The sequence below is a fragment of the Anarhichas minor genome, unplaced genomic scaffold (genome assembly GCF_050575085.1).
Source record: "Anarhichas minor isolate MPS153535 unplaced genomic scaffold, ASM5057508v1 ptg000026l, whole genome shotgun sequence".
Taxonomy (NCBI): Eukaryota; Metazoa; Chordata; class Actinopteri; order Perciformes; family Anarhichadidae; genus Anarhichas; species Anarhichas minor.
This window is the reverse complement of record NW_027466472.1, coordinates 5,063,656-5,207,834: the sequence shown is the minus strand read 5'-3', so window position 1 is coordinate 5,207,834 and position 144,179 is coordinate 5,063,656. Positions and strand designations below refer to the sequence as shown.

At 42.1% G+C, this 144,179-nt stretch overlaps 3 protein-coding genes across 5 annotated transcripts; 1 reads left to right on the top strand and 2 right to left on the bottom strand.

Moving 5' to 3' along the window:
- Nucleotides 1-12,280: 12,280 nt before the first annotated feature.
- Nucleotides 12,281-32,135, bottom strand: tiparp (TCDD-inducible poly(ADP-ribose) polymerase). Its single transcript, XM_076100649.1, has 7 exons — nt 31,811-32,135; nt 29,671-30,727; nt 21,297-21,486; nt 20,653-20,840; nt 16,836-17,129; nt 15,211-15,468; nt 12,281-13,716 (listed from the first exon to the last, which is right to left on the bottom strand). Exons 2-7 carry the CDS (start codon nt 30,699-30,701, stop codon nt 13,527-13,529), a joined length of 2,151 nt encoding a protein of 716 aa, XP_075956764.1. The 5' UTR covers nt 30,702-30,727; nt 31,811-32,135; the 3' UTR covers nt 12,281-13,526.
- Nucleotides 32,136-58,616: 26,481 nt separating this feature from the next.
- Nucleotides 58,617-60,657, top strand: ssr3 (signal sequence receptor, gamma). Its single transcript, XM_076100398.1, has 5 exons — nt 58,617-58,834; nt 59,144-59,270; nt 59,587-59,685; nt 60,038-60,169; nt 60,384-60,657. Exons 1-5 carry the CDS (start codon nt 58,702-58,704, stop codon nt 60,448-60,450), a joined length of 558 nt encoding a protein of 185 aa, XP_075956513.1. The 5' UTR covers nt 58,617-58,701; the 3' UTR covers nt 60,451-60,657.
- Nucleotides 60,658-64,623: 3,966 nt separating this feature from the next.
- On the bottom strand, nt 64,624-140,293 carry kcnab1a (potassium voltage-gated channel subfamily A regulatory beta subunit 1a). Of its 3 annotated transcripts, none has more exons than XM_076100394.1 (14): nt 140,031-140,293; nt 88,580-88,623; nt 79,860-79,897; nt 74,164-74,243; nt 73,122-73,166; nt 71,980-72,024; nt 70,886-70,929; nt 70,612-70,698; nt 68,215-68,300; nt 66,523-66,643; nt 66,140-66,234; nt 65,387-65,507; nt 64,845-64,933; nt 64,624-64,713 (listed from the first exon to the last, which is right to left on the bottom strand). In XM_076100394.1, exons 1-14 carry the CDS (start codon nt 140,291-140,293, stop codon nt 64,624-64,626), a joined length of 1,248 nt encoding a protein of 415 aa, XP_075956509.1. The 3 variants fall into 3 exon arrangements, with proteins under 3 accessions (XP_075956509.1, XP_075956510.1, XP_075956511.1); XM_076100395.1 differs by lacking the exon at nt 140,031-140,293 and adding an exon at nt 119,624-119,832; XM_076100396.1 differs by lacking the exons at nt 70,612-70,698; nt 140,031-140,293 and adding an exon at nt 119,624-119,832.
- Between the last annotated feature and the right edge of the window lie 3,886 nt (nt 140,294-144,179).

The following is a 144,179-nucleotide window of genomic DNA, read 5'->3' as shown; positions in this document are numbered from 1 at the left end:
CTAGTAAGTACAAACAGCTTAAGACTGAGTCAGTGAAAATGACCTGAAACTCCCACCGTCCTCCGCTGAAGAAGTTTGGAATAGAAACAGAGCAGAACAGGTAACGTGTCCCCAGTGAATACAAGGATCTGTTCCTCGAAGTCTGGTATTTCTCTCTCTCCATCTGCCTGGTTTAGGGCGTGTGTTGGATACTTCCCAGAGAACCAGATCCCGTAGCCCTGACCCACCAATATCCTGTAAACCCCCCTTAGCACCATGTCAAACTACAGTGTTTGTGTGTGTGCGTGTGTTTGTGTGTGTGCAGTTTTCAATCAGGCAGGACATCTTGACTGCTAAAACAATATCTGACGATTGGGGACCATGACGCCCCCATGGTTTGTTGTCAAAGTTACAAGAGAAAAGAAATAACAACAAACATTTACAAAACTACACCACCGACAAATGACAGATCCAGGATGTCAGATTATTACTGGCCTTCTTTCAGTAACAGCAGCAGCCTCTGGCTTGCAGCTAACAGTGACAGACTCTGTAGAAAAGTCTTGTGCTACATTTACATTTAAAGCATTTAGAAGTTGATTTGTTTCTTGTTTATTTTCTCAATGAATCGATTTTATTGTTTAGTTTATAGTGTCACAAAATTAAGACGAATCACAATTTCCCAAAGCCAGAGTTGGCATCTTCAAATGTCTTGCTTTGTCCGACGAACAGTCCAAAACCCAAAGATATTCAGTTTACAATCATAAAATGTTAAATGTTTAATGTAAATTTGGCTAAAAATGCAACCATCCAGCTCATTACAGCATTGGATGGATACATGAAAGGTGAGTCACTTTGGCTACAAATTCCAAAAAGTATGGTACACAGTTTGCAAGCTGACTGCAGAAGGCTGGAATGCAGGCCTGCTGTGGCTAGTTAGCCAGCCGGAGCTAAGCAGCATGCAGCACAGTAAATAAAGTGCAGTCTGTGCTTTTCTGTTACATGGTCTGTTCTGTTCTGGTCTCCACGAAAATCAGGACGAATGGAGAGCAGCTGTTTTTTGTGTGTGTGTGTGTGGGGGGGGGGGGGGGGGGGCGTATGGGAACGGGTAGGGGTGCGAGAGTGAAATGGAGAAGGCAGAGTTTTTACATGGGAAAAGAATGTGAACGGGAAGGAAACATGCCCAAGGCTGCTTGTCAAAAAAATAAGATCCGGTCCTGATACAGAAGAGTGAGTTACGAGATGAAAGTGTAGGTGTAAGGTAAACGGTACAACTACAAGTCAGGCGAAATACTTTGTGAAATGACTTCTTCCACTTTCAAGAGATTCTGCAGCGTATATGCAGGCGGAGGAGAGGCGTCCGCACGTGACACGAAGGTCACCAGGGCAACCCTTGAAGTCGTGAGCTGCGAGCTGCAGTCATTTGCAGGGCTCCCCTGAGATCCCGCAGTATGTGACTCATGCTAGGGCAGCAAGATGTGACGTACAGCAGGAAACTTTCGCCGGTGCAGAGGGGAGAGTTTGAGAGCTCAAAGTAATAATGGGAGTGAGTCTCGGTCACTGCAGTTGTCTCATCTCTCTATCACTCTCCCTTCAAAGGCAATCTCTCTGACCTTTTTTCAATGTCCCAAAGGCCCTTTCTCTCCCCCTCTGCCCGTCGCCAGTCTCTTTCATACTAGTCCACTCGCCTTTAGTTTCCCTCACTATCTCAGCGTACAGATCTGCCCCTCTTGCTGACTGTGTGTGACTGCTGTCCCGTACAGGGAGGGAAGGGACAGCAGAGAGGAGGCTGAGGGAAGGAAAGAGGGAGAAAGGAAAGTGGTGCACCGGAGGGAGGGATGAGTTTCACAGACGTGCCACCAGGCTGCATACATTCCTTAAGGGCCGTGCATCCTGTTCTTTCGTCCCCACCTCCGCCAAGGCTCACACACCACGCTGCACGTACGCATGCCTCACACACTCTCAAACACCATACCCGCTACTCCCACAATGGTGCCCACTCTTCCTCCAGCATACAGGACAGGAAACAGTGACTTATTTCTTTCTTTATTCCGTACTTTCCTTTTCTTTTTTTACCCCCTTTCCTTTCCGTTTGCTCATTATCATTTTCCTCAACGCACTGCTTCCTGCACCACCAGTATTTTTTCTCTGACACAAAGAGCTGTTTTCTATTTTACCTACACACTGGCCGGGATGATGGGGAACAAAATGGTTTTGATAAGATGAGTTTTCCTCCTGCTTGTCACCATTCTGCATTCCCTCCCCTCTCTGTAACCTATTAGGGGGATACATGGGGAGAGAGACAATGAAAGAAAGAAAGAAAGCAGCCTGGCAAACATTGGTTTGATGGTTATTTGGCTAAAACGGGTCTAATTGTGAACCATGTAAATGCTTTAATCAAACTATTATCTTGATCTGATTATTGACTGTAATCAGTACATCCACATATAACGTTCGTCGGATGCGCTGTCATAGACTCTGTTTCAAACCAATGATTGAGGAAACAGGAAACTTGATGCTGATTTAAAGCACAAAGACTATTTGTAATAAAATATGCTGTTCAAATAAAACTGCCAGTGTGGACACAGTGGGTCTTGCATGGAGCAGAGCAGCTTCTGTTCCATTCGAGGACAAGAATAGGCTCTCACATATTTAGCCTCAATTGCTGACTTGGATGGATGAAAAAGACATACAAGTTAATTTATCTTGTTGGGAGCAGCCAGACACATTTTGAGTTCCCAGGACATTATGTTAGAAACACTGCAGTACAGAGAGTGAAAAGAAAAAGGATGGGTGTGCTGATTCATAACCAGTCGTCTTTTGGCAGCCGCTAGAATTTAGTCATCCTGTAATTTAATTGTTAAAGGTGTACATACGCCTGAGTAAATAAGGAGTGGAGGGGAAATATAATGTTCTGGGTGTGAGAGAAGCAAAAACAAGCATCTGTGCGTACAAGATTGCCCATGTATGAGCATCTGAGGTGATGCCCTGTCCACACTACTCCGTTTCTCCTTGGATGCAGATTTGTCAAATAGAAACGATCTCCGTCCACACGGGAGTTTCAGCATCATTCTCGAGTTGATCTGCGTCCACACGGCAGCCGTCGAAGGCGAACATCACGTGACCATTAACTACACTGGGCATGCGCGTGACGGTGTAAACAGGAAGTGAATTGCTTGCTTAGTTAAAAAAAAAAAAAATACTCGCTCTGTCTCTCTCTCCAAATTTACTTTAACATCAACACTTACACATAAACGTTTACTAGATTATGGGTCCATCAATGTGGTCTCTCACTCGTTTCCTCCGTGTTGTTGATGTCTGTTCTCACTAGTAGCTCTGAACGTCATGTCCGCCTAGCTAGCTTCTAAGCTAATTTTAACATTACCGCCAATGGAGAAATGCTAACCGCGATTAGCATTACAGCGGTGCGGGTCTATCTCTCTCACATCAAATTTACTTTAAAATCAACACTTACACGTAAACGTTTACTAGAATATAGGTCCATACATGTGGTCAACACACGTCTCTCACTCTATTCTGCTCTTCCTTCGTGCAGGAAAGCTTAGCAGATCGCTAACAGTAGATCCGTGAAATAAAGACCATGGAATCCATAGAAGAGTTTCAAGACTTCAGTGTGAATCTTTATTTGTAAAACTGTGGAAGCACAATATGAAATATGGCTTTACGAACTGTCCCTATACACATTACACGAATACAAAACAACAATCCATGATATAGCCAGCATGTAACATGTCCGCCTAGCTAGCTTCTAAGCTAATTTTAATATTACCGCCAATGGAGAAATGCTAACCGCGATTAGCATTTAATACAACACAAATGTTATACTAAACACGCGAATAGAATATATCTACGTACATATTTTCATGCTCCATGAATACATACTTACAGACTAAGGTCTCTCAAGGCTACCAAACGGAAGAAGTAAAACGTTAGAGCAGCATGTCTTCTAATTAGAATCTAAAAACAACGAGCTGCTCCATAGGGCTGATGCCGGTCACGCCGCTCGCTAATCACTCCAATAACAGCTGCTTCCTCCACAGAAATGCAGACTTTTACTGCATAGCTGCTGCTAGCTGTTGTGCTAGCAGCAACGCTTGCAATTAGTTATCCATGTTGAAATGAATCGCTGGTAGCCCAGTTTGTTTTCTTCCGGGTACGGGTCATGTGATAGTGAGTGTGACGAATCAGGGACGGAGACGTCATGGTTGCCAAGAACCAATCCAGTAGCGAACACGGGTGTGGGCGTAATTTTTTCTAAGCACATCCGTATCCGACCGTCCACACACAAACGCAACCCCGGAGTTCTCAAACACCTCCAACCTCGCCGGAGTTTTCAGATCCCTCCGTTTAGGGTGCTCCAAAACTCCGACGTAGTGTGGCTGCTCAGTGTAAACGTAGCAAATACGGAGTAAAAACGGAGTAGTGTGGACATGGCAGTAACGATGAGATTTGCAAGACTGAGCGAGTGTTTGAGAAAAGCCTGCGTGTGAGTGTGTGTGCTCGAGCTATAATCCTTAAGGCCTTAGGGAGGTGTGCACACATTCAGCCTTTTCCTGTTGCTTCCCATTAATTCCACCTGTATACACTGGGAATGAGCCCCTGCTGGCCCTCACCCTTCCTGCCTCCTCCTACTCCTCCCTGACTCTAAATCCCCAGATGTAGGCTTACTGAACACCCAGAGAGACCAGGCTGCTCTCTTCTGTCGCATGCTGTTCCTCTCTGCACACTCTGTTCTCAGCCACGGATCCACACATTACAATTTGAATGGATAGGATGAGCACATTTATTCAAATCCACATTTGAATGGCCATTTTCGCTGGAACACGTAGGACAGCTGCCACATGGCTGTTGAACTTTTGATAATGTTGCCATGGGAATGAGCACTGGCACAGTGCGCGAGCCAGAGAGCTGAGGTGTTGCCAGCTGTGCTGAACATTTGCATTGTGTGAGCCTGTTTGCACTGCACACACACACACACACACACACACACACACACACTGGAAGCAGCAACATAGTGTTCATTTAAATGACAATCAGGGTTGGGTCATGGATGTATATTACGACTAATAATACCTCCATGGGTTGGGTAGGACCATCTCAATTATATACTAATAATTAGTAACATTAGTAACCCAATTTCCAATGGAATCAGTTGCAGCTTCTTTCAGTTTGCTTTCACACGTAAGGTAATGACAAATTCAAGCTGCATTTCAGATTAGAAGCCACTTGTGTGCCACATATGAAAGAGATATACAGTAACAATAAATAAACTGCCACTATTTACTGTTAATTGCCTTTAACATTGACTTAAACCAGGGGTGTCCAAACTTTTTTCAAAGAGGGCCAGATTTGATAATGTGAAAATGCCCAAGGGCCAACAGTCCCTGCTGACATTATTTTAAACAATACAAGTAGCCTTGTAGATAAAACGGGGATGAATTTATATCATTGTATAAAGAGAGTGACATGAGAAGATCAATCTCATGTCTGTAAGTTAAATCAGCTATAATCACTCTTTTAAAGTGATTAGTGACTCGTCTAAAACATTTAAAAAAGGAATAACTTCAATAGAATCATTCTATACACTGTAGCTTCTTTACATTCTATTAGAATGTAAATAAGCTACATTTTGATACAATGTAGCTTCTTTACATTCTATTAGAATGTAAAGAAGTTACATTGTTGCCTTTTCTTTTCTTTTCTTCCCACAAGAACATAATTTTGTCAGGTTGATAAAAAAATGTCACTTTACTTCCTGACATTGTTATTTTACCAACTAAGTGATCAGAAAATGTAGCTCAAGTCATTAGAACGCACTTCTAATGCACTTTAAAACAGGGGGTGAGACAAAATGCCTTTCAAAGTCAGACTAGACGGTTCTAAGTAATGTCATTCATTAGATATAATCCAGCTAGCACACAACACATAATACCTACTCATTGTATTATCAAACACGTAAAGCGGATGCTGGTGCCTAATATGGTCAAGGCCTGAAAGGAGAACTAGATAGAGATTTGAAATGTTATAACTGGCATTACTGTTTTTGTAATCCCCTCAGATTTCCGGCTGTTTTATGTCTCAGTGTTAAATATGCAACACAGGAGTTAAAAAAAAAAAAAAAAAAGTGTATAGTCATGAGTTGAAAGTGATATCAGCAACCTAGCTTTCCAGTTTGGCTGAGAGAAATATCACACCTTCCTTGAGAGAGAGATGTGGGGAGATTGATGATTTTGTCCGATTGTGACTAATAGGTGAGTGGGCAGGTGTGTTTGTTCCTCCTACTAAGAAGAACTAATTATTCAAAAATATATTTAAAAAATGAACAAAAGTTCCCAGTAACAACTACTAAAGCGGAAGGAGAAAGGAGCTGGGCTTCCCATTGGGTATATGAACTGGTGAATAATTGATTTTGGACAAACAAGCTGCTCTCATGTCTATGCATTGACTGACTGAGCTAGAGGATCATGATGTTTTAAACCTGTGCTTGTTAAGCCTCAATTATTAAGGCAGGATCCACAGCCCTGTGGCACGGCTAACCTTTTGAACTCAGCACAGACGCGCTTGGTTTGCATGCTTACTGGCATACATGAGCCTGCACGCACGCAAGCTCCATATGGCTCAGTTAACCTTTTGAACTCCAAACAGGCATACGGCCGGAACATGAACATACATAGAGATACAAACATAAATGTGCAGCAACCCTGCGTGAGTACGTCGAAGGCTCCTGAATAAGTCTTTGATTAGAAGCCATCTTTCCTGTCTTTCTTCCTTGAAGGGCCACATTATACATGGTTCGACTGCTGTGAGCAGACGCCACCCGATTCTCACGCATTTGAGCACTTTGGTAGAGAAAGGAATGCTGTTTTCTTGGGAGTAGCAACAACCTATACTCTACGTTTTTAATTGGAAGTATATCGGTATGCCAAACAGGATGCACATACATACAAGATGGGCTAATTGAGCGAAACATGCCGGCAATTAAAAACAAACAAACTAATTCATGCCACCATTTGGATGCTTTACATTTGATACTTCAACAGACATGTTGCTAATAATTGCTGGTGTGAACTCCCTCTTTGCTAATGGCAACAGTTAGCGGTGGTTCTGGACAGGTCATGACACACTGAAGCAGAATAAAGCTGCAATAATTGTGGTGTGCTCCCTGTGTTGCAGTCCCAACATGACTCCAAATGGTGTTGTTTCTTATGGGCCATCCCAGAGTCCCATCAGCATCGGTTATAAATTACTATTGAGCAACACACACACACACACACACACACACACACACACACACGCACACACACACACACACGCACACACACACACACACACACACACACTGTAGCAACATGTTGCAAAACAGGCTCGGTACTTTGTCAGTTAAGAAGCGAGTTCTTTAGAGCCTTAATGTTTCTGTTTAAAGAGAGAATTCTTGCAGAGACATGTAGACACTGCTCACAGCAGAGTTAACTAGGATTATAACTAACAAAACCATCAAATATATACTTACACTAGCATTGCTCACATTTTAAGACCAGGGGTTTTGGAATTAACTTTAGAGCCAGAGATTAGTGATTACATTTATCTGCTGGTGTATTTTTTTAATTGAATCGTCGTATGTACATACTGTATACTGTATTGCAGGCAAGGCTATGAATCCCTGATTTAAAGTCATTGGTGGACTTACCAGGACTGTAAACCAGGGCAACAAGAATCCTTCAGTAGGTTTAACACTGCAGACTGGGCTCCACCCTCCACGCTTCCTGACGGTGCAGACCAGCACACCAAACAAATTAGTTGAATTTGTTTGGAATCTTCCCGCCTGTTCAGGCTCCTGATAGGCCTGTTCCTGAAGTCTCTTTGTCCCTCTGCCTCCTCCTCCTCGTCGTCTCCGTCTCCTGTCCCTCCTCCCTGCCGCACTCAAGTCCTCTGAACCCCAATTAGATAAACAGGAGATGACAGCAGCACTGGTGGAGCTCTGCCGGAGAGATGGATGCTAGAAGAGAGAGAGAGAGAGAGTTGGACACAGAGAAAAAGGGCCTTCATTTTGTACCTGCTCAGATCAAGCACGGAGACAGACTAGTATTTATTTTTTTTTTTGGACGCAGGTGGATTTTTTTTTCTAACCGCTCGTGTTTGGTATACTTCCATGCGTCATGACATTGCTTGCCACAATTTCAGAGGGGAATACATGAGAAGGAAACATCAATAAAACTCAGGTGGCTCAGAGGATCTTTGGTATCATTATGGTATCCACCTCAGGCCACATCTTGGCACACGCACTAGTGTTACCTACTATTTGTTTGTGGCTTCAGGTGGCAAAAACAAGATGTAGTCCCATCAAAGACCGTTGGAAAATCTCCATCCTCTCTCTCCCCATCGAGTCTTATGAGAAAAGACGTATATATACTGTGTATATATATATATATATATATATATATATATATATATATATATACACTTTACTGTTCAGTCCTGTTTCCTAAATCTCTTACAGCACTAAGGAGAAGCAATCAAATGGCAAATGAGAAAAAAATGAGACCATAAAAATAACTGCTGGAGAGAATGAGGAAGCCATAAAGCGAGGGTGCACAAACAGTAAAACAAGCCGCTAAATGGTCAGAAACATTTAGAAGTCACAGGTCATGAACTTTCTCTCTCGGACTCACCCACGACAGCGTGCATATACGCACGCGCACGTCTGACTTCTTTCCGTGATCATGCAGGACGGTGCCTAAGCTCAGCCTCAGGCAGGGTCTTAAAGGTCACGATCTCGATGCCGCTTTAGAAGGTCGCGCAAAGTTCATGACACAAGCCTGACCATATTTGGCTGCTGGCTCTCTTAAAGGCTTAGAGCTGAAATTTGAAATGATAGAGAGGGAGGGAGGGAAGAAAACTGGAATGTTCATTGGTTGCAGCTGGGCATCGTTGGAGCAATATGAACCTGGGCTTAATGCAGGAAGTGTGTGTGTCTGTGTATACATATGTGCATGTATGTTAGAGTGTTTATCCGTACATGCGTGTGAGCGAATACGAACAAGCTATGGGGTTAATACAGTCCTAAGCTTTAGACATTTCCAGATACATGTGCAAGTGTGAGTCTGAAAAATAAACACATGTATGCAAGCTCCTACGTGCGTGTCTGCATGCATGTCGGCATGTGTGCGAGTGAGGGAGATATTAGAGCAATATGACAAGGCTTATGTCGGAAGGTTAGGGGCTGCAGCATGAAACCTGCGTGTGTGTGGAGAGTTTCGGTTGAGCAGACGAGAGCAGCAGAGAGGAGTGTTTAAAACTACAGAAAAGATCGCATCATATTATAAAAAGTACACCAGAGCAGATTACAAAAAAGTTCTCAAAAGTGTGTTGTGGGGAAAACACAGTCACCAGGTAGTTGTACCCGCTGCATACTGAGGAACATATTACTTCACACAGAAGTAATATGTTCCTCAGTATGCAGCAGATTAACAAAGGTGATATTCTGCTGTGTTTCATCCCGAATTGGATGTGAAAATAACTACAAGAGTAGTACAACCCTTGAGTGGAAAAAAAAAAATCAGCAAAGGCAATTTTGCACACGCTCAATCATTGCAAAACTGCATGTTACAAATTAGTGTCGGGGTATTTAACTGTCTCATTTCTCTACAAAGGAAACCCCCTTTTTACACACTGAATAATTTAGATCGGAAAGTTCAATAAACTTGATTCAAACTGATGTGTGTGCGTGTGCGTGTGTGTGTGTGCGTGTGTGTGTGTGTGTGTGTCTGTCTAGATGCACATTTGAACTTAATGCACAATGAGACCCAAATGAATTATGAATGCATCCAAAATGATTTTGAATCTGTTTTAGAAGCCTGGTCTCCCTTCAGTCTTACTTTAGATGGCGCAACGTCAGACGTAAACACACACACGTACACACAATAATCCTGACTGCTTTGAATAATTCAAAGTTCTGTCGTTGCTCTTATGAAGGCTATACTTCACTCTCTGCATGCCTTTATCTTTCTCTCTCACACACACACACACACACACACACACACACACACACAGTCCTTTCTGCAACCTCATCCCTCCTCTGTCCCTCTTCTTCTCCTTTCTCCTTCCCGTTGTTTCTCTCATCTCCTATCTCCTCTCATCCTCCCTAAACATCTTCTCCTGCTTTTCCTCCTCCTCTTCTAACCCCAGCCAGCAGGTCTACAAAGTAGTGCTCTCTGTGTGCCAGCAGCAATTCCTGAAGGGCAGTCAGGCAAACAAACCTACCCAATGCCCGCTGCATGACTCACAGAGAGACAGAGAGAGTGTGGGGGGGGGGGGGCTTGAATCATTGAGGGCAAAAGGATTTTAAACTGCTAAGAGCGGATGAGAGCTTGGTTTGGACAGGTTGGGAAAAGAGATTGAAAAAAGTGGGAAGAGAACGAAAAGCTGTAAGAGAGATTAAGAGGAGGAAGCTAGGCAAGGAAGAGAGACGGGAGATAGAGCGAGATGGGGGCAAATAGAGGGCAACCTGCGCGATCTTGCATGCACACGAGAAGAGCAGACAGGCACGCAGCTCAACGAGGAGGCACGAAGAGAGCAAAATAACTCCTCCCTCCCTCCCTCCCAATCCAACCCCCCTTCCATTCTCTCTATCTCCCTCGTTCCCCTCTCCACTGCCAAAAAGCGAAGCTCAGCACGGCAGTCTTACACGACACGGTGACCCAAAGGCCGGGCAGAGAGCGGGGCTGAGGGGGCAACCAAGGGGAGTCACTTGCAGAGAAAGGAAGGAAATGGGAGTAAAGGGTCGCACAAAAAAATGTGCTGATGGATGAGGAGTCCTAGATAAAGATAACATAGACACTTACATATATAGGCTGTCAATCACTGTGATGCTGCATTGTGTTTAAAATGTACTTTTCATGTGAAATTTATATAATTTAGATCAATTTTTCCGTTTTATTGCTCACAATTGTTGTCACGAGGGTCAACAAGTATGACTTTGAAATAAACAGGGCCGAAGCCAGGATTTTAGATATAATCCTCCAACACACACCCCACCACTCTCAGATAATACATATCCATATAACAAAAAAAGATTTAGTTTTGTATTTTGTATTATTTGGTTTTATCCATATCTTGTTTGTTTTGGGGTTAGGGTTACATTAAGCCTTCTACATGCATTTATTTTATTATTTTATTGGTCTAAAAGTAATCCAATTTAAACATATCGATTAATACGCTGAGAAACTGACCACCATGTGCACATTAAAGGAATAGTTTGGGTTATGAGTTGGAACTTTTTTTTGAGAGAACTAGCAGAGATTCCAGGAAGTCAATGAGTCTAACCAAAAATAGTTCTGCACACAGCCCCCTAAAACCACATAATAGTTTTTTATACACTTCGGTTATTGCACAATTTAAAGAAACAAGATATATATAACGTATCGAGAGACGTATCAGATTGAGTTACTTTTTGAGAGAGCTGGCTGTGTCCCCCGTTTCCAGTCTTCTAAGCTAATGTGGAACAATTCCATTAATGCCCAAATTCACAAAAATAATTAATAATTAAAAAATTTAAATAAATTAGTAGGACCTGATTTCATTGATGTTCACAATGGTGGCTTTGTCTCTGGAAACAAAATAAAATTGCAAATGAGAACAAGCCAGATTGAGAGAAAGGAAGGTCAGATAAAAGGATTAGGGACAGAAAGACAAGAGATGAGGTGAAAGATACAGAAGAGAATGAGCTGAGGAGGAAGAGGAGGAGGACGAGGAGGATGGGCGGGGGGTTGTGTTCTCCTGCTGAGCCCCATGTGTGCCGTCTCTGGGCTGGGATAGACAGCTACCTCCGCCAGCCTCCCTCTGGACCGCATTAGACATGGTGCTCAAATAATACACTTGGGCTGGGGATGTGGGGGAAGGAGAGCCTGGGGAGGTGGCTGACAGAGGGAGGGCTGAGCACGGCAAATTCTTTTCTGCCTTTAATACCACTGGACCCAGACCCAGAGAACAAATAATCAGATGAACGCCTCAAAACCGCTGACCATAAAACATCACGTAGCTCATATTGAGACCAGCGGTTTGGTGATTGTATCACTCTTCTCATCTCACTCTTTTCAGAAACAACTGGGATCACAATAGATATATTTATGCATTCTCTAAATAAGTTTGTAGTGAATGAAGTCTCCTGCTCCCTCTACAGACAACACCTTGAGAGAGTACCGATTGGTCTAATGTTTACAGGAATGTGGAGGTTACAGCTTCATAACTAACGGATTTAAATAAAGCACAAGTTCACCAATTGGTCTTTTTCTTTCTTTTAGATTCTTTATTTAATCAATGTTACATTAAACTAACATAAATAAATTTGTTTATGAACAAAAGGCACACAGTTCAAATATAAACAAAGAGAACGTCTGTACAGTTTGTCTCATTAAAACATGTCTACTGTCTCTCAGAGAGAGAGCGAGAGCGGTCCAAGAGAGATGAGTTTCAGGGGGGGGGGGGGGGGGGGGGGGATTTGTTGACGAAGCGCTACAGCGCTGCCGAGTCTCAGCATGAAACTGTACACTCTGCAATCCCCCCGCAAGGAACTAAAGTGGTGGGCGCAAAGGCAAAAACGCCAACCGGGCACAGCACTGGCTTCATGTGAAACCTCTGCCGGGAGGTTTTCTGTGGATGTCCATTCGTAAAAGTCCCGCTGAAACTCACGTCCATTTGTCTGTTTGAAGAGGCCACAAGATTCATTTGCACTAAATTAAAAGATTCAAACACGCAGCACAAAAACTTGAAAAAAAAACAAAAAACCCTGTTAGGGCCGGAGGCTGGGTAAACACGATGATTTTTGTAAGAGAATGACGGGGGTCAGTGTCGCCATGGTTTCTCTATGGAAGCGTCTGATTGGTTGGTTGCTGCTTCCTCAGAACAAAATACGGCCAGTTGGTCATTCAAAGTACTGGCAGGACGCTAACGGTCTACCGCAGCATTTGTCCTGGTGTGGAACTGAGTCCATGTACAGCCATACGACTAAGTCAAAACGATAAGAGGACTCGGTTTGGTTTCTCCTGCATCTGCTCCAGATCAATAAGGTAGATAAAATCCTGTTGTGATCATCACTAGGCTCCTGATCCTACTAGATAACAAAGCGTGGTATACGAGTCCAGTCAAGTCAGTTGTAGTCGCAGCTGTTGATGTCAGTTGTCATCCACCTCTGAACACTGGATGAGACAGGTGTTGTCCTTTGCTGGTCCAGTTTTGTCCAGTTTAATCCGGTCTAGACCAGTCTGTTGTTCTTTGCTGCGGTCCAGTCTGGTTGGATCCAGCCGACTGCAGACTTAAATCATTTAGTATTTGCAAACATCTGTTTTAACCTGTTCGGAGCAGCAGATGGGTGAAGTTTAGTCTGGCAAAGTGAGTCTAGATTTCAGCTCGTTATTGGCCTAAACTGTTCGTTTTTTCACCTTAAGTGGTAAACTCCACACATCTGGCACCTTCACAGACTAAAACAAACTATGAGTTTGCAAATACCGGCAGACCCAGGTCTGGTCCAGGGCTCAGACGGCGACAGTGCTGGGTACCTCCTCGTAGTGAATGATAAAGTAGGGGTAGCTCTGGTCATCGTTGAAGATGACATAGATCTGGGGGTCCACCCAGTTGTCCACACAGGAGTCATAAAGGTCACTGGAGGGGTCACGGAGGTTGATGGGTGGAGGTCGCCGCATGGAGGGATTTCCTACAGTAAACCTGTTAATATAATAAATAGAACAGAGACAAGGTTAGTAATGTGGTCTGGACTATACATAGTTAAACGGAGTGTAAACTGGAAAGCAACGGTCTTTATATTTGCATTATCCAACAGATTTTAATTCAGTTCTGCAAGTCTGGAGTTACAGAAGAAGAATTTACAATTTCAAAGAAGACTATAACAACAAGACTGCTGCTCCTCTGTGCGTTTTAGGGCACCTTTAATAACATTAGCATATGCTGTATATGCATGAAATGTATGTATTGCAAGTATATGAAATGAAAGTGCATTGTAACCAGTGTCTTTCCTCTCTCAAATATTAATGTCAAACTCTAAAGACCTGTAATCCATCAGTGTTTGTTCCACTTCCTCTGGGGTCATAAATAAAACATATTAAAATGAGAACATCTTCAGCTACAGACAAAGGGGATGGGTAGAGACGTTGCACAGCGTATGTGCCAGATACAGCTTCAGACAGGAGAGTTAACCACACTGTACAGATAGCTTCTTTATTGGTCTATATCCCTGGTCTGGTCTGGAAGCAATGTCCCCGTCTGTGGCGTGGAACACGTTGAACACATTGGGGTACGTGTAGTGTGTTTCCACACCATCCTCACTGCAGACCGTCTGCTGTGCCATAACAAAACTAGTGATGTATGATGGCGTCAGCCAAATCAGCCATTTTACATGTGTGGCTCTAGATTTGACTTGCATTGTCAGGGAATGGGAGTCACATTACGCACAGCATGACTAAATGATGGCTTATGGAAAAGAACCTCGGGATTTCCATGATCCAAATTAATGCGGATATGTTTTGTAAATATATTTTTGAAAGCACTGAGAGCGAGATAGTGATAGCATCAGAGAGTGCTGTTGTTTATGCAGAGGTATGTGCTGGAGGGAACAACAGCTCATGTGTAAAAGATGGAACCCAAATACAACTGGGAACATGAAGCCCTAACTTCTAACCAAAGCAGGATGTCCTAACTAAAACATACCACTGACAAAAAGAAGAATTAAACATGTTTCCACTAATATTGAGAAATCTGGAGGCTCAATATCACATTGAGAGATGCGAGACTTGTTTATATAGAGGAAACTATCCCTTTAATATCTCCGGTTGCATTATGTTATTGCTGGCAATGTTGTAAATCAATTAAATAAATAGGATTTAGCATCTTTGTGATGAAGTGCAATGATCTATAAAAATATCTCATTCACTGTATTGAATTCGCTGTTTTTTTATCTATAATGGAACGTTAAAAAATGTTACTATATTACAATTTACATCAATATTGTAATATAAAATGACAAATACTACAATAAAACATGTAATCCATATCACCAACCCCTAATAAGGCATTTTTTGCAGTGTATTTATTTATTTTTTTTGCAGTGATGAAGTTGCAACACGAGACATGAAAAATCCCATCCATAACCAAAGACTAAAATGTTTCCCATATCAACTTGTTAACTACTGCGCCCACACACACCTGCCAGTGAGGACTTTGGCCAGGAACATGCAGTGGACTCCTTTGGGCGAGCGCTTGGAGAAGTTGTGGGAGTAGACTGCCTTGCGGGCAAAGTAGGAGCCCTGGCCAAACATGGTGGCGTGTTTGCCGCAGACTCGGGGGTCGAAGTTGTGCTTGCAGATGCCCTCCACCACGTCGGCCGAGGTGCCGTGGAAGAGGTGGCGCTCGCTCAGCAGCCGGTCCATCTCTGACATACGCCGCGACATGTACTCCTTCTTCCTGTTGGAGCACAAAGGGACAGAAGGTGAGATTTGTTGATTTTAACTTTAAATACAATAAAGTCACAAACAAATCCCGTACTCTTCATTCTTATTCTTTATTCAACTAGGCAGATGAACTGTGAGAGAATTAGTAAACAGCTGGGAGAAGTCCTGCTATTTCTATTGTTGAAACGTTGTGATCACAGCCTCGTTTGCTCTAAACCGGTTAAGAACATTGGGACTAATCCGTTTCATGAGCAACACACACACACACACACACACACCGTTTGATGTGAGCGGATCAATCAGGCATTCAGAGGTGAAAGCGCCTCGAGCCAGGGAGGCTGTGACCCGGGCGTGACCTCGCATGACCCCGTTGCCTGTGGTTTGACACAGACAGACTTTGATGCATCCAAGCATGCACACACACACACTTCAATTTCCTACTATCCAATTCTAGGATGACTTCCTTTGATATGAGCAACCAGCCAATACACACACACACACACACACAGACATGCAAACAAGCAGTAATTGCTTCCCTGTCATAACCCGAGTGTGGGAAGAGGAAAGAGAGAGAGGGGGGGGGGGGGGGTGGGGGGATCACTTTCAGAGTTAATGACACACATACACACACATACACTGTCAGTCATTGTGAAACCGTGTGGTACCAGTCAGTGTGAGAGAGCTATAACTGTCACAGCTGATAGAACACGCCCTCCTCTAACAGCAGTGGTTAGCCCACTGTGTGTTTGCGACAGGAACACCATCATCACCAAACATCTCTCCATCCGTCGTGTTCACACACCACCGCCGACTCGTTCTCACGAAGTCCCACACAGCTGGTCCCAGTTGACCCTTTTTTTTTTTTTTTTTTTCTCCCTCTTCTCACATTGTTTCTCATTCATCCTGTTTGTTGTTAAGAGATGTTCTTATTCGTGTTTCTGTCTGCAAGTAAATATGCAGCTGTGTCAGATATAGTTTGAAGTCAACAACAGCACTCTGGGTAAAAAGATTAACAATACATTCTGTGCCACAACAGCAAAATATGTGAAGCTAGGGCGAATGAGACACCAAATAATACAACACAACAGAAACCACACCATGCTAACATTTTGGTACAACTTTATCACCACTTTGGGTTCATAGTACCCTCGAAATATAAAGATGACAGACTTAATTCTGTATGCTTGTAAGCTAAATACTATCTTCACAATCACAAATGCTTCCAAGTCATGTGCCACTTGCACCACACAGCATGTAAAGGGAAAAGTCATTCAAACCTGACGACAGCAAACTACCTGACCCGGTCTGAAATGTTCCCTCGGTATAGTTTGAAAGATTTTTTAAAGGTTAGAGTAACAGAGCAATGAGGAAGTGGCTCACCTCTTGTACTTCTCCCAGAGGAACGGGTTCTGCACACGCTGGATCTTGAGGATCCTAAACTTGGTCTCCGACACCGTCTTGTGGAAAAGGCTGTACACCGTCCGGTAGCTGCGGTCTTCACGTGACACCGGCACCTGCAGGAAGTCCTGGCTCATAGTCATGGGCAACCATGTTTCTGGGAAAAGGCTGGGTGGGTTGGTGGTGGTCGGCGAGAGGGGATGCGACAGAGTGAGATCCATGGACAAGGAGGAGGAGGAACAGGGGAGGGGGGATGAAGAGAGGCCGCCCAAAGTCCTAGAGAGAAAGAGAGAGAGATAGAAAAAATTGAGGGTGACAATTGTTGAGTACACTTCCAATTAATTAATACAAATTACTTTTGCTAGCATTGCAAACTGGAGTCAAGAAGTTTTAAGTCAGTGCTCAACATGTCAACCTCATGTGCAAAAATGTGAAATCTGATAACTAACAATGATACACGTCAACAAACATGTAGAATATTATAGCATGATTGGTTTAAATGGAGGGATCGTTTCCAGCTAATTTCCAGACGTAATTCTACTGGAAATCAACAACCTCTTATAAACACAACACAACTCTCAGATAACTGTTTCTCTACAATTAGCACAGCACTACCTATAATAAACGTACTTTTGTTCCCCAACATGAACGTTGTCATTAGCTTAATCGTTATTGTACTTTAGCTACAGTAGCACTGACTTAAAATAATTCTCAAAAGATGAATAAATAATAAATGAAAACGGTGATTACATACAGTCTAATAAATAAATAGAATTAAAAAATATATATATGTTTGTACTATATAACCCACTTCCTCTTATAGGTCTTCACATATAGCACAACATGCTTAAACCAGAGCCTCAACAGACAACTGAAGCAGCATCTGTAGTGATGAGACGTGGAGCACACTTCTAGAACAGTTTCGACATTACGAATGGTAAAAGAGTTAACTTTGTTAGCTGCCGCAGCTTATAACACCGCTCCTGCTATAAACTACAGCCCAACCTGATGCCTATCTCTACTCCTTCCCACAGCTTCCTTTCCCATGTGTTTCCGATCGAAGCTGCATCCTAACGTAAAAAACGAACCGCTGCGATGAACCGACACGCCTTCCAAAATCCTACTCCACTAACTGTCAACAATGACATCACTGTGCTGCTGAGCGGAGGAGCTCCACAGCAGCCGTCAGCCGCCACCGACCAAACAAAACCAGCAGGGCAGTGCGAAAAAGAAACCCAGACACTAACCAAGACAACGGGGAGGCAGAGTGAGGGACTGACAGGAACGAGACCAAGAGAGAGGGAAGAATAAAAAATAAAAAGCCAATTGCAGAGCTGTCATGAAGGCGACAAAAAAAGCTATTGTGTCTGGCATTTCAGTCAATAACAGTGGTTTGGCTGTCAAGTTATTGCTCTCTAAGTGTAAATGCTGTTACTCTCTTATGGCGGATAGGGCTGTGTGTGTGAGTGTGTGTGTGTCGTCAAGAGACTGTGATCAGTGCGACTCCGGAGTCAGGGCGACAGCTTTTCTCATTTATTTTTCTCGCTCTCTTTCTCTCTTATCATGCCCGTCCGGCCTCGATCTCTCCCCGCAATCGATGTCTCTCTATTCCCCCATGTGAGCTTTGAGGAGATCACAGCACAGCCTGCTGCCGTAAACAAGTGTGAAATGAAAAAGGGACATACAACAAAAGAGGGATGGGAGTTGAGGAGAGAGAAGAAAAGAAAGAAAAGGAGAAAGACTAGGACTGATAACGGGGGAGGGAAAGATGGCTGAAAATAACATCATCCGGAGAGAGGGATGACAGAAGGAGAGGGAGAGAGGACGGGAGGGAGGGAGAGTGCCAATCAAGCTAATGACCTCAACTTCTAAGCCTAGCACAGATTGTTCCTGACACACACTTGTTTTTGGTCACTTGGAAGGACACTGCATTGACCTGCAGTCACTCCCCTGGAACACTAAATGTAATGCTAAGATTTTAACAATTCGCCTGCTTTTTGTTCCCATAATGTGACTGTGTGTGATCACATTTTTGTCTCGCAGAGTGATTAATCGAAGCACGCGCACACACACCCCAACAACAACAACAACCGGATGAAAAAGTCCCAGGAACAAATCCCTCGATCCTAAAGATTCCTGCTTCCCACAGTCACATTTCACACTCTTTTCACTCTGCTCTGCTGTGCAACCAGTCTGGAAACCATTTAGACTGCTCTCACTTCCTCTCACTGTGCTCTCTATCTCTCTCGCCACCTCTCTCTCGCCCCTCATTCCCTCTGTCCTCCGCTTCCTCCATCTAATTTCCTCCCTCTTTCCTCCATCTCATGCTCTCCATCTCGTCTCCTCTTGACTGTCGAGGCCATTCAGGAACAGCTCGTACTGGCGTTCGCTCTGTCCGGGACACTGGCAAGACGGAAGTGAAACATTCCGCAAATGGGGTGAGATGACTCCACTTGTTTCCAATCTGGTATCACTTGTTTCAGGAATATCATTGAGGCGAGTGCAGCAGAGAAAATGGCAGCTGAAAGACGAAGACTCCTGAAATCTGCTTGTTCCCTCGAGAAGAAAGTGAACAGATCTCATCTTATTCAGAGATTTCCTCACTAACGATCAGACAAAAAAGACAATTAAAATATATTCTTTATCTGTCCGCTCCCCACACTCGGCCTCATATGTTCTCGCTTGCCTCGTTGTCTATTATCCGTTTGTCTTGTTGTCTTCATTCTGCTCTGGTCAGCTCCGGTGTCCCGGTAACTCGGATTGATTTGCCAAAACTCAAGCGTTAACATGGGTTTTAAGTGCGGCTCAGGCGAGCAATGTGCAACAGTATTGGAACGGATTAAAGGTGAATGTGGTTCAGAGGATTTTGAGTATTCAGCCTCAAGTGTGACATTAGCACTGTGTACCGACCTCTGTGTGCTTGTCTGTCTCCAAACAGAACACATAGAGCCACAGGAAGACAGTGTATCACATATTGAAGAGTCAACTTTGTGCGTGTGTGTGTGTGTGTGTGTGTGTGTTAATGTTAACTTAATGGAAAATCGAGGACTTTGTTCGTATACTAAATGTTGCTTTCTATCCAAAATACGAAATGTTCCCTGACAAGGTTGAGATGTGAGAACTAAACGATCAACTGAGGACTGAGTGTTCCTGACATTTGCTTTTAACTAGCCGCTAAACCCTGATATTTATCAGAATATTTTGCAATCCTTCACGGAGGTTAAAAGACGTCTCAGAAACAATACTCTTTTGCATCTAAATAGCGTCCACATCATCAACAACAAACATGTTTGAAAATGAGCTTGTTGGTCCGCTCGTCCTTTATTCAATGAGATGATTGGCAGAAAACTACAGCCTAATGTCAGCTCACAATAACAATGGTAGCATTGTAAAGTTTAACAGGTATAACGTTTAGCACGTTCACCATCTTAGTGTAGCGTATTAGCATGCTAACTATGCTAATTAGCGCAATATACAGCTGTACAGTACAGTAAAGCTGAGGCTGATGGGAATGTCATTAGTCTGGCAGGTATTTGAATTAGTATTGAAGACATTTAAAGAAGCCAAATGAAGACCAAATTGTATTACAATGCATGCTGAGGGGGGACATAAATGTCTCCACAAACTTTTGATGAGTGGGCCGACCGGCAGTCCCGACAACGTGATCCGTATAGCAGCACCGTTATGGCTAAACAAACAACTCTGGATTGGTCATGTCCAGGCAGGACCTCTACATGTCCGTAAATCCGTAAGTTAAGAGCAGCGGGGATGGTGACAAGTGTTAAATGTCTTTACTTACTGTAGGAGGGGTGTAAGCATCACAGAGGACATGAACGTGGGCCGCTTCTTGATCTGACGCCTGAACCCGAAGACGGCGTTCTGCTGGAAGCCCTCCCTGATGTTGAGGATATACTGGTTCTGGAGCGTAATGAAGCGCACCTCCTTAAGACCCCTCGAACTGGCCTCCTCTATGAGCTTCACCACCGGCTGAGTAGCAGAAGAGGAAGAAGGAAAAGGGAGAGAAAGATGTGATTAGACTCAATCATTTATCGTTTTACACAGTTGACTGTTCTGCATTTTCAGTCAACTGTGGAAAGAGGAAGGGGGGAGTCTGGAGAGGGAAATGTCAGTGAAGTGTGGTACAATGTTCAGATAACAGAAAGCGGAGCTAATAACGACATCATCGTGAAACACAAAACAGTAACGCACAGATAGAAAAACAGTCAATCTTTACTGATTTGGTGAAATAAACTGCTGGGGGAGAGCTGTGTCACAAGGGGTGTTTAGGTGTGTGTGTGTGTGTGTATATATGCGTGTCTCAATTGATCCCATCACAGTGGCTTGATGATCAATCGGTGTGGGCAAAGTTAGTGCGTCTGGCCTCATGTTAATAGAGCGTACACGCAGACAAACACACATGCATAACTGCACTGAGTGGCTCACCTCGGAGTATTCCCTCCAGCCAAAGTTGTCTCTGCAGTAGTACTTCCACACCGTGTGACAGCTGGGGGTGGGGTTTAGGTTCGTTGTGGGCATGGGTAGAGGGCTGGCGGGAGTGGTCAGTCGTCGGACGCGGTCGAATTCCAGGTCACACACTCGCATCGCCCCGAAGTCTAGGGAAAACACACGACCCCTGGAACAAAAGGTTGAAAAAACATCGTTAGGAATCAGAAACTTCTGCAGTCAGCGGGGAAAAAAACAAAGTACTCTAGCACGGTCGGCTAACATGTGGCTGTGGCACGGTGACCTATATGGTCACAGTTTATAATTCCATGAAACCTTAATTTAACCGAAGTGCCCCGGAGCAAGACGACCAAACCTCTAACTGCTCACTTAGTTTGAGTCACGCAGGGTGACAGCGTCAACCACATGACTTACATGTCACGTTAACTTGCAGAGAATAGAAAGACAAATATGACCAAATCATTACATTTACACAAACGGAAAACATAACATTTTTAATGTTTAAACTTTACTTTTACTTTACTCTGTCAAGATTTAAACCAGAATGACATAAGCAAGACTGCCAAGGAATGTGCTATTTCTGCTGTTTTACTTTGTGGCATAGCTGACTAACTTAGCTTCGTTAATATTGAATAAAATGTGTTTATAAGTGAGCTTTTGGGTTTCTAATAGGGGGACTTTTATACCTTTGGACGGAGCCAGGTTAGCTGTTCTCACCTGTTTCCAGCCTTTATGCTAAGCTCAACAAGCTGTTGGCCGTAGCTTCATATTTAGCGTAGAGCCACGAGAGTGGTATCGTTCCTTTCATCTCACTCTCGGCATGAAAGTGAGTTTTTTCCCCCCAAAATGTCAAGCTATTCCTGCAAAGCTTTGACTCTCATTTTTGCAAAACTGATTTGTCCTTTTGTCAGTCCGGTTCAGCTAGAACAATGAACACATGTCTAATGTGTTCGCATCCGCAAAGTGTTAGCATCTGCTAAGTAAATAAATGTTAGAAACGCATAGCCTAATCTTATCATGTGCATACAACCTTCCGTAACCCCTTTCTGTCTCGACAAGCGTGGGACAAACCCCCGTGTGTGTGTGTGCGTTCATCAGTCTCTCTACATTAGTCCTCCATAAGGCCTCTGGCAAATCCTTTCTGGGTCAGACATACCACTCACATAAATGTGGGCATCATAGACTGGCACGCTATGCCATGGAAGATAGCCCGACAGAGACGCACACGCACACACACACACACACACACACGTTTTGCAACACACAAAGAATGCACATAGCCTGACAGTGTTAATGGGTTCATTGATTTATGCCGGGAAACTAATTGGATGTCATGTCAAAGGTTAGACATCGCCGAGTGCAGTGTCTGTCTAGAAATGTGTGTGTGTGTGTGTGTGTGTGTGTGTAAAGCAGGGGTCGTGTTTTGGTAACGTGGGTGCCTCAGGTTTGTTCTAAATAAAGCGCATGAATTACATTATAGATGTTATAGATGTGAAACCTCATTTTATAATAATAGGTACACTGTATGCAAGTATATAGTTTCATCTGCTGTAAGTGCCATTACTGGTCACTGGAGTCACAAGCACACACACACACACACCAGTTTTGGTCAGGAAGGTGTTAATGAGAGCTGCGGAGTCAATTTCCAAAAATAAAACCAAAAAAATGACACAAATACTAATTGCATACACAGTATTCACAGGTTGTGTTTCTGCTAAGTCACACTGTGACTGCTACCCTACAAGAGGAAGTGCAATAGGAACTCAGCCACTGAGCACGTGCCGAAACAAAACAGAAACGAGGAGTGAGTCACCGATTATCAGGTCTCCAGTTTACCAGAAAGACCAGGCAGATGCACAATGCAGATGTCCACGAGTTATTTCTCTCTGGACTGCGTTCAAGCATTCAAGAAACTTAAAAATAAAATGTTTCGGTTTCAATTCAAGCAAAAATTTAATTTGAATATCAAAAGGCAGAACAGCAAGAACAGAGAATCAGAAGAGAACGGATGATGGAAACAGGCGCTACAAGAAAAGACGTGGATACAGAAGGCAAGGCAATCAACTGAGAATGTAACAGAAACAAATGCACGGTGAAAACAGTACATCCTCTACTTCACCCCTGTTCTCCCCTGCTCACTTTGTTCTATTCATTTGTTCCGTCATCTCTCTGCTCTGTTTCACTCCTTCTTTTCGTTTCTCTGTACTTCATGTCTGAAAAAGAAAGATGCACCTGCATGGCCTTCTCTCTCTCTCTCTCTCTCTCTCTTTTACAGTCTCCGTCTCTCAGTACAGAACAGTTTCTGCCTGCAGCGATATGTTATGATGACAAGAGCTTCTCTATATGCGTGTGTGTGAACTTCAGACTGACTTATGATATGCACATTGCACACACACTTTCAGGTTTTATTATGAGGAGGTTATGTGAACTTAATTGTCGCATTTACAAGAAGCCTCCCCACCCCACTGATCACCTCGATCTCTCACACACACACACACACACACACACACACACACACACACACACACACACACACACACACACACACACACACACACACACACACACACACACACACACACACACACACACACAGAAGAAGACAGCTCTCCAGAAAGGTCAGTCAATGATTTTCAAAGCCTTTCACTGAGTCCTTTCCCCTCCCTCGCTCCCAGACCAGTTTGTGCTGTTCTAAAAATAAAATTCCGCCGGTTAAATTAAGTGCACTGAGATTCAGTGCTTTCAAAGAGTAGGCCAATCAAAAGTTGGAAAGAGTCGCAAAGCACGCCCACTTCTGGCAAGGTCGACACTTTCAGGAGCGAACGTCGGGCTGTTCCAGCTTGTGCAAAAGGCACACGCTCGAAAGTCAACAGAAAACACAAATTGAAAGAGCAGCGCGTTTTAGTTTTACAGGGAAAAGACTTTGAAGACGTTGAAACGGAAAACCCAACTGCTGAATAGGGAGGGGTGTTTGTTTGGTAAAGGTGAAAGAAGAAGGCCCCGGAGCAAGGACGTGGAATAAAAATGCACCAAGCCAGCTCTGTTCCTGTAGCGGGCAGCTCCCAGGTGTGTGGATCAGTGCTGGATATGGGAGCAGGGTGTTGCTGGAGAAAAGAAAAAGTAGTTTCAGCAGAACCTTTCCCTGGATAAATAAAGGTTAAGAGAACGCACAGCACTGTCAAAATGGCTGTTAATGCCCCACACTGCCTTTAGCACACACACACACACACACACCTTTGAACTTTCTCACGACTGCACACACAAGGACCCGCATACCAGCATCAGTCATGCTATTGTGAACGTCACAGGCTAGAAAAAAATACAACATGAGAGCTCACTCATTTGCGCGCACAGACACACACACACACATTCTTTTGACAGACTCATGTACACACGCTCAAACTTCATCCAGTCACGCCTTGATAAGTCAGTCAGTCAACCAAATCTGCTGACGAAGTCTTCGTCACACACACACACAAACACACAACCTTGATGTCATGGGTAAGTGTTATTTCCTCATGTCGGAGCTATTCACTTCCCAGTTATCTATTCAAATGTGCTTCATTTTATTTTTTTATTTTTTGTTGTTGCTCTTAAGGCTGTGAACAACATGGAGTCACACAAAGAGAACAGGAACAAATGTCCACCAGCATCTCCTGCGCGTCCAGGATTGTTCCTGTTAAGAGTGTGTGTACCTGTCCTCTATCGCACATCATTAAGCTAGCAGTGCAGGTTGTCCTCTCTCTAAGTCCTTTAACCCTTCAACTCTTCTGAAGGTACAAAGCGTGAAAGCGCCAGCGAAGAGATGGGAGGATAACTGAATTTGACATTAAAAAAACAAACACTTGGGGACACTTGAAAAGGAGAAAAGAGGATACTGCTCGAGTGCAGAGGCAAAGCACACATTTCCATATCTCTTACACCTCTTTAGGACCCCGAGGGGCTATTGAGGAATGAAAAAAGGGGTACAGAGAGAGGGAGTAAAAGAGGGGTGGGACAAAGAAATGTACAGGCCAAAGGATTCAGTAAGGAAAATAGGAGGAAGCAGAGGGGAGGAAATAAAAAAAATAAAAAGATGGAAGGATGAAGGCAGACTCTGAGTAATAAGAGGCAGAGCCACCCAGACCTCGCCCGACTGATTCATGGCATGGATTGTCTGACACGTTATAGCCCAACACACACACACACACACACACAGATTATCTTGACACCGCCTGTTTTCACACACACTCACGCACACACACACTCAGTCTGATTATCTTGACTCTTTTCACACACGCACAATCACCACACGCAAACAAGCTCTCATAGACACAACCGTCCTTGATTTTCTTTGATTCGTGACACAATGAGGTAACATGGAATCCCCGGCGATATCAACACACACACAAACCGGTGTCAGGTCGCTCTGCCCTCAGTGCTCCGTAACTCTTTATGGCAGTTAATGACAGGCCAGGCTTATAAAAGAGTCTCTCTCAATCATTCACACACACGTATGAAAAATATGTGCTTCCTCATGGTAACGTAAAAATCAGAGCAACGTTTTATCCAAGTCTCCGATAGATAATACAGGAAATTGACGACCTCATAGGAGATTTGGTTGAGAATGTCTGGTTTCCTGTAAATCACACACACACTACAGCGCAGCATAAATCTGCTAACAAGCAAGTGTACGGCCGAAGATTATCACAGTTTAACTTTTAGAAGCGATGACTGTGACATTCCTCCTTACTGCTGAGTTCATGACTAAGGCGGATTAGCCAGACTTGAATTCCTGCTCATCATATGGATGGGATTAACCTGTGCTATGGATCATACACACACACACACATGGGAACAGCTCAGCGCACACACTACAATAGGCCACACAGGACATAATCAGACACACAAAAATGCTCGTACGTTTTCTGTCCACTGCCTCTCTTCCTCACACTCAGACGGCAGATGGTAAAAACAGGCCTGTGTTGCCATACCGCCAGTAAAGCTTGTTAAGTCATCTGCTGCTCTTTAGATCGCTAACAATGTTATCATTTGGCTGTGGTAACCACAGTGATGCCCTGTGTGTGTACTTGCGTGCATGAAAAGACAGGCTGGACTGCATCTCTAAAGAACAGTATCTCTCACACACACACACACACACACACACACACACACACACACACACACACACACACACACACACACACACACACACACACACACACACACACACACACACACACACACACACACACACACACACACACACACACACACACACACACACACACACACACACACACACACACACACACACAGTGTAAATGACTGAGCTGAGCGCTGAATAGCCACAACAGTGTGAGCAGTTTACTGACTTTCCGGTTTGCCTCTCATCACCTGATCAGATCTCATGAGACCCAAACCAATACTGAGTTGAGCCAGCGTCAAGATACCAATTCCACAACGTTCGCATACACCCGAGGCAGCTCAACCGTCTATTTTAAGTGCTAACCTGTGGGCTAAATAAACATGGGATTAGGAGACAACACTTAAAAACACTTATTTTTTTTAAAACCAGGAATTAGACCGTGTTTTCTTACTGTGGATGTGAATGCATGGCCACTAAAAAAAAAAACCTACATATGTGCGAATGTTATTTGTGCGTTACGTTCTCACTCTACCATTCTCATACAGTCAAACCTGTTTTTAGGGTCAGGGTTAGAAATACTTCAAAAACACATTCTTGAGAGGTTTATGTCGTGGGTGGTTGGGAAAAAAAAAAAAAGTACAAATGCTCTCAGGAAGCAGCAACAAGGAGGGTTATGATAAAGAATAGCCATGAGGAGAATGTGTTTGACACCTTACAGGTGAACTATATATATATATATATATATATATATATATATATATATATATATATATATATATATATATATATATATATATATATATATATATATATATATATATATATATATATATATATATATATATATATATATATATATATATATATATATATATATATATATATATATATATATATATATCAAGTGAGCCAGGTGGGCATGTCTGAGAGCACGACACACTAAACGGGCCTCTGAAGAATTTGGGTTGACACCACTAGGTGCATGTCTTGTTTGTGGAGCAATATGCACTTTGCATAGAGTTTCAGTTGAAAACATCAGTCAACAAGTCAAACACATACAAATCCTTGTACAAAAACCCGTGTGTGTGTGCGTGTGTGTAGTGTCAACACAGACATAAACAAAGACAAACACACACGGCCGCTCAAAGGGCTCCATTAATCATGAAAGACCCGATGATGTGGACGTGGTTGAGGGTATAATGGCATAATTCTGTGTCATTGAGTTATTTTACACAGACTGCACTTTTAACCCGACTCAGACGATAATATGACAAAGACTGTTCAAATCCCCTGATTACATTATGAGGTCACACTTGAAGAGAACATAAAATAGATTGAACGTGGTAGTCGACAGCTTAAGTTGCCTTAAAGACGTGTCAACTCCACCTTAATTAAACAATGACTATCTGCGTGTGCGCTGACTTTGGGATAACAGTTCAATTGCTTGACGATGTCTGTAACTGTAAATGTTACAAAAAAACATACAGACTGAAATAGTGAGTCGGTTCATTTTGATAATCGATGAACCAAAAGTAATTTCTCAAACAAAAATAGGAAACATTCTCTAGTTGCAGCTTCTCAACTGTGGAGGATTCGCTCCTTCTTTTTATTTATGTGATAGTAAACTGAATATCTTGGGTTTTGGAAAGTTGGTCCGAACAAAAAAAAAAAAAAACTTGACAAGTTCAACGAACTGTGATTGTGGAATCGGTACAGAGCAACAAAATGTCAGACCCATAAAAAGACCAGTTTGCTGGCAGGATCTCTCATGAACATGACAGCATGGGGTGAAACAGATTCAGTAAACAGAACAAACAATAAGCGACCTGTGCTCAGAGCGAGGTCAACAGCGGCCATGTGTACATACTCCTTGTGCGTGAGTGTCCGTGTGAATGTGCCTGCATACAGTACCGTTTCACAGGAAGCGGTGCATGCTCCTTTATGTCACCCCACTGGGGCTTGCCAAGTGCTCGCATGTGTGTGTGTATCTATGTGGGTGTGTGAGAGAGTGAAAAAAAGGTTTATCTCAGTCTACAAAAAGGCGTGCGTGTGAGCACTGCAAGCCACTGAGCTAGCTCCTCTGTGCAGCCTATTCGTGCGAGCGTCTGCGTGCCAAGCAGTGTGTGTGTGTGTACACAGTAGTGTGCATGTCTATGACCGAGGGAAGATGAGAAGCTGCCAAGTGCGTCTGTGTCAGTGACCACACAACGCAACTGGGGGTCATGGATGTTAACAGCTTTCTGCCATAAGTTGGACGGAGCTCCGGCCAATCACAGGGTGAGTTTTGGAGCGCGGGGGGGGGGGGGGGGGGGGGGGGGGGGGGCAGGAAATAGATAACCAATACCAGGGCTGGGATGTGGAGTATCCCAGCACAATAGCTGATATCACAGTTCAAATAAAGATGTGAGTCAGGTATACATTAACGAGAAGACACGTGAAGGCCAAAACACACCCACGCAGGAGGTAAAGAAAAAAAAAAAAAAAAGGACCGACGCACACGCTTTCACACAGACATTAATAAACCACATTGATGGCATTAGGAACTGTAAAAATAACAGGCACATTCACTTGGCTGCGGTCCATGAGCCACACATGCACAGAACAGCTGTGGAGTCAAAAGCTTTCAGTTTGTCACTGTTGGTGAAACCAAAGAGGAAGCTCAGGCCGAGGTCTACTGTTTCCAACACGGAGAACTAGAGGTGCTTATCATTCACAAGCAGCCTATCGGCTTACTGCACCATTGTTGCCATGTCGCAAGAGTCTAATGTTTGTTAATTCATAGGTACTTGTGACATGGCGACAATGTAACTAATCAATGGACTCCTTTTCAGCAGTACTTAGGACACTACAATATACTGGCGTGGGTGCAATGTACTGTATCGATCCAGCAAGTACGGGCTTTTGTGTACTGCTATCAGGGTATTAAAAGGTCTATTTTGGAATCTTTATTTCAAAAGTATTATAAATTACATTTAAGTCTTGCTGTCTAGAATAAACAGAAATGTTGGAAACCGATCCCTTACCATAAGCGCATGAAAAATGTTTTCAGTTCCTCTTTTGAATTGAAAGTGAATTGACCCCCATGTTGCCCACAGGTACAGATTTAAAACAGAAATGCTCTGTTACTGCTTCCCTGCACAGTAAGATCCTGTATCTAACTGGAGGGCAGACAGTGTACACGATAACGGATAATACCGCTCAAACCCTATAGAGAGGGATACTTACTGAAACTTGAGCCTGACTTGCTCATTGTCCGGGTTGCAGTACAGTCTCTCCAGCTGTTCCTGGGAGTCGTCCGCTATGCTCTGCCACGTCTGAGTACTGCTCCTGCGGATCTGCCAGTAGTAGGGTAGGACAGTGTGGTGGTGGGCACAGTCATTGCCGTACACACACAGTCCTTGGAGGAAATCCACGCAAATGTCCACTGAGTCCGACTGGTGTGTGTGATACTGGAGCTGTGTGAGCAGCTCAAAAACCAAGTCCAAGGAGGCCTCTTCACTTTTATCCTGAAATAGCACTCTTTTGTCGGGCTGCAGGAGGAGGGGAAGGGGGCCCGGGACACCGGTGCAGTCTTTCACTGGAGGGTTTTTAGACCCAGAGGTTAAGAGGTCATTGCTTTTGATGCTCCCCTCCTGGTGGAGAGCCTGGGGTGCAACTGTGGGAGGTATATCTCTGCCGGGGGCCGTTATTGTCACCGTGCTGCCGGCCGCCCTGAGGCCAGGTTTCGGCTGAAAGCAGTGGCTATCGGGGGTAGTAGGATCCGCGATCTTGGGTCGCTCCCCTCGCCGCTCAGTCTCCTCCAGCTCCGCAGTAGTATCGGCTATTTCCACATCACCGTCTCGGGTCAACAGCCCCGGTACTCCGGCCCCAGCCGCGGTGTGTCCAGCGGCTCCCGGGTCTTTGAGACACACTTGGCCCATACAGTTCTGTTTCACCACGACCGCCGCGCACAGGTTGCCCGGAGTCCTGCCCGGCTGGCTCCGGGGAACAAACACCCCATCCCCGGAGACCAGCGCATCCGTGCTCAGTAAAGTGGTCAGTATGGGGTCCCCCAGGGCGCGGTGGAGGCATTTGGCGTCCAATTTCCTCGGCTTCTTTTTGAAAAAAGGTTTCACCAGAGGTATTTTGTCCGGGAGACCCACTATACGCTGTTCCGTGAAGTCTTCCCCTTCGTCCATATTTAAACTCATATCCAGGGAGATCCCAGTCGGTACACCGTCTGTGGATTTCTGGAGAATGTGCAAAGTTTTATCCATGATGCCCTCCTAAAACCCCGACAGTCCTGGGAGAAAGAAAGAGAAAAAAGAAAGATGTAGTCATCAAAGATAACACCTATAATCCTATAATCTTAGTTTAAAAGGTGAAGTCACCCTGTCACCCATAAAGCCATATGATTAATAGGTCGGACGAGCTATTATGCTGTAAAAAGAACTGTGGAAAGTCATCTTTCCTTTCATGGGAAGGAAACCCCTCGTTTCATCTGCAGAAACGAAACCTGTTTAACATCTCTGACAAAAAAAAAAAAAAAAAAACTACAGACTGGTCTGATCTCATAATGACCCTGCAGGAATAATTAAACACAAATAGGCCCTAACATGAATAACACAGCCAGAGCTGCAATAACGATCAGCTGAAACAGACTATTATAAACACATAAATGATTGTTACAGCTCGTTAGGCCGATAATGAATCTCGTTTGGAAAGGAGACGGGTTCAGCGGCTCGCATCCAGCTATTGAAGCGGAAAAAAAAAATATGAGCCTACCTAATCCTGCTGTAGACTTTAACAGAGTCACCAGTTTCAGATTAAATTTTTTTTTATAGAAAAAAATGAGAATATATAATCGGACCGTATTTCGCTTTTTTACTCTTGTGCGTCTTTGGGCCCGAGCAGGAGCGATAAAATCATCACTGTAACAAAACCCCTCTCTCTCTCTCTCTCTCCCGGGACTATATATCTTGATCACGGGAGTCCGATACGCGGCCGTCTACGTGCCGCTTTCACATCGTTACGCGAGCAAGTTTGCACGTAGGCTACTGTCGACACGTTAAATAAAACACACACACAAGGCACTGCGGCGGAGCAGCGACAAAAGAAACACGGGGAGAGCTCCGCGGAGCTGTAATTTCGCCCGCCTCGCTACAACAGCTCTCATCTCGTTAACAAACGTTTCTTGCAGCAGACCCGGTGCGGTGCAGGCTGCGGAGTTGAAACGCTTTAAAAACCAACCGGAGTAGCACTGCAGTAGGCAGGCAGGGTGATTTGTAGCAGTGCGAGCTTTCCGCGGAGCCGGTTTCGGGGGGGAAAAAAGACCCTCGCTACATTTCTTTCTTGATACAACGAGACGACAAAAAAACACCCCTACCTGCGCGATAAAGTCCGCCCCTCTCCCCCTGGTCTCGACACTCTTTGGTGGGTAAAATCCAGTGCGTACATCGGCGGAGCTCCGTATCCAGTCTGGAGATATTAGTATCCGTGTCTGGACTAGACTGTAGTCCGGTTAGGTTTTCTCGTGTCCCTCTGCTGCCCCCGCCGCTCTCATGCTCGGTCTCTATTTCATGCTGTCTGTCCCCCCTCTCTTTGTATCCTTCTACCGGATAGAAAAGGCGCAGGCGAGGAGCAGAGACCGACAAAGGGCGAAGCACAGCTGTGGCGAGCTCTGCCTGCCTCCCCGGCTCCGCACAACCAGGCCCCGCCCCGTAACCTGGTCACAGGCGGGGCTTCGCTTCAAAGAGTGGGGGGAGGGAAAGAGGGAGTCGTCTGGTGGTGATCGGAGGAAGCTGCATGGGGGTTGTGCGGTCCCTCGGGGGGGGGGCTTTGTCGGGCTCCGAAAGTAGGGATTAAAGACAATAAATGACATTATTATACCATTATTATAACCATTAAGGCAGACCAGCAACAATCATTTAGATAATTGCATTAAGTAAAATCTGCAGCCTATGAAATCAACACACACATGCATTTATTTTTACATTTGCAAAGTATTATTCTACTTTGTATAATGTTGCCAGATTCATTTTAGAAAATGTATCGTGAACCTATTGATCGTTGAGTGTGTTGTGTGTATGCACACTGCCACAAATACTGCCTAAATACAGTTCACACAGAGAACCTTTAAACAACCAGGGGCTACTATACTGGACCAGTACAACACGTTTATGAGTTTTCCATTTGTGAGTTAGTTTGAGCTAAAGGAAAAAAAGGGTCTAATGACACCAGGACCCCTCAAGACGGGTTCACATGATTAGGTAGCTTAATAATGCAAGACCCTTCTTAGTTGAAGGCCTACTTTTTGGTTTTGCGGGCCCCTCGGGGGTCTGGGGCCCCAGGGCAGTAGCCTGCTTTGTCTGGTTGGTAATTTGGATTTAGTTAAATAAAAAATACTGTGGGGGTCCTTACAAAGGACTATTCACCCACCAAATGGATTGTTTTACAACCTGGAAAAAACAAAATAGTCTATTTTGGGCTGTGATTATTTTATAATCATCTAAATAAATTATTTCATGAACATTAATAAAGCCATTAGATACCGCTTATAAAGGATGTCATATAAGAAAGTGGTGATCAGCAATTTAATGTTGTAGTTGGTCAAGTTGGAGCTAATTTTAGTGGTTTAATAAACAATAACAATGTATGATAAGAAAACTCCATGAACCTCTGTTTTTAAACACTTAAAATGTCTTTATTGTAATGTCATGTTTGACCTAAAAGAAAGCTCACCCGCAAACTGTGGCTCCCTGACGAAGGTTCGATGCCAAAGCGTGTCAGAGTTTGCTCTTAGGTCTGACATTACATTTCAACAAAAGCATTTTAATAGTTTACAAAGAGAGTGCCTTGGGGTGCTCTTGTGATTTTTGTGTTTACATGTATCTTTATCCAAAGACCACCTCAAACAAGTCTATTTGAGTGCACCAAGCGCCCCAAACATTTTTTCAATTTTTGTAAAAAAAATCTTTTGTAAGAAAAATCTTAATCTACAAAGTAACATGTAGTTGAGTAAAAAGTGCAATAGGCATCTGAAATATAGTGAACCATATTATTATCATTAAATTTAGTGTAAATACTCATGTGAAGTTTGAGCGTCGGTACAGCGGTTATATTGAAATGCAGTGTAATAATCCGCCTCAAACATGAGTTCATTGCATAAAAGAAACATGTTATGTTATGTTGTGTGAATATGATTATTACTCCTCTCATGACAGGTCTTGTAAAGAAGTTAAACTGCATTGGAAACATTTGGATGGATCACAGCAGATCATTTCACATGAGACTAAGCATGAAACTTGTTGAGACATAATTGTAATTGCATCAAAAGCACAAGAGAATGAGTAATTTTCTCATGCTAGTATTTATTAGTTTATTGGTGTATTTACTGGCCTCAATGTCCTGTGCAGTTGATCGGTCACATTTCCATAGAGGAGTGAACTGTTTACTGACAGTTCATTGAGTCAGCTTCCCTCTCCTCCCTGTTTTACCAGAAGTAGTTTTTTAGGAACCTGCTGTGCTGCACTGCCTTCCGGCTCAAGTTTCGTTGTGTGCAGACAAGCCTGCTCAACCAAACAGTTTCTAAAGAGAGGATTTCACAAAAGAGCCGTTCTCTAAGCAGACAAAATGCAAACCAAGCACGTAGTCATGTATGTCAGATTATAACAAAAACAATTCAGGGATTCTTGTATATTACGTTACATCCTTGTTGTGGCTAGAGTTATAACTTCATGCAATGTGACATTAGATGAGTGGATTTAAAGGTAAGCCTGCTGTGACAGTCACAAGCTGTGCTCTATTATTCCCTTTCAACAGGAATTAGAGACAGATTTAAAAAAAAAAAAAAAAATGTATAAGAACACCTCCAAAAACGCAATCAAGTATTTAACCCATTAAGGTTTAGTGTACAGTTTCTCTGTGAGGACAGGAGACAACAGTAGGATGAAACACTCCGTCTTGTACTTTTTCCTACTGATCTAGAAAGTGAAATAACAGGAAATTAAAATCACCCTCATTTCCCCCCCAGGATCTCTGAGGGAGCCACTATGGAGGAAACACCACATCTAATATGTTATTCATGAGATTAATTACCTATTAATCTCCCCCTCAATGCCGTTTAAGCACCCACACCTTTTAACATCTCTGCCTATTAACCCTCTAAACTTTAATGACAAAGGCGAAAAGAGGAAACCTGATGTGCCACAGCTATTTACATGCAAACCATTTTAACACCCACACAGCACCGACAGATCTCGGCACAGTTTTTAAATTATTTATTTTTCCATAGGCTGCGGTTCAAGAGGTCAGAGATCAACACAAAAGTGCGCAACCATCTTCCAGGCAAACGCTAGTTAGTAATTGGGAAATTGCAGGCTTGCTGCTGAAGACATGGGAGAGCTGACGTACATGAGAGTAATTGCCTGGTTGCATACCGACGGATCTCCAGCATTCCTCCCTGGCTGACATGCATAACGACGTCCTATTGTTCAAGTTTTGACTTGTCTCAGAGGACGCCCTATAAAAGAGATACCTGCCTGCCAACTTCAGCTCACTTGTTGCCTTACTAAAGTCAGTGAGTGATCTCAACGCATGAAACAACAAGTACTGTGATGGGCCTTCCATACATCTGGGAAGTGCTGTCATGAAGCGTAATAGAAACATTACAGAAAAACTACCAACGTATCACTGGAGATTGAACATAATGTTCCATGAAGCGTGTCAGCATCTGTACTGGGAGACTTATTGCAGTATTTATTTGGCAAAACTTAGGTAAACTCACAGTAAAAACGTACTGATGCTTCAGTCCCTAAATTTCTGTTCTGAAAAGGAGGTCAAAGGTCAGAGCAGTAGGGCGGATGCTCACAGTAGCAGGAACTTACTACTACTGATACTAACATTCAACTTTTTCAGTTAGTCGACCAACCCAAAGCACAGGAAAGGACATTTGGGTGGGTCTTTTTAAGTGGAAGGGTAAAGGTGCCGCGTTTCAGCCCCCACCCTCTGAATCTTATCTGTTCACATGACACAATTACTGGAGGCAGATCAGTTAACACTGGTGACAGTCCTTCAGCCTTGACACGCCTGTTTTACGCACAAAAGGGTTTCACAGCGTGGAAACATAAAAATACATTTTATTGAGGTAATTGTTGTTGGATTGGCTGTGGAACCCGTGGGAGCCATAAACAATGATGAAAGTCTTGTTGTATAATTATTGTCATTATGGCCAGTCATTTTGTCTCTTTCATGTGAATTTCAATGGGCTTCACACAGCTATGTGTTGTGTAGGTTTTACAAGTGGAACATAACACATTTTCTCACACATTATACCAATTTGCATAGTTAGTACTTTAAGTACATTTAGCTGCTTATTGTTCTTAACCTTTACTCAAAAAACATTTTGGATGCAGGACTTGTGATGCAGTATGTGTACATTTTTGTTAGTAAGTGAATTATCTGAATACTGTCAGGCTTCACTGATAAAACAGAGTGCAGTGTGAGTTACCTGCTGAGACTACTGACTTTATATGACTAAAGTTCCAGATATGTGTAACTTCCAACGCCCATAGCAGGTGTTTGATTTTGTGAGTCAGCGACGAAGCTTGTTCCATTCTTTCAGATTGAAACTGGTTCTGTGTATCTTGTACCACCTTTGAGCTGATGTGCCAAGGCCATTTATTTTTTACGACTAATTATTTTGTGCAAGAGATGAAACACCATGAAAATAAAAGACTGAACTTGCCACATGAATACTGGGGAAATACATTAAATAATGCTAAATGAGGGGTAGTTGTATATATATGATTCATTTTCCCACTCTTTTACTCCAGCCGAAGACAGAACAAAACACATGGAAAATTAAAAGAGATATGCACAAGTCAAAGTGGCATTATGACAAAAGTAGTAGGGCTAAACACAACATTAAAACACTGTTGCTGCAAATCTAAATCATGTATTTCTGGGTCATTGATTCACTGAAATCCAAACACCTGCTTTGAATATCATGCAATGTGAACCATATTTCCATCTAGACAGTCAACAAACTGTCAAACAATCTGAATTAATGAGATTCAAAAGCAAACAGAGTTTTACAGAGAGATGTGAAGCATCACTAATGAGCAACCTAGTAGCCTGCCTGTACCCAGATAGACCCCAATTTACGTTTACATTTTGTTGCACAACTTTCCTCAAATGATGAAAGAAGACACATTAAAAAAAACTGTTTTTTTGCAGGGCGGCTTTGATATGTGAACACACCCAAAGGTATCTCAGGTGAACAGTGACTAAAATAATTGAAATGGTTCTGCGTCTTCTCTTTGTGTGTTGTGTTACAACTGCACACATGCAAACAAAACCGGAAACACCGGGGAGAAAGATGCATTCTGTTAGAAACATATGCATTTCAGTGAGCAGCAAAATCTAAAGTCAAAAGGCACAAAGGGTGAATTCTTAAGGGTAATGAGATGATGATGGTGACTAAAATGGTTGAATGGGATGTTAATGGGGCGGAGGGAATGTGGTGGTGGTACTAACCCACGAGGATCCCTTCACGGCTGCAGTATAAAGTGGCAAAAATAATTTCTCACATCTATTGAACCCTCCTTCATCTGTCTGCACACTACTGTCACAGACACACACTCTCATTATCCTTTTGTTCTGAAATACAACACACACAGACATCATTCTCCTTGTGATCTAACCAGTCAGGCTACCTCTAAATTAGTCTCTCTCTGACAACAGTATATTACCTGAAATAACTTAAAGAGCTTTGACAAGCATGCTAGTTTAAGTAGACTGAGTGGAATCCTAAAATACCACCCTAGATGTAGTGTGTGTATGTGTGCGCATGAGGTTTAGCTAATGCATTCCTGCATGTGATGTCAGCACAGGGGCCAATGCATCAGATTGCAGACATTAACTATCTTACAGCAACATTACAGTAAAGAGCTTTAGATGTGAGTAAACCGCATTAACTCAGTCTCAGTTTTAAATATGTATTAATGTTACTCTGAAAGTGCTATAGAGCGCTGCAGGAATGAGTCTGAAGCCCAGAAATTAGTCACCAATTTGGTTCCCTTATCTCGACGTCAATGCGTTTTTTTGAATAGGTTTTTGGTTCGATGCCTTAAATAAAGTCTGCAGTTCACATAAGTTTAATAGATTTTAAAGTTTTGTTCTCCGTCATAAAATATGTCATTAAATACCCCTCTCGTAAGTTTTTACTTGTCTTAAAAAATGCTAGAGCTAACAAGTGGCTGAGTAAGAAAGGAGAACTCTAGTCCGCCTTTAGCTTAGTGGTGGTAACATAAAGTCATGTGACCATGTTGTAGTTTGTTTAAAGTCTTATAACGTTGTATTTTTCTACATCAGGTTAAGCAAGACTGAGGCCCAGCGGTGCCTTGAGCTAAATGCTAACATCAGCATGCTAACAATGCTCACAATGACAATGCTAACATGCTGGTGTTTAGCAGGTATATTGCTTCCCATGTTCACCATCTTAGTTTAGCATGCTTACATTTGCTAATAAGCACGAAAAACAAAGTACAGCTGAGGCTGATGAGAATGTCATTTTTGACAAAAATATTAGTCTTGAACAAAGAAACATTTTGACCTGATGATGGTGCTACATGAAAAGCTAGAGGATAAGCATGTCATTAGGATTCCTCCTTTGACCACCATGAATGTCTGTCATCCGTCTAATAGTTGCTGAGATATTTCCAACTGGACCAAAGTGGTGGACTAATCAACAGATAGACAGACTGCAGTTACCGTCCCAGACGCCACGCTGCTAGTGCTGATCAGTGACTTGTTTTTTCATCTTTTTCTACACTAACATGTCCCGGTAATGCATGCTACCTTTTCTTAAGCCTTTCCAAGCTTCTAATCATACATTAACCTTTAGAAGGAACCGTCTCAGTGTCAGATCACATCTGTCTGAGTAGACCCCTAGAGGTGAGAATGACCTACTCACATACAGGTTCAAAGCTTGGTATCAGGGATCTCTGCTGCTATGGCAACATAACAGGAATGCATGTGTGTCTGTAAGAGAGAAAGAGAGATAGATAGAGAGAGAGAGAGAGAGAGAGAGAGAGAGAGAGAGAGAGAGAGAGAGAGAGTGTGTGTGTGTGTGTGTGTGTGTTGGTGTGAGCGTGTGCTTTGGTGGTCTCTTTGATGATCTATTCCAAGAGTTTGGCATTAGTGCATGTTTGAGGTTCAAGGAGAGAGGGAAAAGAGGTCAAGAAGAAAGAAAAGGGGGGAAAGGGAGACGGGGAGGGGCAGAGGAGAGGTTGAGGGTCAGCTAAACAAAAAGCTCTTTGGCCATGCTTCCCCAGGTCAGGGCTTAGAGGGCAGGAAGTAGCGCAACAATATCCGGCACTTCAGGTTAGGACCTCCCACCCCCACCAAACTTCTGCCTCCCTCACACACACACAGCCAGGTCACCCAGTGTGCCTTGACAATGTATGCTGATCAAAGGCAAGCTCTGGCTCTTAGAGGGGGGGCAGTGTAGGAGATTAGCCCGGGTGGGAGTGTGAGCTTGTGTGTGGTTGTTCATGTGTGCTGTGGGTCAGCAGGTCCTGTGTGCCTGCCATTCGTCAAAGAGTAGTGGGCAGTTTTGGGGATTACAGTTTGAAATATAAAGGGAAGTTATTGTCTCTTTAGCAGTCACAGACGGTATTTGTGGTAGATGCTGTTGTTAGACAGTGTATTAAGAAGCATTGGGGTCATTGGTTGGCAAGCAAATCCTAATTTTTATTGACGAGACACATTTATTTAACATTCTGGACGATACAGCCTTTTTGAATTGTGTGATTGGACTGAATCACACAGCACACGTATTGTTTATTGGATGGATAGACAGACACCTTACACCTCACTCATATATCACAAAGGGATTGGTTTAAATAGTTGTTTGTGTAACCCCAATACATTATGTCCAGTGGCGGCTGTGATTAGTTCATAGTTCATTTTCGGGGTTTGTTGAAGGTGTTGATGCAGCAAACATTAAATGATTCTCCAGTGATTTATTTATGCACTTTCAAAGATTTGCAAGATACACATTTTTTAAAAAGAATAGCAAACATTGAAGCAGCAGTCCAAGATATCCTGGCTTTTATCCTGACTTATATTTTTGTCATGTTGATACAAATAAATAGCTCATGTTGTGTTTAGTGTGTTGCGTTATACCAGTATTTTCTGTGATATTTAAACAATGAAATATGGATATCGTTTAAGTAATACACATATGGTAGTATTGTGTAAATAACCCAGTGCCTCTTAAATCATGTTATAGTACAGTTATGGTGAGTTGTGTCACATAAACAGATTACTGTTAATCCTTCAACCATCACGTACAATAAGCATCAAGTACTGGAGCTACTTGCTAAAGTAATTTCAACATGCTTCTCGTGGCAGTTTTTGTGGTACTTGTTGTTTTCTCTGTTGTGTAGGTGACATTTGGAAGCGCTTGGGTACTCCGGTTGCCTGAACATATTTCAGTCAGGTCATGGCTGTTTTTGTTGAGGTTGTTGTTGGCAGGGGACGCCTACACAAGTGGTAAGGAGTCTGGGCAGGTTTGACGTTTACTTTGTTTGCTTCATCATCTCAGATTTGAGCAGAAGTGACACCCCAGAGAATACCGCCTTACACGCTTCAGTGGACAAAGAGGGAGCAGACACCGGGGAGGGGAAGGTGAGTTGAAGAGAACAAAAAAAGAAAGTTGGAAGGGAGTGAAAGAAGACAAAGATGAGGGATGACTAATATCTGTGCCGTCAAGGAGACTTTATTGCGATCACATGTGGATGTGGAAAAAAGAAATAAAGGGGTGACAGAGAGGGAAACACAAGGCAGCCAGAAGAACACAGAGAGAAAACTTCTGGGGAAATTTGTCTTCCTGACTCACAGGGAAAGCAGTTTGCTGCGGGGAGATAACAGAGAGAAAGACTGACGGGGCAGGAGAGGAGGTGAGGCCCAGCAGGTGGACATGAGCCAGCATGTCGCTTGGGGCAGAAACTGTGGCTTCAGAGAGAAGTGAGGAGAGCAGAAGAGGAATTTTAATGACCCAGAAACCAGCCCAGCAGGTTTGCAGTGGCAAAATGCCTCAGATACCTCCCATATCCTCCTCCTCTAAATCTTCTACTTCCCCCTTGTTAAGTTAAATACAAGTGTTGTTATTTGCAGGGACCATCAGCAGCAGCATTATCTACCGCACCTTTGTATCTGTACTCAGTTATGCCATCAATGTCGGTTACTGTTTACAGGGCTTGTGTTTGTGTGGTTTCTGTGTGTTTTGAAGTAGAATCCCTGTTTCCAGTCACGTATAACAGCTAGTTAATGATTCCTTTAAGTTTCTGTTTACATGACAGCATATTGTCTTTCCCTTTCCCTCCTCAGCTGATGTCCCAAGCTTAACTTTGACCCGAGCATGACGCAGCCCGTCACATTCCCTCAGAGTGGTGTGATCTGCTATTTTCCTTTCTCCGTCAGACGCTGCACCGTGTTTCACCCTATCAAGCCTCGGGAACCGTCTCTCTATCTCTCTGTAACCTTCTGATCATTTCTGGAGAAGATGACTTAGCTAATGTTTTGCTACAGCGCTCTTGTGTGCATGTGATATGTGAGTGTTTGTGTGTGTTGGGTGTGAGAGGGGTGGGGGGGGAGGTTTTGGTTTTCATTCTCCGTCCCTGTTTTGGTCCCATGTTTGGTTATAGCACATGTTATACAAGCTGATTGTGCAATGAGTTCATGTTATTTAAAGACCCATTTAACTGCTGATATAAATACATTATTGTTTTTAAACTGAATCGTGTATTAATTCATCAGTCTCATATTTGAATTACATACTTTAATATCTAAATTGGCTAAGAGTCATATGCTTTCTCGTCGTTACTGAACTGTCTCCTGTTTTCGTTATCTTCTCAGTATTTGTCCCCCACGTTACTGTATCATGCTCAGGCTACAGGAATCCACTCAGTATGAGATAATACGCTGTTGTTATGATTAGTTGCTTTTGAATATGAAACCTGTTCTGTTGTTGCCCCTCAGCTCAAGGGGTAAAATGCAGTTATGAATAACTTTGTTAGAAATCTAATTTGAGGACATGAAACTAAAAGTCAGTTTTTGAGTCTGCAGCCTGTTCTTGGCCTGAAGTCAGCCATCACTGCTGTGTATGTAAGACGCTGTAAAGCCGGTTGACCTGGGAATGAACTCGACCGAGTGGTGCCATCATTGCCATGGTGACCAGTATCGCCCCTGGCGTGCAGGTTTTAACCACAGAAACTTGAAGTTCCAGCAAAAAGAGAGAAAAGAGGACATGAAAGATCTCTTTTTGTTGAGGAAGTGGTAAATGTTGCTTTGCTGGCATCTCTATGTTACAGTTGTGGCATCTGTTACTGCCACATGTTACTCAGTATGTGACTGTAACTAACTGTGTGGAGACATGTAACCTGATATTTGGTTGTATGAAACATATTTAATCCTGTTTAGAAAGAGGACCTTGAATGCCACTTTAATTTTATAGGCCATTTTTTCTCCCCCGGACACCCTGATTCTCCTCAGTCTTAATATTGATCGGTATTACTGTCTGACTGCTACCAGTGGGTCTAAAGGTTTCGTTTGGTCCATCTGTCCATCCGTATATCTGCCAAAAAACTTTGTTCAAGAGCAAGATTGCCATGAAATACATAAAGTATCTTTGGTCCCCATAGGCTGATTCCCAGTGACTTTTCTAACCCATTGACCTTTCATCCGTCTTAATCAATACTTTGGTCGATTGCAAATGATCTCAGATACTACTGGCCTGATAATCACCAAATTTACTGTGGATATCTATGATCTCATGAGCAGGAACACTAATACTTTTATGACTTCCTGACCTCTCAAGCAGCACCACCATTGAATCACATTTCACAGAACCTTTCAAATCTAGTGAAATTTACAAGCGTACTCACGCTACAAAGAGGAGGAATCCTTTCTATTCTGGGCACTTCAGGTGCTTTCCTCTTATGCCAAACTCAGGCCACAATGTCAACGTTTCCCACAAGATATATCTTTTTCTGGCTGTAACTTTCGTATCATATGATGCAATGAAGTCTACTGGCTGTAGCGTCCACTAGTGCGGCTTTAAACTTATTTTTCCTTCCACAAACTCTGTTATCATGTCCTCTTCTGTCTGTCTCCTCCGTCTCTCCCACTCCCACTGATCTGTGATACCCCTTTCTTCTACTTATCCTGTCATATTATGTTTCCTTATCCTCCCTCACTGACCATCCATCACTCCAAATGACACGTTTACAAAGGCCTCAGAAGAATGGAGAGAGAAGCAGAAAAAAAACCTATGTGAAAGCAAGCTGGAGGGCTGTTGGCTAGTGTCAAGATTTCAAGTATATTGACTGAAGGAGGAGTGGAGGATGATAGAAAGAATCCACCATTTCCTGACTGGAAAAACAGTTTTGGCAGAATGGTCCCACATACACCCTCATGCACAGAAACGGCAATGTTGACAGGAAAACAGCTTGTTGCCAGGACAGAGTATTCATTTATTACTTCCCCTCTGACTCTGTGGATTCACCATAGGGTACTGACAAGCACACACACACAGGAATTGTTCTGTACATTGTTCTGTATGTGTTCCTGCTTGCATGGCAACCGCAGCATTATGAAATAAAGCAGCGATAAGTGTCAGAAATGAGCTATGAGTAACGGAGCTAAAGGTGAAAGGTTGGTATGAGCTTGTGCATAATGTGTACATGATTTGCAGATGCTAAATACACAAGTGTGCGCTCACCAGCTTGTTTGTGTGCGAGTTGGAGGATAACTGACTCACACAGAGGGTGAACTTTATCCCCCGAACGTTCTCCAGAGGAAGCTTGTGTACAGCAGTTGCCTTTGTGTTGCCGCATGGTTTGAAATGGAGTCAATCACCTCATTTCCTGGCAAAAGGGCAGAGTGGCACGAGAGGAGAGGCGGAATCGAAAGGGGAGTAGAACAGCAGAGAGAAAAAGCAAAGGACAAGTCTTCTTTTATGACACAAAGTCCAGGACGTGTAGGCAGCAGGGTGGTATAATGGACAACAAGTCGTCCTCCATCCACAGTTCATGACCTTCTGAGGATAAACACACTCCCTGCTGAGGTGTCCTTGAGCAAGACTCTGAACCCATACCAGCTCTCTATCTGACCCTGATCTCTCACCTCCTCTTGAAAGGAAGCAAAACAAGATACAATTTATAGGGAGCCACAAGCTATCATTTCATTAATAATATTACACTTGTTTGTGCTCCTGATTGAGAAATATGAAGACTTTAGCTCCACCTCCTGGCCTTGTGCTTTCATACACCTGCTGCATGGGGGAGAGGCAGAAGGAAAAGATTGTGTAAAAAAAAAAAAAAAGATATCTGAGTGACTCACTTCCTGTAAAGGATGAACATTCAAAAACGTCCGCGACCCACGCACACATGCACGACCAATGCTAGGGAGTGTGCAGTCTAAACACGTGGGTATGAGCCTATTCAGTCTTCCCAGAAATTATACACAGTACTAATCCAGACCAGTGGGACTGGTACACATGAAAGTACCGTACACTCTCTCTCTCTCTCTCTCTCTCTCTCTCTCTCTCTCTCTCTCTCTCTCTCTCTCTCTCTCTCTCTCTCTCTCTCTCTCTCTCTCTCTCACAAATTAAAGGAATAGTTCGACATTTTGGAAAAAGCACTCATTCCCTTTCTTGCTGAGAGTTAGATGAGAAGATCGGTACTACTCTCATATCTGTCTCCTATATGAAGCTGGAGGTGAAGTGCAAAAGCAACGATTTGTGATTATATGGGGGGTTACGCACAGGACTTTTTTGGCTCTGGTGCTGTGACTTCCTGTAGTCTTGTCGTCATCGTGAGGTTGCCTGGTTCCAGTAAAGACACCAGAAAGTCACTGCACCTGGCTGAGAAATAGTCCCGTACGTAGTGTTGAGTTCGGGAGCCTCTTAAACTGTGGGAATTGCCACCTTTGACCCAGTAGTACTAAAAGTCAGCCGGTTTCAATTATGAACAAAAGCATTTAATACTTCTGATGCTAAAGCAGTTGCATAGTGAAGTACATTATTTACAGTTACATAGAATATGACCCGCTCACCCCGGAAACGTTACCACCACACCGTGGAACAGGAGCAAGAGAGCGGTTCTTTCTCTCCCGCCTTACATAGTTCAAAAAAACATCCCATAATGTCCGTAGTTCCTATTGGCTAAATCCAGCTGGCTCCCTCCTCTCTCAGCCAGCTAGGACCCCCCAGGCTCGGGTGATGCTCCTTCTGCGTCCGCTGCAATTGCCTGTCTAGAAATCTGTCTATCCCTCTGCTACTCTTTACAGTTTAATACATTCAATGACTGTCTTTTATGGCTTAACACTTCTATGATAAACATACTATATAAAGATAAGGTTTTGCAACTTTTGGCAAAAACTTCACAAGTTTCACAAGCATAGAGCTAAAGGTGCTACAAATTCTACTAAGATACACTTCTAACTACAAATCACTTGTAACTACAAATCCTAAAACACTTCTACAATTATGAATCTTCTAATTATGTATTCCAAGACACTTCTAATTATGATTTCTTAATTATGAATTATTAAACACTATTATAATTTCTTAAAGCACAGTTCTAAACCCAAATTTCCTACAGTAGCTACTCGAAAAAACACAAAACGTTGTTCTAAACCACATCTAACATGTTGATTAGTGAACTTTAGAGGGGCTGTTAGTTCCAGTCTTCATACAAAGCTAAGCAAACTGCATGCTGGCTTTAGTTTCATATTTGACAGACAGCATAAGCAAATACATTTCCATGGAGTGAACCATGATTGAAACCAGAGAAAAGTGAGATAACGGCGGATAGAGGAAGTATGAAACAGTCGAGCAGATAAAGCGGAGTAAATGTGAGAGAGGGAAACTGAAGTACAGACAGTGGTGGGAGTTAACGCAGCACTAGGGAGGAGGTGGTAATATGGAAAATGTGCTGCCTGCTACCGGCTTTGTGCAACGGTTAAGTCATATTGTATGATTCACTGGAGGACCACTGACCCATCTGGAACACAGCTGCAAGTGTATGGTACGTGTGTGTGTGTGTGTGTGTGTGTGTGTGTGTGTGTCCATGTGTCTGTGCACACATCAGTGTCTGTGTTGCCTACGTGTGGCAGATAAAGCCAACATGTGCAAAAATTTGTGTTCCTGAGAACTAACGGATTCATCCCACCCCACCCTCCCGAACAAGTCAACTACAGTAGAAATACACACACGTTTGCACTATGTTGCATCATTGGGCCCACAACCCCGGATCTCACCATCAACACAGCTAGTCATTCACAAAATTGATGGTAATGTTGCAGAACCGTCAGGGGCATGCCAGGAATCCCTCTGATCCTGATTGATTCATTAGAACTTTACAAGAAATAGTAAAAAACAGATTATTCACTGTTGCTCTCTTTATTGCCTCGTTTTCTTCACACACTCACTTTTTTTTAAAAATAGTATGATAAGGAAAATTGTAATATGAGACTGTTACATATTCCTGATTTGCTCACTATTTTACATACTTGGACAATAATGCAAGACTTTTTTACTTCATGGTTTGTATTCTCAATTAATATGTTTCACTTTACATTTCAAGACAAGGCCTCTGTCTAGTGAACATAACCCTCTCTCAGATGATGAGTTTGGCTGGGGTTGTTATTAAGAGTGTAGACTTCCACAAATGCAATAGTGCAGGACAGAACCGTTAACGTTCAGTGCAGTTCCATCTTTACTATTTCAACATTTGGAATAATCCAGTGCACAATTGCTGTTTTGGGGAGGGGTTACATAGGTGAATGTTCAATTTGCATGCTCTTACTTAAACACTAGCAAAGAGGTCTTTTAGTATTTTGTTATACTTTCACTCACACACATTCTAGAGCATGTCGTTGTCATACAGCATTACTTAAACCTATCCACACACACATGCAGAAACACACACACAAACTCACACACATACACACAGAGTCAGAGTGAAACACGCCATTGTTATCCTAATAATGCTCTCCAGTGCATGTCAGGGAGGCTGTCTGCTTTTCTGGTGTCAGAACCGTCTATCCTTCACGCCAGCGGCTCCATGACCTACTGCCTAGCATGCCTCTGTCTGCATGCATGTACATGTGTGTGTGTGTGTGTGTGTGTCTGGAGGCTCCCGGACTGCCAGCTGTACTCTCAACATGCCCAGGGAGAGCCTCGTCTCACATAAGATAGAGAAGACAGAGAGAAGACCTCTTTCCACGCTAACGCTTCTATGTTAACACGAGCTGTGCACGCATGTCTGTTTATGTGTGAAAGAGAGAATGAGAGAAAATGTGTGTGTGTGAGAGGGACAGAGGGGGAGAGTGTGCCCGACGGGATTCAGTACAGCAGAGGGAGGGCAGAGGTGACTTGGAGGGCTTTCACATTTCATTAGGACAGCGGTTCACACATGTAAACACACACACACACACTAGCACTCACACATTTCCTGCCCACCTCGTCCACTCCTCATTTAGCATCCCTTTCACTATCACGTTTGTTCCCCTCTCCCCCCCTACATGCGAGCACGCACAGCACTCTTCTCATAAGACCTTGGCCCCTGCCTCACCCAGTGGCACACAAACACACACGCATTTACACTCTCTCATGCAAGTATGCCAGCCTGAATTGGACATTAACTCACACATGCACCGTGAACATATATGATCAAAGTGACACGCACACCAGCAAACAAAGTACGTCCATATTCACAGTCTTACATGCATACATGCAGAGCATCGTGCAAATATGTTTTTTATTACCATGCCATCGGTGGCCTCTGCACACAATTCCTTCTTGACACACACACGTTCGCCATAGGTGGTGTTTCACATGCAAAACACACAAACACGCATTTGAACAGTGCATGTCAGCTGCCTGTCAGGGGACCAGGACGTCATTCATATCTTTGACCTTGTTTTGACAGACACACAGACAGACTGATTGAACAGACAGATCCAGAACAGTGTTAAACATCCAGCCAGCAGAACAAAAATAATATAAATACAATTATTCCTTTTGTTGAGATTTTAGAAAAAGCTTATTTTCCTTTTTGGAACAAAAAAATATGCCACATAGATTAGTGAGAAAGCGAACATGATTAAATTCAGTGACGTAATCTCTTAAAAGAGCAGAGTTTGTGTGATTCAAGTGACTCATAGTTGAAAGTGATGTCATTTACTGTTTTTTTTCCTTTAAAATTATGAATATCACATTTTGTCATAAAGGTCTTCAAGATATGATTTTTTTAATTAGATGCTTAAACTGTGACATAATCTAAAATGGCATTCTCCTGGTCAAGCACGACAGCTGTGGATTGAATATTTATTTATCAGTGCAGCTTTGAAATGTTGGATTTTAAAACATGAAGTCATGAACATGAAGTCCTCTGAATCCTGTAACTTTTAAGCTAACGGTAGAACATGAATAGTAAACCTGCTTTGGTCCAGCAATTATTAGCAGAAAGCATGTTTGAAAAAGTCTGTCTCACTAAATACTTAATACATTTTTGTTGTGCTATATTTTATTGTATATTATGGTTGAAGTATAGTTAACGATAGGAAACTAGGTTACAGAAATATTGTCGTTGCGGTTAAAATCCAACATTGACTGCTGGGCCTCTTATGACTCAAGCCTCCACATTTGCTGCAGTGTGTAAGTGTCACAATACTTCCTGCAACGCCACTGAACTTAAACTGAGTTGATCAATTGTCCAATAAAAAAGTAAGAGAGGCCTGAGGTAGAATGAATATTAAAAAGGACACATAAAACAGGGACAGACGACAAACAACAATCAAAGTGAATTTTGAAAATTTGACAGAAACTAACACAATCGAAAATATCTATCTGCTAAATCACAATCAGCTGCTATGTGTAGAACCAGACAGTCTGCAGCAGCAGAAGCCCTCCAGCTTTGATCCTGGCTTTTATACGGAGTAGGTCAGACATGCAGTATCCAAGAAGAATTCCTTCTGTTATCTCACACATGTTCTCCAACCACACCGTCTGATCCCTCATGCTCCCCATATGGTGAGTTTTACACATCCAAAGACACAAACAAACACACCAGGGATGTTCACAGAGGCATGCGTTAGTGTATACACATGTGCAGGATGTATGAAGCAGCACAGCTGTGTGCGCACACAGTCAAACAATCCCACCGCATCCACTCAGTAAACATTTAATTCACTGAGATGCTTAATCTTCGGAGGTATAACAGGCACCATTCAGTCCCTTTCACCGCTGCTCCCTCATTTTGGTAAAGCGCCACCTGACGGGGACCTTTTGGAAGTAGTCGCTTCTATTTAAGTGAAAAATCACAGTCTCACATTTAAAATAAATAGGCAAATAGTTGCACTGTGGCGTCCAACGAGTCCAAAAAGGACAATATCATCTGCACACAACAGAGATGCCACTGTAATGTCACTAGACTGGACACTTTCCAAACCTTTCTGGCATCTTGATATGTCATCTATGAACATCATAAACAGTTACATTGACACTCAGCTTTAAAAAGCTTGACTTAATGCCATGAATGCAACTCTCACACCAAGTGCACAAAGACCAGCTAAACTCTTGGCTCTCCACACGCCACACATACTTCTCTCGGGAGATCTTTGCCTTTTACAGATCTATAAAACGTGCGGACACAATTAGCTAAGCTCTCATTATTCATGTATTATCTCTGAGACTGTGAACAGCTGGTCTTTGGTTACATGACCATGATGGAATCTGCATTGTTCTGTGTGAATCTGAGGCTCAGATCACAAGTGACCCGTAACCACCAGGCCGTGAAGTACTTAGTTCACCAGACAACTGAGCAGACTCAGGTCGCAACTATGACAGGAAGGCACTGAACACATTTTTGGCCGTAGCTCCTAGCAGCTGCTTCCACGGCAGCGGATCAACTGCCAAACTTTCAGATCAACGTCTTCAAGCACACTTGAGGTGACAGTTGAAATACATTGTTCCAAAGTGAACATTCCCACCACATCCTCACTGCAGGTTTGTGCTTACAAGGTTTGTACCCCTTCCTGTCATTTGGCACAACTCACTCCCCAGTCGACCTCGCAAGTGTGTTTGTTATTCATGGCCAGCACAAACGTCTCCATTTCAGCTTCCAACTGCAAGAAGCCAGTTCCTCTGGTCATTGTCCGCAATGTCCAAACTTGCTTCTCCTCTTTAATTAAGCCATTAGTTAGTTAACGACTAACTAAAAAAATATATTTTTACTCTAATTCAGAAGAATCTGGATGTGTAAATAGGGAACTGTTTACTAACACATTAACCACAAATACAGTATTAACACAGTGAAAATAAGACAGTTTTCAGTTGTGATGAGTTAGCAGTGGTTGTGCTACATTAGGCTATGTCAGACATAGATTTGACTGATCTAAACTTCATTTAACTATAAGTTGGTAAGACAGAATTCCTCAAAATGTCAGAGTATTCCGTTCGCAGAAATGTTCAACTGTTTGTTCCTATGTAGCTCCTATAAACATCTTCAAAGCAAAAATGTGTGTGTGTGAATGTATGAGTGTGTGTTTGTGAGAGAGAGGCGGGGGGCGGACTCCTACTACTCTGTTTGTGCTGTGCCCAACACTTCCAGCATCTTTGTTTACAGCTCTCCTCTGCTCTTTTCACACTGTATTTGATGAGAAAGACACACACATTAAACACATTGCTGTTGGCAGGCACAGGGACACACACACACACATACACACACATTTACACAATGGCACACATACTGTGCTCCAAAACCCACCGCGGTGACCTTTCAGATGCAGATGGGACAGCAGCTTCTCTCCACTGCCAAAATGTCAACATCTTCTGCTCTCTCTCTGCTTCTTAGACAAGCCAAGTTGGCAGCAGGTTAGCCTTCATGTCCCTGCACATGTCCCACATTGACTAAACACTCACACTCACACTCACACACACAATGACCTGCCCACAGAGTTCTCATTATTAGATCTGCTGAAGGATATAAATTCCTAAGTAATTCATTCAACAGCAAATTGTCTTGCATGCAGACAACCGTGCTCATGGTGCACTCTGCCTGTATCTACACATTAAAACAGACCAGTACAATCTTATCTCTTTGTTTTTCTATGAGCACACTGTGAAATCTGGGATTTGTTGCTGGGAAGGAATGAACCACGGCAGCGTTTGTTTTGGGACCGAGCTCTGCCTGAAGGGTCACCATAACTCTGCCAGTGGAAGCCAAGCCTGTGTCATCGCAGTCCGGATAGTTAAGAAACTCATCGCCCGGGTCCAGCTGACCCGATAAGTAATGTTTATCTAAACCGCAGCTACACCTCCACACCTACAGCGTAACTCTCACACGCCGACGTAGTCATCATCAGTTGGGAAACACAAACACATGGCAAAAGAAGAAAAAAAAATCAACAGATACAAAAGAGATTCATGTAGGTTTTTTTTAAGAATCTGCAAATGAAACAACCTTTTTCTTTTACAGTGTTTCACTTATAGGAATATTCCAGAAATAGGCTTCGATGTGATGAAGTGTAGCAAAACGATACTTGGAACAGGCTGTATCGGCACAGAAACAGAAGTCTGGTCACTAAAAATCCTAAACCAAATATCTCCACCTTAATTTAAAAAGTACCGGTAATTGGGATGAGTATAGATTTCAAAATTTGATGTTTAAAAAAGAAAAGCAAGCAAATAATCTTGTTTTTGTGTGTGTGCATGTGTGTGTATCATGGCACGCACACATTTTATAGTTTTAACTCCTACACATTTTCCTACCAATGATGAAGAAAGGGGATGGTGAAAATAGATCAAAGTTTGGTCCCCGGGTTCCGCGATCTCTCTCTCACACACACGTACACACAGTCATATGCTCGCATGCAGGTTCATGTGCAAGCGCACAACCCCGAGGGTGAGGAAACTATTTATGGTGAAAGTGGGCAGAAAGTGTAAACACATGTCTGGCATCCTTTGAAAAGACAAATATTTCACTCCTTTTCCTCCCTTCATCTCTCTGAGGGATCCCCACCCTTCACCTCTATCCCTTCCATCCCTCCAGCTCTACCATATCACATTCTCCTCTGTGCCTGTTAGCCGAAGGGGGGACATAAATCACAGGACATGAAGGAGATGGGACTGGAGAAGCACACGCAACCATTTGAGCAAATGTATGTTGAAAGGGTGGGGGTGGAGAGGCTGGGTGCATATTGTGTTGGAGGAATACAATCCCTCCCTGCAAGATATAACAGAAGAGATGTCACCAGACCCTGAAACTGTTGAACGGCGCCTCCAGTGCCATCACACAGGTGCTTCTGTCTGTCTATCCTCTCCTCCTCTAATCTGTTCATTTTACAACCTCTACATTCATCTCTCACCCTGACTCAAGGATATATACTGTATATATCAAGGTTCTGTACCCTTGCATATTCCTTTTTTCCAAAGGAACTCTTAAATCTGAAAGGAATAACATCAGCCAAACTACTGCTGTTGCTTAACTATGATAATATCTAAAATAGTTAAAGTATCAAAAAGCCATTGACTTTTAGACGGGGGAACTGGGAGTGTGAAACTGATGAAATTGTAACTCCACGCTTAGGCCACTGTTAAAATTGTCTTCAAAGCCCAGCGCTGTTCTCGGGGGCTTGCCTGTCTGTTAGGTGGGCTAACAGCTAACACACGAGCAAGCCGTGAACATTGTAGAGCTACTCAGCTCCCTGGGCTTATTTCCATTTCCTGTGCTCAGTGTTGTTTACTGATCCTCGGCATTTTGTTCTCATCATTTCATGCAATAAAGAGTTATCAAAGGGCTTTTGTCGCTGACTGGACAATAAATTCACACAGATTATTCCTATTGGTTCCGTGCGTCAACTCCTGTCTCATTGTCTGCAGACCATGCCTCTTTTATGGAGCAGTCTATACTCAGAGGAGGTTAAATAAAGAGGAACAGTGCAACACGATTAACAATAGCTTCCTCTATTTTTGAGTTAGGACTCTAAAGACAGTCAACTATTGGTCCATGATGTCAATTCACCTGTCAAAGCTCACCAGTTGATTTAGCCCCGAAATTTGGCAGCTTTAAACGCTGGTGACTGGCCCTTTACCAATTGACTGTTAACTGTGGAGTTATTGTTTTACCTAACAAAGCATGATATTAATCCACTGTTAGTATGTGTGCATGGCATTTTGTTTTCAGCTTCATCTATTTTATTTCTGTTTATTGCTAAATCTGCAAAGCACATTTGATCAAATTTTCTATTAAAAGATGACTTTACTAGCCCAAAGTACACTTCAACACACAGTAGTTTGCAGAATAAAGCTGTGTTTTGGACCGCTCCCTTTCGTTGGAATCGTTTCGTAGAAAACTAAGAAACCAACGTTTTTCGAGGAAAAGGAAGAAATCTATAAAGTCCCTCTCTGAGCCTTCCAACTTAAGAACTCATGCCACATGTCGGTGATAAAAGATTAGTAAACCATCAGAACCCGGAGTTGCGTGACCACACGCCTGCTCAGTCATACTTCATTGTGAATTATTTTTGCAGTGGCAGGGGACTTCCATAATATCCAACATTGTGGAAAAGGACTTCATTCTGTAACCACTTTTGTTCTAGATACCTTCTCAAATCCAAAAAGGACTGGACTCATTGAAATGAATCACTTCATCAGATTCTTGTCTCTGTGATTATGAAGTTGGAGAGACATTAACACTGATGAATATTACGTGCTAGATTCATGTTGATCTCATAGCCTTGGAAAGCCGATGGCACAATAGTACTATCTTTACACACACACACACACACACATACAATGTTGTGGCCTGCAGATGTTAGAGATGTAGGGCTCCAAGAGATTAGCTTTGGGCAGGTGAGATAACTCGAAAATAATTTGTCACTATGATAGGTGATCTGTCATAAATGCTCCTTAGGGTACGATCGGAGTGAGATAAAACATACCAGCACTGCTAGGCACAATGTCCTAGAGCAGTCCACTATGTGTGTGTGTGTGTTGTGTGTGTGTGTTTTTCCCTCATTCCCTGTTGGCTGTTGATGGTATGTGTGTTTGCCCCTGTGGTTATGTCTCTGGTACCACCAAAGCCAAAGTAATCTGGCACAACAAGTTTAGCATTTACACATGAGAGAGAGAGAGAGAGAGAGAGAGAGAGAGAGAGAGAGAGAGAGAGAGAGAGATCACCAGCCTTGCCTGGCATTGTGTTGGCAGGCCTCTTGGCATCACCTCCTCCCCCTCTCTCCTCCTCTTTGCCTCCTTCCTGCACCCCTGAAGTGCACGGTTAATCCCTAAGCTCTATCCCCATTTAAAGACATGGACATCACGCAAACCTGCCTGTCTGCATTGCATTCTAACACACACACACACATACACACAAGCCCACGCACTCAGTGTCACGCACAGAGAGAGAAAGAGAACAGCTCAGCAGGCGGTTAAGCACTGCAGCCGCAGCAGCAGCAGCAGCAGCAGCAGGCCGAAATATCTGTCTGGTTTTTCCACGGCCCCGAAATGTCTCCGGCGGCGGGCATGTGACAGGCTTGGTGGACGAGATAAGGAAGAGAGGGGGACTTTTGCAGATGCTCGTGCTCGACTAATGGGGTCATGAATCTGCACGGTCACACTCTCATGCACACCACAGAGTGTGGCATGTTTGTAAGATGAGGATGTGTGGAGGAGGAGCTTTAAATAGCACCTTGATTAAAGTGTGTGCACTTAAAAGCAGACGTTCCACAGCAGGCATGAGGTTTGTGGGCCCGTAGGGTGGACAGAAGTCTCATTACTGTTTATGGAGATTTTATTTTTTTGTTGTGCTTTTGGGAGAGATAGTCTTCACTTCTCCCTTTAGTCTCTAAAACGTCTCTCCAGTCAGTCCAAACTTTAGCTGATTTTCTGTAACTCAAATATCTTCCTCCTGAATGGTATCCACCTCTCTACACTGTGTAACTGCGCTTTAACAAAATGCTAAAACACTGAATAAATAAGTTTTCTCTGCCACTATAAGCAGCATGAGGTCATGACCTTACTCTTCTTGCTTGTTTATAATCCTTGTGATTTACAACCTGCAGATCTACTGCTGCACTTCGTTGCCAGGCGCTCAGGAAGTGTGCAGTAGGACACCTAAACTGACATGTACAGACATGTAGATGTTGACCTCTAGTGGGCGAAATGTGAACTCTTGAACTCTGCTGCAGTAGCTCTTGTAGAACGTTTACTCTTCAAACCATCACAAAAATACGATTTTTCATATTGCAGTATCTGGTTTTTAGGGTTGTATTTCATTAAATGGTCAAAACTGCTGAAATGAAGAAGTATTTTTGGAGTTTCCAAATAGGAAGGAGGAAATATCTGTACTACCAAAAAAAAGTATTTATTCAGTAATAAAGACACAGCATGTTAATAAATGTGCTGATGTGACTGTAATGGTATGGGATGTGGTGGGGCACTGAGCATGATTCATGCAGAAGTAAGAACTCTGAAGAAAAGAGGAACAGCCCTTTTGATGTTTCAAAACCTTTTTGTTGTTGTTTGTGTAGTTAGATTAGAAGGTAAGCATTGTATTTTCTCTTGATTTCTCCTCACCCAAATCCCCCATTTTCACCTGTTTCTCTCTTACATACCTTTTAAGTTTATTTTATTCTTATTTATCTGTCTTCTTTTCTTACCATTGTGTGTTTCTGTTATTTTTTTTGTTTTTTAGTTTAGTTCTTGCTGTTGCTCTTGAACATCTGGTTATGGCAGGAATACAACCTCTGTTTCACTATCTATAGCACACTTGTATGGAAATGCATTGGTGTAGTTCACAAAAATGCACAATACAAAAATTGGAAAAAATTAGAAAGAGGTTGGGAAGCAGATGGCAGTTCTAATTAAGTAATATAACATACCCATTTTTAAAGGGACAGTTCATCCAAAGTGCATAAAAATATTTTCTTTGCGCAGGTTTTAAGATTTACTGTATAAAACATGCACATTTGTTTCAATTATTTCTTTCTCCAGCTTGAGTTGGTTGAAAGCAGTTTTCCAAACTAAAAGAACAGTAAAACAAGAACTGAATTGATCACATTTTCAGTTAGTTTTGCATACACTAGCAGGTGGTGCTACCATGTTTCCCCTGTACTCCTTTCTTGTTAAGGGCAGAGGATAAGTTGCCAAGACACTTTGAATTTTTACACATTGTTTTAGAGTAATCCACAAATAAAAGTCCAGTCAACTTCATTGCATTAGAGTAAATCAGAATTTGCAAATATGTGAAAATCTGGTTTTCCGTTGCTCATACACACAGAAATAGACATAGGCCTACTGTACATCTTTAGAACAAGGAGAACAAAGCTGAACAGAGGTAAAACATTCAGCTGCTATATCTACAGACTGTAAATGTTAGAGGCAGAATGAGGGTTTGTGTCACAACTTTACTGAGGCTACTTATAAGGTGCATGGAGAAGAGAAAAAATCTGTAGAGGTTAAAAAAAAAAAAAAAAACTCCAGCGACTTGTATTATCGGGCTATGAAACAGCTTTCTTGTAAGCGTTTCGGCCAGGTTTCAGATAGGCCGAAATGATAGAAGATAGATAGTTACTTTATTAATCCCGCAAGGGGACATTTTTTCGCTACAGCAGCAATTATGGTACAGGTAAATAAAATAACAAAGTAAAAATATTAAATATCAAATGCAAATATCAAATGCACAATACATACAATGAAATAGAATAATATTAAATTAACTAACTAAACAGTAGTGCAAAGATTCAACCAAACAACAACAAAAAATCACAACTATAACCAAGAGGAAAGTGAGGAAACATGGGGTCTATCAGCTTCTGTGAGGACAGCTGTGTTCCAACAAGCACCAGGGTGACAAACCCTGGTTTACAGCGGAACTCAGAAAGCTAAGGCTGCAGAAAGATCAGGCTTTTAGGAGTGGGGACAAGAACTTGTACAAAGAGGCAAAATACAGGTTTAGCAAGGCGGTGAGAGATGCTAAACGTCTGTACTCTGAGAAACTGCAACATCAGCTCTCAGCAAGTGACTCTGCTTCTGTCTGGAGAGGTCTCAGACAGATCACCAATTACAAGCCTAAAACCCCCCACTCCATGAACGACCTCCGCCCGGCAGACGAGCTGAATGAGTTCTACTGTAGATTTGAAAGACAATGGGACAGTCCTGACTCCATCCCCCACAGCCCCATCAACCAGCCCCAGACCATCAGCCCCCCCTCCCCCAGCCCAGCAGGGGCCCATGCCTCTGTACCACCCATCCCAGTGTCCCCCCCACCCCCCTCCCCAGTGACGACTCTCTCTATTCTGGAGAGTGACGTCAACAGGCTTTTTAAAAAACAGAACCCCCGCAAAGCAGCCGGCCCAGACTGTCTCCCCCTCCACCCTGAAGCATTGTGCTGATCAGCTGTCTCCGGTGTTCACAGACATCTTTAACACCTCCCTGGAGACATGTCACGTACCAGCCTGCTTCAAGGCCTCCACCATCATCCCCGTCCCCAAAAAACCAAGGATCACAGGACTCAATGACTACAGGCCCGTCGCCCTGACCTCTGTGGTCATGAAGTCTTTTGAACGCCTGGTCCTGTTCCACCTAAAAACCCTCACTGACCCACTCCTGGACCCCCTGCAGTTTGCCTACAGAGCCAACAGGTCTGTAGATGACGCAGTCAACATGGCCCTTCACTTCATCCTCCAGCATCTGGACTCCCCAGGAACCTACGCCAGGATCCTGTTTGTGGACTTCAGCTCTGCCTTTAACACTACCATCCCATCTTTGCTGCATGACAAGCTCTCCCAGCTGCACGTGCCCGACTCCACCTGCAAGTGGATCACAGACTTCCTGTCTGACAGGAAGCAGCACGTGAAGCTAGAAAACACATCTCAGCCTCTCGGACCATCAGCACCGGCTCCCCCCAAGGCTGCGTTCTTTCCCCTCTTCTCTTCTCCCTGTACACCAACAGCTGCACCTCCAGTCACCAGTCCGTCAAGCTCCTGAAGTTTGCGGATGACACCACCCTCATTGGACTCATCTCTGGTGGGGATGAGTCCGCCTACAGGTGGGAGACTGACCATCTGGTGACCTGGTGCGGTCTGAACAACCTAGAGCTCAACGCTCTAAAGACAGTGGAGATGGTTGTGGATTTCCGGAAGAATGCAGCCCCACCAGCCCCTATCACTCTGTGTGACTCCCCCGTCTACGTGGTGGAGTCCTTCCGCTTCCTGGGCTCCATCATAACCCAGGACCTCAGGTGGGAGCTGAACATCAGCTCCATCACCAAGAAGGCTCAGCAGAGGATGTACTTCCTGAGGCAGCTGAAGAAATTCAACCTGTCAAAGACAATGATGGTGCACTTCTACAGAGCCATCATTGAGTCCATCCTCTGCTCCTCCATCACAGTCTGGTACGCTGCAGCCACTGCCAAGGACAAGGGCAGGCTGCAGCGCATCATCCGCTCTGCCGAGAGGGTGATCGGCTGCAATCTGCCCTCCCTCCAGGACTTGTTCGCTTCAAGAACCCTGAAGCAAGCAAGAAGGATTGTAGCCGACCCCTCTCACCCTGGACAAAAACTGTTCGTGCCCCTTCCATCTGGCAGGAGGCTGAGGTCCATCAGGACCAAGACCTCACACCACACGAACAGCTTCTTCCCGTCCGCAGTCGGGCTGATTAACAGAGCCCGGGTCCCCCACTGACTCTGTCATCGCCAGGACAATTGTCCTTCCCTCCCTACTACTCCCCTGCACATCCCTTCATATTTAAATACACTTGTCACTTTTACATTACACTTGTTTACAGTCCTGTTATCTGTTTGTTGTGCACTTTATTTTATATTCTTTTAAATTCTATTGTACATTTTAATATGTTTCTATTCCTTGCACTGTTGATTGTTGTTGATTGTCTAATGTTATGCACCACCTGCCATGACAAATTCCTTGTATGTTACATACATTGGCAATAAACGGTTCTGATTCTGATTCTGATTCTGATTCGGGTTATATTTTGTGAACTGACCGTCCAGTGATGAAGCGTTACTGGTGCAGTGCCCTTGTCTTCCTGTGGAGGGAAGCAATACGCGGCAGTGCCAGAAATAAAGACGAAGAAGAAGAAAGCCAGTGTATTTCCGGGTTTATGCTGACGCGTCCTTTTCCTCATACTCCGACGTGTCAGTCCTCTTGTGTCCCGAGCTGAGTAGCAGACACACCGCTCAATCCGAAGACATGGCTCCCAAAGGCAGCAGCAAGCAGCAGTCAGAGGAAGATCTTCTCCTCCAGGACTTCAGCAGAAACCTCTCAGCGAAGTCCACAGCTCTCTTTTACGGAAACGCACTCATCGTCTCTGCCATCCCCATCTGTGAGTACCAGAGATAGGCTGCAGCAGCTAGCTGATGCTAACTAGCCTAGCTACCACAGTTTAAACTGGAGGAGTAATTTAGGAAAAACACGATTTAATGAGCTTGTCAAGAGTACTTTGAATGAACTTAATTAGCACATAAACGTTTAAAGGCAGAAGAGCATAATAATACAAGATTATCAATAATAATGACTGTGACTGCTAACCCTGTCAGTGTGGTTACTTTAGATTTAGCACACCTGGATTATGACATGTATTGAATCAACATGCTGCATATGTGGCCATTATTGATTGACTCCATCTTTCTAGGGCTGTTTTGGAGGATTTGGCACATGGACCTTGTCCAGTCTGCAGTTCTGTACGCTGTGATGACTCTGGTCAGCACCTACCTGGTGGCCTTTGCCTACAAGAACGTCAAGTTTGTCCTCAAACACAAGTAAGAAGCAGACACGCACTACTCTGCATCTGTCACGTCTGAAGTTTCTCTTTCCTGCACGAGTACATTAGTTGGATCGGGGGTGCATTCATGTTACCGTCACATTGTTGGTACAGATGACTTGTGTATTAATAAACACAGAATAGGGGGATATTTTGTATGTCACACTGTTAATACATTTGGTAAACAAAGTATCATAGACGACCAACTAGAGGGGAACTGCTGTGCGCCAAAGTACTTGTTTTTATAAATCTGGCTCAACAAAAATCTTCCCCTGATACTAAATATTTGTGACCGTTCTCCCCTCATCCTCCAGAGTTGCCCAGAAACGTGAGGATGCCGTCTCCAAGGAGGTAACCAGGAAGTTGTCTGAGGCAGACAACCGTAAGATGTCCCGCAAGGAGAAAGACGAGAGGTGAAACATGCATCATATCGTGAAGCCAAACCTCGATACAGTGTGTGTTGAGCTGGACGTTTGCGCTTGTGTGGTTTCACAATTAGCTTTGGCAAATAAAGTGTGTTTTAGTGTAGTATGTCAAAAACATAAATGTGTATAAAGCATAAATATAGTGCTGACGTCTTGTGACAAAAAAAGGAACACATGGCCGAAGAGACGGTCTTCTTAAACGTGGGTTAACGTTTCAAATGTCTCTCCACGTTCTTACTGGAAAGCCTGTTGATTCAGTGTGAGTCTGCAGTGCCCCTGAGACACATATTGTGCTGTATTTTTTTACATGACCATGAAAGTTATTTTTCTGTCTGTTTAGGATCCTGTGGAAGAAGAATGAGGTCGCCGACTACGAGGCCACCACCTTCTCCATCTTCTACAACAACACTCTCTTCCTGGTGCTCGTCATCATCGCCTCCTTCTTCTTGCTCAGGAACTTCAACCCCTCTGTGTATCCTTTTAATCACAATGTACAAGCCGTCGGCATATTAACGTTTGGGATTGGAAGCGTTAAACGGCATTAGTGCAGTTCTTTTGTTGTCATACGCTTCACGCAGGTGAAGGCAGATGTTGCACATTTCCACACTAATTCCTTTCAACTCTGATCTTTACGAGTTGTCATTAAACGCTCTGAAGTTTTTGCCTTAACCTACTTTTTTTTCCAGCAACTACATTCTGTCCATCAGTGCCTCCTCAGGACTCATCGCTCTGCTGTCCACAGGCTCCAAGTAAAGGAGGAAGAAAAGGGGAATCAAATCAGGAGGGGTGGGTTTTGGTTAGGAGGGGAGGCAGTGGGTTAAAGATGGGTATACACTTGTTTTTCACTTAAGTTAGGAACGGGGTTTGAAGGGCCGAAATATCACATTTCAACTTCATGAAATTCATGATCAAATGTCTCTTCTGTTTTTTGTAACAAATAAAGCAACCAGGTATACTTTTCCTCTCTGTTAATTGTGTGTGCCATTCAGTATGCTTGAGAGCCCTGTTATTTATTATATATTATGTTTAGTAACCTTTTGAAATATTGTTGGACAAAAGTGAGACGCTGACGTTTCCATTGGCAATGCATTTAATTAGAATCACACTTTCATATAGACTATTTACAGAGAAAACAAAAAGATACGCTGATGATTGAACACTTTAACAAAACAAAGAAACAAACTCGATGTCAAGTCTTTTCCATCTATAAATTTACATGTTGTAGAAAATCTGCAGAGTAGATTACTTGACATTTTTATGAGAATGAATCTAGGTTGTCTTCATACCAGAACAGGAAATCTTGTGTTGAAGATGACGTGTCACATTGCAGGACTCTTCATGTTATGTGAATCAGAGTTCAGCCACACCTTAGTGGACGAGGATGACAATTCTAGTCGTTGTTTTCTTTATTTTAAAGGTATACTATGCAGCATTGTCTGTGGCTGTTTGCACAGCATCCTAAAGCTGGCCTCTCCCTTCCTGGTGCAACAAGGGAGAGAGCTCAGCGCTGGTCGAGCGAGCAAGAGAGTGAATGAAGAGAGGGAGCGACGAGAACAAAGCAGTGAATCAGAAATAAAAAGTTTTTTCTTCTAATTGTTTCAAGGCGGTTACATTCTAAAGCACAGCTGCCGCACGCTGCATCTTGTCGCTGTAGCATCTGTGGTTGTGTGTAAAAACACAGCAATGTAAGAAACCAGTTGGTCGCCATTTACTGCCGCTTTGTATCATTAGACCCTAAAAGGTGACTCGGCATGAGCATGACAGCGGTGTTATTTGACGACCTCGGAATTCGAACGCGCTGTACCTGCTTATTGGCTGGGGGTTACACAGAAACACCAGAAGGCACCGGCACACACTTCCAGTTGGTTTGAAGTGATGATTGAGAGGGATTACATTTGTATCTCTCTATATATCCTTTTTTAAATTATGCATACTATACCGTTAAGTCAATATCCAAAAAAGTTACCTCTACATAAACGGTGCCATGAGGGTCTTACTGCTTTGTTTTCAAAAGCGTTTGTCCAAATGAGGTAATACTTAATATATAGTGTCGATTAGGCAATCTAATAATACAAGAATCTGCATACCTATTGTTCTATTCTCACTTTTATTTGTCGGACACCATTGAACAACTCGTAATGAAAGACATCCCTGATTTTGTTTTCCTGTAGTGGGACTCAAGTCAAGGCACTCTGTCGGGTGGAGAAGTCTCCACACACACCGGCAGGCCGCGGTCCAACATGGTCACTGATTCAAACTGAGAAGCAGCTTGTTGACTTGCAACCAAACTGAAAGGACACATTAGTACACACCACACATTTTGCCACCAGGAGTTACAGACAGTTTACCGATTACTATTTTAGTATATAAACGACCTTTTTGTCGTTTATATACTATGTTTTCTGTTAGTAAATTGCTGGTCGTTTGCTTTACAATGATGACCAAGAGGAGTTCAGGTCACACTTCTTTTTATACAACAACAAGTCAATGCAAATAGTCACAAGAAAGTCTATTCATTATCCGAGGCCAGACCTCTTAAAGTAAAGCGGGAGCCAAACACTGCTCACTGATGCTGTGTTTCAGTATGTGTAACAGCATTTCTGGAAAATATCTATACAGGCTGAAATTTCCTTCGATGGTGTTTGAGCTACAAGTCAACAAATGTACACCGATGACAAGACAGTGACTCGACTGAAACCAGGCCAACATTTCTGCTGATCGCTGCGATGGCTTGTTTTCCAGATGAAAAAAAATAACCAGAACGACGACGCACGAAGGCGACACGAGCCGTGAGAGCTGAGCCACCTGGTCAGAGATAGTGATTCAAGGTCGATGCTTAAGTTCGAACAGAAGCTCCTTCTTTAAATGTCGTTATAAATACAGATTTCATAATCTGACGTCATGATGCAACAACAAAGAAAATTTAACCTTTAGTCCTTATAAATACTTCTGTGAAATATCTTTCAGGAGGCAGAAATGAATCCCGTGACAGTGTAAAGTCAGGCTGGACGCGGATGGACGAAGAGTGACTCAAACACTGCAGAGGAGCAACAAAATAACTCTATTTACATCATATCTATGTATTTGCCATACAGTACTGTGAAGTCCTCATATGCACGAGAGGCTTCTTCCTGGTTTTTGCTTATGTTACAAAGTATGCCGTAACATTTTATGTACACGTAACATCCCCATAGATCTCCAAACAATATCTCAAAATGTCAAAATAAATTTCTATATATATTAACTACTCTAGAATAAATACTGTAATCTTTGCCACATTCCAAAAAACCTTGCCTATATGCCTCTTTGTGTCGTTAACAAGCAATTTTTGCAGATATTATAATCATGACCAGCCAGGAGGTCAGTCATCCTTTCATAACATAGATTTGCTATCAGTCATTTTCTGCCAGGTTCATTGAGCCCATCAGCATCGCAGGTTCAGTTCACAGGCAACAAACATGAATGCAAACCGAGAGAAACGTAGTTCCACTTCTTTTGCAAAGCAATATTTCTCTTTTCTATAATCGAATGAAGCCGAACAGCAGTTCCTGAAAGAGACCACACGGGGGCGACTTGCTTCCCTCTCTCCCCCCTCCCAACAGAGTCCCGATCCCACTGGTGTTCCACAATCCTTTGCTTCACAGCCGATCACAAACAGTTGACAAGCTTGCAGTATTTTTCATCAAGCTCCTTTCGGTTTCATTCTGTGCTTTGTAGAACAGTAACGAGAGGCACACTAGAGCAGGAGAAACATGCACCTGTTGGATAATATACTCAGGATTTGCAGCCTATAATATCTACTGAATACTATTCTGTGTTACGCTAAATAAGGGACTGAGTACATTTGGTAGGTAGTTTAAGATTAATTCAAGCTAACAGGGAACTGGTTTGCTGAGGCCTCGTTCATGAAGCTCTTTTCAAGAAGTATGAGCATGGTCACTGCTTAACCTCACATTTCATTAAATAAGAAAGACATTTCCCTCCACGTTTTGAGTGAGTGCCTCTGACACAAGAGGTGAGATGATTGAGCTCATATGCTAATTTTGTTTGCTGCACTGCATAGCAATGAAATGAAAGCACTGACTGACTGGGGGGTGGGGGGGGGGGGGGGGGGGGGTTCATGCAACAGTGTCTACTTTCCTAAGCTACCTTTAACGCACAAGTCTAAGGTGCTTGTATTGATGTGTTCAGCTTGTGGTACAGCAATTGTCATGAATAAAATATGTGCTCAGTATGAATTTTGTGCTCAAATGAAATAGCTTGTGGGTGGAAGTCTGGGCATTAGAGAGGAGGATTGAGACCTGAGGGTCTGAGTCACTGGGAGGATTGCAGGAAGGTATGAATAAGTAGCATTACCGTCTCCCTCAACAACTACTATCAAGGTGCCCTGGAGCAAGGCACTTTTACTTGAAATATTCCTGAAGTGCTTTTCATACTGTCCTGCTCAAATCCCAACTGTGAATGTGTAAATATGTGTGCATGTGTATCACAAACTATTAAGAGCTGTTCCTGCACGCCTTGCCATCTGATTTCTAAATGTCTTAATGAGACCCCTGGATGGAGCTGAACCGAGATGTGGTACGGGTAAGACTAAGCTCTGCATAGACATAGTTAAATAGACCGCCGCTGAAAGAAAACACCTTGGTTGGGGGGGGGGGGAACAAAGTTTTGATTTGCGTTGAAGTTGAAGCTGCGTTTGGAGGCTGCAAAAAGCTGAGTTGGTTAAGCGTCTCTTGGCTGAGCTGGACTGGACCTGAGATGAACCCGATCTGTGCAGGGCAAGGCTGTCTGTTCCAGGCTGAAGTGGGCTGGAGCTGAGTGGGGCCCAAGGAGAGAACCATGGACTTGAACATTGAACGGTGGGTCCATGGTAGCAGTATGCTTAAGTAGGTAGGTGAGTAGGAAGGCTGAGTCCACCCGCCTGGTCTAAGAGCGGTAGTCCTTCTTACTGTACGGCCTGTTGCCCAAGATGTGGTCGACTTCAGACACCACATGAGATGTCATCTTAGGAAGGACCTGGGCAAAAAGAGAGAACGATAAATTGAACATGCCTGGCAGGAAGGAAGTGAAATATACAGTGAGGCAAAAAAAGGGGGAAAAGTATTTGGATCTCGACAACAGCTGTGTGTGTTCCTGCATGTTCCCACCTGTATGGCCCCGAGGTTCTCAGTGAGCTGCTCAGGGCTGGATGTTCCCAGAAGAACTGAGCTCACTCCCTCATTTCTAAGACACCACGCTGGAGGGAGAAAGAGAGGTTGATGTTCCCACAGAGCCCACTTGATGGCGCACTATTGATTATTACACAAATAAACCTGAGCTTTTAGTCGTTTCCTTTATTTGCTCTTCCTAGATCTATACAACAATTTATCTTATTTACCTACAAATCAAAGGTTTGTGTTTGTTTAAGTCCATTCATTACCATTTTGCAAACCTTAAATGTCAGCCGGCCTTTTTTCCCAAAGCACACCACAGATTTATTAAACATTTAATTACATTAAAAGCACAAATAGATATTGAAGTCTGTTTGTCGCTATAAGCTGCAGGGGGAATCAAACACAGACATTGTGTAAAGGATTTGGTGATGTCTCACATTTAAAACGTTCCTGTCTCAAAGCCCTGAGCAGTTGTGTTGTCAAAGCCCTGCTTCCGGTTGCTTCCACAGTATTTGCTGTAAAATATGAAGTCTTACCAACAGCCAGCTGAGGCAGAGTGCAGCCCAGCTTCTCTGCAATGTGGTTGAGCTCTTTCAGCTTGGCCTGTTGCTTCCTTCCATCCTCACTTACTATTTTCTCCTTCAACCATTGATAGGACTGGCGGGAGGGAGGAGAGGAAAGAGATTGCGTGAGCGAATGAGGAAGGGAAAGAGAAGTTATGTGAAAGATAGATTAGACGCAGACACATGAAGGAGAGAAAGATCAAATAGACTTTCTCTGTATAATGCGGTTAAGAAGATTGACAATAAATGACAAAACAATCAAAACAAGATGCAGAATCATATCCAGTGTAAGTTTACATAATATTCGGTCACTTGTTTTAAGAACATACGACTTAAAAGACTTAGAAGAAGGAGATTGTCACAGTGATCTTGTGCCTAATATATCAATATATCTTGAAATCCTGACCCCCATGTTATACAAAGCTGTCTAGTTTGGAACAATTTTCGGTAGCACTGATCATCTGTGAAGTCTGCATACATTAAAACTTGGACAACACATGGACAAACAAGCTAGAGCTTTAGCAGCTTCTGCAGAAAACATTCAATCATAATTTTCCATCGCCCTCCCTGACGTTGACACTAATTAAAGTAATAGTGAGAAAATTTAAAATCTGTTAAGGATGGAAGCTTTCTCTTCCATCCACACGGTGCTTCTACTTTTGGAACAGAGCAGATCAATTTTATGCGTTATAGAAAATAATCATGGTGAAGTTAAGTTTTGCATACCTTCATGGAAGCCCTGGAAGATTCAGGAATGCCATTTTCATATTTCCCTGTGATGATGCCGCACGCCAACGGTGACCACGTCATCGCTCCAACTCCTGTCACCATGGGGACCATAATGAGTTAAACAGGAGTTTTAGTAAGATGTGTTGAAGGAAGAAGTGTGAAAAAGAAATGTGTGAGAACAGTGCCAGGAAAGATAATTAAAACTCAGAAGGGATGAGCAACAGATAAGCACAGAGATTATTTATCGGTTTCATTAAATTAACTCATCTATGAGAAACTGAGTGGAAGAATGTTCTGACCACAGGACGTTTGTGCTAACTTCTCTTGGGCCATCGGTTGGCTAATTCGCCACAATAGTATACAACACAAAGAATACTTGCCTATCTTATGGTAAAGTTCAGGCAGTTGCACTTCTACTTTCTCCCTCTGGAAGAGATGATACTCTGCCTGCTCACACACTGGAGGGATGAGATTAAACTGTCTTGCCACTGAATAGGCCTCCTAGAGATTAAAAAAAAAAAAGGAGGGCAAACGGAAAAGGGGAAAGAATTAGTTTGTCATGACTCACTGCAGCATCATCCTTCTATGTGGCGTTTAATGTAATGCCGCACTAATACATTTGTTTTCTTTTTGGGGAGAATAAAAGCGATGAGGGTAGAAGACAGAGAGAGAGCAGACATTTGGTAGCCATAGATAGCGATGGGTTTTCTTGGTGGAAGAGATGAGAGGCTGTTCATCAGCTCGTGGGAGCGTGAGACAAATTCAAATGAAGGGCTCACAGTAAGTCACCCAATCAATATTCCATATCACAACTCTCCGAGGCATCATATTCAAATTTCCCTCTATAGCTTCTCATCTGGATTTCCATGTGTCCTTCAACACATGCCAGAGAAAACACACACACACACACACACACACACACACACACACACACACACACACACACACACACGCTGGGTTTGCTGCTTCTTTAAACGCTCCCCACTCTTTCATTTTTTCAGGCTCCTGCTGTGAAAAATGTCAGGATGAGAGAGCAGTAAACGAGGGGGGGAATCTATTTAGCAACGATAACATCGGTGCCATCACTCAACTTACAAATTATATGCCCCTCGAGCCTGCGTATGTGTGTGTACTTTACACCTGCCTTGTCGTACACCGAGATGTGTTTACCCCCCCCCCCCCCCCTTTCTTTATTGATGCTATAAATTACACGGCTTTCATCTGCGCTTTTGTTCTACAAAGATATCTGCTCCTTTTCACTGAGAACACAGAGACAGAGTGTCAACACATCACGCTGTGCTCAGAGGGGGAGGGAGAGGGTGAGAAAGAGGCCAGAGAGTGACATGAGAGAGGGGAGAATTGGTGTTAGGTCCTTGAATGTCAGTTTAGACGTGCTTATTTCATAACCCTCTGCTGTGGCTTCATACTCCCCTTGTATATATTCATTACTGCAGCGAGAGTTGAAACGGGAGGCGGATTGTTTCTGACGGAAAGCGCAAACAAAGATGGAGGAAACCACTCTGCCTCTGTGGGAACACCTCATAGAAACAAACTTAAACTCAAACACACAGTGCAATTTTCCTTCCATTTCTCCTTTCATCACCTTTTCAAATCCATGACTATGCATAAGCAATGTCATGGATAAGAATGGGTTCTCATGATGTTAGGGTACTGAACATAACTAGAGTAAATATGGCTTCTTGAGACTTCATTCTATGGATCATTGAATCAACAAATAAAAGGTTTGAATCCCAGTAAAGTGTCTATCTTCTGCTATTCTAGTCAGTGGGATATGAAATCTAATCTGCCAAAGCAACATGAAACTTTCCCCTGAAATTAAATCACAAAAAAAACATTTCATTCCTTAATTCTGACGAGCTGAGAAAAGTTTAAAACTGCAGTACAGCAACTAAATAACAGTTTATTTACATTGAAGTCATTTATTCTGCACCTTATGTGTGGTTTAAAAACGTTGCTTCACTAAAGGTTCAAAACCTACTTTTATTACTGATAGAAAAAGTTTGTTTTAATTTATTTTTTACTCCAAAAGACAAACAAAGACAAAGTCTTACCATGATCTCCATGGCCGTCCACCGAGACGTCCCCCAGTACATCGCCATTCCTTGGTTGATCACATAAGTCATGGCCCGAACAATCTCTGCAGAGATATACACATGCCCACATCGCATCAGTCAGTTGGATCAACAGTAAACAATGTATTTATTGAAACCACCCTGTGCAGTGCTAGTAACAGACAGCAACATTTATCCTGAATTCAATTCGGCACAAACGAATCATATCCGTCCCTGCCGGATCAAAGCGCATTCAAAATGAATTCAACAAAACGGTTGAGTCTTCTAGGCTCGCAGTAAAAACAGAATATTTCTCACCCTGTTTCCTTCTTCTCTTAATGCAGTTAACAGGATTCAATGTATTCAATGTATAAATTAAAGTCATTATTCACTCAGTAGAGTTCATTCTAAAATGCAATAGACTTATTGAAGCTTAATGAGTCTATCTAGAGCATTATAGGTCAAACTGCAGTCAATTTGTCAATCGTGCAACTGTGAAAAATGTCACTACGGGTCAAACACTTCATCTAAAAGAAACCTCAAGATATTCAAAATAAGAATCCAAATCCTTCAGATCATTTCTTTCTTCAGTGTTTATCATATCCATGAGGTGATAACACACCTGATGTGTAATCCACTTATAGAAAGCACAAAACACAGCTGGCACTGAAAGAGAAAGTGATTTAGAAAATGTGTTTTGTTTGTTTGCTTGCTTTATTTTCTACCAAAGATACGGATAAAGAACAATAGATTTCACTTTCCCGGAGGCAGGCAATATTTTCTGAATCAACAACAGCCATGCCTCAGGAGAGACAGAGAGATGGATGAAACCCAGAAAACGGTCAAACAGAGAGGATGAATGACACAGAAACAATGAGAAAGTAGGCATTTAGGAATGGGTTTAGCATCAGAAAAATCAAGACAACAAGAGAGACTCATCTGAGATAAATGTTGGCCTTGAAAGCACACAAACTTTAACAAACTGATGAAGTATTCAAAAAGTCCCCAGAGGCCACCCGCCTCCTCGAGTCTCTCTTACCTGCTGACGGATCATCACCCGTCCCTAACATCTCGGGGGACAAACTAACAAGCTCACATACTAAACCACTTCTGATCACACTCCATCTGCCGCATTTTTAATGACGCAATTAGCTCCAACACTGCAGACTGTGCGAGCAGCAGTCAGGGCCAATAGCAGTTAGGGTTATTCATCACCGCCCTGCGCTCACTCCAATTATACTGCAATCCTCAACTGTGGCAGGACTCTTGTATTTCACTCTGCATAACTGGCTCTTGGCAAAATCGACAGGATATGAGAGATACGAAGGTCGAAGAAAACAACGAAAAGAAAAGAAAAAGCTTAGAAACACAAAGAAAAGGTAGATCTGCAAAAAAGTATAATCAAGAAGACCGAGAAAGACTTCTAAGTTTCCATTCAGTTTTGTAAATGATAATTAACAAACACAGATGTCTTACTTAATACCATCCTGTCGAAGGAAATAACACAGTACTAAGCAAAGGAAACAATTCTGTCTCTTGTTACTCCTGCCTTCATCTCCACCCAGCTCCTGCAACACGCTGTGATTGTGCACACTGCGCTCACATTTAAATACTAGTTGCCTCAATTTCCGTCCAATATAAGAAGGGAGAGAAGAAGATGGAGAGTAAAACGAATTCAAGGAAGGAAGGAAGAGCGATAGATCTAATAGTTGAAGGAATTAAATAGGAAATGAACAGTGAGTGCAGATGGTGGAGAAAAGTAAGCTGTGTTTGCAGCACAGTAGGAATCTATGAAGAATAAAATCAAGGTCTTTGTCTGAATGCATCATATACTACACTGCTAGTCTAAATTATGAAAAACAACAGCTTCCACAATATCACAATTTAGACCTAAATATAGAAATCATATGCAAACTATCACATCAAAGTTAAAAACATAAAGTCTCATTAGTTTGTCATTTATGTGCATTGTCAGTATCATATCAGTCTTCAATAAGGGGAATGTATGATGTATGATCGATGTATGTATGATATTTCTACGCAGCTTAAATACATAATATTGTAAAAGCCCCACTGAAGGAGAGCTGGAATTCTGAGGGAAAAAAAGCAAAAGTAACTGACTAATTGACATACAACTTCCTTATTGATTAGCTGTGAGCACTAATTAACACGGCATTGAGAGAAACCCCACAGCTAAAGGGCTTTACCTGTAGAATGCATTAGTACACAATTCATTTCAGATGACTAACGAGGAACCCATGCACTAATATGCATGCCAATAAACAACTTCTTGATCATTAATTATACAGGACTGGCTGCCTAACTACACTGAAGAACACATGGACATCGAGGTCACTATAACCAGGAACACAAAACATCCCCTGAAATATGACTCACCCTCCATGGGAGTGTTGCTGTCAGGGCGGTTGGCAAAAACGACATCTACATACTCCAACTGCAGCCTTTGTAGAGAGCCTTTTAGACCTGAGAGGCACGGAGAGATGCAAAGGCGGAGATAGCGGAGGGTGAAGTGACGAGCAGTGTGCAGTGCAGAAGAACATTTATTTAAGGTTTGTTGTTAGTGAACTTTTTTAAAGTTGTTTGTTTGTTTATCTGGTGTGTGTGTGTGTGTGTGTGTGTGTGTGTGTGTGTGTGTGTTTGCATGTTTTACCTTCAATAATGTGTTTCCTGGACAGTCCTCTTTCCGTCTCTGCTCTGATGGGACAAACACAAAGCAAACAATGAGCTACAATGTACATATTAATTCAATACGTATCTTCTGGTTATTGGGTTCATTGTTGTCGGAGTACATTTCAACCCACAGACAAGGCTGTGAAAAGAGTTAGTTCTTATTTCTGTGCTCTTCTGACCTTCTTGTGAAGTGTAAGGTCAGCATGAATGGGTGTATGAACCATGTTATTCTTGTGTGATGATGTTTGTGGCATAGAAATAACTCAAATATTATCTGAACTTTCGGGTGCTTAATCAACTTCTAAATATCAGTCGTCTAGCTTTCCAAGCAGAGTGAAAGGCTTTTTTAAATCACTTTTTGACCCCGGCTAGGGGACATGACATGAGAAAGTGTGCATCGGGCTGTTTTATGTAAACGGGTCAGTGAGCTTTCAACTGTTCAGCATCATTATGCAACCAAACTCTGGGGAGGTGAAGGACTGAACCTTCCTCACAGACATGTAGGAATGCTCAGGAATAACTTCAACCTTATCTCCAGACCCAGTTGGACAGCTAAAGAGTGTGTGAGTGTGTGTGAGTGTGTGAGTGTGTGTGTGCTATACAACTTTTCTTTATCCTTCTATTTCTTTCTCCAGACTCAGCAGAGGACTTGGTTGTTCCATTGGTTACTGTACTGGTTACTGCACGGGGCAGGACGTTGCTCAGGTTGTTACAGAGAAAAAGTTCATTGTTGAGAGGCTGAACTATTATCTTTGCACAGTGGATTTGCGTAATTTATCGCTATATACATGACGGATTATCAACAGATTTGAGAACCGATTTGTTGTTGTAGTGAAACTCAGCTCCTCTGATGGACTTTGACGTTTTACTCACTGATATTCTTAACAATATTCGTGGATGTGCAAATTAGTGTGTCTGTGTGTGATGACTGCTTTGTACGACTGAATTGTCTTATGCGATGTTCTCTGGTCAGACCTTGATCTCTATGAGACTTCCTAACTAAATAAAACCTAACCAACCACTCACAATCTGCCTTCAGACATCAGACATCGGAAATCAGAGTTTCTTACTTACTTTCCTCCCCAGTAGAGTTTAGTTGTAATGACCATACTGGATCGCCTGAGAAAGAGCAGAGAAAAATACAGAAAGTCAGAAGAAACATGCAGCCGAATGAGTGATACATAATGCATTGTGCTCCATGGATGTGTTTATTACTGACAGTGCTCATCCTGCTCTCTCTGCTTAGCTGTTGAGTTCAAACCATAATCATCTGTTCTCACTGAGGCACATTTGTGTCCAGTCTGAAGCAGTTTAATGTGACCGAACGTCCCCCTTCCCTCAAAGGGACAAAGTTGGACTGATGTGTGTGAATATACATCACACTCGGACAGAAATGCCACGTCCATCGAGTCTTTACTGCACCAGCGTCAAATGTCAACAATGACACTTAGAGCAGGGGCATGCATTATGACTGTTGAGACGATTTTGGCCTTTACGGTGCAAATTGCACTGCATATTAAACATGTTTGTGCTTACAAACATGTACAAAGACTAAAAGTTTGTGGAAACAATCTTTGTGTGTGCTTTGTCCAGTCATAATAGATTGCAGCTAGTTGTCAGGTTTGATACTGTAAGTCTGTCTTTTCTGTTTCCTACGCAGTCGATCAATAATAGACTGAGCTGAAGACTGAGCATGTTTGGAAAAACTCCGTAAAGGGAATATTTGAGATTAGAGGAAACTAAAAATGCCTTCAGGCAGACTCTTATACAGTTTCATGCTGCTGTACTGTGATGGAATGTGTGTGTGTGTGTGTGTGTGTGTGTGTGTGTGTGTGTGTGTGTGTGTGTGTGTGTGTGTGTGTGTGTGTGTGTCTGTGTGTCTGTGGAAATACACAAATTACTGCCAATAAGGAATGTAGTCAGATTTGAAAAAATAAAATAAAAAATAAACTGACTTGGCAGAGATAGTAGTCCAGATCTCAGCATCACTTTGACATCAAACATGTCGGTCTCTCACACACACTTACAACACTAACACGTGCATTTGAACACACCAAATGAAAAAAAAACATCTCTCGCTCCCATCCCGTTTGTCTTTGTTTCATACACGCCCCGCGCACACTTCTCTTGCTGCCTCTTGCAACGTGCACACACATTTCATTTCTCTCTCACAACAAAAGGGATGAAGCCACCACACACATCTACGTCACCATTACCTCCAGCATTTCTTCTTGATAATGTTTCCTAGAATGACTTCGGCCCTGCAAGGAAATATAAATGAGGTGGTGTTATTGCAGTTTGAATTCATAAACATTCGCTCCACTAATATCAACTCTGCAATTTATTGTTATCGAACTAAACTCCCCCCCATGCGTTGAAAAGATGGCAAACCACTGTGTCCATAAATGATGGTGCATTAAAAAAAACATGTTTTAAACATTTTACATCACAAGTGCCATCTTATAGTGACAGAGGCTATGTTTGACAGAATTTGGGTTTTATTGTTGTTTTGTTGTTTATGTATTCGGGTAAGTTACGATACAGCTAAAAGGAAATCACTCCTTATTGGTGGATGTTTTAAAAATCAAACCCCACTGACACATGAATTTCATTTCTCCAATTCTAATATGTATGGTCACGGTGATTTTCCCAAATTTAAATTTGTTGAATGCTGAGCCAAAAATTAAAATCTTCTCACTTGCCCTGATAAAGCTAGGACAGGCTGGAAAGGTGTTTTGCAGGATTTTCCTCATATTTGCATCAGACTCAGACATCGGATGGTTTAAATAAATAATAAATAATAAATATCAGATTCTGCTAATTAGTTCACAGCGTAAGCCTTTCAGAGCTGCAAAGCATTCCTTTAATCCTAAAGATCAACAAGATCAAGGTTCTGCATGAATAATAATGTAATACTTTTTTCTTCATATTCAAAGAATATCCAAAGGCACAGGCTCAGGTTACTTCAAGGAGCCAGAAAAACATAATTAATCATTAAAAACAATGAATCCAACCTCACATTAACAGCAGTTGGTCCAAGTGAATTTACCCGGTCTCAAATATAGGGCATGTCTAGTGTGGAAACTTTTTCTGAAATTGCACGACACTCCAGACCAACTGGTTGTTCATCGGTTCACTAAATGAGTGAAACAAATTCGACTCCGCATGTATGAAACATTTTTAAAAAAACATCGTGGAGCCACACGTCGGCCCCTGAACTAAAAAACAAGTGAGAGGTTGGTTTGGTTCGACACCTACCTGCCGCCTGCGTAGACCTCAGCTGTGTCAAACAGGTTGACTCCACTCTCATAGGCAATAGTCATTAGCTGCTCTGCAACCTGGCAAGAGGTCAGGACACACACACACATGAAGAGAGGACACAGAAATGTCAGTGTGCTGAAACATTTTTTAAGACACCCTTCGAAACACAAATCCATGGAAGAGCTGTAGCATTTAGCTCATCAATATCTTAAATACAAACATTTGTGTTTCCACAGCTATAGTGTTCCAGGTTTGCCAAAAACGTTATCTAAGAAGTAAAACATGGCACACCATCAAAGCTTCATCATTTTGTTTGATGTCATTGCGGGCACATTTCAGCCTGAGGCCTTCCTGAGAGAATGAGTATTGTTTAGTCAATAGAACAGACACAACACACCACAGCAACTTACAGTAGGGGTGCAAACTCTCTAAGCTACAAGAGGTGAATAAAGGGACAAAAGGCAGAGACGCAGGCTAAACAACACTAATAATTCACAACAAGGACTACAACCAATGTGCCATCACACTTAATTGTTAGAATGTTTTAAATGCTGGGATAAAGAGCTGCTATATTTGTGAGGTTGAGCGAGCGCCCAGTTAGAGTCTGTCTCTTTAAAGCAAACACGTCTTCTGGGGTTTTACCAAAATCTTCTGCCGAACACAAATAATTTACGAACCAATACAATACATTGTACTTTTCATTATATAGCCGTTTTTTAGTCAGCCAGCTCACGAGAAATAGATTATTATGTGATTGTAGAATATGTGCAGAGTTTTATATTGAATCAGAACTGCCTGCTGAGCACTCAAATGGCTTCGGAACCTCTCTTTACAACGTCTATTGGTGTTAGAAATCAATCCAACGTTTGATCTCTAGCTCTCATTTTGTACTATTTCTGTCACTTTTCATGTGAACAACTGAGTGCATTTAAACGATTTCTCTCTCTATGATGGCAGACTTTGAGCGCAGACGCACAGAAAAGCTATGACACTTAAAACTATAGCGAATTGTAGTACTCGTTCTGTTGGAGCACAACCCTCCCTGGAGCCCTCAGTTGGAGGCTGGGCTGGCTTATGAAATGCTACATGAACAGCAGTGCAGCAGGCATGGCAGAGCCAAAGAGCGAGTTGTGCACAGAGGTTTAACAGGAGGGCTCTATATTGCAAAGGATGCGTTAGACAGTAAATGCTGCAGGGAGCGCAGTACTGTATGTACGATGCAGCTGCACACTCCAGTAGCCTGCTTGAACGCACATACTCAAACATGGCTTGTCTGTTAAGTACAGACTTAATTGAGCAAGTGGGATCTGTTAAAAAAAATGATGTACGGTGGTGTCAACTCATTCCTCTTTAGTTAATAAGTGCTTGTGCTTTACATAAGTGTGTTTGTGGCATATGTGCATATTTTTGCAGACATGGTGACCATAAATCATCAGACCGAAATCCAATTTCCCTGCGGTGAGTTTTATAACATGGGGACTTTAAGGGAATTTTCCATCATCTCCCTGTGGAGTTGTGTGTGTGTGTGTGTGTGTGTGTGTGTGTGTGTGTGTGTGTGTGTGTGTGTGTGTGTGTGTGCATGAGTTGAGTTCCTAAACGTGTGCTGACAGAAGGTTGTGTTTTCGCACGTGGCGCTTGTGTGTTTGTGTTTACATGTGTGCGTGGAATCTGTCTATCTGCCGTTGTGTATGTGCCTGCAAGTAAGAAGATGCGTGTGTGTGTGTGTGTGTGTGTGTTGCTGTTTCAATGGTGGCAGACAGCGGAGGTGTTGTTTCTAGAAGGATTAGATAATCTCTCTTCTGAGAATCTGTCTTGGCCTTCTATCTGCAACCAGTGCAGACTGGGCAGCAGTCCAAGCCTATGTGTGATGATGATAAACTAATAATACAATTTATTTTATTAGTGTCTTTAAAGACTTTGAAGGAACAACCAAAGTACTGTAATATAGCAAGACAATAAAACTGTGCAAAACGAATTTAGATGTAATAAAAAAAAAATGATGTGATAAAAGAAGTAAAAATAAAGACAATAAATCATAATTAAAGATTAAAGAAGATACCAAAGTAAACAATAAAGGGATGACAAGTCAATAAAAATACCAAAAAGTGAGTGTGCAGCTGCATCGTACATACAGTACTGCGATCCCATGTGGGGTCTGTGACAGAAAACTAATAATATTCTGAGTATAACCAGTACTATCTCCAGTATATCTCATCATTATCAGATGCAAATCCCCTGCTTTCAGGGACAGTTGAATGGGCAGTGAGTCAGGAAAGTAAAGGACCGAGAAGAATGAACAGACAGAGCGAGACAATGGAGAGGTCAAAGACAGAAGAGCTCAGTTAAGGAGAAAAAAAGACTTGGAAAATACAGGGACGACAGAAAATGAACAGCATGTTCTCTCTCTCTCTCTCTCTCTCTCTCTCTCTCTCTCTCTCTCTCTCTCTCTCTCTCTCTCTCTCTCTCTCTCTCTCTCTCTCTCTCTCTCTCTCTCTCTCTCTCTCTCTCTCTCTCTCTGCCGAGTGCACATACAGGAAACAATCTCTTTCACCACTGTTGGGGGCAGTGGAGGGTGATTTTCAATAAAAGTGAAGGAAGGTGCTGCTAAGAGATTTTTTTGCCGAGGTAAGAAAATAGATGGCGGATAAAGAAAACGTTGGAAGAAAATGGAAAAAGTGATCAAGTGCTGGATGGGCAAGGTAATGGAAATTGGAGAGAGTGTCGTGACAAACACAGTGGGTAATAAATGTTTTGCAGGTAAGGTGAGGAACATGCTGAGGACAGCTTTATGAAGACAGACGACGAGACACAGATGAGCAGAAAGTCACACACAGAGAGCCGAGACGAGGGTGATAGAGTCGGATGACTGGCCTTTGCAGATTGCTCAATCCCGATGAGTCTTGTAAGACGGAAGTTCAATCGCTGTCGTGGAGTGCTTAAAGCAACATCTAGGTCAGGACGTTTGTGTTGATTATGAAGCATTGCTGCTTACACAGATTTCTGACTTCTGGCCGTTTTGGACGAACTGAATGTTACTAATGGCCTTCAAGTGGTGCGGTATTCTTTGTAAAAGGACAGTCTGTCTGTAACGGACAAACTCATACACATGCAATTCTGCCCTCACCTTCAGAAAAACACTGAGTCACTGTTAAGTTGCAGAAATACATGGGTGGCTACGCTTCAGGCTTCTGTCTTTGTTTTATTCTGGGGCACAAAAGGTTTGGTTTCCATACATAGAACAGTGGTGAGTGAGAAAAAAAAACAAAAAACGTTTCATCTCTCACAACCCTAGAATCAAGGCCGTGGTAGCCTCCCACATACTACCCACACAGCCTTGAGATGATTCTATGGCTGCACTGCCTCCTCCCCTCCACACTCCCTACATCAGAGTTAAAATCGACAAGACACACTTTCTTCAATTCACTTTATGATTTATGGATCCACTTTTGGCCTTTTTGAATGAGTAATGTTAACTTGCAGCCCACCATCACTCTTGTGAGCGGTCTGTCTGGGAATGTGTTGCTGTCCAGACAAGTGAAACAAACTTAGTAGCCCTTTGATGAGGCACACTAGTATATATACACCTTTCAATGACCTTATTTTTAAGTGAGAAACCGTCCTCTTACTCTGCATGATACACATTAAGCTAGAACCTGCAGGTGATTAGCTTAGTCAGGGCCCTGGTATTGTGCATGCTGGCTCACCAGAATGACTGTGACACACTAATTAGAATGGGACCATAATTAATTTGATCAATGACACCTGTGTTTACCCTGCTAAGACGTGTCAAAATGGCCGCTGTGAAAAGTGTCTATTGGGCTCAGCTGTTTCCTGGGATCTACTGTGGTTTTCTGGCAACCTCACAGTGACGTCAAGATTTGGGTATTTTTCAACCTTGACCCTATTTTACCATGTTTTTGTGTCTAACTTATTACTAGGGACAACAATTTCTGAAATTGGTCCACTATTATGCGAGAGCGCCTGCAGAAGGAAGCCGCTGAATGAACTGCAATGTAATCATATCGGGGTAATTAGGCGCTGACATTTTCGCCTACTAAAAGATCTTGTTTTCGCCATTGACAGGCTCTGATTGTTATTGTTATTGCCAGCGGTGGAAACACGAGTGTCGGCCGGGCAGAGTTTGGTGTTTGAGTACAGACATCGTAGCGTAACATTATCTAAAATATCCATCCATCCATCCATTTTCCTCCGCTTATCCGGGGTCGGGTCGCGGTGGCAAAACGCCTCGGGATCCCCCAGAATGAGCTGGAACATGTTGCCGGTGAGAGGGAAGTCTGGGTCAGCCTGCTTGGCCTGTTGCCACCGCGCGATTATCTAAAATATTCACGTGATTTCAACAATGTGGATGAGGTCTTTGAATTCGATACTGTGTGTGTACAGATATGACGAGTTAATGAATGAGCTCAAGAGGTGACGGTTTGAGTATTTTGGAAGCTCGCTGTTTCTCCCAGTTTCCAGTCATTTCGGTTCAGATGCACTGACACAGATTTTATGTGGTAACTGTGTTTTTGTGCCAGAGTTGTGGCACTGAACTCTGCTGAGGACAATTTAGTTTATTTAGGGGGCTTTTGATACCAGTGACATTGAACAGGGGGCATTCAGGACAGCGGTGGATGTTTTAACCCAACAGCATTTTGTTGGAGAATGGTACTGTAGCTGTTGTGTGGTCACTCCACCAAATCTTCAGTCGGTGCCAACAACTTGAATCATCACACCTGAAGTCTTTGTGACGGTTGTCCACCTCTGTCATTACGTCATGTGAGGGGAGCTAAGCTATAGGCTAATTGAGCCTTTAGGTATTAGAGCTCGTCAGCCAGCTGATGGTCCGATCAAAGTTAACTGTGACAACAGCTGTGTAAACATTCATTGAAAGAGGAGCGTGAGACGGACAACTGAAAAAACGTGAATGAAACACTGAAGGAATCATTTGCTTATTAATGGTTCAGTCAAAGTAAATTTCATAGCTTGCATTCAGATTACAAAAGAGGCGCAAAACTGGTTGGCTTTCAACTAACTCCAATGTAAATAAATCTACGTCATTATTGGACAGTCAGAGCAACAAACTTTTCCTGAGCCTAATGAAGTAGTTTTGTTGCCTTAACATAACCAAGTAAACCTAAAAACGAAGTAAACCTACGTTGGAAGTTTATTTTGAAAAGACAGTATGCCTGTAACGAGCTGATGCTGACTAGAGCGTCATAGCTTGATGCTTGGGGCCACTGACCAAGCGTCAGTATTTGACGAGTTGGAAGTGGCTCAGGACATTTTTCCTCGGGACCGTCTGTCTGTTGATGATGTATCACTGTGTTCACATCAAGAAAACATCAAACTCACCCCACAATGACCTGAGCCAACATGATACAGGGATAAGGTTCTTACAAAGTAAATTTGTATTTAAGAGACAACAGAGGTAGTTTGTCCGATGTTAAGAATGTTCTTGTTTAAACTTTGTGTTCCATTCCAATGGTTTATTACAATATCAAACATTGTCCGCAATGTTTTCTGCACAAGACACCTGGTAACATGACATCAGGTGTACATGTTTATATACACAATACATCCCACCCTCTTTATTACATTACTGCATATACAGTACAACGGAATGTATCAATCAATAAGCAAGAGGCCATTAAGATGAAATAGGCATGCAAAGGAAAGGAAAGGAATCATACCTCGTCTGTTATCTGTCCCCCAAACGTCACCCATGTACCTGCATGGAAGAAAAGGACATTTCAACGTTAGAAAACATTTATGTGTGTGTGTGTGTGTGTGTGTGTTTAACACCCTAGCATAAACACCACTACAGTAATCCCTGGACTGTGTCCCTGCTGTCAAGTTCCCAAAAGAAAAATCTGATCAAGGATCACCTTGAGTTTCTGTTTTCACTGGCATATTTGGAAGACCTTGTGTGTGTGTGTGTGTGTGTACATCTGACAACATGCTCCTAATTACGCTGCAAACAATGCTGATAAGCCGGACACAAAGCTCAGCCACCTCAACCAGAAGAGACCCTAAATCCTCTGCACACTCTTTCTCTGAATTATGTATGAGGCTTTGTTGTGGCAGGAAACGTTTCAGATTATGTCAAAACTGTTTACAGACATGTCTGCAAACCTTTAAATGCTGCATGGCTTATTATGTGTGTCCTGGGCTGCCTGATAAGATATCAGATAGTCAGTGTTTCAGTGTATTATAAATTTGGCAGGGGAGACAAGGACATTGTTCGCCACATGAAAATGGAATATATCAGACTTTATTTGTACGGTATGATATCGCCTGACAGCGACTGGAATTTTTAGGCCAATATGTGAGAGTTCTGATAACGATATACCAGCCAATGAGCTGACATTATATATATATATATACACATAACATATGTAATAGCTGATACTTCAGCTTTACTCTGTGCTTACACTTAAACTGCTAACTAAACGTCTGTGAATATCTAATATTTCGGCCGCCAATTCAACTTGAACTGTGTCAGCATTTCAAATGCTTCAACTGCTACTTTTCTGCAGCGAGCATACATACACTTTGCAACATTTGAAAAGATGCTATTTGGACATTAAGCCTCAACTGCACCTCCACTACAGTCACTACCAATTGCCCTGATTATCAGTACGTGCGTGATGTCGCATGCATGCAAAGTTTGCCTGTGTAGGTTTCCTTCTATGAGGACATGAATGTATCCTCATAGAAGATTTGTTTCAGAGCGAGCGGCTCAGCATGGGAAGAGCTCCCCGCAGAGCTCTACTGTCAAGGCCACCGCTCTTATATGTTCAACTGAATATTCTGTTTGATGGACATTAAGGCCATGTAACTGACAAACGGCTCTTTTTCTTTCTTACTGGAAGTTGCTAATGGAAAGTGCCGGAAGTGGCACTTGACGTTGCTATGCAAAAATCGAACAACCTGGCAGTGCTTTTTCTTGAAGCCGAAGGACGTTCAAGCAAAACATTCAAACTCAAACGAACTCCTGACAAAGAAACTGATGAGGTTGTAGCATTTATATAAATGGTACAATCAGGAGGTTATTGTTTGACTTGATTTCAAATCGCTTCACTGCCCCCAATGTTTCCCTCTCAGCAACGTTTTTCTACTTTAATATTTTTTCCCATTATAGAGATATTTCTGCCGGGTATCCACACACGTCGATCGCACTTCGATCGGGAGGTCGAAAGAAACAAGGCAAAGCTGACATGAGCCCATCCGGTCATGGCAGAAGAGAAGGAGAAAAGAAGGGAAGAGAAAATGAGGAGAACATGGAGTGAGAAAATGATGATAGAGATTTAGATTTGGTAAGAGGTGTCGTTTGTTTTTTTGTTTTTTTCCAGCTTTGCTGTGAATCCTTTTAACCCGATTCTTCACTCTTGAATCCAGTCTGCGTGCCTGGCAGCGTGATAGATGGCACACATTTAATGAAACATGTCTCTCTCGTGTCTCAGTTTGACTGACCTCCCAACTCTCTTTTGCAGCATTTTTCAGCTTGTCTGCCTACAGATAGAAAGCATGAGTCATATTCTTTTGTTGGACTAATTTTCGAGCTCTAAATCTGGTTGTGGACTTTGCTTTGTAGCCTGCGGGATCTTCTAACAGACACATTTTTGAACGATTCAAGGAGCTAAAATCAATTATTAATGAATAATGAATGATTGTTTTTGTCAGTCTTGCCTCTATTTGATAGCCAAAAGTACAAAACTAAAGACTTGTGATGGGATCACAGCAGCATGACGTCAAGTAGTGTCTCCAGGCAGACTGGTCTCATCCAGCATTCAAAGCTATAGATATGAAAAATAATGTGCTGTAATTCACAGGTGTTATCCATATAGTCATGAATGAGGCAGTATAAAGAACGCAATAGCCCACACAGTGTAGGCAGGAGGGGCGGTGGAACCCTTACCCCCAAACCCTTTTCCTAAACCTAACGGAGTCGTTTTCTGTGGATACAGAAGTTTATTCTAAAAAGACATGTTTGTATGTAACAAGCTGAAATTGACACGTGTTGCTGACTTTTGTAGGAAAATGTGCGAAAAATGTAGGAGTAACTTTTCGTAAGATATCATTCGAATCGTTGTATGAAGATACGTCGCTCCAGGATCACATTTTGCACACACACACACACACACACACACACACTCACAAGGTGAAAACAATACCAGCATCGCTGTCGGAGCTGGTAATCAGACCGGAAACATGGGGCGAAAGGACACAAGCTGAAATCGAACCAAGGAGATTTTGGTTATGCTGTTGCCGATGTGTTCTAAACACTACAACAATAGGATGCCCCATTATCATTACATTGAAGTATCTAGAATATGTTCTGTTATGCAGAAACCCATTTAAATCTCATTACAAAAGTCCCATAACGTTTTTTAACAGACCACTTTCTTTTCTTGAAATGATCAGAGCAAACTGATGTTGCCAGTGTGAGTTAAAGCTTGAAGACCCTGCATGGCACCTTGTATTTTTGTAGAGAATATAGACACAAACACAAAGGAAAAAACTCTCTCTCACACACACACACACACACACACACACACACGCCATCCTTTGCACCTATTTTCTGTTCAGTTGCATGCCCCCGTCTCCTGTACAGTTTCTTCAAGTTCTATTGACTATTCTACTTCAATCGCCTCCGTCTATACTGTTACATCTATCTGTTTCTGTCTTGTCTACGCTTTCAGCAGCGGCCTACCTGGGGTTCACAAAACAATAACAACCCTTTACAATGTAACACAGCACGAAAATATGTTTTTCTTTTCTCCACCCGGTTGACATAAAAGTGGAAAGAAGGTTTTTGAAAACGGCATCACAAAGTTCAGCCTCACAAAAGATCAAAGTATCAACAGAGATAATAAGCTTTAGTATTGGTTGAAAGGCTTTTGCATTTAGTTGCACGATATTTTAGGGTTGTTCAAATTGTTGTTTTCACATGCTGCACAATTCTACTGATCAATATCACAATCATCACAGCTGGACTGATAAAATACAATGTACTTTGTGATTTCAGCAAAAGTCTGATGCAACGTCGATGTTTGGAGACAAGTTTCTATTTCAGCTGCAAACGAGGAGGAATCAAGGTAAAATTCACTTCGACTTTTACTTTACCGAGTAATACAATAAATTGATAATACATACAATACAAGTCAAAGTAGAAAACAAAGAGGAAAGCAAGTGTAGAAGTAGAGGGAAAGAAGCCGTATAGTACATGTTGGTCCACTCCGATTCACCCCTGCAAAAATAAACACAGTGAAAACATGCTGAGGTCCCTCCTCTTGCTTTCTTTTCAAAACCGCAGAATGTTTCGGTGGAGAACCGTTTTAATAATTCATCAGTCGATAGCACCGCAGCAGCGGAGCAAGCATGCAGGAGCAAATATGGACCTGGACAGTGTGTGGCATGTGTGAGGGAAAAAATAACTGCTTATGGTTCAGATACTGCTGACCGCAAAGCTTCTGCATCGACTTTTTTCATTTTGTCAGCCAATTAAACGGGGTTGCACATGCAAACGCTCTGTTTTTCCAATTGTCACAACCAATTAGCGTCATTGGAACCTGTGTGTGTGTGTGTGTGTGTGTGTGTGTGTGTGTGTGTGTGTGTGTGTGTGTGTGTGTGTGACAGCAAAGTGAAGCCACTGCATATCTCCCTGTATTCAGTCTTTTAAATTGAACTGATTTTAAATTGTACTCTTCTGGAATGGGAAATTAACTTTTCTTTATTGTTAATGGAGTGCAAATAGCTGATATTGAATTGACCAAGTATTGGTTTCTCAATGTGAACTGCTGCAGGAAAAAGAGGGCGCAGCACAGTGTTATAAAGTACTGTTATTAATATCAAGGTTGCTGTATATAGCAAATACAGCAAAAACAATTCTTTGATTTTCTCATACATGATAATAAAATATCCTCTGCAAATGTCAAAAGTGTTTTGCTTGCTGTATGGCAAACTGTCTCTCTCTGTGTGTGTGTGTGTGTGTGTGTGTGTGTGTGTGTGTGTGTGTGTGCGTGTGTGTGCCCTCTTGATCTTGCCTGAGCACAGAGCTAACCTCTATCCAACCTCTTTTAACCAAATAACAAGCTGCTCGTAGCAGCTGGGCCCTTGGAGAACAATGTGCACAAAGGCAGAGAAAGCAGAAAAACAAAAACATGAAGAAGCAAATTGCGAGTCGCGAGTGCGAGTGAAAATAAACAGCAACACCAAGAAGGAAAGTAAGAAAGGAAAGAAGGCATTTATTTCTATTGGTTCAATTTCTGTTCTGCTTAAATGTCTCAATGTTTATTTTTCCTCTTCCCGCGCTGACATTAAAGGGGGGAGTAGATGAAGAGTTTAGATACAGATGGAGGGATGAGATAGACTGAGTGTAAGAGGTGGAGACTCTCAGGACAGATACAAAACCTGCCAAGGCAGGAGTCGCATATCTCCTCTCCTTTCTTTCTGTTCACATCTCATCACCCCTCCCTTCGTCCTGCGCTCTGTCCCTAATGACAGTTTGTGTGGAATACTAATTCATCTGCCTGTTCAGATGCTCTCCTACATTAGCTCACAGCAAATTAACCAAACCCCCCCCCAAAAAATCGGCATCAGTAAGAAAACCTCCCTAAAGTCCCCCAGAATATTGAATTATTACTGGTATTAATTCCTCAGCTACACACATTTGATGTGTGTATATTATATACATACATAGTTATACATACGAGTTAAATATGGCAAGATGTTTATTTCTCCCATTTAAAACGGTGAAGAATAAATTCAGCCAACTAGAAAATGATCTACACTGAACATTATAATATACTGAAAATAAAGAAAGATCTTACACTCAAACTATTTCAATTTTAAATCAACAGCAAGATGTTTATAGCAGAGGAAAGTAATAACTCTGCATGTGATTATCTCTTCACTAGAGTCTTATAAATGGGTAGTCAGCTGCTGGCTGATTCTACTGACAAATTATTTTCTTTCATATTGTGCAGCTCATTAAACATATTTAAGTGGGAATGGTTCATTTCATACACAGCACTGAAACTTTGTCAACTTTTTTCTTAATGAATTGAAAATGACACCAGGAAAAAACAACAACATTATATTAAGATTAAATTCGCATTAATTCGTACATAATTAAAGGTCAGAGTTTCACCATCACTGCCTTGCTTAAGAGCACGCTTAAAGTCTGCATCCAAAATACTGCAGCCATCTATCACTGTCCTCGTAGAAACAAAGTGAAGTAGATGTGAGCCAGTCACTCCGTGTGAAGGTCACTCTGCTCCTTTACTGTTGCATAACGTTTGGGTTTTTCATCTAAAACGCATTCTGGTTTCCAGCTTAGTTTCAATGTTTTAAAAGCAGCCTTTGGTCTCAAGTCACGTTGCAGCTGTAATACAGCGAGCAAAGCACTCTAAATTACATTTTTAGGAATCGCCAAAAACAACCACTTATTGTATTCATATTAGTTTGTTTCTGCACTGTACTTCTGCTCTGGTATATGCTCTGGTTTATGCTCTTAGATGCTTGTTTAAAAAAGGAGATGCACTTATGACTTCTGGTGACTAGCAGTTCTCTTGAATACCGATGTTGAATACACTTATTATAAGTCGCTTTGGATAAAAGCGTCTGCTAAATGACTGTAATGTAATGTTGTGAAAAAGGAGTCTTAGAACAATTACACTATGATGTAAATGAAGCCAGTGCAGGTGAGACGATGTTTCTCTCGGGGCATCGTCATGCTGTTGCAGATTGGCTTTTGTGTGAATCCTGCGACAGTCACGTCTCCTCCTGGCTGTGGTTCACACAACCAGCGACAAATGGAGACAAATGACTGAATCCCGATTTAACATGACTGAATGTGTGTTTTGTTCATTTTTCAGTGTGTGGGTTCTGCTGAATTCATCTGTAAATAATGACAGTACGATTGTGAGAATATCTGCACACATGCCACACACACACACACACACACACACACACACACACACACACACACACACACACACACACACACACACACACACACACACAGGACATCCTCTCTTGACACTGTTCCTTCAAGTTAAACAGTGAAAGAGCATTTAGCATCCTGCTCTTTGCCCTCCCTCTTCCTCCTCTCCCCCTGCCAGCATCATGTCCGCCCTGGGCGCAGCATGTGGCAGGCAGCTGGCATTATGCTGACCTTTTCTGTACCGTGAAGGCTCAGCCATCGAGTCAGACCTCTCAGTCTACCGTGAACCACCTGGGGCAGCGGCGCTCAGATCCAGCCCTGAGACAGAGACATTACACTCTGAAAAACAAAAGCTCTCCATGGCACCAAAAAACTTCTCTCTATGTAATCTACCACCGACACCTCTTGGCTCAACTTGACAAATCTATTCAGCCAGCTCAGACACTTTTCATATTGAAAGGTCCCTGGTGACCCTGCACAGACAGATCAGCATCAACTCGACGATACAGTGCTGGGTAAAGCAATGCAAAACACAATTAGAACCATACAAAAAAGCACAATGTTGGCGTTTTTCAAGTTAAACATTAAAGATCAATTATACATAATTAGGATGAATGTAAATACCCTGCTTTGAATTATAAGTTGTGCCTGCTATAGATATTCTACAAAATGCGTCTATCTACCAGTTAAAAATTCTTAAAATTACATCTACTCCTAAAAAGCACAGATGAACTGTCCCGCTGCAGCAGATAACTGTGCATACGAGTTTGACACTAGCTGTTTTCACAAACATCGTGCTGCACAGTGAAGGTCAACCCTTGTGCCCGTGCCCCCCGTGACCTCCACCAGGTGGTCACGTTTTTACCTAAACCTAACCCTTTAAGTTGGGAGTGTTGACAAATAATCAAGCACAGGCTAAAGCAGGACTAGAGAGCATGTCAAAACTAAAGCCAAAGCAAAATAACATGATCATCTTGTTTGACAGGAAATCACTTCCCCCGTCTCGTCTGCCACTGCTGACTAAAAACTCAGAGCCTTAAAATGCGACTGAATCGTCTGCTTGTGGACGCTGTATGAAACATCCTGGTGAAGGTCGACCTCTCTAAGCTGGCTAAAGCTCATGTCCAGTGAGAACTGGAAGTTGTGATCCGATTTACAGGAAGTTGGCTGATCTGAGCCACCGAGGGCCTCTGAGCAGAGAGAACGATGAGGAAGGTGTTTTATCTCATCCAGAGGATCCTACAGATACTGAAGAACTACTTACAGTATAACTCTTCATATGTCTTTTGCTTGGGATTGAAGTCTTGATTTTTCAAACTTGGGTTTTCAAAGGGAAAACAATTCTGTAGAAATGTGTGTAAAAGTGTAGAATTAACAAATAAATCTGGTTTGTATACAGTAAGTACTCAGGTGGTCAAAACAACTTTAGTTACGTTGTTGGGGCCAAACTCTAATTTCCTTGTCTAACAACTTAATTGTATTTCAGGGATGTGGAAGATCCCTGAAATCCTCTTTTTAAGAAGATATGTGATTTATTCATGGATGATATCAGAATACATATTATAGCTGAACGCGTGTGTGCCGTTTCAGTGATTATGTAAATCATCAGTGTTCAGTAAAGTTCAATCAGTCTGTGTTCCTCGTCACATTTATTTCACCAGATTTTGTTTCCATTTCCTGCGATCAAGATGATTCTGAGGAGTTGATCAGCCAATCAAAAGACTGTTTTTAAAGAAACAATCAAACTCTGAACAGTTCAGTTTCAAGCCCTGTATCCTGTAACTTTTCTACAATTTATCAATCTTTATAATCTTGTAGGCCTAAATACAGTGGATGTGTATAGTAGCGTTTATCCTCCTGGCTTCTATTGCTTCCATTTAAGTTTCCAACTCTGTCTGAGATAGCAGGAACAAGTAAACACACACACACACACACACACACACGCAGCATACCTATATCTGTCACCATGGAGAGCTCTCAAATAACAACAGAGTACTGTGTGTGTGTGTGTGTGTGTGTGTGTGTGTGTGTGTGTGTGTGTGTGTGTGTGTGTGTGTGTGTGTGTGTGTGTGTGTGTGTGTGCGTGTTTTGTCTTCTACCCACTCTCATGCTATATATTGAAGCTGAAATGGAGTGGGTTTGAGTCTCTTGTATGAGGAGTGAACATTTTGTTTACCAGCAACCCACATTGATATGGCAATACACACACACACACACACACACACACACACACACACACACCACCTGATTAACATGTGACTTAATAAAGTGTGTAAATGACTTAAGGCTAAACTTATCTACACATGTTCTACATGAAACAATAGAAACAGGTTGTTGGATTTTAAGATGGTCTCTTTTTTGTTGTTGTATTATTTGTTTAGTTAATGTAGTTGGTGTTGTTGCTGATAAGTAAGGCCTGAGGGAGAAAGGCATTATGGGTAGTGAAGCCGAGAGTCTACTCACCCAGTCCTAAGCAAGATACTCTGAGTCCTGACTTTCCAAGGTTCCTGCAAAAACAGAAAAAAAGGGAATCACATAAAAGCTAAATCCAACACATGTATTAAACCAAATAAGTTAGAGGATCTTATAATCCAAACAGAAGATCAGTAAAGACCCTGGATCATCTGTTAACACAATTAAAAGAATAAGGATCAGCTGGTAATCCAACTCCACCGTAATCATATTAAAAGTTGCATTTTGTTGGACATTTCAATCCGTAGAGGATGAAAAATTGTGTATGCAAAATGATGTCAAGTGAATAACAATCAGGCCTTTCATTTTTACGAGTGGATGGATGCTGCTTTGCTTTAGACAATCACATGACAGCTTGACAGTTCTTCTGATTTCTCGACAACAGGAAATTGAATTTCCCTTTCGCAGACCTTGAGGTGGACGTGCCGACACTGTCAACATCCCGCCGTGTGTAAATAGGTGCGTGCATGTGTGTAGGAGGAAACCTGGTCATCAGGCCTTTAATGGTACTTTCCAGTCAGCCGTGAGAACAAACACCCAATAACAGAATGATGGAGATCGAAATAAGACAAGAGGAAGACACACTAATGAAGAAACATCAACACTGGACTAATTGGAAAATACTAATCAAATCAGCGCACGCAGTAGTGAAAAAACAACAATGAAAAAAAAGTTACAAATGGTTTACTGCAGGATGGAGATGACGTGTTTGTGTGTGTGTGTGTGTGTGTGTGTGTTCTACACTTAATGCATCCTATTAGCTTGCTAGTAGCCTCATTAGCTGTGTCATTAACAACACACACAATCTCTGCTTGAATTAGATTTATTGTGTGTGTGTACAGTCATGTACCTGCATCCCTACACACAACATTTAGTTTGTCCCTCGATTAAATAATTCCACACCTACCTTTGCAACCTCATTAACCAACAACATCAGCAACATACTGACTATAATGTCTATAGTGTCATTGCCCTTTTACCCTGTTCATAGTAAATGGACTTGTACTTGTATATGAAAGTGCTTCAACACTACATGTCATTCACATCCATTCACACACTGATGACAGGGGCTTCCATGCAAGGTGCCACCTGTCCATCAGGACTCTGCCCAAGTGTCTTCCCCAAGGACACATCGACATGGACGAGTGGAGCCGGGGATCGAACCGCCTATCCTCAGATTGAAGGACGACCCTGCTCTACCACTGAGCCACAATCGAACCATCTGAGGATCCCCTCTGGAGAGAATAACTAAATAACTTGAGTAGTGCACTCAGTAGAGTGCAGCTCTCTTCCAGGTGTGTCTCCCTCTTTCCTCCCAAACAAAGAAGAGTTTCGCTGAGTTCTCCCTCCCGGCTCCCTTACAGTCAAGATGGCAGCGAAGATAACAAAAACAGGGTGTTATCCAGCTCGTATTGGGCCTAACTGTAGTGGATCATAACATATTGGTTAAGGAATCTATCTGTAGCTGCTAAATGCTCCACTATGTTCACCAGGTAGCTCTTTACCTTGTCTGTTGTGTGATGCTGGACAGGTAGTGAGTGTGCAGAGTGGTTTACAGAGCTTTTTTGCTAAAACCAGACGCCTACTTTACATGAAAACGATGCTCAAGACAGCAGTGAGAGTGATGCAAAACAGTAAAGTTTATGGTTTGTAAAAAAAAACATATATGGATAAATGAGCTGAAAGATGCTTGACTAACTCTTAAGATTACAGCAGAGGTTGTCCTTCCTGCCTGTTGCACTACTGTAGGCAGACTGGCAGATCCCTGCCATGTCAAATCAAGCATGAGAAAGAGTTATTGTCCTGTCATGTCAGTTTCCTGTGAGAGCATCCAAGGACTAATGACTAAACTGATGCTACAGAACACACACACACGCACACACACTTCTGAGTTTTGAGCAGGTGCAAAGCTAAAACCACTGCTCTGATTAATCAGCTTGTCAGCAGTACAGGTGGCACAGTTTAGCATATGCTATGTCTGCACTTTCCAACTTACTAAGTAATCCTATTTAGAGAGTGAACTTGAAAATTGATCTCAAATTAAAACCCCCGTCATCATTGTTATTTCAAAACTTGCTATTTTTAAATCACACTTTTAAGAAGTGTTCCATACTGTGTAACAACAACTTGAATAAAAGCAAGTGATGTAGTTGTGGAAAGTTTGATTTATATCTGCAGAAAATGCAGAAAACAACATGTTTGTGTCTCTTGTGAGGTACAGTACATGCTGTTCTGTTTTCACTGCAAACTGGGTTCTGCCCGTAACACAAACCGATGGAAATTCACGTATGGAAGTTCGCCTTTAAAACTCTATTATGAAGTAATTTAAATTCTCATATTTTAAGTCATGAATTAAAAACATGCATAGCCGCATTAAAAGCACCAGATTTACAGGCTCAGTTTTGTGCATTGATTGACAAGTACATTATCCACAGCTGTCAGCAATCATTCTGTCATTTTTGCTCATCTTTCAAAACCGCTTTAGTTGCGCATCGCTGACATGTCACCTCCACATCCTTCAATATCAGAATAGTTAATTGGGCATAAAAATCGAGACACCCTTAGTAAATCGATTCTTGGTGATGCATTAGATCCTCTGTAACCTACAGAATCTCCACAAAGGACACTGAACATTTTGCACAAGGTGCTCTTGAATAACAAGTCACAGGAGTTTCTGTTGCTCTGCAGACACAGCACCGAGAGACGATTATGTGTGAATATGGTTTAAGCGTCGCTCAGTCAAGTTCATCTTTAACCTTTGTTTATTGTGCATTTTGTCTCTTTTAGAAAATCAATTACACTCATAATACGAGTGTAGGGAGGTGATGAGAGAGAGTCTGTAACCTTTCAGAGGTGCTGGATTATTTACACAATATTACATGTGTATTATTAACATGATGTAAATTTTTCATTTTTAAATAGCACAGTTATCGTCAATGCCAGTATAAAACGACACCCCTTGTTTCCTTCCACAGTCTAGGTCCTAAGTAAGTGGATAATCGCTGTCTGATGTAAGTCAATGTGAGGTATTGATACTCTGTGTTCAGCTTAAATCTAGACGTGTTTCACCAAAAATGTGCAGTGAACCTGAACAGGAGTGAGCAGGTTAAAAAAAAGCATTAATAAAGGTTATGTAAAGTTACTTTTCTTGCCCCCCCCCCAAAAAAAAAAAAAGTACGGGCCTGCCTATAGTCAGGGCAATCTTTTGAATTCCGACCAGCGGGACTAGAGGTGCCGAATCAGGCTTTGGGTGCCTTGCAGGCGATTAATGATGATGTCGCTTTTCCCCGGCCACAACCATGAATGATTACGACACAGGGGACCTCTACTTCAGGCCAAAAGAGAAAAGCTTGGTTGGAGCCAGAGCAGAGCACAGACGGATCACCCATCAAAGCAGAAAACGGCACATTCAGATGAGTGATACGACAACCATAATCCACTCAGAGTACTTTTGTTGCCAATGGAGTGATGGTATCTTATGTGTTCTAGCTACTTGCCATTTATAGCTGGGTATTTTGTCTTTTGCTCACTGTTGCAGAGCTTTCCACAGTGATATGGAGTAGCCAGCTAATGGGGAAAAAGTAGCCATGTAGGGGGGGGGGGGGGGGGTGCATGCTTTCCTGGTGAAATATTTTGGTCGTAAAAGCCCAAATTTGGTTCCTCTAGCACCTTCCAATGCCACCATTTTCGTCTCATTGCCTGCACTGACTGATCTTACAAAATTGCATATTTCAATAGGTTTGCCTTCCCGATTGTAAACATGTAACAAATTATTTTAAAAGGAGAATAAGGCTTCTTGTGCGCTTTAGCTCACAGTCTGTAAATAGCTACTAATATTTAAAACCACGCCTATTCCTAACTGATTAGAGTTGTAAAATGTCATGTTTTCAGTGGACATTTGAATGCTTCCTGCTCAGTCGTCATGTTGCTGCCACCAGTGTTTCCTGAAGTAGCCCGTCTAACGAGGATGTCCCCCGTCTGTGCAATCTTTAATGTGTTTTGTCGTCAATTATTTTGCTAATATGTTTTTTCAAACACTGGAGATGAAACAAAAAGTAATATAATAAAGTAGCCGGCTGGAATTAAATGATTAAATGAAATCAGTTGTTTTGCCGGTTATCCCGTTATTCAGCTTTCCCACCAATAGATTGCGAGATGGATGAAAGGACAGCGGTGAAGGGGATAATAGATGAGATAGAGAGAATGAGGCAAAAAAGAAGAAAATAAGATTTCCCCACTTGGGAGATGGAGTGAGAAAGTGATCTTCTCCCTCATTTAAAACCCCTTTCAAATGACTCTTCATAGATATGCAAATGCTTATAGCCACACACATAAATAACCAAAGCCCCACTACTAAACACACACACACAGCTGTCCTCGCCCATCAAATATTTATTGAAATATGAACCCCCCGTAGCTGGTTTCCAAACAGATATACCATAACAAGCCTTCTCCATCAATGAGGCTATTCATCTCCACTTAAACGTGTCTTCATTTGCCTGATGATGGACAGTAATACTTTCTCTAATACCCCCCCGATACTAGGGCAATATTATTCTCTCTCTCTCTCTCTCTCAACAATCATCCCCACAGACACTGTCACTGACTCACCCATTACCTCCTCCGCTGTAGTAGCTGAGGGAGCTGCTCAGTTGCTCAGTATTCAGGAAGAAAAGATAAGGTTATGCTGCATTTTAAAAATGTGTTTTAATTTTCTCAATCAGTTTTTCCATGAAGACATTTTATTGATGGTTACTTTGAGTAGATTACTTTTAAACAATGTTGCATATCTATTTCCCTTAGAACCATGTGATAGTAGTGGGTCATGTCTATTGGAATAGAGCCTATTTCAATGAAAGCTAACCCAGCACAGAAATAACTTCCTGCTTGGCCGCCCTTGTAAGTATATGGTCAATATTTGTCAGTGTATTATTTATGGGTGTACTTTTCTTTTAGCGATTTTGTGGGATTGGTTTCACTTTTGTGACCAATTTAAAAAATGAACTCTGAATTACTGTTTACGATACGGAAAGGTTATGAGCCACGAGAGACCGTCTGACACACTTCTCCATCGAGTGTAAAACAGTGTGTGTGTGTGTGTGTGTGTGTGTGTGTAGGTGAGTGTGTGTGTATGTGTGTGTGTGTTTTAGAGAGAGTCAATGAGACGGGGGGAAAGAGGACGAGGAGGAAAGCAGGAGAGCATGCCAAAGGCCACCTGAGCTCCAGATAAAGTAGTTTACAATGTTACAGTAATCACCCAACTTTTGGCATCACACATTGCTCGTCTATGTCGACACTTCACACTCCATGGAGACAAGAGCAGTTACCTCGCTGTGCCTCACGTTTCTTTCAGGAGGCAACCTCCGGATCTGGAAAGTGAATGCCAATGCAACTTGCATTCTCTCTAATGGCCATCGGGGGCGACTCCTCCGGTTGCAAAAATAATTCAGATTGTATAGAAGTCTATGAGAAAATGATCAGGCTTCTCACTTGATTTATTACCTCAGTAAACATTGTAAACATGAGTTTATGGTCTCAGTCGCTAGTTTCAAGTCTTCTTCAATACAGCATGATGTTCATTTAGTAAATTCTGGTCCCATTTAGAGTAAAACAGACCATAAAGCAGAGTATGCTTTAGGGCGTGGCTACATTGTGTTTGACGGGTCACTACCAGAGCCATATAAGGCGTCTATACGTCACTCCTCTCACTTCTGGTTGCAAAAAAACAAGATGCGACGGCCAAAATCTAAGATAGCTATGGCCAAAATGCCAAACTCACGGCTTCAAAACCTGCAGTCCACAAACCAATGGTTGGCGTCACGACTACGTCCACTTACAGTCTATGGTTTCTTTCAACTCTATTTACCACTGTTTGAATCTCCCTCCATGTCACCGTCTTTCTGTCCGTCTACGCCTTTGCAAGTGTTTCTCTATCCCCACTTTCTTTTTTTTCTGTTTCTCCACATTGGTTCTCTGATCCTTCTTCATTGCCCTCTTAGTTTCTGTTTTTTTTTTTAACACTATCTGTCGTCTTCACACATGTAATTTTCCCTGCACTTCATGACAATCAACCTTGTGATCTCGTGTTGTAAACTGATCTGCTTTGTCTTCATATCTGCCTCAATCTTTCCATTACCATTTTTGTCCATCTGTACAAGGCAATTATATTTATACAGCACATTTCATGACTTCATATTTAATAATCAACAAAGCACTATTTTCAATTGGAAAGCATTTTACTAGTGTAGAAAATCACCTGCAAACATTCAAACTACATTGATTGATTTTAGCTTAAAGAAAAACTGATTACATGTAGTTTTGCAAATCATTTAAAAGCATAATATATATATATATATATATATATATATATATCATATACTCATATTGCAGTCATCATGTGTGCATCCATCTCCTCTCACACAGACCAACAATCTGCCCATCCTCTCACCCTTTTTTACCACCCACTTGCATGCTATCATCTATTAAACATGACAACTCTGCAACCAGTCCACTGTGTAGGCCTACATTCATCTCAATCAATTGCATATTCAACTCTGGAGGTCAACAAGGTGCCTGAATTACGCGGTAGTTTACTTGGCAACTTGGCAAAAAGGCCCTTCACTTTCTGTTTCCTAGCTGCTGCTGACTTGTGTTTCTCTTTTAAACATCTTCAACCTGAGATTCATCCAACTCCTCGATATCTTTGCCGAGTTTACATAACCAGAGGAAATAAATGGGCCAAGTCCTGTTCGAAGTCTGCTCATGTGATAGGGATGTACAGAAGAAGATGAGACACTAGAAAGTCATTAAGCTTTAAGATTGTATAACTGGAATTTGGGGGGGGGGGGGGGGGGGGGGATGAGATATACACATTCCTGCATGAAATATTCTATTGGTTAAAGGCTGCATTGCTAATGACTTCACTTGAGAGGAAAAGGGAGCCATCTGTAGATAAGCATCATGTTGTGCGGACTAATTATCTCTCCATATCTAATTGACTGAGTAATTAAGAGAGGGAGATAGTTGCGATGATTGATTAAAAATAACTAAAAGAAGCCAACACAGATCTGCTGAGATATCAACTATGAGACACATCAATGAAACTCAGATGAGAAAACAGAAAATTCTGTAACCTCCGATAAAATGTCACGACTTCCAAATCCTGCAAGATGTGCGAGCTTTAATGCAATTATGTCGGCCAGATGGAACAACGGAACCAGAGAGTGGGGGGGAAAAAAAAAACGGAGCAAGCGAGACGCTGATAAACTGCATCAGGGAGCTGCAGATCAGAACAAGATTGTGTTTATGGTGATTAATGACATACCAATTAAAGGCTTAATTATAACTAGGAGTGAAAAATGAGAGTGAAGAAGTTGCCTTCAGTAGGAAATAAAGACGAACGGACTGAAAGAAAAACAGCCAATCGTACGGATACATTGTGAATGCTTTCCTCTGGGTCTTTTAACTGATCTACTTAAATTGTGGCTGTAAAAAAATACTTTATCAATGATTTCTGTAAAACAACCACTGATCTATTACGTGAGATTTAAAAAGCTGATACACTACTAAGGCAACGACCTCCCATGGACCAATCAGCTGCTCCCTTCCTTTCTAAGTCTAACGTACCAGTCGTTGCGTAGAACAATAGTCACCGTGGGCAACAGTGAGACGGAAGCGACATCAGGTCGTTCTAACTAAAAACACCTTGGAGAGTTTTTCCATCAAACAAAAGCATTATGCCGGGCATCTTGTTTTTTTATTTGTTCCCAATGAATGAGGAGAGAGCATTAGAAGCATTTCAGAGCACTCTGTATGCTTCTAGTTGAAAGTTATCTGAACTGGCAGGAGTCCATTTAGCGGGGGGGGGCATTTTTTGCTCTCTCCTCATGGGAAACCAAGAGACAGCAGAGGAGCAGCATCGTTTGTTGAGGAGAGAAATGCCCCTTTGGTGGGAGCAGCCAGGCGCAACCACTGGGTGTGACTCCACGGCCTTGTGCTGGAAAGTAGAGGATATTTTAACTGTTATGCTCGTCTAACACCTCTAAGAAAAAACTTGATCTGCTGCAAAAGAGAGGAGCGTAGACCCAGCGCGATGTGCAGGAAATCAACGGTTTTGCAGCAAAACTGGGGCCAAATTCGGGAAAGTCAGACAGTCCTGAGAGACTGACTAATCCATTGTTGGTTTGGGTCTTTTCATGAGATTTGTTGACAATAAGAAAAACATAAAACAACTCCAATCATATCTTTTAGAATCTCTATGTTACATTAAACCAACACAACAGAGGGAGAAATTCCCCCTCCTCACATCCACCACGTCATCTGCCGTGCTGCAATATCCTGCAGGCTGCATCTCTAGAGCACATCCATCCACCTTTTGGCCATTGCTTCAAAGACACCCATAGTCCCATAGGAAAAACAAATAAATGCAAAAAAAAAAATGAAACCATCATTTTTGAAAAGTGTCCTTTGAAAGCAATCAGTATGTGTGGTTGTTTAAATGTGTATTTGCAGTCGTGCATGCATAAACACATGAATACATTTGAGTATATGGTCGCAGCACATGCTCGGCTGTACATGCTCGGCTGTACATGCATCTGCATCTGCTTGCATCTTGTGCCTGTACGAGTCCGTACCTGCGCGTCCGTATGAGCAAAACTGTTTCCATGTGACTCGGGAGCAATCTCAGCAGTGGGGCCCCATTTCATGTCCATCCAGCGCTGAGCTCTGAGTGGGTGGGGGGTGTTTGAAGATTGTGAGGGGGGAGCAGCTCTCAAAGCCTACATGAAGGTAGAGTAATGCAGCTGCCTGCGTACGGGAGTAATATAATAGCCGTCACCTCGCCAGCGAGGCGAGATAACACCGCCAATGGGACTAGTAAGAAGCACACTTTCAGCAAATCAGTCTTTTGACACCTTCACAGTTGCAGCTGCAATACATACTGTGACGAGAGCAGCAAACGGGAGTATGGAGAGATTTGTGGTGGTGCCGGTGTGCACACGTGTGCTTGCGCGTTTGATTCAGCAATGGGTCATGCGAAAATGCATTGCTGTGCAGTATTTGCACCCTTGGTGTATGCAGCTAGCGTGTCAAAATGAAATATAATAAAGGTGCTGCATACCAGATTGGGAGCATTTCTATTGCCTCTCAACTGCCCTCAACATCTCAACGCCTGAGCACGGAGGCTGGTAGCCAACGCTGGGATAACAACACACGCACACAGAGAGGGAGAGCAACTTCATTCTCTGCTCAGGTAAAAAATGATTCCACTATAGTTGTTTTAATCCTCGGAATGTCGAGAATAGAAAGGCTCAGACAATATGACGCTCTTGTTCAACCTCCTTCATGCAACTCTTGGCTTTCTTCTACCTACCAATGGAATGCTTCACACATCTACAGTATAGAATATTTGGATATAAATACACTCACGATACTGCCTTTGTTCTATGTAAATGTGTAGCCTTCTAGCATCACTGTTCACTGTAGTGAGCTGTCAGTATGGAGCTCTTATATTCTTCTTTTATATTCTCAGTCTTCTACTATCATTACTTTGTTAGTGGCATCCACGTGGTTGAGACTCACAGGAGCTTAAATTTTACTGCACATTGCTTAAACCCCAATGTTGTGTCTCAGCTTATTAAAGAGATGAATGAGAGAACTCCAGGCTTATTCAACAGAGGCTAACTTGGACATGAGGAATGAGGTCTCAGGTCTCTATATAGCAAAATAGTAAAGAACCTACAGTGTACTGTAATTCCACACCTACAGTAACAACACACCACCGGGAGCCATAATAGACTATTTTGCATTACTTCCATCCTTTCAGGTTTGTAAGAACTGGCGGTGTCCTTGTTATGTAAAATACACACATACCTCTTGATTTTTTCTCCTGAGGCCAATTTGCATTAAGTAAGGTGCTCAAGATGCAAATTACCCACAATTAGCTTCATGCTCACAGAGACAGGCTAGTGATGTATTTGTCCGTGTTCATCTGGTGTTCATCAGTGTAATGGCACTGCTGAAAGGCTGAGTGGATGTTCTAACACGTGTTTAAGACAATTCAGAAACGATCATCCATGTATGTGTGTTCACCAGTCATTATGTGCACAGTTGAGTAGTTAGAGAAGGACACAACCGAGCACAGCTCCATATGTGCCTGCAGTGGCTCAGAGTGGCTGCGTGGGCAAAAGATCCTCACATTTCAGGCCTGACTCATTCTGCCAAAGTCTCTGATCTATTTGTTGTCAAGTGGCCTTGCTGTTCAGCAACAGAGACTAAATGGTTTCCAAAGCTATATAAAGCCAGTACATCTGAGAAAGGACACGCAATTTCCACTGACCAAGATCCATAACACTACAGAATCCTTTCCCACCCCCCCCAACAGTCAGGTACTTCTGTCATCTCTTGTCCAATGGCTTTGTTTCCATCCGAGGCATTGCAAACAATTGTCAGAGACTGTATACTTGAGGGGCAGAATACATTAGAGCGCTGCAGCAACTTCAAGTGCAAACTAAGGACAGAATGTGGAGGAAATGCTGACAAGGGAAGAAACTTTTTTTCTCACAGATTTGTTGGAAAAGAACTGGCTCTTATTTTTGTTTCTGACAACAGCTGTTGTGTAGAATTCTGTTGAAATTAAAGATAGGGAAATTAAAGCACTCACATTGGAGTGTGGCTTGAGGGTGAATCCTTAAAAATGGCACAAGCCTAAGAAGCTGCGAGTCATGATTTCTCTTCTGAACTTGTTAATATTGCAAGACACCAGCACCAAGAGGATGAAGCTATAGGCTCTTGAGTGCCCAACAAAACTCTGTTTCTGAACATTACCACATTGTTTGGTGCTCGGTCTTTGAGAAGGGGAAAATAATCAATGCATTCTTTATAGTGTGTAAGAACAGCTAGCTCTGATGCAATTTCCCCCAAACCTCGAATGTGGACCTAGACTCAAAGCCCGGAGGCAAAACAAAACAAACACTAAATGAGATTCTTAGAAGATCCCAGATTCTATTTCACACACGCAGCTTGAAGCTCGTACAGTTGTAATGCTATCCTGTGTTCAGTGTAATGAGATTCAGCACCATAATCGTGATTGTATGAAAAATGTCCCTTTCTGCTGTTGAATGGGCTCTCTTCCCATAAAGAGGGAGGGGACGGACAAACACACCAACCGACCGATTGACCTAGTTTTATTTGGCATTCAGTGAAAATGCCATCGACGTAGGTAACATGACACAAATAAATGATTTACAAAAGAATTGGTGCTAGATGTTATTGAGCCTCTGGTCTCCTGTGACACTATTGAAATGATTGATCTAATAACAATATACTGTATTAGATAAAAACATTAAAGATTTCAGCTAGTCAGACAAAGAGGACTATAACACTAGTCCAGCATATATGCAGTTAGTAATCTATTTTATTTGGATTACACCTTTACAGCAGCTTGTCCTACCGCCAGCCAGAGCAGAGACAGGGGAGTTCACCTGCACATTCCACTTAAAACAAACAAAATAGTTTGTTAAGGCGTTCATGATCCACAACTAACATGTAGGAACTACTGTATATAACTGAAAAACAGCAATGAGCTTTGCTGTAGATGTGCGTAAGAACCATTATTGATGTGGTGCCTTAAAAAATCAAATCCTTGAAATCGACACCAAGGCTGTACACATGTTTATTCCGCTGTAAAGTTGGGCATTTTAACATGTGCGCACAAAGACAAAGTTTCAGGTAGAAGTTATTTGTCTGTCCATTTGACTTGACACATCACTCACTGTGAGCGTGTGTTTCTCTGTGTTTGTATATGTGTGATGTGCCTATAAAGTGTACTAGTGTACAAATGGATGTGTTCACGCTATATATATTTGCGACTTCTACCGTGTTATTGATTTCACAACCTTGCATTCAGTAGTGAGGATTTATATCACGATTCGGCCTGGGTTCATTTTACTGGGAGGGGAGGACCTGTAATATACTTTTTCCTTGTTACGTGTACGACTCCAGAGAATTTTTTACACACGATAAAGCTCTCAACCTGGATGGAAAACATGCTGATCTGCACTTCCACTTACATGAGCAGCTGGTTAGACAAACTGCTGCACGACAAAAACCTGACGTAGTGTTACTTTGCATGTCGGGCCAAATTTGTCTGCTTTAACAGTTATGTGTTGGTTGAACACAAGGTTTGTAGTTGAAAGGTATTACAGCCACGTCAGATTCATATTGGACTAAAATTAAGGATGCAACATCCACTATTACCAGACTAATACAGTATATATGGGGATTACTGCCTGCAGATCCCTGCAACCAAATGAGGAACAAACAAACTGCTGACAAAACAACAAACTCTCAGTGCTGTGATAATAAATGAAATGTAAGAGAGGACTTATTCTTAAAGGTCCATCTTTACATGTAGATCTGTCAAACACACCAACACTCACCAGACGATGCTGGCATGGGGCAAAGACGTCACGCTAATACAGATGGAAGGCTCGGCCGCTTACAGTGATGACTTTGCATTGTTTATGATTAAAATGTACAAACTAGCAGGAGAGACAAGGGAGAATGGCAGGCTGATGGCCGGGAACATAAAACTCAGCAGAATGTTCTGTCTGATGTCCAGAGATGTGTCTGCCTATGCTGTTGTCACCTGGTCAGCATCTCTGTTGCTGTAAATGAGGACACACGGTTGATTTCCTCGTGTTGAGACTCACTGCTGCGCTGCAGAGAGACGGAGGTGGACAAACTGAGACAGCAGCCAACTCACTGATACTGTATCTAAGTGGTCTTGCCACTAGAAGAGCGCAGGTTGAAATCCCGAACTGTGTGCAAGTCACAAGATAAGATTTAAAATGATTTCTTCTTCTTCCGCAATGACTCAATTTACATTTTTGTTTTGCATTATAGTCAGTGAATCTGAGATCAACAGTGAGGGATACAATCAAACCACCTGGCATTACTCCCCATTCAAGTGGTCTAATGTATGCAGCCTATAGAAGGGAAACAATGTTGATCCAATGACCAGACAATGAGACCAGGCTTCTAATTCATTATTTACAGAAATGAGCTTTTCTTTCATCTACTGGGTCACGGCCGTTACATTAGAGAAGCACGTTCTCAAACCAGAATGTCATTGCATGATGGGAGAGTCCACCAGGAATGTCTCAGAGCAGCACTGAGTAATTAACTAGATCACATCGGTGGAAGAAAAACATAGAATAGATAATCGCATAGAATATTAAATACATCTAATTAATACTGATGGTGCCGTGTTATTTAAATAAATAAAATAGATCACAATATGTGGGGCAATGGTTGCAATATGAACAAAAAACATGTGTAAAGTGTATAAGAATGTGTAAAATTCCTCTTTTTTGTCTCTTTTTGGTGTTTGTCTACCAAACTTGAGCCTGAACTCCTACATTTTCACTTAATCCCTGGAATCTTTAAACTTGACTGAGACTAAACATTTGCTATCATAACAACAGGTAGTTATGAAGCTTTCCGTGTGTGGGACACTAAGGGTTATGTAACTGTATGCTCGGCCAGAACTTATAGTTCAAAAATGTGAATAGCTGTTTTGAATCGACAGAAATAGTTGTGTAACAAATGATAAAAGAGAGAGCAGCAGTTACAAGTTCAAACCACTCTTCACCTTAAAGTCAGATGGACTCACACTGAGTGAGCTTCAGCCTTTCATTCTGCAGGTTTACCAATAGGGCATTCAGTCCATGTGGCTTTATAAAAGCATGATGGCCTTGTCTTCATGCATTGCCATAATTTACCATCTCTGGGATTCATGCAACTCGAGAATGCATGAAGAAATAACTCAATCAGTTCAGATTGTTGCCTTGAGTTCATCTCATAATGTGCTGCCGCCTGTGAATGTCAGCATCTATCTGCTCCTAGCTGTAGAAACATATGGCAATGAATAACATTATCAAAAAAACATGTTTTATATTCATTTCCTCGAGCTGGTACAATCGGATTCTCCCTTACAATAAATAAAACCAGAGTTGGTTGCGTGTACAGAGGCTCACATTTTGAGGCAGGTGCAGTTTATCATGCAAGTTTGTTTTTAAGGATTGAGCTGAATTGATTTGAGGATGCCCTTCACAGTATAATTGGTTCTTTATATACCTGACTGAGGACACAAAAAAACGATTTACTATGGGGAAGGAAACAATTGTTGTATCTTGGGGTATGCATGGTTGAAGGTAATTAAATGTTAATGTTTGTCTTTTTGAATGAATACCCTCATTTAGGACTTCTTCATCCCCCAAAGACACACCGACACTGTTGCTGTTAATTAAAGTTTGCACACACAAGCAGTTTACTTCAAGGCTTCATTCAGATTAAAGGAGAACATGTTCACCCTGATGGGCTGTGATATCGTTCAGGAGCCTTTCATCATGAGGAAAGCTGTAATTAAACAGGAACAACTCTGAAACACATCCAAATACACACACATACAGGCATACTCATATTCGTAGACGCACACACACGAACCCATAGCACAAAACACACATACTGTATGCAAACACAAAAATGCATGCACATTAGCAGACAGAATTTAGTGAGACAAATGCTTCTTTTTACAAGCATTCATACCTGCTTCCAACATGCAGTAGTTGGGACACACATTTCCACCCACCCAAGTGCGGAGATTTAATTAAATGTACTCATGGGATGCGGAGAAAAGTCAGAGCCAGCTGATTTTCTGGCCATCAGAGTGCATGTTGGGGACACAATCAATAAATCCTACGGAGCAGCAGACCAGAAACGCTCCGATGGATTCACTAAATTACTGCTCTATAGACTTCAATGAACAGCGCACGTGCATGCACACACACACACCCCATTCACATTGATACAGGTGCAGATACACACACGCATGCCTGCACTCCCACAAAAAGGTCTTGAAACTCCTACACACACACAAGTACACACACTTAAACAGTTTAATAAATGTCATAAAACTGCTGTGGACAATAAAAAGCCTCGGCTGCTCCAGGGGAGAGACAAGCCCTGCTGAATCTCCAGCATATTATTATTACTTAATGCTGTTTTATGGTTGTTATCACTGTATTGTTTTATAGTGATGATAAATGGCACAGAACAAAGCGAAAATAATACAAGATATCTCTTCTTTTTAGCGATTAAAAACAATAAAAAGTATAAAAAGGATGTCATGTGTGAAATGTCCTGTCAGGAGCAAGGCTTTATGAATCAGCGTCGACTACTAAGAGACAGTAAGAGAAAGAGACAGTCTCTGTGTTCCTGGAGGAAAAAGCATCTGCAGCCTTTGCAAAGAGCAGAAGATGGCAGAGTTCACACTCTTGCAGTCTTTTTAAACATAAAAGGGAAGTGCTTTTTCAATGCCGGACAACATTTTTTCGATGCTTCTTCAACTACCTAGACATTATTTTTTACAGGCATATTGAACATACAGTACCCTGCCGCATAAAGCAGTCTCTGTTTGCTTATTTTGTTCGTCTAAAAGAGCAGCACAAGATGCTTTTGGACAAGATTTGTTTTTAATGTATTATGTATGTTAATATGATCTATTTTGAATTCAGAATTCTCTAAAACGGTATGTTACAATAGAACACGGTGACTGTTTGGCATTTAGACTGCATCCAGCCCGAGCATCCTCCCTGCTGTGTGACGCCTAAATCCCTCCAGGGATCAATACATGTCTCCAGCTCTTTGATTCAATTGTGAGATATATTAATAAAACAAAGTGAATCTTCAATTAACTGCAACAAGGTGACCTTTGCTGAACTACGATGGGATTTAGAATACATTTGTAGGTTTACCAATCCAAACAGAACACTGGCAGGCGGGCCCGTACATTATCTACAACATGCTGCATGAACGTGAAAGAGAGCTAATGCTAGAGTGAGCCATAACAAGTAGCACACAGACTGTAGACTTCTCCACCGACTCACTCTCCTACAGACCTGCACTGAGAAATAGATGAACTGTACTGTTCAGTCCAGCATCTGCTCTGTGAATGAGTTCATGTATAAGATAAGCACACTCAGTAAACATGGCTTCATCACTCCATCCTGCATTATTCACCACACAGCACCACTGCTGCTCCGCCGTGCACCACACTGCAGCATCCCTGACACCACCTATACAGTCTGTGCTGTCATCTCTACTTCTCTCTCGTTTGAACTCTTTCCAGGTTTTGTCCATCACCAAGAAATATTTGCTCCATTGCGCTTTAGCTCCCTCTCTCTCTTACTCAACATGTGTGGAAAGGGGGGGGTTGACAAGAAGATGGGAATTAAAAAAGGAACAGAAGACTCTTTTACACACCATCAAAGAAAAGCACGCCGTCTGCCTGGACCAATCAGCTGCATCATTACCACAGAACCTGATCTACAGGAGATCGCTCAGGTTTCATTATCTCAGCGGGTCATCATCCCCTGTTAGGGGTTTGGGATTGCTGGGAATTAGGTTCGCTTTCAGTTTATGTTTTAAATGTGAATTTTTACACCTCAGACGTGAGGGCGAGATCAATTCATTCATTACTTAAGGTCGTATTCATCATCTCATCAAAGCGGATGCAGGGGTGCATTCCCGCTTTCAATATATTATGTGCAATATAACTTGTTTTTTTACTTTTTTCATTTACAATATCACTCTCAATATCATGGACAATATTACTTTTCTACTAGGCACTGGTGCTAGTTTGACTTCTTATCTTTGTTGTATCTGGCGTAATAATTTCCTTCAGGATGAATGAAGATATATATGTTATATATATATACAGCAGTAATACAATAACTCACTAACATATATATATATATATATATGTTAGTGAGTTATTGTATTACTGCTGTACTGGATCGTGTTTAGGTCCAGTTTCTGTGTTGTGTTGGTGCTAATAGTTTACCTTTTACTCACGTGGTTAACGTGAAGTCTTTAAAAGATACAAGAGGAGACTTGTTACCTTTGTCCTAGTTTTATTTTCTATAATTAGGCTACCGTCATCAATTTAACTCTCCTAAATGGAGTAACATTCTAAATATGTTGCACATTTTCTTCATGTATCAAATTTTAGCAGGTCAACAGCTTTGTCTTTACTGAGAAGTTTACACAGCGGATCTGACTTTTCATCGTGTCAATTATTCAACATCTCATGGCTGAAGTTCACTATTTTAACTTTTCCCATTGCGCTGGACGGCACCTGCTGCTTCCCAGAGGCAGTGAGTTTTTAAGTGTTAATAACAGACAGTTAGGGAACATGGTTCATGGTCAGAAATATGGGCATTAATGTGCTCATCGTAAGGTTTAGGTGACATAAGTCCCTAGGTATGTTTGTGTTTGCCAGCTGTTTATGTAATTGGTTTATTAGACTCTAGGAACGAAAGTGATAAATTAGGCTTCGGCTGAGGAAGTGCTTGCGAAGTGATATAAAACGATTTACTGATTTGCTGACTGGCGAAGCTGTAATGAACCTAAAACCATGTTGTTCACAAACAAAATCATATTGGAAATGTAATCTCGATTGGGTCTCTTTGCTTCTTATGTTCCTCTCTCTCTTTCCTCCAAAAAAACAGAGCAATTTCTAAATTATACTGAGGCTCCAACAACAGCACTACCATACACACAACAGCACACATTCACTAACAACTAGTTAGTTAACCCTAAAATGCCCGCACTAAGAAAAAGCAATCTTTTCATTTTGTATGTATTATAGGCAATAAAAACAACAATCCCCGTTTGTTTGGGTTTTAAAGACTTTTTTTATAATAAAAGGAAACTCAGGAATTATCACATTCATTATTATCACATTATTATCACATTATCACATTCATTTTCAATTTGCTGTTACAAATTAGTAGTATGCAATGGATACAGGAGACAGGGCCACAAGTAAGTGATACCTAATAAACCCCTACAATATGGGGTGAAGAGTTTGCAAATGTAAGCTGAATCCAGTAGAAAAGTGAAGCCAAGAGAGGTGAAATATGAGCCTTATGCTTCTCAATTACAGTAATGAGTTTATAGAGTTATTGCATCCACCTTGCCAGTGTTCTTATCAGTCTCTCTTTTCACTTCTATAACCATTGCCAAGATTCAGCTTCCACATTAACACGGTTCAGCTCTCTTCTCTAACGGCAGATGCAATTTAACTTCATGAGAAACAATGAGAAGAAGATCCCCATTCTCCTTTTCGATTAGGAAATATAATGGACATTTGAAGACCCACTACCTTTAACCGACAGGTGCTTTTTAATGATGCGGGGCGTGTTAAAACTACATGAGGATTAGTGCAGTGAACATAAGAGGCTCTTATAGGAAGATTTTATTGTTTCAGCTTTGATGTTGACACACTATAAAAACCAGTTGTGAATAAAAGGGGAGAAGAAGGAGAACAAATCCATCTTAGTCCTCTTAAAGAATAAGCTGATGGATTATATCTCACCATCTCTTCTCTTACCTCTCTCCATTCTTCACTCACTCTCATCCCCGTTTCACTCGTCATCACGCCCTATCTTTGTACACACACACACACACACACACACAATCTCCCTTTAATTCATCTGTGCTCACTCAAGACTCACTCTATCGATCCGTGTATAGTGAAAGAGGGTTCCCTTACAGGGTGTTGAAGCTCATATGTTTTGTGTGTGTTTAGCAAAGGCGTGTGTGTGTGTGTGTGTGTGTGTGTGTGTGAGTGTGTGTGTGTGAGTGAGTGAGTGAGAGAGAGACAACAGAAACAAAAGACTGAGAAAATTCACATCACAGATCTCAGCTTTAAGAATCACAAACTGAGTTTCACCAGCGCAACAATCGGAAGTAACTGGATGTACATATTCAAAAACATTTATATACATATATAAAATAAAATAGTAAACTATGCACATCATGTTTTGTTTCAATTCCACATTGAAGAACAATGGTCTTCACAAACCAAAACCAAAAAACGAAGCCACAAAACCTCCACCAAGTCAAATCGAACACACACATCAGACAAACCTACGCGACTGCAGCGTTTGCACTCATTCACATCTCCATGGAGACGAAAGTCAATTATATGGCCTTCATATGGAAACACAGCACTCGTCCCCCGCACTATGCAGATAGAACGGGTTTATTGCAGCGTGCTCACACTAAATGTTTCGTTTTGTCACTTTCACCATGTTCCTCATGGCTGCAGGTTCAAGCTCCTCCCCTTTCTTGGACAGACGACCCAACCAGCCAGAAGGAGCTGCTGATGCAGTGACTAGTGCATGCTAGAAAACAAAATAAGCAAAACCTCAACAATGTAGAGTCAGGAAAGTTTCTACTTTATTCTTGAGAATTAGTAAATGTACGGTAGTATATTTTTCTGTGGCTTGACTGATGATGTATTTGACAGCTCGATTCGGCTCTACTTCACAGCGAGACCTTCCATGCTGTTCCATGTGTTGGTGTGTGTCAGTGAGCCAAATATAAAACCCTTACCTGCTCACTCAATTCATCAGCTGAACGCGTAAAATGTAAATGACACGCGTAGGTGTTATCATGTCTGCATGTTATGTGTTTGTGCATACAATATGGGGATATGTTCAATTTAGCCCACCATGCAGGAAACATGACATCAGCCTCGGGGCACGGTTCTGTGATTTTGATTTATGCCACGGATCAAAGGAACCGAGTTCAGCAGACACCGCACAGTTACACCTATTCCTCACAGCGTTTAGCATGCCACTGCTGTCTGCGGAGGGAGGCAAGGGGGAGAAAAAGTGAGAGGGAGGGAGATGAATTTAAAAAAAGAAAAACAGAAAAAGAGACTGAAAGGGTATAATCTGAGGACGGAGGAAGTCAGCGAATTGAAAAAGGACATCTGTTAGGCAAGGAAGTGTTAGTGTGTGTGTGTGTGTGTGTGTGTGTGTGTGTGTGTGTGCGTGTGTGTGTGTGTGTGTGTGTGTCATACTTCATAGACACTGAGGAATGAGCCGTTCACATGCACATACGACATATAGTACTCACAAGTTCATTAAAGCCGTGCATTAAACACACACATTAGGCGCACAGATAGTTAGCAGATCGCTGGAGCTGAGGATTCGCTCAAAGTCAGTACAAAAATGTAATAGAACCAATCAACAATACTTCTCGCATCTTCTCTCATCTCTCCATCCTCTTCTTGCCTCACAATAAATAATTTCTATACAACCTTCTGACGGTAATTCAATGCAATGCCGATATCATATCATCAGCAAAAATGTCCTCCCTGTTAAATAATGATGTGGAGGAGCGATATGGATCATTGGCTGGCAGTAACATCTTCATCAAAGTGGAAGCTAATGTTTCGGTTGCAATATGCCAGAGAACAAAGCACAGTTGTGTTAAATTACAACACAGTGAAGTCCTCAGGGCTCGGTATGATCTTTGATTTCCACACACCGACTGTATGTTTCAACAGGGTGATCAGAACAAAGAGCGTTAGACGTTTCCCAGGATTTGTGAATTTGCAAGAGAGACAGAAAGAGAGGAGGGCTTGAAGAGAGAAGAGCCATTTACAAACACAAGCGCCTACGAAGAACTACTTCTTCTGACTGTCGGTTAAACACAGAAATGAGGATGCAATAGTTTCCACTAACTCACAAACAAAAGACTCAAGAGCATATTCCTTGCTGAAACTGATTCATGAGCAGCAGCTGTACAGATAGCTTCTATATACCAGCTGTAGTGCAGTTCGCACTTCTTGTTCCTTTTGTTGGCCACGAGAAAAAGATTCACAGTGAATCATTGTAAACCCGGTAAAATGAGCTGTCAGGAGAGCGAGTGTGAAAGAGACAGGGGCCCTGAGGACAGCCGCCTGTCTGATAGGCCTTGTCCTTTCAACACTGGCTGTTATGGAGATCTTTAGCTGGAAACAATGAGGATGCTGTGTTGCTTCAGGAGTTGCTCTGCTTTTTGAACACAGTTTTCATCAATAGAGGAGGAGCAAAGTTTACTTTTTGCTATACATGCCGTGATTGATCCCCAGAGACCGACAGGCTGCTAGTGACAGACTATGGCTCTCCAGCTCAGTTTGCGGAACAATATCTGCTCAGAGAGTCATAAAACCATCTGCTTCCTTGGCACCTGCTGTGCACTGCAGTCCCATAGTCTTTAACTGGCATCAAGTCAAGAGCAGAGCGGATCGACCCAAACGCATTATCCATGCTAATCCACTGAGAGAAACATTTCGTTCACCGTCTTTCATTTTGATATATGGAACATAATATATCTTTGAAATTCAACTGCAGCCCAGTTAGTCACAGCTGCATCACTGCTTCAGTTTAGGAAACATCTAAGCAATGAAACCACACTAGCTAAACTTTCGGAGACTTTTGGGAGGGACGATTCTTTTTGAGGAGAAAGTACTGCACTTTCATCAAGATGGTGGTAAGCATTTAAAAACATCTGTATAGAGTAAAATCATTGATGAAGTTTCTTAGTTCACCCGAATAATCTCCATTTCTCTTTCTTCTATCCTTTTTGGCAGCAACAACATTAGCAATAAACTCGCTGATGCTCACTTTTGTTTTTTGGCTCTCGGCTCCCTTTGAATCACTCTCCTGTCACACCACGGAACCAACCTGACAAGCAATGCTAGCACTTATTTTAATTAAAACCACAAGTGAGAGAAGAAAGCACTGAAAGCATGTAAATGAGGACGACCCCATTGTCCTCAACTCTAACGTCAGAGACAGCTGTACAGTGGGATCAAGTCAGAGTAACGCCAACGAGAACAACTATAAAGTGACAGACAGTGTAATTATTTTATCTTCATTCTGACTGTAACTTCAGCGGCTACAGAACGAGCGAAACATTTTATTCAGCTATGCACAGAGAGGTATTAGTCATTATTATCAATTGCTGCCACATTCCCGATAAAAGGTTCCAACTATAGCTTCAGCTGCAGACCTGTCACTATAATTAATATTACTATCAGTGTCTTTCTGGACGCCCAAGGGCACAGGAACTGTTCACAGACAAACTGACAACAATAGACAATCAATGTTTGTTATTCTGCCCCCAGTTATATAGTATGCAATATAATAGGCCCCTGGAGGGATTCAAAGTTGAATCATTCATATATTTGACACTCTCTCTTTGCCATCTTTCTTCCTCTTGTTCTTTTTTACCATCCCTGCATCACTCTGAGGGAATACCTGCAGCATAAATAGAGTTCAATCCCCATGTCAAATCTCTTAAAGTCACCACAGCACTGATGTTTGTGATCCAAGGGATTAAAAAAGGGAGGTAGCAGGTAGAGGAATGTTTGCTTTCTTAAAATGACGCTTATTTGCTAGATCTGTATTTTCTTTTAGCCTAAATCTTAAAAATGAAACCATGGACCGTCTACTCTGTGCCCTAAATCAATAAACGTATGTTCTGTTCATGCATTCATGACATTTTATCAATCCCATTATTCATGTCACTCTTTAGTTCAGGTGCCTTTTCAGTTTACCCCCCCCCCCCCCCCCCCCCCCCCCATTGGCTTTAAGTCGTTCTTTAAATGTGTGAGCCTGTGTATCTAAATTGAATGATGGCACGACAGAGCCAAGGACATGATTACCATAGCAACAAGCAGAGAGGATGTGTTTGTTGTGTGGTGGATTTGAGCAAGACCAGCAGGCACGAAGAATTCCTTCCTTTAATTATCATCCTCTCACACGTTATCCGCTTTTCTCCTTTGTATAGAATTTGTTGTTGTTTTTGAAAAAAAAAAAAAAGCTAGGTGAAAATGAACAGCTGTCATCTTTCTATAACACAAACACAAAAGGGACTTATAGTGTCAATATGTCCATACAGTGCTAAAAAAAAAAAAAGACTTGATAATAGAATTACAACTAAAACATTTAGGTCTTTCACATATACGCGCACAGAGAGCACCTTCACACTTCCTCCATTGGATGGCACATCACACAGACACTTTAACAGCAGTTGCTAATCTGGCCTTTCACACCACGGTGCCGTGCGCGCGCTCAGCAGGCTACGTACAGTAGCTGAGCGGACACCCGCCTTCTTCTGCCAAATAAGCCGTTTGTGATTTGGCTCGTGCAAAAGCTTGCCCAGTATTCACAAAGCCTTCATGTTGGTTTGTTTCAACACATGTTGAAATGTCATCAGGAATTAGCTTTCTTTCATTATTTTCTTCCCCCACATATGGGAACATCAGCGGTGACCAGTGAATAAACATTTCTATAATTTGTAAGGCTCTGTTTTTTCATACCACCAATTTCAACAGATTTTTTATATTTGTGTTTTTCTGCGCTTCCACTGCTTTGTGTGTTTCAGAGTCACTCGTCTCTGGCCTTGACTGCTGTAAGCCGTTGAATGCCTCCCAACTCCCACATCTGCTGCCTCTCTTTTCTCTCTTTACAGAAAAACTAAAAAACACAGCAGCAGTGTTAGCTGTCATGAAGGAAAATATTGTGTGTCAGATATACAAACCCAAACATCCACACTCTGAGAATTGTGTGCGTACACGTTTAGGTACAGGATGCTTCAATAATGTGCAGATCAGCCTGCATATTCTGTCAACATGGGTTCAGCCTGACATGAGTTTTGTAAACCGTTACTCCAACATATTTTGGAATCAGACAAAACCATAGGCAAGGGCTTTTATGAATGTGATATTCTTCTAAATAGAGGATAAAAGACGGCTGGCTGGCCAGAAAAGGTGTTCAGACAGCACAGAACCACCTGAAAGGGACTTTTTTAAACCTTCATAAACCTGTGTTGGACGGCCTGAATACAAAACAAGTAGAAGTAAGAAAACTTAAGTACATTTTGTTCAGAGGGCTGTAAACTGTGTCGAAGTGTAGACCGTTGCAATTAGAACTAAGAAGTGAATTTTTGGCGGATTGTTTTGAGGCAGCTTACATTTTAATGGGAACTGTAGTGTTTTACATGCTCCCAGAGTAACTGTTGTTTAAAAGGCATCTGAGGAGTTTGTGGCCCTCTTGTATTTATGAGTGGGTCCCCTTTTGTCTAGTGCATGCATGCACATGTTGGTGACGCAATAAACATTCTTCCTAATGGTTTCACAATATCATACAGGTGGCAGTAACCACCAACAACCCCAGAAATGCACCAGCTAAGGCTGTGAAGAAGAAGACTGACATAGTAAACATGGATTTGAACAGTGGAGGGTTTAAAATGTTCTCCATCTCTATAAAATCACTGCGCAAAGAAATAACCACATACCAACACAACCCGACAGTCTCGCAGGTGTTTTGTTCAGCATCCTGCCATCTGATGTGTGTCAGAGCAAAAAGTCAGAGCCTCAATAAGGTGAACAGTGAAGCCTGTTGGAGGACAGGGAACGTATGCAACTAAATAAAGTATTTCAATGCCTCACATATTTCTGTGAGGGGGTTGTACTGACACACATACTCACTACTGATTTATTAATAGATTTGTTATTAAGTCAAGCACAGCCTCTTGCCTCCTAATGCTCCCCTCTATCAATTATACCAACCTCCTGCTCCTCCTTTTATATCTGCGCTGTACTAAGTTGTACCCTGGTGGCTCCATCTATACAAGTGCATACTGCATACAGTAGTCAGACCACAAGAGCCATCTAAATCCACTCCCTCTCTCTCCCGTGTATCTTCTTTCACCTGTCTGACTGATGCAAATGTTGTTTACCGAGTCTGAAAGTAAAATAAATCGTTATCAATTGAATGAGCTCTCCCCGCACAGTGCATCAAGAGCGACGGCAGGAAGACTTGATGCGTTTTTGTAACGGACTCAGAAAATAGCCCATGAACCTTTTGTTTCTGCTGTACTGTCGGATATGCAGAGAGTGGGTACATAAATCCCCCATAATCCAGCATCTTTTCACCGTATTCAGATGTACGGCGATGCATTCACCACCCCCACCCTTCCACACATGCACGAACCAAGCCTGCTCCGACTCTGCTGCTCTGCTGTGGTCAGAACCTATTAAAATGTAAATGATTTCTGCTCAGTCACGCTTGCATAGGGCACCAGTAGACAACATAATTACATCAGTTAATAAGTCATTGACAATATTGATGGAGTTTTAAAAATTCTGTATACGCCTAAACTGAACATCAAAGTTGAAGTTGAGAGGACCATCACCTCCGACTCTCTGTTACAGAAGTGCTTGATATACATTTTTTTAATTCTATTAGGCACAATTGACACTCTCAAAGTCTCAAGGTCCTTCGTAACAATTCCTGCCAGCCAGTCGAGCCCTGATGTGACTGTCATGTGCTGTAAGAAGCACACGAAATGAAGCGCACACACACACACACACACACACACAGGTACGCGCTTGTCATGCTTTCACTGACAATGCAGTGCCAGAGCAGATGGTGTGCACAACCCTGAGTTCACTTCCTGAGACAAAAAGAAACAGAGAGGGAGAGATGGAGGAGGGGGTAGAGGCTGTCTATCTATCCGTCCAAAAGAAAGAAGGAGACCATGCAGCACTGAGTGATTAGCACACACACACATACACACACACACACACACACACACACACACACACACACACACACACACACACACACACACACAGGTATTGTCTCTTGTCATCTGTCTCTATCTCTTTTCATTTCCATCTCTCTCTTCTTCTCTCTCTCCATCTTTCCTCCCATTGTTCCTATAGAGCTGTGAGCGGAAACTCTAGCCCGTCCTCATCTATTGTCAGAGGCAATTTTCGCCATCTTTCCTCTGCCTACTGAACCTTTAATGACAAACTGACAGGACCGCACTGGACGGGGCATCCGATAGAGGAAGCTGTGTATAGAGAGTGTGTGTGTGTGTGTGTGTGTGTGTGTGTGTGTGTGTGTGCGTGTGCGTGTGCGTGTGTGTGTGTGTGTGTGTGTGTGCGTGTGTGTGTGTGTGTGTGTGTGCTATAACACTGCTCACACTCTTTAATGCATTTTCCAAGAAGGGGATTGAAATGAACCGATCAATTTGAATCTATTTCTGCACTCAGGGTCCGGAAAATGAAAAGATGGATACGAAAATGAAATTAGAAAAACATAACGGAAAATGATCATCATCTACACCAGGCATGTCCAAAGTCCGGCCCGCGGGCCAATCACGGCCCGAGGTCAGATTTGATATGGCCCGCACCTTCTGTCTTAAAATGCATTATTTATGGCCCGCCAGCACAGTCAAAACGAAATGAATAAATCATACAAATTCAACATGCAATTCCTCTTTTTACCTCATGGTGGCAGCACCACTCTGTAACTGTCTGGCTGTTTGAAATTGGCTCTGACCCTTGACCTGTCATGTTACGGCAAGTAAAAAAAGGAAAGTCGATAATGAGGGCCGCCGCTTCCAGGAGAGGTGGAGATCGCAATATTTTTTTCACCGAAAACCGAAACAACTGTGTCTGCCTAATTAGTCATGAGACTGTTGCCTTGTTTAAGGAATATAATGTAAAGAGACACTACGAGGCCAAACATGCTAATGCTACAACAAGCTATCAGAGAGCGACCGAGCTAGAAAAGTGAAGCAACTCCAAGATAACTTGGCCACACAGCAGCGGTCCTTTTCACATGAAAACATCATCAAAGTAAGCTACCAAGTGGCCATGGTAATTGCTAAACATGACAAACCTTTTACGGAAGGTGAGTTTATCAAAGACTGTGTTATGAAAATAGCAGAAAACATAATTGCCCCGAGAAGAAGACCGAGTTTGCTAATGTTTGCCTGGCTCGTAACACTGAAGAGCTATCATCAGATACTAAGAGACAACTTGATGTGTTTCGTTAGCCTGTTTCATGTGTGTTGAACTTAAATGTGAGACAACTTTTCATTACCCTCACTAAGTCATATTTAAGATTGTCTTGAGGTGAGAATATTGATCGGTTTCTATGTAATTAGCTTTTAGATGGCTTTTTCTTTGTGTTATCTGACTTTCAAGATGTGAAAGAAAGGCAGAATAGTTGTTGAGATGTGTTCACACATGAATGCTTACATTTGGTTACATTGCTATTTGCTGTCATTGAAAATAAAACGATTAAATAACAACGTATGTATAGGCTACTTGTATTGTTTAAAATAATGTCAGCAGGGACTGTTGGCCCTTGGGCATTTTCACATTATCAAATCTGGCCCTCTTTGAAAGAAGTTTGGACACCCCTGTGGTAAAATAACAATGTCAGGAAGTAAAGTGACATTTTTTTATCAACCTGACAAAATTACGTTCTTGTGGGAAGAAAAGAAAAGGCAACAATGTAACTTCTTTACATTCTAATAGAATGTAAAGAAGCTACATTGTATCAGAATGTAACTTCTTTACATTCTAATAGAATGTAAAGAAGCTACATTGTATCAGAATGTAGCTTCTTTACATTCTAATAGAATGTAAAGAAGCTACAGTGTATAGAATGATTCTATTGAAGTTATTCCTTTTTTAAATGTTTTAGACGAGTCACTAACCACTTACAGACATGAGATTGATCTTCTCATGTCACTCTCTTCATACAATGATATAAATTCATCCCCGTTTTATCTACAAGGCTACTTGTATTGTTTAAAATAATGTCAGCAGAGACTGTTGGCCCTTGGGCATTTTCACATTATCAAATCTGGCCCTCTTTGAAAAAAGTTTGGACACCCCTGGTCTACACGTATATTCCATGAAACAATCAGCATCAATATCAATAACCCATTCCCAAAACTGCCACAAATCACCTCAAGTAAAGTGTCCATCTTCTGGTAGGAATAACATGAAATATGCTGTCCTCTAAGTCTGTACATACACATTTTTTGCCACGGAATATTCAGGTTCTGTGTGCAAGTATGCATGAAGAAAACAATAGTTTAAAAACATTTACTGAAGTGCGAATTAATCGCACGAAAAAACACGCCCCCGGGCGTGTAAAGGCCTTAACACTACAGAATCCTGGCACGCACGATAACACACCGTCAGTCCGTCTCTGCATAGCCCTCTGTTTACCCGTAAAGAATACAGCAGAGGAGCAGTAAACAATGGCATTAGCAGTACAGGAAACCCTGAACAGCCAGACCTCCACATCAGTTAAACACGTGTGACTTGCATACAACCATGGAACAGCATTGTCAACATACATCTCTACTAACCATCAAACCAGCTGTAAATTGATGATCAAGGTATTTGATCAATTTTAAAGCATCTGCTCTTTAGGAGAACTGAGAAAATACAAACGTGTTTTTATTCGTCTTCCATTAGACTAAATCTAACCAATGACTTTTTTTATTTCTGGTGTGTAAAAAGTACTAACATGAGAAGTTATTGACCTGACACAGCTCGTAGTAGCGAACGTTCCGGCGGGCCAAACTACCCAAACAAACATTTCAGCAACATCATGACACTCAGCTGTGACATGACGAGAGCCAAATCTTTTTTAGGCCTCTGGCGTCTTACTTCTCGACCCAAGAGCCTCTACGGATACAAACACAATCTGTTGGCATGAGATCGGGGGAAAACTTTGTGGCAAAAACACTCACCATCTCAGTCTTCACCACATATTGTTCGCTTTTCCAGGATATTAAATGTATCGTCCTCTCCTTAGCTATTACCTACAACTTTCAGCTAATAGTCTGTGACTGAGACGTGTCTGAAATTACTGTCGTATCATGACAGAGTCCGAACCGTTCAATAAACCCCATCAGGAGGCGTCATGAGATTTCTCAGGTACAGGCACATGCCTGTTAGTTCTCTTCATGAAGCCTGATCAATTCTCCCCTGAAGTGCTGACACATCAATCAATTTAAACAACATCGGCATGCCCTCCAGGTATAGCGATAGGAATCGAGTGTCTGCTACCGATTCATTTAAACGTTTCAAGCATGTTTTTAAGTTATTAGAGTCTTTCTGCGGTCCGTTATAAGAACCATATTTTCGGATTCCTCTAGCTCTACAGAACTGAATCCATAGGTTGACAGCTCAATGTCACCTGCCAGCTCTGTAAACTTCATTTTTACTCGCACACTGCCTCCACCCTCCTGGGATGCTGTTTCCGATGCAGAGTGAAGTGGCACCGAGCCATGGCCTGTACGCTGCTGACCCGTCTCCCAGCTCCCATTACTGTCAAGCTGCATCACAGCCCACTTACATTACATATTGTCTAGACTGCTTCAGAGTCTGGATAACATGTAATGTAAGTCCAGTCTTAAAACTGAGTCCAAGATTTCCAGTTTTCTATTAGCCTTTGAACAGTGTTGTCAAAGTCCCAACCAGGTGTTCCAGATCAAATTTGTAATACTTGATAAAACGTCACAACATAAAAAAATATATATATATACTGTACTTTTAACACTCAGGCACATGTTTGAGTTATTGCAGAAGACATATTACGTGCTTCATTCTGCTGATATTCAGTTTCTTTCACTGTGTCCTCTGCTGCCCTGTTCAATAATGAAGTAGTCAAGACTTACACTTATATTTCCATTTTTAGCACAACACATAAAACACTTGCAGCAGCAGAATAAGTTGAGAAAACAGTGTGCACTGTGAGAAGCCAATACTGTAACAAACACAACTAAAGCAGGAGAAATCCAGATCAACAGTAAAATACTTGTTTTATTTAACCTTTTTATCCAAGTTAAAAATCAATGTCATCCCATCAAAAAGGAGAAAAGAAATGATCTTTTCTCTGTGGACGAAAAATGTATTTCCCTACAAGTCTTGCTTAACTATTTTGTATTGTTAAACCTTTTTTTACCATATTAAGAGCGTGACAATCACCCTCATTTTAACAGGGCAGTCTACAGAACTTCAGCATCAGCGTCATGTTAAGTCCTAAAACAACCCTAAAACGCATCAACAGGAGGAAAACGTTTGTCAGGTTGAAGTCTGATGTGTACTGACACGGCGTTTTATAAAACACCTGAAGAGAATATCAACACCATCACATACAATTGTGCTGAACACTTAACGATACCTTCAGCCTGCAATCTGTCACTATTTCTTTACATATCCACACACAAAACATGTCTTCATACACACTCACACACACACATCACAATTTGATTTCACAGTGACCTGCAGAGCTTGAAAAGAAAGTAATGGCACCATGTTTATTTTCCGAAAGATTCACAGCCCGAGGCCATGAGAGTCAAACACACAAGTCAGCTGAGCAGCAGCACTGCCGAGGTCAAATCCGACTCAGACACTCTGCCCACACTGCAGAGCCATCTCACCAAACCATGGAGAGAGGCAGAGGAAGAGAGGGTTTGGAGAAATAAAGTGTTTTAGGTGTGTGTGTGTGTGTGTGTGTGGGAGCGAAGCATGAAGAGTCCTGCTCCATTCATGGCAATTGAAAGCAATAGAATTAGAGCATTTGTATATGTGAGAAAGCGTAAATGAACTGTGAGGAGAAAGAAGGAAGTGGAGAGGAGACATGATGACAGAGAGAACAGACAAAGAAGCAGTAGGAATCGTCAGTAAACTCAGTAAAACAGGTAGCAGACGGCATTTATTCCTAAAACCTGCCCGGTTTGCTTGTGACATATAAAGGGAATGAGCGGCTTCTGTACGACTTAGTGATGAGTCTTTGAAATGTGAAGCCCAAGCGCACTGAAAGCATACTGCAGGCTTGGCAGAAGGTGGCCTCAGATGGTGCTGGCAAGAGTGGCTTCATGAGATGCCACAATATGACGCGAGTGGGGATTTCAAGGTAGAAAAAGGAAAATTCTGTGGCTTTCAGTGAGGCGGTGAGTTATCAACGAGATTTGAACAAAACTGTTTTCTCATTTACATAAAAAAGAACAAGGGTCTTTCTAGGTAGTGTGTACTTTGGAAGATTTTAAAACCCATCCTTTCAACTTTGTAACTCTCAAAAGGTATGAAAGGAATTAAGCACAAAGTTACAAATGTGTTGACAACTCAATTCTAATGAAATATTAAGCGGCATAATTAAAGAGTAATGAAGATGTAGCAGCTGAGATGGACAAGAAAAGAAACACACACAAACATGTACACCTAACAAGCTTTTTTTCAAGAAACACACACAGTGCAAACTAAACCCTGCCCATAACTCAGACACACACACACACACACACACACACCTGTACTTCATGCCCGTGTGTTTCCCCGTGGACTCCTTGAGTGAAATGTGCCTCGGGGGGAAGGAGCCGAAGCTGCGGGCGATGATGGCCACGGTGCGGAACTTGGCCCTGGCTTGGTTCACCACGTTGGGGCTGGTGGCGCTCTGCTTGCCGTGGTCCCCATTGCCCCTCTTCAGGTTGTGGTCCGTGCAGGCGATGGACACCTGCATGGCTGAGCTTCAGTGGAGGGAGCGGAGCCCGAGACGCAGAGGAAAGTGTCCTGACGGGACAGACGGAGTGGAGACGGAGACTGACGGGGGACGTTTTTAGATCTCTTGATTCAGCGTCTCGTCCTCTTTCACCCAAAGTCTGTCTTCAGAATCTCCTGCTTCTTTTGCAGCTCTTTTTCTTGGAGATGGATTAAGTCTTCAGTTGTTCACTTCCAAACGCTGTGTCTTCATTTGCATCACTTTGTTCTGTGAGGCAAAATAAAGCACGTCAAGTCTTCCATTTAAAGTCTTTCCTTGGAGAAGAGAGGCAGCGGAACAGGTCAATCATCAAAAGCGTGAAAAGAACAAAAGACTGAAGTTCCTGAGGGATCCCCAATTTATTCCCCCACGGTCTTCCCTGCTCCTGCGTCCTGCTCCTGCGTCCTGCCTCTGACGCCGAGCTCGGGGGATTTTCTGACAGGGTTTCAGCTGCCGAATGACAAACAGAGGAGCTGGGGAGAGTGCGAGAGAGAAAGAGAGAGACGGAGATGCAGCTCTGCTCTCCCTGGTCTGCCTGTGGGAAGAGAGGGAGAGAGCGAAAGCATGAGAGAGAGAGAGAGAGAGAGAGAGCAAGAGAGAGAGAGAGAGAGAGGGAGGAGGAGGGGACAGGGTCAGAGAAGGGAGAAGAAGACAGGGCAGAGAGGAAGGAGGAAACAAGGGGAGGGAGTCACTCTCAGGTCCTGGCAGGGTGCACCAGCACACCTCTGCCATCAGCACTTTTTCCCCATCTTATCACTTCTTGCCCTCCTGTCCTCGCTCTTCATCTCCCCCCTCCTCTGCCCGCCTGACGACGTTAATGAGTATCACTAATGTGCTTCTGCCCCAGTTTCCCCCCTTTTTCACTCCTCGCCCCCTTCTCCCCCCTTCTCTGATATTTGTTCTCATTTGGAAAGCTCCGCTTTTCTGTTTCTTCTTCCTGTTGTTTTTGTTTGTCTCAGCAGGGCAGCAGCTACTTCGCCGACAGCACACCTTCAGGGAACTGAGAGGCATGTGGGGCAACACACACACTCAATTTTTCTCTCTCTCTCTACCTGTCTCACTCAACCTCTCACTCTCTTTTCTCACCTGCCACCCACCTTTGAAGCTTTCTGCCTCTCTTCTTATCCAATCAATTGAATGCAGCAAAGCTTTTCTCTGTATGGTATTCATTTTTCTTCTTCTTTCCATCTTTCTCTCTCTTTTTTCTGGAGTACACAAGCAACAAATATCTTTTGGCTTTATGTCCTTTAGCACTGCCGTTTTAACAAAAGTCAGAAACATACAGGCCTACTGACAAAGTAAAATGTTTTCCTCCAAATCCCCTCACACACTGTACATACAACCCCTACATGCAGCTACAAATGAAAGCAAACGAGAGGAGGATGGATGGACAAGATGGGGGAGGTGTGCAGAGATTGCAATCAAGCGAAGGAAAATGACTGAAAACAGCTTGCTGAGGTGTAACAGAGTTGAGAAGAGTGTTAGTGTTCGATTACTGCACATGCAAGTGTCTGCCTGCATATAATTAACTGTATGTGTGTGTGTGTGTGTGTGTGTGTGTGTGTGTGTGTGTGTGTGTGTGTGTGTGTGTGTGTCTACAGAGTATGGTGTTTATGTTGTGTGCTTTCCAGTAATTCTATAAGGGGTGTCAAACAGAGGTAAATGGAGCATTTTGTTGCAGGGTCTCAACAGTCTCTCTTTCTCTGTGTGCACACAGTGGATGAGCATGTGTGGTGTAAATGTCAGCGCTGCAGCGCTTGTATATGCAAGTGTTTGGACAGAAGAAACTGAAAATATGATTGTCTGGACAAATATGCAAAAACATTTAATTAAAATACAGTATTTGTTATGTATTTTATGAATAATTGGTTTGGTTTGTTTGTGTGGTTCTCTCCATTGTCATCAGATATTTTTACAACTAATAAATGTCTAATGTTAACACACATGGAAGAAGAATGTACCAACAACAATCTACAAGGAGAGAATAAGTCTGTAGATGCCGTGGAAATATGATGTCATCAGTCTGGTGTGTCTCTCAAAATCAGCACTAAACTGGAGGCGGGAGGCGCGAAGCCAAGAACAAGGAATTAATTGAAGAACATATTGATATATTTCTTAAAATATCTGATCTCTCTCCAGCACTTCACACAAACAATGTGAGCCACATGTTTGTTAGGTTCGTTTTCTTGACACACAGGAGAACGTCAGTGCCCAACATCAGTCCTGGGTATTGTTTTAAAGTGCCGATACAATACCTTTGGTCCAATAACAATACTTTTTATGATTCATTACTCCAAGGACAATAATCGTTTTATACAAAAACATATAAACCTTTTAAAGTCGGGTCTCCACTTTGCTCCAACCAGAAATGATGCCCAGAGGATGAATTCATATGACAGATCCCTTTGATGTGAAATGTCTCTTCAACTATTGGATAAATTACTATGAAATTTGATCACCACAGTAATCGTCTAACATTGGCAAAAATTTTATTCAAATCAGGTGACGTCTACTCTGATGAATGATCAGGCAAAACATAAAACTGACCCGGCATTCAATACTATTGGACCATTTCAATACGGCGCTACTGATTACTTTGATCAGTTCCATCAAAGTATTGAAGTTCGATAACGAGCCAAACTCAACTGTCTCAAAATGAATTGGCAGCAATAAAGTGCTTTAGATTCATCCATTCAAACTGTAGCGGGTGTCATCAATACACGGAAAATAAGTGTTGCACGTAAAAGAAAGCGGTATATGCAGTCTATAAACATGACATGATAAATACATCCATGCTACTGAAGCCATTACCGGAGCTCCTGACCTCGTCTGAAGAGGGCTTTGGAACCGCTCAATGAAAGTCATTTGGGGTAAAGTGAATTATGGAGGTAATTCATTACATTTTATTATAGGAACTGGGTAACGGCCATTGATTTAAAACTGCTCGTTGATTTGTTTTCAACAGCACAGAAGCTCATTGTGCAATCATCTTAGAACCACACACCTTTCATCAGACTACATTTTCAAACATTGAAATAAAACTTCCCTCCGAGTAACAAAAATCTGATTCTATGTAGTGTGATATGCATTACGTCGTGTTTATTGTAGACGTTGTCATCTATGTTTTTATGGAGGAGAAAGTCAGACAGCATGTTTCTTGTCAGTCCTTTATAAATGGACTCTTCATATCACCCCGTGCCCTCCTGTCCAGTCTTTCCCACCTTGTTGAGAAGATGTACGCAGCCTCAGATCAATTTCATACCAAACAGGAAAGCCGTTCTTCAGCAGCTCATTCCCGATCGATTGCATCCCACTCCTCAGCGGAACAGCAGACTCCCCGACCATATGGAATTGGAGCTGGTTTAAACCCTCTTTCCTCTAATGAGGAGCACAAAAGTGCTGAGTGAAAAAGCGCTGTGGTTGCAGAGTGTGTTTCTGTCCTGGAGTGTGTGTGTGTGCAACTCATCGGCCTCCATCCATCACTGTCAAAACAGCTGCTGGGTGAAATGTGAGTGTGTTACTCTAAACACTTTTTAACAACATTTCTTATATTACTGTGTGTATGAGCGTGATCTTCAAATCAAGGTTATGAAACATGTGTTGTTAAAGTAGAGATGACTCATTTTATATTTAAACTGTGAATCACTCCTCTGACCTAGAACTCAACCCAGGTCTGTTATGTGAAGGTCGTGCGCAGTGACCCACAAGTTAATGAAGCAAAGTGAGGATCACTGAACTGAGCGAGAAAAACACCAGAAGTAAACAAGACAGTTTAGGTCTCGTTATTTGAGCCATGCCAGTGACGGACGTGGCTCTAGGTGGTTAGTCAGTCGGGACTTTGGTCCAGACTGAAATATAACTACTGGACGGCGACAAAGAAGAGAAATTCTCCTGACTTTGATCCACTTAATCGTGTTACCCTCATTGTAATGACTTTGGCGATCCCCTAGTTTTTGAATCCATCATCAGGTTGAAATTCCATTTTTTCTGATACTTTGGTTTACGACCAAATACCTGCAAAGCTAACAACATTTCCCATCAGCCTGGGCTTTACTTTGTGTTTGGTGCCTAGTAGCAAATGATAGCATGGCAACAACATGGTGGCTGAACATAGTAAACATTATAGGCATATCATTATCAGCATGTTAGCATTATCATAGTGAACATATTAGCAAGTCACTCAGTCTAACAGAGCCACCAGCACAAACTTGTTTTCTTACAGTTTGAGTCAAACCATTAGTTTAAATGTCGGAGGTTTGGGAACATCGGCTTTTTCTTTTATCTTTTCTTCGTCTTTGCTTTGTTTGAACAAAATGTCACACGTGCGCACAATTTAGTTATGACTCAAACCCAGTCACTGACAGATGCAGCATGAAATCAATATTTCCAACATAACAGGACAATTGCACTCACAAGCGTGAACGCACGTATGGACGCGTACTGTAGCAAGTTTTATTATTTCATCTGAAGCGCCACACATTTATTGGGCTGTGGCCCAATAAAGAAGGCTCAATTCCAGCAGCAATTAATATAAAAATTCATGTTTTATTAGAAGTTTGAAAGCCATTCTGCAGCTCACAGAAGAGAAGAAAAGGCGAGCTCAGAGAGCTACTGATAAACTGTATTTGTTGAGAAGAATCTTAACGTCTGTGACAGCACCTCTGCTGACTGATGACTGCTATAGGTCCTCTAGCTTGCTTGTATTCTGCAGCAGCTACTGCATCTTCTCAAACAATGTGAAGTGTCACTCATCATGTACAGTATGTGCTGTTTTCCTGAGGCGCTACTGCAGCAGTTGTATTGCCTGAAGTAAAGTGCAATTTAACATTTGTTGGAAATACAACACATGAACCCCCAAATGTCTTTTTCATTGATCTTGATTGTGCCTATATGACCATTTAATTCTGGCTACTGAGAGGTAGAGAGGCAACACATAACTCATGATAGACCACAGCTACACAGCCAGGTATTTATGCCTCTGCTCTTCCAGCCGAGCTAAAGTCAAACTGATGCAGCAGTCAGCCTGATGAGAGTCAGCATGAGCACAGGTCTGTGTGAAGTGTTTAGAATCGACTTACTGACCATCACAGTGACTTACATTGACATCCCACCCCCACACACACACACACCATTTCTATGATCTATTAGTCTGGTTGCACATATTTGAAGCTCTTTGCACCATTTTCTTCATTTTGTTTTTGTTTTCCCAGCTGCCCCACATGCAGTGATGACATACTCATACTCTGAGTGTAAGGCAGTGTCCTACTTTTGCAGCTGTGTGTGTGTGTGTGTGTGTGTGTGTGTGTGTGTGTGTGTGTGTGTGTGTGTGTGTGTGTGTGTGTGTGTGTGTGTGTGTGTGTGTGTGTGCTGGGTAATGAGCTTTGTCAGCAAAAGTCAACACACTACATATCGAAATCCCCTTGAGATGCCCAACACTATCTGTGCGTGTGTTTCTGTACAGTGGTCAACCCTACCTGACCTAACACTGATGTGAACATCATTTCTATGACACACATGATGTTCACAACGCAGACAGCCACGTTCTAAAGGATACAGAGTAGAGTTGGATCCATTTGCAGTTTTGCTGGTCTGATCGGGTGTACGAACTTAAACCAGTTTGATTTCATGCAAACCAGCTGAACCGGCATTTGTCATTATGACACATTCTGGCAAATTAAAAAAGTAGCCTACATCAGCAACCTGTGCTAATGCTGCCACAGTGCTAAATCCAACTTGTATTGCGTTAGTAGTAATAAGCAATATGGCAACGCGTCATACTGCTGGGGCGACGATACATGGCGGAGATAGTTTCAAAGACAACCAGATATGCACAAATATGGCGACATTTTGGATTTGAAGCCAACAAAAGAAAGCAGGCTGCTGAGTCAAGTGCAACAACTAGTGGTCAAAGTAATTAATCAGTAATTAAGTCCGATGTTTCGCTTAATATCAAACCGGTTTTAAAATGTTTACAACAGCCCAACACTAATTCAGAGTGCACAAAACATACACATACTGTACACGCATACACACATGTACATGCATAACAGTTCATGCTCATGAAACCACACACGCAGAAACGTAAATACATCGCACAGCCTCATTTTCATATTGCTTATAATAATAGTGCATTTCAATGTCAGCTAAAAATATCAACAAATTATAGATCCTTTTACATTAAACATCAACACTCCAAATGCGTCCCAGTTAATTTCCTGTTGCAGTGTATGTGAATGACATTATCCGACAGGAAGTAAACATGGACCCAAGCTTTTGACTAGCAATGCAATTCTGTGGAAACGGTCTATAGTGCTGCTTGTGCTAGTTTAAGTGCCACAGTGAAAATACAACTCAAATAGCAGAGAAGCAGAGTTTTAGGGTGCTGTTTCTTTACATTTCTCTCATTAAAGAGAAAACTCGGTTTAACAACATCACTTTGTTTAGGAAAGGTATTGGTCTCAGTTGCCTATAACCAAAACAGTGTTCTCTTTTAACTGTAGCTCACATACACACTCAATACAGTACATGCTGTATTATGCTGCACTTGTCTGTGGCGCTGCCCGAAGTGTCACGACGTAAGTCGACATGGCAGCATCAGGAACGTCAGCCCTCCATGTGAGTGTAAGCTCTGCCCTGGATTGAACCATTTGTGGCAGCTGTGGGGAGGCAGCTGGGGGGGGGGCTAACAAATCTGTACGGTAAGCAAAACACAGAAAAAGCCTGTGCGCAGATCAGGGGAACAAAGTTGAAGAACCTGACCCTCTTTTTTCATCAGTTCAACAACTTATTTTAATCTTCCAACTCTGAGTCTGCCCTTGGTGAGTCAGGTATTTTAAAAAGCCTCTCCAGGTGTTAGAACTAGGTTGCAGAAACTGTTTTTCCATAACTTTTGCAGAAAATAATTTTTTTTTAAAGCCCATAGTGAGGAGGTGATTGTTGAGTTTCACATGAATCAAGTGTATTAGTGGATCAGGCAACAAATCCTCCAAATTAAATGACTAAAATTATGTCCGTGCCCTCTAGAACAACACGCAGAAGCATTCTTAGATCCGATGCCCTTATCGGCAGGCTCTCTGCATCATTTGTCAAACATATCCATTAACCCCCCCCCCCCCCCCCCACTACATGTTTCAAGCAAAGGCACGTTGTATGCCTCCTCATATATTGTGCAAATATTATTATATGAAAATGATCAAATAATCAAATAATTCAAAGTATCTTTGTGAAGACTATACATTAAAAAGTGATTACGGCAAATTGACAGTACAAATATCAGCGTATAGCGATATTACAGTTAATGAGGATTGAAATAATCTTGGGGAGAGTGTGTGTGTGTCACTGTGAACGGAGCCTGATTTAATTTCCTGTGCAGTTATTAAATATTGGCAGAGCGTAGTAAGGATGAAATGTTTGCACACACTAAATTTCGTACATTGCTACACGGGTCAAGGATACGACGACCATAAGCGTATTACAGTGATGAGTCGTGGCCCCGAGGTCATCGTCGTATCAATCAAGGGCCATGAAGAAACGATGTGATGGGCCTCAAATGACAATCCCCTCCTCCATCTCCTCGCTGTGGCAGAGCTGGGAGCTTGTTTTCAGGGGAAGCACATGTGAGCTTAAGATGGATTGTAATGTGATTGTAATGACCGACTTCTGAGCTTTTATTTGGCTTAATTGTTTTGTTTTTGTGAATATATCTTTCATCATTACAAGCTATTTCATTTAACGAGCCACCACAAGGCAACTGTGGAAATACATCAAAGACTCTGATTTGTCGTGTGCAGGAGGTGAGATATCAGAGGTGTTTTTGGTCACCATAAGAAAAATGATAAGCTTATACAAACAAGAGTCTTCATGATCTCTTCATGAAACTTACACTTACTTTATGTTGCATGTCTGCATCATAAAAAACTCTATTTTAACTCTGTTTTACAATGAAGAAGGGTCAACTGGGTTAATTACTCCTAAACAGTGACATATGAGCAGAGGAACATTTCTCTACAAAATATCCCGACTCAGCTTTGCATATGAAAGCGATGAGTCTCCATTATCCTGTGGCTGAGCGCTGAGGTGTGTCACGGAGGAAAGATGCCAGACCTTCTGCAGCTGCCACCACCATTTAAAGTATCAACAAAATGACCCCTGAACAGTAAACCACATCTCCTCCAGACCAAGAGAGGCCTATGTAACAGAGTGCTCATTAATTACTACAGTACATGACCCCACTTAATTCTTGTCCAAATTGAGAGTTCACCTTTAGTTGAGCTTATAATTAAGATTGTTTTGTCGTTCTCTGGTAGAAAAAAATGAGCCTTCCACAAAGCGTGTACTAATCATGCACAAACAACAGAGAATTTCTGATGATTTGTTTGCCTTACTGTAGTAATAGACATGTAATCATACTTTAGATAGAAACAAAGATAAATCTCGCTTATTCCGTCAGAAATTCTGTAAAGTAATGACAAGGAGTGGGTTCTATGTGTGATATAGATTGTATTTGGTTCTATTATAAATTTAATAGTGAATTACACTTTGACAAAATACCACAAACACGTGTGTCTCCTTACTCTCTGTATCAATTACACACACACACACACACACACACAGGTCACCACTGGGTCATGGTCTCGGGTGTATCCATTTAGAGGCTGTCATTGTTGCCAGAGGAGCATGAAACTACCGCTAGTTATTAATAAGACTTGAGACAGCTGGTGAAGATAATAAGGGTCAAAGTGTCATGAACTTCCATCCATCACGACCACGACCGACTCCCTGTACCGAGGCAGTCTCACAGTAGATGTGTAGTCAGAAGATAACTCAACACGTTGCAACACAGTACAAAAACAGCACTAGGTCTATGTTGTAACTTCGACGCCTGGAAGTCTTAATGTGTGTATTTAAACATCATTACATGTCACTCTAAAATAAAAATAAAAACTTCAAGCAGACTTAGACTTACTGATTGTGATTTGGCACGACTCGTTTCACCACTATGAACAAAGAGCTCAAACTCACAGAAACAGTGATGATATCAGCGGAAGCTGCAGCACAGTTCTTTAAAACATTTATTGTGAAATGTTTAAAAAAAGATGTATTTTTAAATCCCGCAGGTTGGTCACCATGGTAATATCTGTGCATAGAGCTGTTAGCATCATATGTCTGGACTGAAATGTTTTGCAAGCACAAACAACAACCTCATTATAAAGTGCCTGGGAGCAAGGCACTGTGCTCTCACACTTCTCCAGGAGAGATTCAGCTGTACGGCGTTTGTGCTGAGAGTTGAATCTTTACGTGTGTGTGCGTGTGTGTGTGTGAGAAAATCTCCATTCTTCCAACCGTCTCTGTGTATGCTCTATGAAGTAAATCGAAGAAGAGTTTGGAGAAGGTAGTAAGGCGTAACTTTTCTGAAACTTTTGTGCATTGTGCCTAAATGCATGACATAACGGGGTTGTTCTTGCACCATGTAATAAGCACGCACTCCTACACTACCTGCACCACAATTAGCTATTTGTTGCAGAGAGCAGCATTGCAGGCTGCTGGAGAGTCTCCAGATATGGACACTTGATAGTGAAGAGTGGTAACAACGAGAGAAAACCGTCATCTCAGTAATAGCATTGCTATGGAAACAGTATGGAGGCGTTATGTGTGTGGGAAAAAGCAGCAATAAAATAACAAAAAAATGAACATGCCAGATGGCAACCAGGCAGCATCTGGAGGAACGAAGGACACACACTGGTTACCTTGGAGAAGAGTGTACAGTAAGGGGTGTAATGAGACACGATGCTAAAGACACTTTGATCTGCTTCAGCACGACCACATAACACCTCCAAAGGAGATGTTTTGTAGAGAAGTACACTGCTAAAATGTTTGACTAAACCAAAATCATTGTTTTTAAACAAGTGGACAATTCAGGGAACACGTCAGTATTGTGTTATAAGGCAGAACATTTTGATTTCTTTTTTGTTTTTTTGCCTATCAAGCGCCGGTACCACAATTTTCCCTTTGTTTAAAGTGGAATCACATTGTAGGATTGATTTTGAAATAGATAAAATACTTTCTCATCACCTGAAAAACAAGTCAAACTTTGACAAAAGGCAGCAGCACTCATGCAGAGCCGACATCGAGAAAACTCAAAACCAACTTGCCCTCAATTTTATTTTTTCAAATTGTGTTCATGACCTTCATGTCCATTCTCGAACAGACCCGTTTCTCTTGGTCACACATACACACACATTTCTGCAGCAGTTTTGTTTGTGTCGCAGGGGAAAAGAGTTTGTGAATGTGCTGTACTGAATGTAGACGAGGTGCCTGTGTGTTTGGGCATGTTTTAGACAATGCAGTAATCAAGACATTAGTCCGACATCGGAATTATTTTGTGCAACAAATCGATGTAATGAGAGACAAAAACACTTTTGCTGCAAATTACACAAGTCATTATGTGTTCTTGACATTTGAGTTGGGCTATGAGAGTTGCATTTTTGCACACACACACACACACACACACACACACGCACACAAAGCAAAGGTCAGAGCAATGGTTATGTACTGTAGCCTTGGCTTTAAGAGTACAAACACAACCTTCAAATGGGCTCGAAAGGCTTCATGACCTTCATCCTCAGCACACTGATAGAGGCATACAACTGTGGTTACAGTGCAGTGTGCTTCTTCAAGACAAAATGATGTGAAATTCAATCATTTCAAGTCAAAAACCTTCACATTTTCTTGCAGAAGCACCCCAAACCTCCTAGTGTGTTTTATTTAATGAAGACATTTTTAATGTAAAATGGTTCCTTAATGCTCAGTTTTGCTCTCTGCGTTCTGAATAGAAACTTCTTTAGAGAATTAACAGATGGCGGGTCTGTTTGCGTCCGTATAAGTTCGTGCTTGGGAGTATTCATTTGCATGCGCAATCATGTACATGTGCACTTACATCAGCAATTTCGAGCCTGCGAGAGAAAGAGAGAGACGAAGAGCTCAAGAGACGAGCACAGAGTGAGAGAGTAGATCGCGTGTGCTTCGCCTCATTTTGTTAATTGGATTAAATATCAAACACCTGTGTCTAGTCTAATGCGCATCTCCCTCTGCTTTAGTTTCATGCTCTAATTACTTGACGATTACCGGCCGGGTCGGTTAAAAATAAAGTAACTTAGTTTATGACTTTTATTTTGCATTTACAAAACTTTCTCCAACACATCTCACTTTACAAAACGTTGTGAGCTCGGCTGTGGGTGGACTTGGCTTTCGTTCATTTATGGATTTATTCTGTTCATCTTGAAGTGTTAATAATTTATGAAAAACTAAAATTGTAAGTGCACTATATTTACATTCATTTACATGATATTTATGAATTATATATAGTCAAGTTACAAGTCAACATTTTTTAAACTACACTTTGTAAAGTAATCTGCACAACTTTGTTTAGATTATAACCCTCTTAGAGAAATGAATCTCTTGTCCCACTTTGTAGAGGATGATCATTGGCAAAATGACAAACCATAAAAGTGTTGAAATGAAACCACTTGGAGATAATGGGGAGGTGAAGTGGTCACAGGAGGGAGGGCTCTTCCATCCTGCCAAACCACTTGGCTCTTCTGATAAGTGCTTCATGTGGCTGTGTTCCTCACCAAGGTGAGACAGTGTTATAGGTTTGGGAAGTCACACTGGGATTGAAGTCCAAACTTGTAAAAGGAAGACTTATGTTTTCTGATGTTCAACACAAAACATGAGGACAACCTTCTCCGTGTTTTCACATCAATCGTGTTAATCCAAAAGTTCCACAACTTTGCAAAAGCGTTTGGAAAATACAAAAGGGTTGATCCAAGCAAGAAATGGAAAGAAAAATGTGTGTGTGTGTGTGTGTGTTCTGATATATGCGTGTGCATGTGTGAGCACTACTGTGCAATGATCTGCACATGAGGGATTTCCCATAACTCGTGTGAGCTGACAGGGAACTTCTGCAGCGCATCTTCACGCCATTATATCATCTGTGCCACACACAACTCACTCAGAGAGATGTATTGACCGTCTGTGTGAAACAGGTGAGATCGTTTCCATCAGTATCTGTTCCAGCAGGGGAGATTATATCTTTTATATAATTCTTTGCATATATATTATATTAATAACTTGCAGAAACATGGTGTGCAATAGTCCTTTAGCGAAAATGTATTGAAGAAAGATAGATTTAATCATTTCCAAATTCACACAATTTCCATTATTAGTGCACGTTCAGACTCTGAATGAACTGCAATCACCCCGGTGGTGGATGACGTATTCAGATCTTTTCAGTAAAAGTGGCAAAAATACGAGTAACAAGTAACATCTCGATTTCAAAATTGTAATGGAGTTACATGTATTAGCAGAAAGATATACTTAAAGTACCAAAATGAAATGTACTCATTATGCAGAATGGCCCATTTTAGAATAATAAATAATGTTGTAGTTATTAATATGTAGGCCAGGATAATTTTTACTACTCGGTAGCTTAATCTGTGATAACACATCTTCATTTATAAGTTGATTGCTGTTAAATAGTTATATTATGTATTCATCTGAATCTGTAAAAACCAGTAACTATAGCTGTCAAATACATGTAGTGGAGTAGAAGTATAAAGTAGCGTAAAATGTAAAAATACTCAAGTAAAGTACCTCAAAATTGTACTTAAACAGCATTATAGTAGTCTGTTTAAGAGGTCTGGTTTTGATCAGAACTCTTATTTATGCAATATTCTAAGTCAACACAAACTTAATCTTTTAACATATATGTGTAAATAGTCGTGAAATGACACATTTAAACAGGAGACTGCAGACACTGGTCACTGGTCGCTGCATCTTTGCTGCCTTGCTGCACTGAAGCCACTAAAACACTCAACTGCTCATTTAAGGATTTGGATTTATGCAGCTACTTGACCAGCATTTGCACACAATGCTCAGAGTGTTGTGCATCTATTGACACGGCCTTTCCCTGCACTTATTGCACTTATTGTTTAAACAGTGACAAATACTGCAGTAAAAGCCACAGGGAGGGTGTGTGTGTGTGTGTGTTGGGTCTACACTACCCCCTTTAGTCATTATTACGATGGCAATCTCTCATCTCTGCATCCCCTGTCATCTCACCTCTCCTCCCTAAATAGGCCTTGGAGGACACCACAGTATATTACCTTTTCTTTCAAAAGATAGCGCCGCACCCGGAGAACACACATCCACAGTCTCTCACACACACACACACACACACACACACACACACACACACAAACTGGCGACGACTCAAGCTCCACTCTTTTCTATACCAATCTGTAAAGACACCAACACACAGAAAAGACGAGAAAAGTGCTGATCCGAGGAAGCATAAACTTTGCCTGCGTCAGTGTATCAGCGTAGTGCTGTAAAGCAGAGATATATGGTGACACTAAAACTGAGTGTCCACTCTGAGCATGACTGTGCAAAAAAGGTAGATGGAGGGATACCGCTAATGACAGGACCGAGGGAAGAAAGATTGACTGATAGAGGGAAAGGAAAGAAGGGGGGGGGGGGGGGGGGGGGAATGAAAGAAATGGGCAAGATGAGGTAAAACAGCAGGAAGACAAAAGGCTTGGAGAAAATTGGTTTTAGAGGAAGAGAGGGAAAATTAGAAGGAAATACAGGAAGGAAAATGAGGGGTAATGGTTTGTCTGCTGAGGGACCTGGTTTGGATATTATGTTGTCCCCTCTGGAGTCACGGTTTCAAGGATCTCTCTGCGACACAACTGAATCCACTGCTGCCTGAGCACTGCAGCTGCTCTTAAAGCACTACAGTATTTACCTTTGGGCAGACATTTTCTCTCCTCTTGGCAAACACACCGGATCTCCGGGCTCTCACGAGTAATTGACTTTCCGCTGCTTTGATTCACCGCCATCAAGCTGTGGACACAGGCTTTTAGTTTTTTTGAGGTGTAATCAATGAGAAAAACCGTGCCGTACAAATATGAAACTGCCCCAATTAAATAAAATAGCCACACAAATGTAGTTTATAGTTTTCTACTTGCCGAAAGGACACAAAGGAAGTGGAAGTGACTGCTATTCAAAGTGTTATTTCTCACCAGTATTCCCACACTTTTACGTCCATCGTCACTGTGACAGCAGGTCCACGGCTCCCCCTAGTGATGAAACCATCAACCAGCACTGTAAAACTAATTACAGGACATCTCTTCTGATCTCTCTTTGCATCTCCCAAGGTTCTCATTTTGTATCTCCTCTCTGTAACTAACGTACTGCAACTCACTCACCCACCCACATGCACCACATCGCTGGTAAACACGTTTTAAAAGGGTCTCTACTTACTTAGCTCTCTTGGGGTTCTTCACACACCCACGCTATTACCCCCTCATGTGCATCATCATTACAAATGAGCTATTATAACGGCTGCTCTTATCTTGAAAGATCTACTGTGGGTGAGCTGAAAGTAGTCCAGTTGCACACATCCCCTCACAGAACACACCTATTAAGTGAGTCTCTGTGGAGATTTCTCACCGGGTTGCATGAATATGTGCTCAGACTGTCATTGTGAGTTGGGATATGTTGGCTGAGGTCTGATTTGCCAGAGGCTACAAGGTCCCCTTGCACATCAGCTAATAGCTTTAAAGTAAAAGGATGAGTGCGTTAAAGTTAAAGCTCGCACGGCACGGCTCCTTCTCATTTGCATGAAGCGGTGTTGGGAGAGTAAGCTCAACTGGGGCGTTATCCTCAGGCAACCTCACTGGGACACAAGGACAGCCCTGCCTCTTAAATAACCACTTATCAGCTCTCATTAATAATGGACAAATACCAAGAGAGGGGATGAGCGAGTCAGCGATACTTAAAGACCAGAGCGGAGAGAGAGACGGGGAGAAACAAAGACGGAGAGACGGGTCATTTACATCTTAATGGAAGATGTTTTGTTCTTACTTTCACAGCCTGTAGTGTCCAGTAAAAGGAAAAGTTAAGACGGCAAAGACTAGAGGGAAAATACCAATCAACAGGCTGCTTGCAGACGTTCAAACCTTCGTCTCATTGTGTGTATTTCTCAGCAACAATAGGCAGAAATGTTTTTATTTTTCTAAAGCTGAGAGTGTCAGAGTGTCAGCTGAGCATGGTGATCCACAGTGACCACCTGTCGCTCTGCTAAACGAGCGCGTCAATAGGACAAACTGATGCCCTATTGATTCACTCGGTTGTCCCGTGCTGACACAAGTGAAATACCAGAAGAGTGTGTGTGTGTGTGTGTGTGTGTGTGTGTGTGTGTGTGTGTGTGTGTGTGTGTGTGTGTGTGTGCAGAGACTCTTGAGAGTTACAGAGATGAATGCAATAGTCCCGTTCATTTTCCAAGCTGGAGCATTGATTAATAATCTCACTCATTAGTCGACTAATGAAGTGGTGATGTGTGTCTGTGTGGGTGCTGGCGCGGTGCCCATGTGTCACATTTAGCAAGCAGCTTGAGATTTGTTAAGACCAGTGTACGGAAACAGCACGGACTAATGGGGGACGAAACTGGCGTCCCAAATTTGGGGTCAGACATATATAGATGAGGGTGGTCCTTTAGGGAATTAAATAGTCAATGAGACGTGACATTTAAACAAATGCGTAAGTGAGAGAGAGAGAGCAGGCAGTGCACAAAATGATCGACCAGTAAGATTAAGAGAACAGTATACATTTAATTAAAGCATTTCTGTCTGAGAAGTCCATCCCTCTCCTCTGCTCTCAACTGACCGTATAGATATCAAATATTATTGGAATCAGTATCAGAATTTACAGGATTTATGATCTAGTCTTTGAATTTTACACTTTTCTTTTTTCATTACTATCTATTTTAGACTTTCAATCCCATACAACAAACACACTCGATTTGCCAATTGAAAGAGTCAAAGCAGTGTAATGAATTTCTTACCAATGAAATAGACATCATGAAAAAATAGCTAGTTTATAGTGCTATACAATTGGACGCATGCCTCCACACACACACACACACACACACTTCTGCGACTGCCTGACCAATTAAGTATTTAGTGAGGATACCAGTTCCCATGTTAAATATTCACTTGTTTTCCAAGATAAATAAAGGATGAGAAATTGACTCATTTATCTGCGTGCGTATTTGTATGTCTGTCTCTGATTGCGTGTGTGTGTGTGTGTGTGTGTGTGTGTGTGTGTGTGTATGTGTGTGTGTCCATGTGTGGTCTATGAATCACTGGTTGAGTGCACAATTTCACTCACTGCTTCTCAAGTGTCGATCGGTTACAGCTCCATTAGGCTCCGATTAAGAACACCGACAGACAGACGCAAATTATCCCGACAATATAAAGTGAGACAAATCAGTCCCCATCTTCCTGTCCTTGAACATGAACACCACATGCTTCCTTTAGTGTTTAAGAACATACAGTCTTATTTGATTGCGTCTCTCCTTTTTAAACTAGTCCTCTGTTATTTGTGTATCTCTCTCTTCGCTCTTGTTTCTGTCTGCTAGGCACCATGGTAAATAGCTGTGTGCCTGTGCAGCTTCTCCTTACATAGGCAGTTGCCAGAGTCTAAACACTTTAGTGGACACAAGGCTCCAGTCCAGAGAGGACAGGCTGGTGACTGGCTGCGGTCAATAAACATTTACTGCAGCTTCCTCTAATTTGGGGTTCAAACACTGTTCAATTTCAGGTCAGAAACTGTTCCACAGAGCAAAGCTTCACTCGGACAGAATCAATCAGAAAATTAGATGGCGAGTCTATTCAGCAAACAACTGCAACTCCTGAACTATATGTGGTTTCGTATCTTTACATCCATTTTACATAAAGTGCTAGTTAACAGTGTTAATGCATAATAAGATCCAGAGCAAATAATAATGCATGCTTTAAACAGTGTTTTAGAGCACCTTTGGTGCTATTTCTTTAGCCCGTAGATTTTTTTAAAAGGAGCAGATCAGTTTAAACAGATTTGCATTTTTCTTCCCATCTATGAAAAATGTATGAAGTCCACCGCTGCAAAAGGGATATTTGTCACTGCAGTGTATGATAAACGTAGTGTTCTTGTGAAAGAACAGTTCAGAATATGTATCGGGTATAGAAAGTAGAGATGAAAAAGTAGTCTCCTGATTATTCTGCAGATTTGCCTCACTCATAACGTACCAGAATAATAGTTAAAAACTGTGAAACTATAGAGGGATCATTAATGAGATTTTACATACATTTATTTTTAAACTAGCTCTCATAAAAGTGATTGAAGGACAAACGCACTGAATGATGAATCAACTGAAAAATAAGAAAAGCGTAAAGAACAGAGGCACAAAGAAACAAAGTGAGTGACAGAGGAGGAGAGAAACAACTGTGGGGACATTGTAACTCTGTCACACAGTCGATCAGCGGGCAGAGCTCATTTAATCAGATGGACTGTCAAACATCCAGACTGTCTGTACACACACACGCGCGCGCACGCACACACACACACACACTGGTACACTCATGAACACATGGCATATGCTTCATAATGTGACCTTCCGCCCCCTGAGGTCTAAACGCCCCCCTCACTGTCACTGCTTTACCCAGCATTCCCTGCTCCGTATCCAATAATATCATGGGCTTTTGATTAATCTATTCCATCACTATGCTGATTGAAATGATTACTGCTTTAATTTCGGTCAGTGTGATCAAAAATCAGCAGAGTGCATTTTCCATTTAGGTTAAAAGGGGATGTACTCTGCTTTATTATTTATTTACAGAAAAGTTATTTTTTTAATATTCTTTTAGCTACCCAAATGAAAACATCGCATCATAATATCACAAAAACTGCAGAAACTGTAAACCAGCAAGTATTGCTGCATCACAATGGCATAACACAGCATTTTACAAATGTATAACAAGCAATACAAACTTCATCATCTCCTGCTTTGTTGATTTCTGGCATGAATAAAGTGTTTCAACCAAAGCAGGAAGAACTACTCACATTGAAGTGATAACGAAAAATGGCAGATGGTGGAGGCCTTAAATCACAAGCTGAACCCTCTTTGATGCAGTGCAAAAAGACGAGACTAACGCAAATAAAGCCAAGAAGGAGAATGAGAGAGGCGGGGGGAAATATGCAGTGGTGAGGCGTTCAGGACCGACATGTGCACTGGCTGGCTGTCAAAGTCAGTTTCTAAAGCTTAAAGCTTTTTATAATGAACTCTTTCTGGAGCAAAGTGTCTGATGTCTGCCTTTCTAACACGTTTCATTTACATTGTCACATAGCAACAGTGTCTGGCCCTGATTAGATCACTTGCGTTAACATTCACCATGGTAGCCCCGGGGAAAAGTTGAATGCTGAATTGAACACAGTAAGTTGTCACCACGGCCTACATGGTCAAGTTGCATGTTGACAATGAAGCTAGCATGCACACATGAGAACAAACACACTAATACACACTCAGAAGCTCCTTCACAACTTAAAAAAAACACACACCCACACCCCAAACACAGACACACACTCATGAATAATAAAGTGTAGGGCACGAGAGGGCACGCTGTGAAGCTCAGACTCATCTCTAGTTTGTCTCTTCTTCCTCTTCCCATCTGTGCTCTTTGTATCATGTTTGAATGAATCACGGGTTTGCAAAAATAGAAACCGTGCATGAGAGTGTGAAGTGCATGTGCTCTTGCACGTCTGTCTTTGCAAAGCACTAAATTGAATTAAAACAGAAAGAAAAAGTTCAGGCGTTTTTGTTGGCTGCGCCCTTTAAAATTCTCTGGCCTGTTTGTATTTCAGCAAACCAATCACAATCATCATATTTTGTAATTGTCTGTTTCTGTTTGGACAAAGTCATGGTTGTAGTGTAGAGTGTTTTTTAGCTATTTCAGGAGTCCTAGGCTAGATAAATAATACTTCCCTAAACTAAAATAGATTTTCTCTCCTGTTTGTGCCAGAGAGAGTGTGTGTGTGTGTGTGTGTGTGTGTGTGTGCGGAAGGAGTGCCCAGCGCAGGTCTTGACCGCTTTTACACACTGACCTGGAAAAGGAAGTCCCCAGCCTGCTGTTTTATCAGGATACCATGGCAGTGAACAAACATTCCAACACACACACACACCAACAGGCCCATGAACACGCATATGCCAACGTCCCAAGGTGAAATTCTGACAGCACAAGGCCATATGAGCTCCCACTGACCCAACAGAGACACAGACTGCCATCACACTGCATCAGTTTTGGTCATGTTATTATTACACTGATTGTAATATGGTCAAATATGTTTTGCAGTATAGCCACAGAATCAGTAATGACAGCACTTGGGGAATGACATGTTCAAAAATACCGTTCATGGAAATAGCCAGCGGTCTCTCCAAATATAAAACACTCGTGGACACCTTGTTTCTTATCAACACTGTGAAGCCTAATTTGGACATTTTCTGATTGGCATTGTGGTAAAGTGGAAAAATTGGTAAATCCCATTTGCCTCTCTGGTTGTTTATTTTAAGAATGACTTTGTCTAGGGCCATAGAGTGATGACTCAGATGAGAGTTACAGTATTCTCTCACTTACTCATGCAACAACACACCGAGATAAATGTGCCCTCAGAGAGCGATCAGCCAACTGTTGCGTTTCACATTCAGGTCGTTAGTCCCCGTGATGCAGTGGGCATTGCATGATATAACACGGGTGACCTTATAACTGTTGGAAACAAAGATACAGTATGTGTATGAACGTGCAGGTTTTACTAGATAAACTTTTTCCGGCTTTTCCCGAATGTCAGATCTCCATTTAGAGTCATTATTATTATTATTATTATATGGTGTGCAAACTTCTTTTTTTATCTCGTATCCCTCAACCCGTAAACAGACATGACATCATACAAAGCATTTTCAATCAAACAGTTGCCAAATGACTACAAGCCACACAACCAACCACCATCCAACTATCCGCAGCAACAAGTCCCTCACCTGTAACATATAGAAAGTCGATTCTAGAACCAAAGATGATGAAATAATGTCAAATAATATCAACGAGGGGGAAGACTCTAAAGTTAACACACTCTAAAAAACGTAAACAGCTCAGTTATTCTCAAGACAGCAGTGGACAGAGACAACATCCATCCGTCTTCTTGCCCAGGCGTCTGCCTTGGAGTCCTCCAGGGGAGTCCTACAAACATCCTCACACACACACACACACACACACACACACACACACACACAGATACACAAGTGAGGTTACCTATAGATCATGCCCGTCTGGCTCTTGACCGTGTCGTGCAGCGACAATGAGTGGAAGTTGAGAAACTCCTCCAGCTGTTTGAGCTGCACCACACTTTTGGATTTGTTTGGCGCCCACAACATCAGAGGAGCGTAGGGTCGCGGCCCCGTCCCCACGGACGTCTGCCTGGCGAGCCTCCCCTGACCAGGGCCTTGGGCCTGACTCCTGGACCCCCTCTGCTTCGGGTTGGGGATGTCTGGGCACGTTGCTTTGTACAGGTACATCTTCCTGCCTTCTTCTTCTTCTTCACTTTAACCTTTTCTTTCAGTCTCTCCGGTCTTCTGTGATTCTGTCCCACAAACATGTACGCTCAGAGTAATCCAGGTAGGCCGCTTCGCCCACGCAGCGCTATATGGAGCAGAGGACTCGTGTGAGTGTGTGATTAAAGCTCAAAGGAAAGTGAAGTGTTCTTCTCGATAAAGCTCCAAGAAAAGGAAAAGAAGAAGAAGACGAAATGTAGGAAAATCCAACTTGGAATAACATAATTTGAAAAGAGAAAAAAACGTATTCAAGAGTCCATAGTTAAACTCGAGTCCAATCTGTCTGCAGGCTGCACGTCCACACAGGAAAACAGGGTTTTTCTTTTCATGTGCTCCTCCATTTGCTGTGCCCCATATGTTCTCTGTGCACACACACACATGCAGATATAGAGACACAGATATCCCACTCTCTCTCCTCTGCCCACTCTATCCCACAACACACACATGCTGTCACTTTGCCCCTTGCTCAGCCAGTCTACATTATAAGCTCAGTTTGGTTTTGCTCCCTATTAAATGGCATGGGAATCTGGGACATTTTTTCCCTCCCTCTCTCCCTCTCTCCCTCCCTCACTGTTTCTCTCTCCGTTTCTCTCCCTCCCTTCTTTTAGCATTTTTCTCTCCAACTCCCTCTTATCCTCTCTCACTTTCCCCATCATCCCTCCTTTGTCTCAGAGTATTCCCTCTGTCACAAGCCCTTTCACTAACTCCTGATTTCCTTTTGTCTCTCTTTCCTGCTTTCCTTTTTCTTCCACTCATCTCTTTTTTATCCGGCATAAATATACACATATGTGTGTATGTTTTACTCACTTTTACATCCTCAATACCCTTTTAATATTTCCTTTTGTCTGTCATTCTTTGCCCTGCCTGCCCTTTCTCTCTCTAAACAAAGTGTACTCTGGAGTTTGGCCCATAACAAACACCTAAAGTAAACACACACTCTTACACAAGCTGACAGCGAGTTATGCACAATTGTACACAGTCTGTAAGCAGTGTTTTGGTAATGAAGTGAACCACAAAATAAAATAAGGAAGCCTCTTTATTCGGGTCTGTTTTTTCTCTCTCTCTCTTTCTCTCACCACACACACACACACACACACACACACATAATCTCTCACTTCTGGCCTCCTCAAGGGAGTGTTCAGTGACATCACGTCTGGTCCTTCAGTGGATTGTGGGAATCATAAGGAATGCCATTCTCCCATATCAGGAAATTTGAGTTTAGACACACACCGTCACTCTTTCTACAAACTACATACATACATATATATATATACACACACACACACACACACACATTCATAGGTATTCAACAAATGGATTCGCAATTTCTACTAGGCCAAAATATCCAAACATAGGTTGGTCCATCATACACATGCCAGCCCAGCCTCAAGGCAGTTAGAGAAATAGTCACAAAATTGAAATCTAATGATTCGTGTAAATGGACAAGAACTTTTTTTTTTTTTTTCGTGTTGCACATGTACACACAAACGAAGCACATAAAATGAATTAATGACACATGGAGCCAGTTGTGAATGTGCTGTTGAGGCTCTTAATTGTAACATAAATCTATTTTGTTTGTCAGGATCAAGAAGCTCTTTTCTCTGCTACGGGTACCAGGTACCGACTGCTTGGCTGTCCTTTGTTTCCGAATATTTTGTGTACTGTGTAGACAGCAGACCAGCAGGCTCTGGTGAGTGTCACTGCATGGCTTTTAGTTTTATTGTTTTTGTGTACAATCCTAGTTTCTAGTCAAGAGGGACTGACCACTACCAGACTCCCATACTGAACCTGTGGCAGGAATTGATTGTATCAGTGCAAAGGCAGCCGGGTTCATGCACACACACACACACACACACAACCGAACACACAGAATTAGGGAGGGAAGCTGAGGCAGAGGGGCAGCTGTGTCCATTGTCCAGTAGGATGGGTGGAAAAACTGATCCTGCCTGGCAGCAGAAATATCAGCTGAGCTTATGCAACAGGCAGTGTGTTTACCGAGTATTTATAGTCGCTAGAAGCATACACATCCATACACATGGAGCCTACATACTGGTATGCACATACTACATAACGCATATACAGTAAACTCTATTATCACCACCATAACAAAGAATTAACGTGGTTTTCTAAAATAAAAATTCACTTTTCATTTTACAGTCGTGTCGCGTTTCTCTCTCTCTCTTGCTTTGTTTTTTTTTTGTCTGTTATTTTTCCTCTTTAATTTTGGCCTCTGGCGTTGAGAACAGTCACAATCTCCTTTGAGCCGCTCAGCTTGTGGGCAGTTGAGTCACTGACAATAATACCAAAACGAGAGGGTGAGGGTGGAGGGAGGGAGAGAGAGAGAGAGAGGTCAGTTTGGGGGGGTCCAGTTGGGGGTTTATGGCAGTGAGTATGGGAATCCTGCATTATGGGTAACAAACTGCTTGTCTGCCTTTTACACTTTCCTTTCTTCTTTTTATACTTATCTCACTTCCTCTTCTCTTATCTGTTTACCGTTTCATGCTGAACTTTTTCCATCGGCTTCATGCTCCCTGAGACTAATTAGCCATCTTTCTCTTTTATTTCCCCCCCCCCCCCCCCCCACCACCCCCACATGCACTCCTTCTAGTGAGTGAATCCCTTTACAATAATCGCATATGTTTGATAATTATCCATCGGCGCACAGCATGATAGAAACACAACAAGTAGAGCAGCATACCGCAGCACATCGCTGTGCACCTTTTTCTGTGGATGAATTTAAAAAAACATTAAGTGACTGAAGTTTGTGTTCACGTTGTAACCTCTCGCAAGCAATCTGCAGTGCATTGAACAACATCTCTGTGTGGTTTACTTGAATGAGAAAGCTCTCTCTATGCCATCTGACTCTATAGCAGCAATAATTATGCCAGTGATGAGTCTCTAAGCCTCAGGGACTGTGCTGCTCCTGTTTAACACCAGTGTGCTGGCCTACATTCTCCAATAAATCCCATTGTTACAATCATTGAAAATCTAGACCGGCTTTAAGCTGAAGGGTGAGAGCAAAGGAAGATAACATTATATTACATTGACTGTATAAAATATATGGACAAGTCAACATGTGCAGCGTTGCATAATTAACATTGCAGCTGTCCCAGGGCTCCTCTTTTTATCGCATTGTTCTTTTAATTATCTGAAAGGTTTTAAAAGATGAACCAACGAGATAAAACACTATTCAACTGTATTTAGTTTGGCTACAGTAGAATGAGTGAGGATACTATTATAATGCTCTGTGCAAATGTCTCTGTTGTGTGAATCAAACCACTAATCTTGGCAGCAGCCCCGCACTTCATTCATCAAGCTCTACTGGAATATGTGTTTTTGTTCTCCACAAGTATTGTGTTACCACACCTTTTGTCTCCGGTGCCAAGGATGGGAGGAAATATATATCCAACACCTGGTTAGAGAAGGGCAGTGACACGGTTGGCTGCCCATTGTCGTTTTAACCAAACAAGTTGCCTTCTGTGCTTTCTGTTGTAGGGGGAACATGCTTTAAATGTTGCCATAAAGTGGCGATTCAGAAGAAGAGAAAAACACACATGGAAGTCAATATTTGTTGGTGTGAACACAAAAAGGCAAGAATTCTGGCTTGTCGGCAACTTTCAGAATTGATTGCAACATGAAGTTGTTTTTTAGATAGTTGCTGCATGCTCATCAAAGTATTATTTTATTTCATTCTATACGATTTCTGAACCAAACATAAGAGGATTTCTGTTCCCAGTAGAGTAAAATAAAAACGTGTACAATACTGTAAACCGTGTGATCCCAGGAAAGCACAAACATCAGAGTGCATGTGTGCACATGATGCCATACAAACAATACCAAACACCATCTA

Excerpts from the sequence above, each read along its gene's own strand:
- tiparp (XM_076100649.1), bottom strand. The coding sequence starts at position 30,701 with ATGGATAAAACTTTGCACATTCTCCAGAAATCCACAGACGGTGTACCG. Across the intron at positions 17,130-20,652 it reads ATGCTTACACCCCTCCTACA|GACTTTGGGCGGCCTCTCTT; the intron begins GTAAGTAAAGAC and ends CTTTCTCTCTAG. Across the intron at positions 13,717-15,210 it reads GCCAAAGTCCTCACTGGCAG|GTTTACTGTAGGAAATCCCT; the intron begins GTGTGTGTGGGC and ends TTATATTAACAG.
- ssr3 (XM_076100398.1), top strand. The coding sequence starts at position 58,702 with ATGGCTCCCAAAGGCAGCAGCAAGCAGCAGTCAGAGGAAGATCTTCTC. Across the intron at positions 59,271-59,586 it reads AAGTTTGTCCTCAAACACAA|AGTTGCCCAGAAACGTGAGG; the intron begins GTAAGAAGCAGA and ends CTCATCCTCCAG. Across the intron at positions 59,686-60,037 it reads CGCAAGGAGAAAGACGAGAG|GATCCTGTGGAAGAAGAATG; the intron begins GTGAAACATGCA and ends CTGTCTGTTTAG.
- kcnab1a (XM_076100394.1), bottom strand. The coding sequence starts at position 140,293 with ATGTACCTGTACAAAGCAACGTGCCCAGACATCCCCAACCCGAAGCAG. Across the intron at positions 70,699-70,885 it reads CAGGAAACACATTATTGAAG|GTCTAAAAGGCTCTCTACAA; the intron begins GTAAAACATGCA and ends CGTGCCTCTCAG. Across the intron at positions 66,644-68,214 it reads GGACGGCCATGGAGATCATG|GAGGCCTATTCAGTGGCAAG; the intron begins GTAAGACTTTGT and ends TTTAATCTCTAG.